The following is a 131,900-nucleotide window of genomic DNA, read 5'->3' as shown; positions in this document are numbered from 1 at the left end:
GGTGACATTACAATATAAGTGCTAGTTCCCAGATCAGGTGCTGGGTGAGTGCTCCAAAAGGTAGTCTTTTAGTTTGGTTTTAAAAAGACTGAGGGAGGATTCTTTCCGGAGGAAATCGGGAAGGGCATTCCAAATGTAAGGGGCAGCAAGTCAGAAAGGTTTAAGGAGGGAAACAGCAGTAGTAGTGGGGGCACAACCAAACGATTTCTCTGCGAGGAACGAAGGAGTCGGCCAGGAACGTACGGAGACACAAGGGAAGAGATGTAGTGAGGAGCAGAGGCATGCGTTTGGCTACTGGTCCTTCATAGAGCTGCCAGAGGTTTCCCCATCTATGAGGGAGATAATAATCCAGTCCTGGTTTTTTTAGGCCTGAATTCCTCTTCACATTAAATTATAGGATTTAGCATGCTACATGGCACCATCTCAAGGCATATTAAAGATAACATAGTTTTAATATAAGCAACCCAATGGTGTAACTGCCTGGGGTACAGAGGGTGTGAATGCACCAGGGCCCCCTGCCCAGAGTGAAAGTCTATTCATCAAACAGAGATTAACTGGGGGCACAGAAATGTGATTCTTTACTTTTCTTAGAGGCCCATTTATCAACATTCTAATCTTCTTCGTTTTAGAGTTTTTTGAAACCACGACTAAACTCATTTCCACTAAAACCTTGAATGTTTAGTCATTTATTAAATATCCAAAATAACACAAACGTATTAAAATGTGGAAAGATAAGAACACAAAAACCACACGATAATCACAAATCTTTTGTGGTTATTACGTTTTTCCACGAATCTTTATGGACTTTCAAACAAAAAAACCCCTAAAACCTCTAAAAGCACAAATGACATAAAGATTGTTACAAATTGCTAGGACAACTTCCATTGACTTCTACATGACCTCGACAGCTTTTACATAGCAAAGTTTTCTATTAGTGGTATTCACTGTTTTTAAGTTTAATACATTACAAAAAAATTGTGTTTTAGCACAAAAACACGAATCACGAAAAATAAAATCTAAACATTAGTGAATGCCCCCCTTAGAGTGCCAACCCCATTGACAAGGTTGTACCTGGATCTTTCTCATAAGGGAAAATATCAGCTGGATTTAGAGATGTTTCCATGTGTATATTGGGCAGTTTACCTGAATATATCTCACCTCTACCACTGTGATAGGGATCTTCCAACCAACCCCCTTGGTAGTAGCAACAAAAGCTTATTAGTGGTAATTCCATATACTCCTTTCTGCTGAGAAATAATCCTGTTGGAGGTCGCGCCTTAACAAATGTTTAATGCTTGTAATGCCATGTGAAATGCTGTGTAAATGGCAACTACTTATTGCTGTTTTTTAAAACCAGAATTTAATTGCTGTCTGAATTTTCCCCCATGACTTGAATGCAATATGCTATACATTTAATTGTTTCAAATACAGTAATAGTGTTCAATACAGCAATTGAGTGGCATTGTAGAAAATACACACCTTTATAGATTTGCCATTTATGCCACATGTTTTTACACCGTCCTTCAGGCATATGTCATTTTCCACAGCTTGATAAATAGTAAATTGTGTAATGTCAGTGTGTTCATCAGACACAACCATATGCATCTTACTTTATCTTTATGTCTATGAACTTCCGTTTCTGTGGTGAAAACACACATAAGGGATCACTAGTGATGAGCGATTTTTTTCACCAGGCATGGATTTGCAGCAAATTTCCGCATTTCTCCACTGGCAAATTGTTTCGCAAAACTTCAGTGAAAATTCGGCGTGGAAAAATTTGTTGTGCATCAAAAAATGTCGTCGCTCGTCAAATTGGGCGTGGGCGCATCAAAATTGGGCACGGTCACATCAAAAAAAGCACAGGCAACAAAAAAAAAAAAGACGCGGGCGACAAAAAAAGACGTGGGCGGCAAAAAAAATGTTCAACAAATGAGTTTCGCTAATTTTTCGCCGTTTCGTGAATTTTATGGTGAAGCGAAATGGGACAGATTCACTCATCACTAGGGATCACTCTAGGGTAGAGTGTAAAATTTAAAAAAAAAAAGGCACGCATCACTATATTTTTAGTACTTTGTACTCCGAGTTAGGACCTGTGGTCAAAGAGCCTGGCACTCCTGAATAGAGCACAAGGATCTTCACTTTCCCGATGACTAAAAGTGCATTCAGATGCATAGGGAAATGCAGGCTCAAAGATATAGACTTTTGTTAGGGACCCCATGAGTCCATAACAAGGGCCGCTTTAAGGGAGAAGGAAAGGTACAATCACTGGGGGTGCCAAAATGTTAGGCAACCCCCAGTGTAATCGCCAGGGGTAGCTGCTAATGAGCGATCCCTCTTCCTTCCCTCGTCTATCTTCGGAATCCCAGGGCCGGTGCTTGAACTTTGGAGTTAAAAATGGCGGCTTTTTTGTTAAAGTCCTGCTTTTCACTCTACTGCACATGTGCAAGCGGCAAAAAGACGGAAGAAAGAAAAGGATTGCATGCACCGGCCCCAGGATTCCAAAGATTACTGAAGAAGAGATGATGCCCATGTGTGCCGCCCTGGACTAACAGCCAAATGACAAAATGGTGATGCCACAAGACAAAGGCTAATACATTGAAATAAACACACTGTAAAACTACAGTCAGTGTTCCAACTTGTGGGTCCCAACTTCCTTCATTTTGACCCGGAGTACAGAATATATTTTTTCTTCTACATAGATTCTGAAGAAAAATGAATCAAGCAATAAAACCCATATGGCATGTTGAACTAAATGCAATTAACTGAAAACAGACCTAACCACAATTAGATAAATATGAAATAAAAAATATTTTGCATAGCTTAGAAATTCCCATAATATCCATAACCTTCTAACAGGGAGCACTGTGCATTAACTTTATTAAAAGATACATATTAGGTTATTTGTTTTTCTCAATTTAATGGGGTCATAAACCCCTGCCCACCCAAATGTTGCTGGACTACAACTTCCAGCATTCTCCAATTGGTGATATATTTCCCCTTGCAGTAAATATAGTCCACTATTATTATTCTTAAATAGTACAAATCAAATGTCTCAGTGAAGAGATACATTGGGGCAAGATGCTGATATGTAATAAAAAAAAGTGTTGATGGTATGAAAATGCTTTTAAGCTGGCCAATAAATGCTACCTGCTGATTGGTTGCCACGGGTCAATAGGCCTTGGGTGAACATTGCACTTGTTATTACACATGCCAAAAGTCATTAAACAGGGCAGGCGTTCCAAAATGGAATAGTTGTGAGTCAGTGGGCAGTGTGGTAAATTCTCCACACTGTATCTTGCCCATAGCAAAGCTTCTTACATCTAGGGGCCGGTTCATGCTATGAAACTGAAGTGGAAAAGGAAAATACTGGTTCGTAGCAATTATAGAAATATGCATTGTTACATAAATTGTAATTGGCTTGCTGTCATGTCCATGAAATGCGTGAAAGCAGACCTGAAAATCACACCAGGAACTGGCTGTCAAAATGTTAAAATGTAAGTTATTCTAAAATGTTTGTGCTTCTCACGGAATGCTCCCTCCGTGTCACCGATATGTGTCGTTATGTTGGGCCGTACCAGCAATCAGTGGGATCCTTATCCCCTTCCATCACTAGCAGGTTATGACAGGTACGGCATTTGTTCACATAACCCAGGGAACATTCCCTTGAGAAACATGTTATTCTTTCTCCTGAAGCTGCAAACACCCTGATAATTGGTTTAAAAGTTATTATTATGTTGGTTTGAAAAAACCCAACATAATGTTCTTCCATTTCATCTTCTTCTTATTATTATTCTTAGGACCCCCCATTTTCTAAACACTACTCCTCCTACAGTTTTAGGGGTACAACACCCAAACTCTCCACACATCTTCTCCCTATAGTGGAGCAGGTTGCTTGTGCTTTTCTAAGCAATCCCTCCCCCCGTCTTTTTGTAGTACCGAACCCCCCCAATTTTCCCATTCACTTTGACAGGGAAGATTTTCAAACTGCTGCCGCACTTACAGCATAGAAGCTGCACTCGTCCCTCCTCTGGACGATCCAAAGTGGGAGGAGACTTTAGCAGCCAATCAAACTTCACCCATTGAATTTCAATGGGAAAATGTAATTTGCTTCCACTCATACAGCTTTGAATCACGTAGTCATGGGGGTCAGTCTGAATGAAAATATTATATTTGTTGGATGCCCATTTTACCTATTGACTTTCAGTTGGGGAATTCAACCTGCTGCTAGTGATGGGCGAAATGTTTTGCCAGGCATGGATTCGCGGCGCATTTCCGCATTTCGCCATTGGCAGATTGTTTCACGAAACGGATGAAAAAATTTGCCACGGGAAAATTTGAGACATTTTCGCCGCTTGGCAAATCTTTTGAACAGATTCGCTCATCACTACTTGCTGCCATTTTCACAGTGTTAATGCCAGGGTCCACAAACTTTGCAGAGTTAGTCACTGGGTAACTGTGGTTCAAAGGTAGAAAATGTGGGTGGAGCCACAGACAGCCAATCAGATTTTACCTATTGAATTTAAACGTGGAATTTCAAGCTGCTGTCAATCTTACAGTGTTAATGCCAGGGTACCTGAACTCTTCACAACTGGTCACTAGGGGACTGCAGCTTTATGTCTGGAAAAGTGGACGGGGCCACCAACAGCCAATCAGATTTCCCCTATTGAATTTTATTGGCTTAATGCCAGGGTTCCCAAACTTTGCACAGTTTGCCTCTGGGTGACTATGTTTCAAGAATAGAAAAGTGGGTGGAGCCAACAACAGCCAATCAGATTTCACCTATAGACTTTCATTTGTTTATATTTAAACTGCAGCCATTTCTTAAATAGAGTTAGTCACAGGGTGACTTTTCAAAGTTAGAAAAAGTGGGTGGAGCCAAAAACAGCCAATCAGATTTTACCTATTGACTTTCAACATGGAAACTGAACCATTCTCACAGTATTAACACCAGGGCCCCCAAATTCTTTACAGTTGGTCACTAGGGGACTGCAGTTTTAGGTTTAAAAAAAGTGGGTGGAGCCACAAACAGCCAGTCAGAGGTCATCTGTTGAATTTTTTTGGTTAAAATCTAAAATGCTGCCATTCTCTTACTATTTGTGCCAGGGCAGAAACTTTGCCACTGTGTGACAATAATTCAAGGTTTGAAAAAAGTAGGTGGAGTCATCGGTTGTCAATTAGATTCATATCATTGGGAAATTCTTATTCAGTGTCCCCAAACTTTTGCTGGCCACCAACATCCAATCAGATTTCACCAATTAAATTTCATTGGTTTTTATTTAAACTGCTGCCATTCTCACAACATTAATGGCAGGTTCCCCACACTTCAGTCACTGGTGGACTGCAGTTCAAGGTTAGTAAAAGTGGGCAGAGCCACCAACAGCCAATCAGATTTCATTCAGTGACTTCACATGAAGTTTGTACTTAAACGTCCCTTACTAGTTGCTTCTAATGTTATGATCTTTTATTGTAGGAGGCAATTTTGTACTTAAACGTCCCTTACTAGTTGCTTCTAATGTTATGATCTTTTATTGTAGGAGGCAATTTCATTGTACTTTAGAGCAGTGCTATCCAACCTATTACATGTTCAAGGGCTGGATTAAATTAAAATTATGGTGTCATGGAGTCAGTGGCGTAGCGAGGGGGGTGCCGAGGGGGCCATGGCCCCGGGCGGCGTATCAGAAGGGGCGGCGGCGGCTCCTTCTCTCTTACAGGCAACAGGCGCTTTTATAAGGTTGCGCCCGTGCGTATGACGTCACACGTCAGCGACGAGGCGCAACCTTATAGAAGCGCCTGTTGCCTGTAAGAGAGAAGGAGCCGCCGCCGATGGTCTGTTGGGGGTATGTACTATGGGGGAAATTGGGGGCACTGTGTGGGGGCTACTGTCTATGGGGAAATTGGGGCACTTTCCATGGGGGGGGCCAGGTCTTTGTGGGGTATTGTGTATGGCACTTCCTATTGGGGGCACTGTGTATGGGGCAATTGGGGCTCTGTGTATGAGGGCACTTTCTATTGGGGGGCAAGGTCTTTGGGGGGTATTGTCTATGGGGACACTGTGTATGGGGCAATTGGGGCACTGTGTATGGGGGCACTTCCTATTGGGGGCACTTTGTATGGGGCAATTGGGGGCACTGTTTATGGGGGCACTGTGTATGGGGGCACTTTCTATTGGGGGGACTGTGTATGGGGCAATTGGGGCACTGTGTATGGGGGCACTTTCTGTGGGGGGGCAAGGTCTTTGGGGGGTACTGTCTATGGGGGAACTGTGTATGGGGAAATTGGGGCACTGTGTATGGGGGCACTTCCTATTGGGGGCACTGTCTAAGGGCAATTGGGTGCACTGTGTGGAGGGGGCTGTCTATGGGGACACTGTGTATGGGGCAATTGGAGGCACTGTCTATGGGGAAATTGGGGCACTTTCTATGGGCAATTGGAGGCAATGTGTATGGGGCAATTGGGGGCACTGTGTATGGGGGTACTGTCTATGGGGCAGTTGTATGGGGGGACCGTGGCCAGAATAGCGTTAGGGGGGCCTGGCCAGCATAGTGTTAGGGGGCACTGTGGTAGGGTGACCCTAATACTTTTTATGTCTGTGTGTCCTGTACTGATGGGAGGGGCCCCGTGATTTCTGATGGCGGCCCTGCCACCATGGGCAGCCACGGACGCACAGCTGAATCCACTTTTGACAATTATGACATGCGCACCGCATTTCAAATTCAATCAAAAAAAAAAAAATTTTAATGCTGCTTTTTTTATTTTGTCTATTTTTTTTAAGAATAACTAAATAGAGGGGCGGCAAATTTCCGGTCGGCCCCAGGCGACGAAAGCCCACGCTACGCCACTGCATGGAGTGTATGGAGCCTTTAAGCCAGGGATCCCCAACCTTTTATACATGTGAGCCACATTCAAATGGAAAAGGTTTTGGAGAGCAACACAAGCATGAAAAAATTTCCTGGAGGTGCCAACGAGAGCTGTAATTGGCTGTTTGGTAGCCCTTATGTTGACTGGCAGCCTACAGAAGGCTCTGTTTGGCAATTACACTGGGTTTTTATTCAGTCAAACTTGCATCCTAACCAGAAATTCAAAATAAGCACCTGCTTTGAGGCCACTGGGAGCAACGTCCAAAGGGTTGGGGAGCACATGTTGCCCACAAGCCTCTGGTTGGGGAACACTACTTTAAGCAGATGTGGGACCATAAAAAGTATTTGAAGGGCCACATCCGTCCTCCAGTTGGACAGTCCTGTTTTAGAGGATCAACCAATACTTGGGGTCCCAACTGATTAAATAACTGATTAAATAAGAAAACCTTAAATCTCTGGGGGTGCTGAGTTGTCTGGCATATCCCAGTGATGAATAAATTAACCTTCTATAATATATAAAAAACAAACCAACCCATGGTACTACAGCCTTTCTTCATTTTTAGACTACATGTGGGTTTTAGCTGCATATGAGTCGTATAGCAGTTCACTAGTCCTCCTTCACATGTACCCACCCCAAGCCAAGAAATACCTAAAAAATGAGGAAATATGTTGGAATGGCACTCCTTAGCCAAGTACCCTGGGCTGGTGTGTTATATAGAAGAGGCACACCTCGGCAGAGATTCATGACCTGTATAAAAGCACTGCCTTTGGCTTTGTGTTTTTTTATATTCATTTAACTCCTTGTTAATGTCCTTACAGTATGTATATTTACAGCCTTAAACCATTAATGGCTTAAACTATATCACTTGTCATGATTACCCTTCACATTCCATGCCAATACTAATCGCTATAGAACTATATAAACAGATTATGTAATTGAAATTGTTGTTCCCCGATGAAGTCGGATTAAAGACGAAAAGCATAGGGCTATTGGGTCATCATTTGGACTGCATTATTTGAGATTCTGGTTGTACTGCAAAAAAGTGTAAGTGCAATATATTTTAACCAATAAATTGATTTTATACTATGGGAGTGCGTCTCCCTCTTTTCTTTTGATTACCCTTACCAATAATGCCTGTAGAATAGCCACTTATGGATTCTATGTATCCAAGCAGCTCCATCTCCTGCCAACCTCTAGTGTGCTTATATAAGAGCGAATAGCGAGTGCATGAAGTATCTAAGCTCTGAGACCTTCTGGCATCTTTTGAGTGATTCACATTCCACTTTCATAAAGAGAGAAAATGAATATGCAACCACATATTAGACATTTTTAGGCATCAGATCACTGAATTTCATAGAAAAGGTATTGGGGATTTTTTTAAATCACACAACATTATAGTTGCTCATCAGGTTTGGCAGACAGGAGAACTATCATCAAATTACACCAAACATGTCACTGCTTATATGACAGGGGTCTTTTCTGGCCTCTAAGCTGTAGGAGCAGTGTTTAAGTCAATTATGAGTAAAAAGGGGTGTAGTTGCACCCAGGCCGTCTTACAATGGGGTCTATAGTAGTTACCTCTGCACAGGGTTCTTCAACATTACACCATGGTAGAAGTTTTAACACTGGTGTGTGGGGGACAAGTTATGTTCCAATGCACTTGGGGTTGTAGTTATGCCATTGAGTAGAAGTCATGCACATGTCGCCCATAACTCTAGCTTCTTCTGCAGCTTTGTTCTCAACCTTTCCCAGTAACACTCCCCTGCCTACTATAGAGCTTTTTTAGAAATGCAAACAGTGTGCAAAGTGCAATTTTGTATACAATTTGCCATGTCTTTACCCACAATGCAGTGATTTGTCCCACAAACACTGGCACCTGATGTGTCAAAATGTACACAATTGCACATATGCATTTTAATAAATCAGATCCAATGGCACTGAGAATTTTTGTATAGGAACAGTGGGTGGGACAGTAGAATTTTTGGACTCAGCTATTTTTACTGAATGCATCAATGCCAGCATGACTTGCCCATTTTTGCACAACTGCAAGTGTGGTAGCAGCTGTGGTTTTCGTGAGCCCTTATTGCTTTGTGTTGGCAACAAACAGCACCTTTGACTTTGGTTTGGAAAAGGGCCTCACAGAGAATGCCAAGAATGTTTGTGCAGTGCTTAAGGGAAAACTGTAGTTTTTATGGCACACAGGTGTGAATAACATAAGGTATATAAGTTATCTGAAAAAACTGTATATTGTAAAATAATTGTGGCATGAATTGTAATGTAAGAAAAGCTGCAATATTTGCACCATTTAGTAACCCAAAGAGGTAATTTATACTAGAAAGGCAGTAGTAAAAAGCGCAAAAAAAAAAAAGCTCTGCCCTCAGCAGCAATCACTCTATTCATACTCTATACATAAAGGGTGGAAAGTATGTAGAGGTCCCCCCTGCTGCCCCCTTCTTGTTCCATAATTGCATGTCATTCAGATAATAAGTTATGAAGCTTAAACCTAGCTATACACTTATATAAACTATACAGGAAGTTGAACCGTTATCCCGAATGCTTGGGACCTGTGGTTTTCGGGATAAGGGGTCTTTCTGTAATTTGGATCACCATACCTTAAGGCAGGGGTGGCCAGTCTTTTTCCATCAGTGATCTACCGTTGACTCCTCCCCCAAGACGCAAAGTATGTATGCAACACAGCGTATGTACGCATTCATGCATCCGCACCTCACTTCTGCATCCCCCAGCTTTGTCGCGGTCCACTAGGAATCCATGGGGAATCGACTGGTGGACCGCAATCGGCGTCTTGGCCGCCCCTGCCTTAAGGCTACTAAAATCATGTAAACATTAAATAAACCCAATAGGATTGTTTTGCCTCCAATAAGGATTTATCATATCTTAATTGGGATCAAGTACAAGGTACTGTTTTATTATTACAGAGAAAAGGGAATCATTTTTAAAAATTAGAATTATTTGCTTATAATGGAGTCTATGGGAGATGGCCTTCCTATAATTCAGAGCTTTCTGGATAATGGGCTTCTGGATACCAATATCTATACCAAGTACCATATACAGTGGAGGAAATAATTATTTGACCCCTCACTGATTTTGTAAGTTTGTCCAATGACAAAGAAATGAAAAGTCTCAGAACAGTATCATTTCAATGGTAGGTTTATTTTAACAGTGGCAGATAGCACATCAAAAGGAAAATCGAAAAAATAACTTTAAATAAAAGATAGCAACTGATTTGCATTTCATTGAGTGAAATAAGTTTTTGAACCCCTACCAACCATTAAGAGTTCTGGCTCCCACAGAGTGGTTAGACACTTCTACTCAATTAGTCAACCTCATTAAGGACACCTGTCTTAACTAGTCACCTGTATAAAAGACACCTGTCCACAGAATCAATCAATCAAGCAGACTCCAAACTCTCCAACATGGGAAAGACCAAAGAGCTGTCCAAGGATGTCAGAGACAAAATTGTAGACCTGCACAAGGCTGGAATGGGCTACAAAACCATTAGCAAGAAGCTGGGAGAGAAGGTGACAACTGTTGGTGCGATTGTTCGAAAATGGAAGGAGCACAAAATGACCATCAATCGACCTCGCTCTGGGGCTCCACGCAAGATCTCACCTCGTGGGGTGTCAATGATTCTGAGAAAGGTGAAAAAGCATCCTAGAACTACACGGGAGGAGTTAGTTAATGACCTCAAATTAGCAGGGGCCACAGTCACCAAGAAAACCATTGGAAACACATTACACCGCAATGGATTAAAATCCTGCAGGGCTCGCAAGGTCCCCCTGCTCAAGAAGGCACATGTGCAGGCCCGTCTGAAGTTTGCCAATGAACACCTGAATGATTCTGTGAGTGACTGGGAGAAGGTGCTGTGGTCTGATGAGACCAAAATAGAGCTCTTTGGCATTAACTCAACTCGCTGTGTTTGGAGGAAGAAAAATGCTGCCTATGACCCCCAAAACACCGTCCCCACCGTCAAGCATAGGGGTGGAAACATTTTGCTTTGGGGGTGTTTTTCTGCTAAGGGCACAGGACAACTTATTCGCATTAACGGGAAAATGGACGGAGCCACGTATCCTGAAATCCTGAACGACAACCTCCTTCCCCCTGCCAGGAAACTGAAAATGGGTCGTGGATGGGTGTTCCAGCACGACAATGACCCAAAACATACAGCAAAGGCAACAAAGGAGTGGCTCAAGAAGAAGCACATTAAGGTCATGGAGTGGCCTAGTCAGTCTCCGGACCTTAATCCAATAGAAAACCTATGGAGGGAGCTCAAGCTCAGAGTTGCACAGAGACAGCCTCGAAACCTTAGGGATTTAGAGATGATCTGCAAAGAGGAGTGGACCAACATTCCTCCTAAAATGTGTGCAAACTTGGTCATCAATTACAAGAAACGTTTGACCTCTGTGCTTGCAAACAAGGGTTTTTCCACTAAGTATTAAGTCTTTTTTTGTTAGAGGGTTCAAAAACTTATTTCACTCAATGAAATGCAAATCAGTTGCTATCTTTTATTTAAAGTTATTTTTTCGATTTTCCTTTTGATGTGCTATCTGCCACTGTTAAAATAAACCTACCATTGAAATGATACTGTTCTGAGACTTTTCATTTCTTTGTCATTGGACAAACTTACAAAATCAGTGAGGGGTCAAATAATTATTTCCTCCACTGTATACTCGAGTAAAAGCCGATCCAAATATAAGCCAAGGTACCTAATTTTACCTAAGAAAACTGGAAAGACTTATTGACTCGAGTATAAGCCTAGGGTGGGAAATGCAGCCGCTACTGCTAAGTTTCGATAATCAAATAAATAACAGATAAATAAATAATAGATAACTTTAGGGAAAGAAAAATGCTACAGCAGCAGACAAAAGCAAGTTTGGGAAGGCTAAGGAAGCTGCCATACTAATTATCAAGTACCAGTACCAGTATCAGTTCACGCTTGATGCCATAGACACTCACTATTTATTGGGCTGTTTGGGCCTCTGTGTACCTGAAATGCCAGGGCCTATGTTCAATCCCAGTCCAGCCCTGCAGCTAATTGCATTTCATTTTGTTGGTATAATCTCCTGCTCTATACTGTGTCCAAACAAGTGATGTACTGCTTGTTCATAGAGTCTGTAGGGGTTCAGGGGATAGCTGGGAGGAGATGGTGGCTCACCCTGGTGGGTAGGTACCACCCTATGCCAGTGTGCATGAAAAGCCCCATCTGAAGTTTAGTCAGTGTCTCCAGAGTGCCTATTAAATTGACGTGGGTATGGTTGATGCTTGATATTCTTCCTGAAGCTGCATAATTTGTGTAAAATGTTACCTGGCATCTGGGCTCCCACTATGGATGTGCTGACACTGACGCGATGTGCCGATGTAACGCGTTCCTTGCGCACACGCCCCGTGGACGGACGGGGAATCTTCTCAGTGATATATGCATGTTGCTTGACATACAGGCAGGACAATATACACATTTTCCTAGGACATTGGTGAGTACAAAGAAACTGGAAATAAGGGACTGAGTTGGAACACATAAAAGAACCTTGACAAGGGAGTGTGGTTAAGAACACTTGTGTGTATGAACCCTAAAAGACATTCAGTTCCCTACAGAGCCAATGCAGTAACTGGAAAAATCAAGTTATTACCTGGGATCTGCAGTACAAAACTCAAAATAATCATGTGCTGGAAGAGGATGTAGCTGTTCCTCCGGTTATTCTATATTTAAGTTGGGTGGAAGGCGTCATATTACAACCTGCAAGAGATATATAAGATAACCTTACTACCCATGCCCACACTGTATGCTTTGAAGTTCTGTTTACATTAGTACTCCAGGTTAACCTAGGGAATCATGACCCCATCCTAACCAGTGTCGTTGAGAGATGTGACAGCCAAAGTGGGAATCAAATGAGGAAATGACACGGTCACTAGATAGAATTAGATTTGCCAATGTAAAGCGCTCCTTGTGCGCAACGCTACCAAACCCCCCCCCGGGCGAATGTGTGTGGACGGGGTACACACAAGGAGCGGCTTTACATAAGGTTATCTTATAAAAGGTTATCTTATATATCTCTTGCAGGTTGTAATACGACGTCTTCCACCCAACTTAAATAAAGTACAACTGGAGGAACAGCTATATCCTCTTCACCAGTGTCACCATGCCACAGGGCATCCGTCAACGGGGCGGGTGCGCACACGGATCGCTTTACATTGGCCCATGGCCCAAGCCGAGGGTTACTTTTTCAGCACTTTTTTAGCGCTGAAAAACTCGGCTTATACTCGAGTATATACGGTAACTGTAGATCTTAAAGGAACAGTAACATCAAAAAATGAAAGTGTATAAAAGTAACTAAAATATAATGTGCTGCTGCCCTGCACTGGTAAAAGTTGTGTGTTTACTTCAGAAAGTCTACTATAATTTATATAAATAAGCTGCTATGGAGCCATGGAGGCAGCCATTCAAAGGAGAAAAGGCACAGGCACATAGCAGATAACAGATAAAACACTATTGTATTCTACAGAACTTATTATTATGTTATCTGCTATGTAACCTGTGCCTTTTCCCCTTTGAATGGCTGCCCCCATGGCTACATAGCAGCTTATTTATATAAATTATAGTAGACTTTCTGAAGTAAACACACAACTTTTACCAGTGCAGGGCAGCAGCACATTATATTTTAGTTACTTTTATACACTTTCATTTTTTGATGTTACTGTTCCTTTAAGATCACTCTAGTCTTGGAAATTATTGTTTTTCAAGAAATCATCCAAGCCCTTCTTTAAAGCATTAATATAATCTGCCATCACAAAATCCCCTAGCAGGGTATTCCACAACCTTGCTGTCCTCACCCTGTCACCCCTACTCTGGTGGCCACTGGTGCACCGATTATTTTTATGGGGAAAAAGATGCCCAGCTATCTCTCTATAATCCCCTCTAATGTACTTGTACAGAGGAATCATGTCCCCTCAGAAGTACTTTTTTCCAGTGAAAACAACCCCAACCTCAACAGTCTAACCTCATAGTTTAAATCTTCCATCCCCTTAACCAGTTTAGTTGCAGTCTCTGCACTCTCTCCAGCTCATTAATATCCTTCTTAGGGTTGTGGCACAAGGGGAGATTAGTCGCTGCGTGACAAATCTCGCTTGTCGCAGGTGACTAATCTCCCTGAAATGCCATCCCACCGGCTAAAATGTAAATCTCTGGTGGGATGGCATACGTGGCGGCATGATCGCCAAAGTTGCCTCTCGATTTTGGCGAATCGCCGAATGCCACCACCGATTTACATTTTAGCCGGTGGGATGGCATTTCGGGGAGATTTGTCACGCAGCAACTAATCTCCCCGTGTGCCACAGCCCTTAAGGCCGGTAGCCCCAAACTGCACCGCATACTCAAGGTGAGGCCTTACCAGAGACCTTTAGAGAGGCAAAATTATGTTTTCAACCCTTGAGTTAATGCCCCTTTTAATGCAAGACTGCAGTTTATTTGTTTTAGTAGCCACTAAATGACACTGCCCAGAGTTACACAGCTTGTTTTCCACGGATCTTGGACCTGGTGCAAACTCTGCAGCCTTTATTAATTTACCCCATAGAGATGCTTTTTCCATCTGCATAGTTCCTGTTGCACCACATTCTGAACCTATTCTGAGCCAACGACAGATGCATGGGGTGTTCCAAACAAAGCATTTATCAGCATAGCATCAGATGGAGGTGACCTGTCCGACACCTGAGCAAGCCCCTAACTAAATATAGATACATTTTATTAATATTATAATTTCTCCTGACACCTTCGATTACAGGCTCTGCTTTTACTTGGGTTTGCTTAATGTGCATTTGTGCCCCAGGGAAACACTATGACCCTATGCCAGTATACAGTACTCAAAAGTATATATTTAGCCAGGGATTTATTTACTTTTTAAAATATTGATTTAACTTCACGAAGTATGGTGCCTCCCAAATTTTGCCAACCTATTCCTATATATTATTAAGGGGTAATGCATTTTTTTCAGCTTTTCAGAGCTACCATCTTAAAGGAATAGAATGTTCCAGTGAGTAATATGCCTCCTCCATGTACTCTGCAATTCCTGGAGTTGGGAAAAAAATGTATGGGATCTTGAAACACCACAAAACTTTATCCACCCTTCTGTATGATTAAAGTGTGATATCTGCAAGCAAAATACTCACTCTTAGCATTGTAGCAGAGAAAAGGGATGGAATGCTTTCTTTGGTAAATAGGGAGAGGGTCCAAGAAGAATCCGTGGCTAGTTTTACAAGACATAGTAAGGGAAATATAATTATTATGAACCATGCAATTGCTTTCAGAAAACACAATAGAGGGGGCGTGGCCACATGTAAAGAAGGCAGGACACTCTAACTTGAGCTCTGGATCAGGAGCCTAATTACCATCCCAGAAGATAGCATCCTAAGGTGACACTGAACACCAGAGAGTCTCCTCACAACATCCCTGACCTGCTCCCTACTGAAGCACAAAAAAATGGGGAGAACCAGAGCGCAATTACCTGGGAAAAGGCGAAAGGGAGAAATCCAAGATCCAAGAGCAGCCAAATTAACTACCACAAAATGGTGGGCAGCCCCATTCCTAGATAATCCAGCTACATGCCTCGAAGCCCAAACAGTGGGTTCATACGAGGAACTAAAAAATCTGCTATATAGAGGCTGCTCATTTACCAGAAAAGCAACGCCACTCATGTAGGAGATTGTGTGGGCCTGGTCAACCGCACTAAGCTTTTTTCCCAAACCACCCAAACAATGCTCAGAACACACTCCACTCTGGCGCAAGCCCAACTTGCCACACTTCCAACCTATACCATACCCCCAAGCATGGGCCAACTTTTAAGACAAAATTCAGGAAGGGAAACTGTTGGAATTTCAAACCCTCAAAACCAAATTCAACCTACCAAACAAGATGCTCTTCTGATACCTTCAACTTAGACATGCAACACACTCTCACTTTCAGATAACACCCATACAAACCTATCCCTCCCACATAGAGGAACAGAGAGTAGAAACCAGCTTACTTACTCATCTGTATCAAAAACCAATGGCAACTAATAGTTATACTTATGCCAGGAGTTTCCATCCATATGCTCAGGTACGCTCTATTCCATTCAGCCAAATTACTATGATCAAAAGGATAATTAGTAATCCGGAGGTGTTACCTAAAAGAATAAATAATATTAAACAAAAATTAATTGACGGGGATACTCAAGAAATTTACTGCAGGATGCAGAAAAAAAAAGTAATGGATTTGGAAAGAGAAACTTTACTCCAAAATCAAGATAAACAGAAGAAGGATAATCCAGTATGTGTCCAAACTTTCTGCCAGTTTTCCTATAAAATAAGGGATACTAATTTACGTAATTGGCATCTAATAAAGATGATCACCGAGATGGTTATTTGTTTCAAACAAAACCAATCTTTGCTTACTGTATAAGAGAGCAAGAAATCTAAGAAATTGGTACATGCAAAAAGTTTAGTACAAGGCTTAAGACAAACTTTTTTATCTGAACCAATTAACAGTACAGAACATTTTAAAGATAAAAATCATAATGCATCCCGATTGAGATTTCAAATGTTAGGGCTCTGGCACACGGGGAGATTAGTCACCCGCGACAAATCTCCCTTGTCACGGGCGACTAATCTCCCCGAGTTGCCATGACCCGCCATCCCACCGGCGAACATGTAAGTCGCCGGCGGGATGGCACACGCGGCGGCGCGATTTCCCGAAATTGCCGAAAAAGACTTGCGAAAAAGACATGGAGTTTTGTCGCGGGCAACTAATTTCCCTGTGTGTCAGAGCCCTTAGAGCATGTCCCAAACCAAAGAGAGGTGGTAATAGAGAGAAAATACTGTTACAACATGAAGCCAGATGGACATATAGACTCAATATCATTGGTTTTTGTAAATATTATAAAAATGTGGGTATCTATATACTTAAGATATATATGGGGCTCTCCAGCTGGGTGAGTATCATCTTTTGCCGCATTTCTTTGAAAAACCAGTGGATATGTCCTCCCAGTGTTTTAGGTTGGACCTGATATATTCTTTATTCTGTAGGCACATTTGTAGTTCAGATCCTATAATAAGTAAAAGAAATTTGAAAATGTATTTTACGTTATGTATATATCTTAGTTATAAGGTCATTGATTTTTTTCTATTTTTTTCCATTTTAGGAATTGAATCTATTATCTATTAAACTTTTATGTATATGTGAAAATTCAGATGGTTAGCAAGATGGCTACCATATTTACAATTTGGTTGGTACAGAATGATGTTCGCGGCGTTCTGACGCCAATCACGTAGATACGCACGCAGGTTTTAACCAGCTTACATGTTCTCACGAGATTACGCACGCATGTTGAAGTTGATTTATATTTTCCCGCAAAATTACACATGTTGTAACCAGTTCACGTTTTTTCTGCAGGATTGAGCGTATGACATCAGACGCCTACACGGAGGTCGGGGGGTGGTACTTATGGGTATGTAAGGGTGTTTGGCATCATAGTTGAATTGTACAAATTTCTCTATAGGGCTTAACTTACACCAAAAATATTAGCAAAGATGTCCCCAACCCAAGTAGATGAATGCCCCCGCTGCCACCATTCCCCAGCAGACTTTATCCACATAGTGTAGTTATGTAACATGATACAAACATTCTGGTCAGCGGTGGCAGAATATATTTATAGTAACCATGTACATAGTAATCATGTACCACTCTTTTGATGACCATCTTGGTAAACATGCTTGTACTCTGTACTTCAATAAAAACATTTTGTGAAAAAGAAAATAAAATAGAAGCTCATAAACTGCTGCACCTTTCTTTCTACGGAATTCCCTCTGCTCTGCGTTCTGCCATGATGGGGCACACTGGCAACTGTCACATTGGGGCACATTGTCACCTGCTCCTTCTCTTACTCTGTGCAGCTTTGATAATACTCAGCATCCTTCACAAATGGTGATACCATTGTGTGCATTAGTGTCACATCTGAACACACTTGTTAAAGCCACACACCTGCCGCTGCTATACTCACTGCAATAGTGGTGCAAGCCTTCCGCAGGACTGGCAGGTCCTTATCCTCAATCGAACTGTTTCTGTAACGGAGCCGCACAAACATACATATGCAGTCGGAGAGCTTACCCCATTTATTATGACCACCTTGATCAACGTTTCTGGGGGGATACACCCTCCCTTCGTCAGGATCACGTCATGTCATATCATGTGATAGTGTCACATCTGAAAACATTATGTTGCACGGCCAAGCTTTCCAATAGGAGGTCCTCTCACCAGTTACTAACTACAAACATCAGTGTATGAAGGGTAACTTGGTATGTTGGTAGTTAGTGTCACATATCAGAAATAATACAGGACATTTATCTTACCAGTTTGGCAGCTGGTTGGCATTTTACCAGCCTAGCTAGTAAAATATCAGCCAAGGCTGGTCTGCCGCCAGTTTCTGTATGCAGGTTGGTCCTGTAGTCCAGTATTATTAAGGTGGTGACCTTAATCTTAGCCAAAGTCCACATTCACAGTTTGAACCAACATTTTTTATTAAGGCTATGTCTTTTTTTATTAAAAATACTAAGAAGGAAAGTGAAAGTTGGTTGAAAGTGTAGTATATTATTTCAGAATTAGTGGCAAACTTATATATCACTACTGTTCAAGTGAGTTGGACCAAATTAGTTGGCCCAAGATACATATCAATCAAGTCACAAATATTTTGCCACATGCATATGAGCTCAAGAGCTGGACACGGAGACACCAATAAAATGATATAAAACTGAGTGGGCAGGTAAGCGTAGGATAACATGTTAGGATGCTGGTTTCCAGGTAGGCTGGGCTCCTTGCCTGAAGCTGGATCATCCTATAATAGATTACAATAGGTTTCGATTACTTTGTGTACAGAAGGAGGAGTATATGTATTTTTATGATTGGGCCAACTGACTAAGCTACAATATACTGTAGATACGTCAAAAGCTTGCAACAGAATATTTTCATATAACTGCAATTTATACCAAAACAGGGCAGAGGGACAAATAAGTACTGACACCAACCTTTCTAAATAAAATAATCCCTTAACTGGCAGCCTCAACACTATTGTAGCTCACACTTTCATACATTCAGTAAATAAGGAAATAAATCAGCCATTTTCTTTTTTAATGCAGTGTGGACATTACAATGTCTTTTTGCTAAAAGACCATATGAAATAATACATTATAATTGAAAATAGGAGATAAGGTAACCCATGTACAGTGAAATTGACACAAAGCACCATATATTTTGCACTTTGCAACCCTGCAGAGTTAGGCGCAGGTCTTTGTGATCTAGTATGGAGTGCAATAGCTTGCACCCTTCCCATGAAAACAGTGCTGTATTCAGAAATGACAGCACCCCCTATAGCTTTAGCACCATTTAGATGCAAAAACTAGGGAGTGCAAGGTGCTATAGGTCCCTATATTACCACATGTCTATGGCAAATGTTAAGTTCAGGGCTAACTGGCACCTAAACCTTAGCCAGCTGTATTTGGGAAGTACATGTTATTTTGTGCCCCTTAATGCAATTGCTCCAACTGCACATATAGTTAAAATACCCAATTATCACTTATAAATGGTGCCGCATGTTGATTTACATCTATGTAGGGGTAGGAAGAGACTTGGCTGCCTTTTGTGGGAAATTGCAGCCTATGATTAAGTACCCTTTGGTATGAAACGCGTAAGGCTACTTATTTTTTGCTTTTTATGTACGGATAAATAAACTTTGTGAGTTCTTATTTTACAACACTGCTTCCTGACAACTTTTTTGTTCCTTGATATCCGCATGTGCCTGCCAACTAACTCTATTTGTGGTTCTACTATTGGCTCCCTAAGCTGAAGGTCTGGGGCATGAGCACCCGGACCCACCTAGACGAAGGGTAAGATTCTCATTTGAAAATAAACTCTAACTGTGACCCATAAGTGTGCTTTCTCTTTTGTGGGAAACCCTAAGCATTTCCACCATATTTACAAGCGCTGTATCCCTTCCAGCTCCAGCATGATACACTTCCGGTCCTTCTTACTAACATTCTCAGCAATTCAGTTCAGTCTACCATAAATCTTTTATGCACATTTTATTTGTGTTTTGGAACCAAAGAAAAATGCAATTAAATAAAGTTCAAAGGCAGCCAGTGCTCTGTTGGGATCACAACACACAACTATTGCAGCCATAAATCACACTGAAGTAATGCTGCTTCACACCCCCCTTTCCCAGAACCTACATGCTGGTAATATGTATATATGGTGTAAACTTGCTTGACATATGCAAAAAAAATTCATGGAATGGTTACAAGTACTTGCCTTCTGGTTCTGGACATGAGTACGCATAGAGTACAGTGATGAGTAAATTTTTTCGGCAGGCATGGATTCGCAGCGAGCTTCCGCTTGGAATTTCCATTGGCAAATTGTTTTGCGAAATTCCGTGAAAACTTGCAGCGAAAAAATTCATTGCGCTGAATTTTTTTTTGTCGAGCGTCAAATTGGGCGCGGTCGCGTAAAAAAAGGGCGCGGTTGCGTAAAAAATGCGGGCGCCAAAAAAGTAGCCGCGGGTGACAAAAAAGATGTGGGCGACAAAAAAAATTGCGTGACAAATGCATTTCACTAATTTTTCACAGTTTCGCGAATTTTCTTGTTAAATTATGATGGGAACAAGTTTATAGGTTTATGCAGGGTTAAAGCATGATGGGAACTAGTTTATTGCTCAATACAACTTTTTCCACTAAAATGCAAAGTAATCCTCCACCTAATCCCACATAATACGTTGTACATCTAGTGCCATGTTCTTTGTTCCTATTTTTCAAGCCAAAAGCATTAGACAGAGTTCCTCTATCCCTTCTGATGTTTGATTGCAGTGTAATATAAAGAATCCACAATGGAAAATCAACTGTAGAGAGGACTGACATGGCGCTGGTAAGCCGCATTCTCAACTTGTATTTGGTTATCTTCTGTAGAGAACTACAGCAGCAATAGGTGAATTTTAAAAATGGTTTAAATCAGCTTTAAACACATTTGTTTGCTACAAATGAGTTTACAGCAGCCGTGCTTCTGAAAGAATCAGCCCCATTGCCTTTGGTGTGGAGCCCACATCTGAGGCTTATGTGAACCAATCCCACTTGTCTTCACTTACCCTTGGATTCCAGACTTCAGCACTACTGGAAATTAATAATAATGGCTGTGAAGAGAGAAGCAGTTGTTATAATCCCATGAGACCCTTTCTGCTATAAGGACCTACTATACTGTATATATCACCATAGGGTTGCTGAAATAGTTTAGTTTAATCCCATTTTACTTGTTTTCCTAAGAAAATACAAGGCAGAGGCTTGGCAGATCATGAATATTTATTTATTTTGGTTGCATTGAACATAAGAGACCAGGGGAAATGTTAGGGCTCATTTAAAGACACTGAAAGAAATGAACACAATTGATTGCATATTGATAACAGTCACTAGGTACTTGCACCTTAGCAAATTCCTCCTTGTTTGTAAGACTAGAGAATTATATTCCAATTATTTAGAAAATGGGTAGGAGCAATGGCATGCATATGAATCCATTGGACTGTGCCAAGTGCAAATCCACTTGTGCATCGATGATGCATCTAAAATTGCACTTTGCACACTACATTCAGTTCATAAATCTGAATCAGATTTCCTCCCCACACAGTCAATTACATAGAAAGTTTCCACTATTTGAAAACCTGAGCAGCACAGCGGAGTACCCAGGTGCTATCTTCTGCCCATTCCATTCTCTTCTGGTCTCACTGCTGACATGGGACCTACAGGAGTATACGCAGTTGAGGCTAGTCAGGTATCAGCTCCTGAAGGCTCAGAGTCAATGAGACACAAAGAGTATCCAAATGGACAGAATATGGGACCTTCGGAACCCTGGAAAACTTGGGAACTCCTCTCTGAAAGGGGGGGAGGGGTGGCAATGTAGAGAGTAATTTTTTATTATTTCAATTTCTGTTAAGCAGCTCTCTGCGTGCACACCACCCCCCTGTTCACGCACGAACGCATGCGCACTCGCGGGGGGGGAGGGGGCGTGCCTTGAGGAGGCAAATTTGTAAATCCAGCCCTGTTGGTAAATCAGGTTAAAAGTGAAATTGCAGCATGCACAGTTATCTATACTGAATGCTACAAACTTTTTCAATAAAAAATGACCCAGAAATAACAGGACCCATGTATGTATAAGCTGTAAGAGCTCTATGCACTGAGAAAAACCTCTCACAGGGTTCAACATATATATTCTAAGGATAAAAAGTAAGATAAGCCTTGCCATTCGCATCCCTCCAGCTTTTTGGTGCTGCATCTCTGAGGAGTCTATTACTGCTGGGGAATGCTAGGAGCTGCTGTACAGAACAGCTGAAGTGCTTTTCCCGGAAAGTTAATGGAAAATAATGGAATATACAGAAGCAGAATTGTCATACTGTGAGGAAAAGTACACAAATGGACAAAGTAATTACAGTCCTTTAGAGGACTTGTTTATGTAAGGCTCAGATTATACAAGGCTCCCAAGTTTGCTTCTTTTCCTGGGACCATCAGGAGATTTCTTTCAATTCAACCCTTGCTGGCATCTCCCAGTGCTTTTATTTACCTAGATATCCATGTTTTGTTATGGAAACCATGGAAGCAAGATGCGCTGAAGTTATTTGCACGTCCCGTCCCCAGTGCTCCATTTGTGAGCAATATTTACGTGCTGTTGGGCAGCATGCCACCCCTAAATCTATGCTGCTTTAGGCCCGGGCCACAAATTCGGGCCTGTCCACAAGGCCTACGGAACCAGAAAGTAACAGTGTAGGAGAAAGCTGGCACTGGGTACAGGCAGAAATGGCTACAGTCCAATAGCAAGGAGTCCAAAGGGTTAAGCAAAATCTGAGTGCATATATCAGGGAAAAATTTGAAAGAGTCGTTATCTGCAATATGTGGGGCGCACAACAAAAGTTGTGTACAGGCTGATACTTATCTACGTAATCACTACATCAAATTTATAACATTGACAGGAAAATAGGAAGTTGCTTGCGAATTAAACCACAAATTAAAACAGGACACCACAACCACAAGTGATGATCTTTGTTGGGGAAACCACTCTCGCAAGTGACTTCCATTAACCTAAAACGATGTGACTGTCTATATAGAACTAATGCATCAGGGCCCATCTCTTCCCCACAGAAGCCCAATACAATGGTATTATTGCTTAGAATTAACTTTTCTTAAATTATGCACAGGTTTTTTTCATTGGAGACCCCCTATATAGAGTGATAACAGTAGTATATGAGCACAGTATGAAAATATTCATAGAGAGATTAGAGGGGCCTGGTGAACTCAGGAATTCATAGACTTCATTACTGGAAAAGATCATGATGGGATACCTTCATTATTATTATTTTAAATTTTGACTACAGCATGTAAAAAAGGTACACACACCCCCACCCCAGCAAGATCAAGGAAGACCCAATATTGGTAGGGGTAAGTTTCACTGGGCTGCTGGCAACTTAGGGACAGGCCAGGACTGGCAATCTGTGGGTTCTGGCAAATGCCAGAGGGGCTGCTGTAAGATGCCATAGACAGTCACTATTTATTGGGTTGGTGGAGGGCTGTTTGGGCCTCTGTGTACATTGCCATTAAAAAAAAATAGAATGTCTAATAATACTATGTCCCTTATGATTATAGAAATGTGTCAGCATCAGTTTAATAAGGGCATATACCTTTTGTAGAGGGCATATACCTCTGATAACCTAAACAGCACTGAAGGCTGATCACAGTGTAATATTGGCAAGCTAACACTGCATAGTTATCTTAAAGGGGAACGCCACCCAAACACAACTTAAGCTTTTCGAAAACATAATTTCAAGCAACTTTGTAATATACATCAGTTCAAAAATATGCAGCCTTTTCACGATTTTTAATGTAATATTATGGTTTGGAACACTTACCTAAGCCTGGCCCCTGTTGTCCCGCTGATCTGGCTGACTACTTTGAAAATCAAATAAAATGTAACAATAGTCGACTGTCCTCAGCCTGCCTTCAGCCTGCATCCTCCCAATCCCATAATTCCCTGTACACGTGAGGGCGCAAAAGAATTAGCTGCAGGAAAGGTATAAGTGCTTTTTAATATCTAGTGCACAAAAAGCAGAATGCCATAAAGAAACAAAGATTAGAGAGGGATAAAGATGCTTGATGGACAAAAGCAGTGCAGCATTCAGTTGCCCACTATAGCCAGCAATAGCAGCAACTTAGAATCCAGCTGGTAAGCAACAGGGCCCAATGTTCCCAGAAGAAAAAAGAACATGGGAAAATGGAATTTGGCAACTGAATGTAATAATCTTATGCTACATCTGGGAAGCTTAATGACTTTGGTTTAGTTCCCTGAAAATAATGTCATTCCGGTTGTTTGTAGTAAGCACAGGCTAAAGACTAATAACAGCCTACAAATTAGCACTCTGTTTGGAGATCGCTCAATAAATGGATGTAACCCTAATAAAAATGTCCTGTTCAAGTTTTAATGAGAAATGCTTTTAAAAAGTAAGAGATTTTCTGATAAAAATGAGATAAGAACAGACTCACCAACGAAATATCCATGTTCTCATCCCATCTCTCCCTTAACTAGGAGGAGAAGGGAAGAAAAAAACCAATGAACTGATAGGTGATGTTCTTAAGTCAAGTAAGTCAGCTTGCTTTGTTGCAATTTCCTGGGAAGTTTTTGCAGAGCCGCTATCGGGGGGGGGGGGGGGGGGGGGGGGCGCCATAGGCTGGCCCAGTCCCTATGGGAGGCTGTGACTTTCACTGAGGGAGCTAGGCTTTTTCAGAATTCTCTTGCAGGCAGAAAGATTTCCTGGTTCTGACCCCTCGCAGGCAATTTATTGTGAGTATCACAAGGCTTCTTGGCACAAAACAGCAGACAATTTCTACAGCACAAACATATGGGGATTGCATGAGTTACTGGAGTTGATTAGAATATACTGCACCAACGCCATAACCAACAGCGGCTGATTTTTTTTTTTTTTTAAACTCAAGGGCGTAAGAATTAGAAATCTAAGCTATATGTTCTAGGAACAAATCCACTTTTAAATTTTTCCACCTCATGCCACATATCTGTGATTATATGTGGAAAAATTACATTTTTGTAAATTAGTGCTCCTTTAATACCACTTTTTCAATGCAATATTGCCATCCCTTTGTCTATCAAAAAACTCCTGAAACACCTATGCATGCCCTTATCATACAATTGCTGGACTACTGCAACCTTCCATCCACTGGCTTCTACCATATTCTCTCAATTCTTTTGTATGTATAGTTGCTCCAAGTGAAGGAATGACAGCATTCACTACCAACCTCTTGTTTCTGCTTGTGAGCCACTCATAGCCAATCACTGGCGGGTACAGGTTGGGTTTGGTTAAAAAAATGTTGCACATTGCAGTTCAGCCTGTGTGCAGGTTGGAAATCTTTGCCAAGAAGCCAGCAGCTGGTATGGTGTAGTGGGCAAGTGAGTAGCCATGTAAAAGCTTGTGGCCATGTAAAAGCTCGTGGCCATGTAAAAGCTGTCAATAATGGTTGATTTCAGACATAGCAGTTGCAGGGACAAAGTTTGATACTTGTTCATTGTATGTAGCATTGCTATTCCTCTACTAACAAATACAATTGTACAGGAAAATGTCAGAGAGCATTGAGCAGGCAAACAACATGCTATATCAGTTGGGTTAGCCGTGTTATATGTATTGGGCAAATTATATCTTATTCTACTTGATAAAGAGCTAGATTAAATTAAAGTACAAGTAATGCCTAGAAGTCAATGGAGCAGACTAGAGGCCATAAAATTCATATGGCACTTAGAGCCGCAAACAAGGGAACAAGCCCTTAAAAAATTGTTTGCAGCTCTGAGTGCCATTTGCTTTTGTTGCTAGACTGGATTTGGGAGGGTGCCGATCCCTGCAGCAGTGTGCACGGGGCATTCAATTATTTTGGAGAGCCAAAAGGTGTGCGGAAAGGGTTTCTGTTGTGCCATAAAATTCATAAACAGAGCCCTCTACTCACTCTGCTGTTACTCAGCTCCATAACCGTAGCCAGCATGCATAACCATAATTATGTAAAATGTAAATAATAATCAAATTATTAATTATTATTATTAATTAGGCATTCCTCTTGCATAACTGGGTTCTTTCTAGAAATTGTGGTCAGCACCCATACCACAGACTGCCTGTTCATCATCCAAATTGCTTTCTGTTCTCGCTGCTGTTGATCTTTTGGGTGTGGAGGGACATTGCATCAGGCAAAGCTACTGCTACAGAAATGAAAACTGATACACTTAGCTGCCTAATTAGAATCCTGGGAACCTGATGGGTGCCACAGATAAAAAAGATCCAGAGGAAGTCCTAAATGATGACCAATGGGAGCATACGTAGCCTTATTTGTATGCGAGTGGTAGGTGGGGGATTCACTAGGGGTATAGTAAGGTAATAGAATGTCTTCTACCAGGGGTCTTGTAACCGATAGCAACCATTCAAATTTTTACTGTCAATTTCCTATCAATTCTACTTGATGGTTGGTTTACAATGGGTTATCCGACATCCTGAAATAGCTAAAAATGATTACTAAGAGGTGAACATAGGGGTTACAGAAGTAACATCGTCTAATTTAGCTCCAGGACTGTAGTAGCCCAGCAGCAACCAGATTGGATCGTTGCCCCTGTGAGTTATATTTATCCTTACAATTTTCTCGTATGTCCCCCTTTATATAAATCATTTAGATTGTAACACAGTATAGGATCATAGAAAGGGAACTTTCTAGACATACAGATTTGACCAATACACAAATGAGATCCCTTATCTGGAAGACTCCTGCATTCCAGGTGATAGCTCCTATACCTGCAATACAAAGGCTTATATTAAGCATGCATATCCAGTCCACTTTAAGAAAGTAGAGGACTAAAAAGCCCATTGCTGGGACCCCTGTAATCCACTGAATATTTTTTGTGAAAACGCTGTCACTAGTCTATCACATATACTTATTAATAATGTCAATGCCAGACAAAACATTGATTAAAAAGGGGTAATGTAATAAAAGTTGCAGCATTCGTGTTAGTTTTAGAAACAACAGCAACCAATCAGTAAATGGTACGTGTTGATTGGTTGCAATATGCTTTGCATAAGGTTCCTTTCATAATCGGCACTGGTTTTACTACCATTTTCTTCCCCAACTATCCAGCCCCTAACAAGTCCAATGGAGAAAGTAGAAAGGGTTGATGGTGTGAGTCTGAGAACTTGACAATACTTCTAAAGGAACACTGTCATGGGAAAACATATTTTTTTTTCAAAACACATAGGGGCACATTTACAAAAGCACGAACGCACGAGCGTTCATGCGAACACTCCGAGCGTAATTTCGACAATTTTTTCGGGCATCCGCACGACTTTTTCGTACGGCGCACGACTTTTTCGGACGTTTGCACGAAAAAATCGGAAAGGTTTTACCTCTGTTTACAATTGTTCGGTACGAAAATTTCTTGACTTTCGGATCGCCAATCCGATATTATCGTGATTAATACGATTTTTTCGTAAGAATTTTTGTGATATTTGCGATCTTACGAAATTTTTGTTTCCAATACGATTTTTTACCATTCGTGATTCGGATTCGTGGATTAGTAAATGTGCCCCATAGAGCTTCTCCAGCAGAATCCTGCAATGAAATCCATTTTTCAAAAACACAAACAGATTTTTTTTATATTTAATTTTGAAATTTCACATGGGGCTAGCCATATTCTTCATTTCCCAGGGTGCAACAACCATGAAAATTCAGTCACACTTTACTGCTGCGCTGCAAGTTGGAGTAATATTACTCCCATCCCCCTTTCCCCCCAGCAGCCAATCAGCAGAACAATGGGAAGGGAGCAAGATAGCAGCTCCCAGTAGGTATCAGAATAGCACTTAATAGTAAGAAATCCAAGTCCGGCTTGGGACTCCTCCAGTTACATGGCAGTAGGAGAAACAATAGGTTACCTGAAAGCCGTTCTAATGTGTAGCGCTGGCTCCTTCTGAAAGCTCAGACTCAGGCACAATGCACTGAGATGGCGCCTACACACCAATATTACAGCTAAAAAAATACATTTGTTGGTACAAGAATAAAATTTGAAATGATAGAGTGAATTATTTGCTATGTAAACAGTGTAATTTAGAAATAAAAAGTACACCATAATAATCATGACAGTATCCCTTAAGTGTTACAAATATACAGTGACTGAAACGCAATTGAGTAATGAGCCTAAACAAGTGAGCTGGGAACACCATGCATTGCCTTGTAAGTACATTTAATAGAATGAAGACTATTTTAACTCTTTGCCCTGCAGGCACTGTCAGCTCTCTAGGAATTAGGTAGCAATGTTGTGGCTTGTTTTCACAGAGATATCAGATAAACTCCAGTTGTGAGTTAACTCCTCTACACATTTAATACTAACATGAAATAATGTCTCAAAAATGGCTAAAGTGGATCATTACCACCCTGTCTACACGGGTTTGTTTGGCATCGGTATACTCATCTCAATCAGCATGTGGCTCGGATGCTGGGGACGTAGAGTAAATGCATTAAAAGCATATTTGCACTATTTATTGAATACATCATTTGATCATTTATAATTTATTAATCACTTTAACATTCAGGGGGAACCAGGTGTTTATTCCCCTTATGAATGAGGTAACCTTTTTCAGTTATTTAATATAGTCACAATTGTATGTCCTAAGAAAGGTCTAATCATAACCTTTGTTTATGTAATAATAATAACATAATATAATATAACATAATAATATGTTCCTGTTAATAAATAACTTTCCAGTGCTTTTCCCTGTTACTTTATTATAGGTAAGTGGTAGGTCGATATTGCGTGCCTGTTCCCGTTGCCCCTTGTTGCAGAAAACATTTAGCAATGTGTTGCCCTTGCCTATCTGCTGCTTGGCACTTGCTTGATAACAAAGTTCAACAAGTTGAAAGCAGTCCAGGATTTAATGACTATAGCTCTGTTTCTCCTTAATAGGGTAATGTTTATAGTGGCACACATCCTGGAAATATAACAGATGCAAACCCTGAGATACTGCAATGGCTCCCTGCTCTTCAGATACAAACACTTGTAAAAATCATTTGAGTTTTAACTCTTTCAGAGTAGATGAGAAAAGCATGTTTGGATGTAGAAGCTCTAATATGGTATCAGCATTATCAGCCTCCTGGGTCTCCATTTAAAGGAGAAGGAAAGTAAAAAAATGATATTAATATATTTGGAAAGGGCACCAGCCCCTGTCATGAATCGCTACATTACAAAGTTACCTGCTGCTTTTGGATCGGCGCACCATCCCTAAGAAGATTTGCCCGTGTTTGTTGTTTGGCGCCGACATTTTCAAAACCATTGACGTCACTTCCCCCTTCGCCTGATCTTACTGCGCATGCGCAGCTTCGTGACCCCTTCGACGTAACGCTCGTCATATTGGCGCGCTCGTTTGTCAGGTCTCGTCTTGCCATAGTTGCACTGAGTAAGTTTGGGGAAAGAAGGGTTTGAAGCACCCAGATTTTTATGGGGATGTGGGACTGTGGCTGTGGGATGGCTGGGGATGGCTGGTGGCTGTGGGATAGCTGGTGGCTGTGCGATAGTGGGACTGTGGCTGTGGGATAGTGGGAGTGTGGGAAGGCTGGGCATGTGGAACTGTGGGATAGTGGGAGTGTGGGAAGGCTGGGGATGTGGGACTGTGGCTGTGGGATAGTGGGAGTGTGGGAAGGCTGGCGATGTGGGGCTGTGGGATAGTGGGAGTGTGGGAAGGCTGGGGATGTGGGACTGTGGCTGTGGGATAGTGGGAGTGTGGTAAGACTGGGGATGTGGGACTGTGGCTGTGGGATAGTGGGAGTGTGGTAAGACTGGGGATGTGGGACTGTGGCTATGGGATGGCTGTGCGATAGTGGGACTGTGGCTGTGGGATAGTGGGAGTGTGGTAAGACTGGGGATGTGGGACTGTGGCTGTGGGATGGCTGTGCGATAGTGGGACTGTGGCTGTGGGATAGTGGGGATGTGGGACTGTGGCTGTGGGATAGTGGGAAGGCTGGGGATGTGGGACTGTGGCTGTGGGATGGCTGGTGGCTGTGGGATGGCTGTGCGATAGTTGGACTGTGGCTGTGGGATAGTGGGACTGGCTGTGGGATGAGGGACTGTGGCTGTAGGATGGCTGGTATAGTAGGGAGAGATGGTGCCTATAGTAGCAGTGGGGGATAATAGCCTCTGGGAATGGACTGGGGCTGTGGGATAGCAGGTATAGTAGGGAGAGATGGTGCCTATAGTAGCAGTGGGATAATAGCCTCTGGGAAGGGACTGTGGCTGTGGGATAGCAGGTATAGTAGGGAGAGATGGTGCCTATAGTAGCAGTGGGGGGATAATAGCCTCTGGGAAGGGACTGTGGCTGTGGGATAGCAGGTATTGTAGGGAGAGATGGTGCCTATAGTAGCAGTGGGGGGATAATAGCCTCTGGGAAGGGACTGGGGCTGTGGGATAGCAGGTATAGTAGGGAGAGATGGTGCCTATAGTAGCAGTGGGGGGATAATAGCCTCTGGGAAGGGACTGGGGCTGTGGGATAGTAGGTATAGTAGGGAGAGATGGTGCCTATAGTAGCAGTGGGATAATAGCCTCTGGGAAGGGACTGGGGCTGTGGGATAGCAGGTATAGTAGTGAGAGATGGTGCCTATAGTAGCAGTGGGATAATAGCCTCTAGGAAGGGACTGGGGCTGTGGGATAGCAGGTATAGTAGGGAGAGATGGTGCCTATAGTAGCAGTGGGATAATAGCCTCTGGGAAGGGACTGGGGCTGTGGGATAGCAGGTATAGTAGGGAGAGATGGTGCCTATAGTAGCAGTGGGATAATAGCCTCTGGGAAGGGACTGGGGCTGTGGGATAGCAGGTATAGTAGTGAGAGATGGTGCCTATAGTAGCAGTGGGATAATAGCCTCTGGGAAGGGACTGGGGCTGTGGGATAGCAGGTATAGTAGGGAGAGATGGTGCCTATAGTAGCAGTGGGGGGATAATAGCCTCTGGGAAGGGACTGGGGCTGTGGGATAGCAGGTAGCAGCTTTCTGCTCTATCCAGCTCGATTTCAGCACAGCAAATGCAGCCAGAGGCACTGTGCAGGACTAGAAAAAACACAGGAGCATTCCGATTGGACAGTAGAGTGAAGTGGGCGGGGCTAAGGGGGGTCAAACATTTCTTCAGAGACTGCAGATCTTGAAAGGAAAAAAAAAAAAAAAACAGAGCTCTCTGCTGCGCACTGAGCATGTCTGTGTCCTGGACAATCTGTGTTCAGTGAGACAGGAAGCTGCACAGGCTTAGAGCAGGTACTGCATTTACTGACAAGACTTTTCCATGTCAGAGCCAGATTAAGCAACAGCACGGTGAGTTCAGGAAATATGTTAAGGACTGTGTTAAGGCTAAGTTATTGAGCTCATGTTGTTTTTAGACTTTCCTTGTCCTTTAAATGCACCAGGAGAGCTAAAGATACATTACTTTTTCCATAATAATATAAGAAGTTAAAACAAGCAGAATATGTATGGCTAGTACCCCTGTTTTTACTGGTGCCCCCAGCGTTATATAGAAAACATAGGGGTTAAGCAAAACTTAGACGGTAATGTCATATTTGATACAAACAGAGTCTACTGGAGGTGGCCTTCTAGTAATTCTTAGAATTCTGGATTATGGGTTTCCAGATAACAGATCCCATATATGTATCACAAAGCATCTGTATCACTGATGGGGCTTTAACTGCAATAATAGAGTTTTGCTTGCATTTGTTGAGACAGGAATTTAGAAAATATCTATTGATTTCCAGTATGGGTTAATAATGACCTGTCCTAGCCAATTTTATAGTAATAATGTGTAGGAAACTTTAAAATTATTTAGAAAATGTACTTCTAAACTCTGAGCTAGAATATTCAATCCATGAACAGTCCATAGAGGCCAGCAACTGAATATATCAACAAAAAGTGTTAGTAGGCTTAAGTGTTATGGAAATTTCACATACTGAAGTCATTTGAGGTAAATAGGTAAGGTTTATGAGGCACGTACGAGAACAAAGAACAAAGGCAGCACAGGGTTTATATTGACTTTGTGACAGTAGCATATGTCATGAGAAATGCATTGGCGTTACCAGTTTACCAGTGTATGCGCATAGAAATATATTATATGTTCACAGCACAGAAAACAAGATCTTTGCCAAATAGGTGGTTCTGTCTTCAAGGCTATAGTTGACATTACTAAGGCTTGCTGGAGAACAGAATCCATGCAAGTCGAGGGGGGGGGGGGGGGGGGTCTGTGGGTGAACACAATTTATTCTTTATCAAAAGCAACTCCTCCTGATACAGGTACAAATGCAAAGCACCCAAACAAAGTGCAAAAGCTATACAACAAAGCCTTATTGTGTGGAAGTGAGTAACCTTTAAAGGCAAACTCTCATATATAGTATAACATCAATGGCTATTAAAGTTTCTGTCTCATTTTGAATTAAATATGATAAATAGATGATAGATTGATCTGATAGATGATAGATATATAGATAGATATAGATAGATAGATAGATAGATAGATTGTCATGGTCGGCACCCAATGCCAGAACAAATGCTAAGCACCCTGGTCTAGGCTCGTGCTTCGCCAGTAGTGTGACCGCCTTTGGCTTCGGGAGGATCCCTCAGCTACTCAGATGCCACCTGGACTTAAACGAGAGGTGCAGGCCAGCAATGGGGCACGACAGTATAAAAAGTCTTAAGGCCAACGGTCACGGTACAGACTGGAGTTAGCAGATACGAAGTCAGACAGACCGGGTCGAGGCAGGCAGATAGCGAGGAACGTCAGGCAGGCAAGGGTCACACCGGGAAATCAGACAGAAGGATTAAGCAGAATCAGTAGTCAAAAACAGGCACGGGTCAGGATACAGATATTCAGAATAGTCAAAGCCAGGCAGGGTCAAAACAGGAATCAGGAATAAGGCAGAAGCTTAAAGCACAGAAAGGCACCAGAAATAAACCTATCACGGGCAAAGAAGCATTCCAGAAAACCCCTATAAATACCCCTTTAATTTTTCAAATTTGGCGCCATTGCGCGCTGACGTCACGCGCTAGCGTGCCTGCGCCTTTAAATAGCCGACGTGCGCGGCGCGCGCGCATTAGGAAGGAGCCGACTAGAGGAGCGACGCGGCAGGCGTCCCTGCCGATGGTGCGGCGGGCGTCCCCGCCGCACTGAAGGTAATTTTATTACATTACCCCCCTTTCTAGGGGGGCCACCGGACCCCCAGGTTTCCCAGGAAACTTTGAATGGAACCGCCTTCTGAGGCGGTCAGCCTTAATGTCCTCAATTGAGACCCAGGAGTTCTCCTCAGGGCCAAAGCCCCTCCACCTGGTTAAATACTGCAGCTTACCCCGCACAATGCGGGAGTCGAGGAACTCCTGGATCTCATATTCCGGCTGCCCCTCTACCAGTACCGGGGGAGGAACAGACAAATGTCTAACACCAGCAGCAGGCTTTAACAGGGAAACATGAAAAGAGTTGGAAATCTTGAAATTAGCAGGTAACCTTAAACGAACTGATGAAGGATTAATTATGGAAATGATGGGATACGGACCAATGAACCTGGGACCAAGTTTGGGAGAGGGAATTTTCAGCTTGATATTTTTGGTAGACAACCACACTAAGTCCCCCACCTTGTACTGAGGTGCCTCCCTACGGGATCTATCAGCAGCCTTTTTCTGAGCAGAGGAAGCCGCTGATAGAAGAATTAGCAGAGGGTACCGAAGAAGCAGAACCTGAAAAGGAAAAGGCTTTGGGATGCAATCCATAAACTATGAAAAAAGGAGATTCCCCAGAGGAAGAATGAGTAGCATTATTGTATGCGAACTCTGCCCAAGGCAAGAGTTCGGACCACGTGGACTGGTTATCTGAGACATAACACCTCAGATATTGCTCAAGGGATTTGTTCACCCTCTCGGTTTGACCATTAGTCTGGGGATGGTAAGCAGAAGAAAAGGACAATTCAGTACCAACTAAGGAACAGAAAGCACGCCAGAATTTAGAAACAAATTGAACCCCCCTATCAGAAACAATATTTACTGGAAAGCCATGTAACTTAAAAATGTGAGAAATGAACAGATCAGCCAAGGTTTTAGCGGAAGGGAAATGTGGGAGGGAAATGAAATGGCCCATCTTACTAAACCTGTCTACTACCACCCAAATCACAGTTTTCCCTTGAGACGGGGGCAAATCAACAATAAAATCCATGGAAATGTGGGTCCACGGTTCTACAGGAATGGGTAATGGATTTAGCAGACCCTGGGATAAATTATGAGAGGATTTAGACCTTTGACAAATCGGACAAGAATTAACAAAGTTTTTAGCATCTAATTTAAATGAAGACCACCAAACATGACGAGACAGCAAAGCAATGGTCTTAGCAATACCTGGATGACCTGCCATTTTGGAATCGTGTACCTCCCTCAATACTTGCTCCCTAAACTCTTCAGGTACAAACCATCTATTCGAAGGAGTATCAACAGGAGCTGAAGATTGTAAAGGGGTCAGTAAGGAAGAGAGGTCAGACTCTAAAGTTGCCACAATTAGGTCTTTAGGAATAATGGGAGAACACTCTCTGGAGTCCGAAGGGATAGATTCAAAACTCCTAGAAAGAGCATCCGCTTTAATATTTTTGGATCCTGGTCTAAATGTAAGGTAAAAATGAAATCTAGAAAAGAATAGAGCCCATCTGGCTTGCCTAGGATTAAGGCGTTTAGCAGACTCTATGTATAGCAAATTTTTATGGTCTGTAAAGACCATCACGGGATACTTTGCACCTTCAAGAAGGTGCCGCCATTCCTCAAAGGCCCATTTGACGGCTAACAACTCCCTGTTCCCAATGTCGTAATTCACCTCTGCAGGTGAAAATTTCTTGGAAAAGAAGGCACAGGGGTGCATTTTGTTGGTCGTCGGGTGCCTTTGAGAAAGGACTGCCCCTGCTCCCACCTCTGAGGCGTCTACTTCAACAATGAAAGGTAAGGAAGTATCAGTATGGCGAAGGATAGGGGCAGATACGAATTCCTTCTTAAGAAATTCGAATGCATGAACTGCCTTGGAGGACCATAAACTCGGATCTGCACCCTTCTTGGTTAAATCAGTGAGGGGGGCCACAATTAAAGAGAAGTTCTTAATAAATTGACGATAATAATTTGCAAACCCCAGAAACCTCTGAAGTGCACGTAAGGACAAAGGCTGAGCCCATTCAAGAATGGCCTTAACCTTCACAGAATCCATTGCCAACCCCTCATCGGATATGACAAAACCTAGGAATTGAACAGAAGGAACCTCAAAAATAAATTTTTCAAGTTTTGCATAGAGATTATTCCCTCTTAGCCTCAACAATACTTCCCGGACATGATTACGATGATCAGACAGGTTAGAAGAAAAAATTAGAATGTCATCTAGGTAGACCACTACAAATAATCCTAATAGGTCCCGGAAAATATCATTTACAAACTCCTGAAAAACTGCAGGTGCGTTACAAAGGCCAAATGGCATAACAAGGTACTCATAGTGGCCATCCCTGGTATAAAAGTCAGTTTTCCATTCATCCCCCTCTCTGATACGGATGAGATTATAAGCTCCTCTGAGATCAAGTTTGGTAAAAAAATTTTGCATTCCTAACCTGGTCAAATAATTCAGAGATCAGAGGAAGAGTGTAACGATTCTTTACGGTGATCTTGTTCAGACCCCTATAATCAATACAAGGGCGTAGACTACCGTCTTTTTTACCTACAAAAAAAAAACCTGCCCCGGCAGGAGAACTAGAGGGTCTAATAAAACCTCTTTGTAAATTTTCATTAACATATTCTTTCATTGCCTGGGCCACCGGCAAGGAAAGAGGATAAGTTCGACCACGAGGAGGGGTAGAGCCAGGGATAAGGTCAATTGGGCAGTCATACTGCCTATGTGGGGGTAATGTTTCTGCAGCTTTTTTGGAAAACACATCAGAATATTCAGAATAAGCTGCAGGTAAACCCTCTAGTGAGGTAGTTGCTACTACCGAAGGAGTACAGACCCCCCCCACAATTAGAACCCCACTGAATAATCTCCCCAGATACCCAATCAATAAGGGGATTATGGGCCCGGAGCCATGGCAACCCCAAAATGAGAGGCGAAGAAGCGCCTTCAATGAGAAAAAAAGCTATCTCCTCACAATGATGATTGTTAACACACATAGATAACAACATAGACTTCTTGGAGACTATACCTGACCCTAGGGGTCTCTTATCCACTGCTAAAACTCTCAGGGGGTTACTTAGAGGTATTAGAGGAATATGATGTTTAGCTGCAAAAGCAGCATCCAGGAAATTACCCTCCGCCCCTGAATCCACGAAAGCAGTTAAAATAATAGAGCCCCTAGGCCAGGTCAGTTTGACCGGAATCAAAATCCTAGAGGCAGATAGGGGAGAGAAAACACCTGCACCCAAATGGAGCTCCCCTTCTCCATTTAGGCTTGGGAGTTTCCCGGCCTCTTAGGACATTGATTTAAGAAATGACCTTTTTCCCCACAGTATAAACACAACCCTTGGGAACGCCTGCGAACCTTTTCCTCAGGAGATAAGCGGGAAACACCCAATTGCATGGGTTCCTCCTGAGGTAAAGGTACAGAGGGACCAGGACATTCAAAGTTAGACACAGCTTTAGAAGAGCTGGAAAAATTAGAACGAAAAGAGGTATTCCTCTCACCCTTCTTTCCCTCTGTCTCCTATCTACCTGGATGGCTAAAGACATGAGGTCATCCAGGTTGGAAGATAGGGGATAGTTGACCAGACTATCCTTGATAGCATCAGACAAGCCTATACGAAACTGACTGCGCAAGGCCATGTCATTCCAACCAGTTTCCACTGCCCACCGACGGAATTCAGTGCAATACACCTCCACATCCCGTTTCCCCTGACGAAGCCTACGAATCGCGGCGTCGGCAGTGGATGCACGATCCGGGTCATCGTAGAGAATCGCCATGGAGTCAAAGAAATTGTCTAAGGAGGAACGGGCTGGGTCAGCGGTGGGCAATCTGAGGGCCCAAATTTGAGGGTCACCTTGAAGGAGGGTCATTACAAACCTTACTCTTTCCTCATCAGTAGAGAAAGAATGAGGGAAGAAACTAAGGTATAGCTTACAAGCCTCTTTAAATATAAAAAATTTAGATCGGTCCCCACAGAATTTATCGGGGAAGGCGATCTTAGGTTCTTGGGGCCTAAAGGTGTTACCCCACATGGAAGTAGAACCTACCGGAGGAGAAGATACAGGACTGGACTGCTGAGGAGTCTCCAGCTTACGGGTCAGATTGTGGAAACCCTGCAGAAGATAGTTTTGTTTCTGCTCTTGTTCCTCTAGGCGTTGAAGTAAGGTGATCAGCAACACTTCAGTGGTAGATGGAGCAGCAGCAGCTTCGTGACCATTGTCTTCCATGTGGCCCGTGTCACGGTCGGCACCCAATGCCAGAACAAACGCTAAGCACCCTGGTCTAGGCTCGTGCTTCGCCAGTAGTGTGACCGCCTTTGGCTTCGGGAGGAGCCCTCAGCTACTCAGATGCCACCTGGACTTAAACGAGAGGTGCAGGGCAGGAGTTCTGACAAGCAATGGGGCATGACAGTATAAAAAGTCTTAAGGCCAACGGTCACGGTACAGACTGGAGTTAGCAGATACGAAGTCAGACAGACCGGGTCGAGGCAGGCAGATAGCGAGGAACGTCAGGCAGGCAAGGGTCACACCGGGAAATCAGACAGAAGGATTAAGCAGAATCAGTAGTCAAAAACAGGCACGGGTCAGGATACAGATATTCAGAATAGTCAAAGCCAGGCAGGGTCAAAACAGGAATCAGGAATAAGGCAGAAGCTTAAAGCACAGAAAGGCACCAGAAATAAACCTATCACGGGCAAAGAAGCATTCCAGAAAACCCCTATAAATACCCCTTTAATTTTTCAAATTTGGCGCCATTGCGTGCTGACGTCACGCGCCAGCGTGCCTGCGCCTTTAAATAGCCGACGTGCGCGGCGCGCGTGCATTAGGAAGGAGCCGGCTAGAGGAGCGGTGCGGCAGGTACATAGATAGATAGATAGATGATAGATTGATCTGATAGATGATAGATATATAGATAGATATAGATAGATAGATAGATAGATAGATAGATAGATAGATAGATAGATATTGTATCAGTTGCTAAGCAATATCCTTAGATTAAAAAAACTACATTTACTTATTATACAGTTCCATTGATCTGGATACTGTATGCATATTGCTTTTTGAGCTGTTTGAAGATTCTTTTCAGGATCCTGTGGGTGAAGGACCATACAAACAGGAATAGAAAAATAAGAGAGATGAGGCTTTAACACAGGCAGTGTTGGGCAGGCAGAGTATGGCACACAGGCAGTGTAGGGCAGGCAGAGTATGGCACACACAGGCAGTGTAGGGCAGGCAGAGTATGGCACATAGGCAGTGTAGGGCAGGCAGAGTATGGCACACACAGGCAGTGTAGGGCAGGCAGAGTATGGCACACAGGCAGTGTAGGGCAGGCAGAGTATGGCACACACAGGCAGTGTAGGGCAGGCAGAGTATGGCACACAGGCAGTGTAGGGCAGGCAGAGTATGGCACACACAGACAGCATAGGGCAGGCAGAGTATGGCACACACAGGCAGTGTAGGGCAGGCAGAGTATGGCACACACAGGCAGTGTAGGGCAGGCAGAGTATGGCACACACAGCCAGACATAGAAGGGAAGGAGACAAGGAAACCTATCATGGCTTTGCAAGAAACTGATCGTGACCGCTCCAACATGAACAGTTTGTACTGCAGTACATACAGTGACATAATGCTGGCGCTGCTCCTACAGTCTGTCTTAGGGTCTTACAACTGTCAACAAAACAGGGGCTTACACAACGACATAACTTGGTTGCGCAGGGCCCCCTGCAGAAAAAGCGTTTTAAAGGGGCCAGTGCGACCAGTCCCTCCTTCCCTGCCCCCTTTCCCTCCCTCCCAGCCTGACCGCTGGCACCTCCCAGCCCCAACTGCACCAGTGTATTTAAGGTAGGAGAGGGGCCAGGAAGGGGGAACTAAGGTACAGCCCTGTTTTACATGATTTGACTGTATAACTAGTGATGGGCCGAATTTTTTGCCAGAAATGGATTTCAGTGTTTCACCTTTGGAGGATTCATTCGTGAAACAGGTGGCAAAATTTGTTGTGTGACAAAAAATGTTTTTTTGACACACAACATTTTTGCCATTTCAAGAATTTTTTGCTGTTTTGCGAATCTTTCGAAATGGGACAGATTTGCTCATCATGTGTTACCCTCTCTTGACTGTATTTATTGTTATCAATAAATACAGTGCTTTACTGCAGGCTCTGCTACCCAATTTGGGTTGCCACCTGTTTTTTTTTTTTTTTTAACCAATCAGGTTTTTACAAGGGCTGTCTGCTTTAAAACTGCCTGCAGGAATTTCAGAAGTCTAAAACCTGGCCTGCACTCTCCTCTGATGGACATGCAGTGCCACTCATGGGTCACCCTGTCATAGCCCTGTCCTAAAGTCACCCAATCTGCCCCTCATCTAAAGTGTCATTAATTAAAAGGTAGTGACCCAAATAACCACTATACCTCTTTCACAAGGAACCTTTCCCTGACTTCCCTTAGGGCACAGATCTTGTTACTAGGACTTAATGTTCCCCACCTCATCCAGACCTCTGTAAAGTGGAAGTCCAGTGAGGCAGAACACGTCATTTTCCCCCTGATACCCCTGCCCAATTACAGAACTGCTAGGAAAACTTTAATCTAGAAAGGAATACAGTGCCCCCCGCTCCCAACTGTGAACAGGTCCAGCCCTAGGTTGAAATAACCTTTTTAGGGACTACTTAAAGCGGTGTCCTAAACCTTTACCCTCCTACAACTGTTTTATCAATTTCAGTGTTCAGCATTGCCATGGCTATATTTAGTAGGGATGAGCGAATCTGTCCCATTTCGCTTCACCGAAAAATTTGCAGAATGATAGGAAAATTCTCAAAATGGCAAAAACCAATGAAACGCGGTTCGGCAATTATTTTTGTAGAGCACTTCCTTTTTTTTTGGCGCGACAGTGCCTATTTTTGACGCAACCGCAACAAAACTCCCTGTTCGTGGACGACTAATCTCCCCTGATTGCCATCCCACCGGCGAAAATGTCACTGAAATCGCGCAAGTTTCCTCTCACGGCAACTTGCGCGATTTCACTGAAATCGCGCCGCCGCGTATGCCATCCCACCGGCGATTTACATTTTCGCCAGTGGGATGGCAATCAGGGGAGATTAGTCGCCTGCGAACAGGGAGTTTTGTCGCGGGTGACTAATCTCCCCCTGTGCCAGAGCCCTTATACTCTTCTGAATGCTACAGGTTTCTTTGTGTTTTGCGTGCCAAGCAATTTGGCATTTATACAAGTGTTACTTTAAGTACATCATCAGAAACGCTGTAAATTAGCTTACCATAGCCAGCTTGTATACAGAACATTATAATGCACCAATTATTTTGTTTACAGGTCGTTAAGGCATTGTTTATAACGAGGAGAGAAGCATTACTGTCATGTCAAGTGATGGTATTTTGAAAGAAAATGCACCATAAAAACCCTATTAGTCATATTCAAATAATCTAGTACAGTTTGTTTTAGGGATTAAGTGCAGTTCCTTTATAGCATGCTAACATTACAATTAATGATTAATAGTCATTAAGCTACCTCCTAACTGCCATCTGGTCACATGCAGAGTGTACTTTCTATATTAACCCTACATAATGGGGTTGATTACATGTTAAATGGGGATATGTTACCATGACATGTACAAAATCCAAAACCCCAAATAAATTAAAATCATTAGGGAAATGGGTTTGTTCTTAAGTAGAAGATTAGCAGAGTGACAGTGAGATGTACACATGAGATCTATAGATAGGACATTTTCTATTTGGGCTAACAATGGAACACCCCAGACATCACTTAAGCTTGCAAAGTGGTTGAATTAGAGCTTAATATTTGTGCCTGCCAAATGATGTTGTAAAGAAAATAGTTGGCGCATTTTAATAAGGGATAAGGGTAAATTCTTTCTTGCCATTAGGCACATAATGGAACCATAATGGTAAGGAGAAGGAAAGGTACAATCACTGGGGGGTGCCAGCACCAGTCCGGGGGAGTTGCAAGCAAGTGATCCTCTTCCTTCTTTTGCTGCTTGCACATAAGCGTGAAAAGCTAGACTTTAACAAGAAAGTCAGAATTTCCATCCAACTGTGCATTCGGCAGCCCTAGGATCAGAAGAACGAAGACATACGAAAGAGGATTGCTCCCTTGCAGCTACCCTGGGCTGGTGCGGTTTTCTCCTAACAGGAGCACCAACCCTTGGTATAAGGTAAGTGATTACAATTGCTTGGGGTGCCTAACATTTTGGTACTCCCCAGTGACTATACCTTTCCTTCTCATTTAAAGGATCAGTAATGTATAAAATATAAAATATTTTCTTACATTTAAAGTTTGTATCTTACCTACAAATAAACTACTTTGCCAACTAATGTCCTGTTTTTATAGGTTTGCATAGTAGAGAGTACTATAACCCTGATAATAGTGCAGTTGAGCAGTGAAGTGCACCTGTGTTTGGATCACCTTTACGCTGTTGTTGATGGACTATAAATCCCAGCATACGTTATACTTTAAATAAATGGAGTTGAGTGGTTGTTGCCTGTCAGGGTAGTCAGGGAACTGGAGCACCACTAAATACCATAGGAGAAAGTGTGCAGATGAGAACACACATACAACACATGCCCCTATGGCTACTCAGCAGCTTATCTCTAAACTATATTCTAACCCCAACAAACAAGCAGTTTGTAACAGTAACATTACATTTGAATACATAGAAACCATCTTTTTTTTGGTGTTTCGGATACTTTAAAATGCTCCATGTTGGCCGCTCTACAATACGCTCAGTCTGGGCCCTCAAAATAGATATAAAGGAGGTGTGTGTCACTGATATTACTTTACACACACAAACCCAAACTGGCAAATTGTGCTAGTGCTTCTTAACAACAGTGCTTTAAAAGGACAAGGAAAGACTAAATCATTGAGGGGTGGTGACAATTTGTTAGGCACCAGTGATGGGCGAAATGTTTCGCCAGGCATGGATTCGCAGAGAATTTCCGCTTTTCGCCATTGGCGGATTGTTTCGCGAAACAGATGAAAAAATTTGCCCCAGAAAAATTTACAGAGCGTCCAAAAATTGTCACGGGCGACAAAACACTAGCCGCAGCCAACAAAAGAATAGCCTAGCGACAAAACAATAGCCACGGGCGACAAAACAATAGCCACGGGCGACAAAACAATAGCCACGGGTGACAAAACAATAGCCGCGGGCGACAATTTTTTTTGACACGCAACATTTCCACCGCATTTTTGCAAATTTTTCTCCATTTGGCAAAGCAAAACGGGACTCGCTCATCACTATTAAGCAACCCAAACTGATAATAATCCGTAACTTCAAACCCAAGGTGCTGTGCCACCATATTGTTGTCTTTTTCAGGGATCCCTTGTGATCCCTGAATAGGGGGTAATAACACCAACAACTTCCATGAAAAGACATTTTTTTAATAAATACATGAGTTTTGTTGCATTTTTATTCTTGAACTCAAAAAATGATAGATATCTGTTTTGGTCACATTCTTCAGCTATGTACCCTTTGCGTCAGTGAGATAATATATTTTTTGCCAAAAAAAATGTATTATTCAGGGGAGAAGCCTAATAAAAAAAAGTCTTTGACAGTTAATTAAGGCTTTTCCCAAAAAAGAAAAGATAGACAAACACGGGAGCACTTACTGCTTATGAAGCACGTGTGCTGCTCGCAGACCAACTCCCAATGGCCCCAAGTAACAACAATTTTTCCAAAAAAGGCGGAGCACCACGTGATTAAAAATAAAAACAGTCTTTATTCAGTCACATTAAAAAGGCACTACATGTCTCATGGACTCATGGACTTACGTCTCATGGACTTACGCTTAACGCGTTTCGTGGCTCCCGCCACTTCATCAGAAGCATAATCAGTCCCCAAGTGGGAAGAGATATTTATACCCAAATGGCCACTCTAAACAGTGCCAGGTGGAAAAAGTAAGACACAATTAACCCTTACTTCCCACACATATATAAAAAAAAGAAGAAAAACCACCCCACTTGTGGGAAGTAAGGGTTAATAGTGTCTAACTTTTCCCAAAAAAGAACTGATCTGATGTTATATATATATAGCAATAAATATTCCGTGGTTGGCACACCCTTAGGGCTCTGGCACACGGGGAGATTAGTCGCCCGCAACAAAACTCCCTGTTCGCGGGTGACTAATCTCCCCGAGTTGCCTTCACCTGCCATCCCACCGGCGACAATGTAAGTCGCCGGTGGGATCGCACACGCGGCGGCGCGATTTTGGGAAATCGCTGTAAAAGACTCGGGAGGCTTTTTCGGCGGGCGACTAATCTCCCCGTGTGCCAGAGCCCTTAAAGTTTGTCAAAAGTTTTATTTAAGACATGCTTTTTTAAAAGAATCTGACATTATGGTCCTCAATAGGACCTTTATCAAGGATATATATATATATATATATAACAAATACATATCAAGTCTGCTTTCCATAGTTAGTGTTTTCTGCTTTCCATAGAGGATAGAACACAGTTTCTCTGGAAATCAGAGAGATGTCAAGTCTTAGGATCCATCATTTCCCAATGGAACACAGTGAGGAAGGGTTGGATATTTGTGCACTGCTTGTAATCTGATGAAGGGCTTGGAGGGGCCGAAAATATTGTTCAGCTGCACTATACCCTATATACAAATGAATCAGTAAACTGCCATAAGCTTAAGCTGTGACTTGTATGTAAATAGACTATATTATGTTGTTCTTGCAGTGAGAAACAAATCCCAAGAGCACAGCTCTTTCTGGATAGAAATGTCAAGTGCAGCCCCTGGACGGGAGCAGGCAAACACTTTCTCAGAAATCTAATGACAGCAGGAAAGAAGTTATCCAAAAGTAGTTCTTAATAACCACATAACCTTTTCTTAGATGAACTCCTGTGCACTTGCAGGAAGGATAAGACTGGTTGTGGTAGGCAGCTGAACAGTTATATCTCAAGAAAGAACAACTGGCTAGGAATACCTTTACTGCACCACAGCTTGGGGATGCTCCCACCAAAGATAAAGACAACCAGAGTGCTGTGATTGGGAGTTTAGGGCGGTGTCTATGTAGGTAGGGACAGTACTACAGTTCTCTATTGGCTAATAGGTTTGGCCATTCACTCTGTACACAGGTAGAATAAATCCTTAAACTGGGAGATATTGGTTTATTGGTTTTGGTTATTAATGTAGAAGTATTACTGATTGGAAAGGCTCTGGCTTCACTTACCTTGATGAACCTGAATCCTTTTAAATTCTCACAAAAGGAGCTAAAAGGGTCAGGAGGCCCCATTAATATAGTGCAAATTAGTCCATATAATTATACGGCTGGCCCTGTTGTTATTTAACTATCATTGTCCCTATTCTGCATCTGGTTCTAAAACAAAGGAGGGTTCCATGCTCAAGAAAACAGTGAGGTTAAATTAAAAACTTGGTAGATTATTACACCAATGGCCTTAAGTCAGTTGGCCTTCAAGCTCAGGCATTCAGGTTTACCACCACAGAACTTAACTGTATTTTGTATACATGTGGACAGTTTTTACATGGGTATTGAAATGAGTGAAGTCTATACCCCAAAGATCCCTTCAGTCTATATAAGTACTGTATGTACATTATATGTATAAACAACATCGTTTTCCATATGAATGCTCTTACTATATTATCTGCAGTATATGATATGCCCCAAACTATGCTAGATGTACACATATGTTGTATAGTTCAACTATATGAATGTGGATCACTTACACAAAAAAAGCCTGAAACCAGTACATGGACTTCCCCTTGTATTGGATATAAATAAACACATTCCTCTGTGTAAGATTTGATGTATGAAAAGAAAAATCAAGGTAAATTAATCTTTTCTTTTTAGGTAGAAAAACACCTTAGGTGAATTATTCTCATTGAGATGGAAGATAATTTCACATAAGAAATTCCCCCTAGGAGCTGCCAGCTAACACTTGAAGAGAATGTGATCTTTCTAAAAGCTGTAGAGGACTAAATCAGCAAATTCCTTGTCAATACTCTACTGGGTAATAGGGCAGAATTTGCTGTAAACTTACAAACTGACATTAATTGAGAATTAATGTAAAGATAAAAGAAAGAACATGGAATACTTCCCATTCATTGAAAGAAAAAGTAATCTTAACTCAGAAGGATGCAAAATGTATTCTGGTGAATTTGGTGAGACACGAGGCAAAGCATGGCACTCCCCACTCATGTGAATGGTAAGCAAAGCAATGTTGTGATAGAATAACCCTCAATCATGTGAAATGTAGTCAAGTAAGGAAGGCAGTGAAGAAATGGTCTGCGATTACTGAAGTAAACATGATTCCCATGTGTGCTGCCCTGGACAAACAGCAGATAAAATTACAAAATGGCTATTGCCAAAAGTTATACCAGAGAAAAGGTGTGTTAATGGGCCCCCTATCCTCATGGGCCCTGGGCAAACTGCCCTTTTACCCATTTGTTAAAACAGCCGTGATAGTAAGCAATGGTGGCACCTTGCCGTACCTGTAGCCATAGCTTTGCCATAGGGATAACTATGATAAAATGAGATTTATTCTTTTATAAAGTACAGGCAGTTTTCATCACTTTACATCATAATGGCTCATAAAGGTTCTGAGTGTGGCCCACATTCTAAACTTGAACAAAATTGAATAACACATTAGAAACAGAGCTCCGTAGATTCATATCCTTGCCATCATATCCCAAATTATATTTTATAGTGGCTTTCATTGTTTGCCTAAAGTCATGCCATGAGTTGATTAATGATGTTTATATATGTTGTTATACTAATAGGAACTGTCACATGGGACTGTTTATATGTGTTTTGAAAATCCAGCTGCTTAGTGACAGTTACTTCGTATGGGGACTCCTGGCGAAAATGAATAAATGATCTAAAGTTTTCTACTTGTCTAGTGATCCATACTAACTCAGATGGCAGCAATCACTGGACAGTGGTTTGAAAAAAAAACTGATTGGTTGCATTGGTTTACTAGATGTGGGCAAATATTAGACCTGTTATTAAATTACCCCACTAGAAACAACACTGGTTATGTGAAATTTAATATAGTGAGGAAGGTAGTGAAGAAATAATAAGTGATAATAAGTCTTACATTTGCCCACATCTAATAACCAATAGCAACAAATTCTACATTTGTTTTAAAACATTTTAGCAAATGCTACCGGCTGATTGGTTGCTATGGGTTACTAGACAATTAGCAGACTTATGACCATTTATGACATTATACACTAAACATCTTAGTAGTTAATAGGGTCCAAACACTGGCCTGTAGATTTGCAGCATACTACATGTTTAAGGCAAGAGAAAGGTGTGTTTGAAGCCCTTGGGCAGACTGGCATCATAAAAATCTCCAGAGACTTTCCAAGAGGAACAAATCTGGATAACAGGCTTTTGGTGGCGCATCTCATACTGATACTATTTTTTTGTCTGATGCACAAGCAGTAATTATAACTGCCTAAAGGAAAAAATGTACCCCACAGAATAAATACTTACTCAACAGATAGGGGCACATTTACTAATCCACAAATCCGAATCCCGAATAGGAAAAAATCGCATTGGAAACGAAAATTTTGCGACTTTTTCGGCGCCATCGCGTTTTTTTTCATATCTTGGGCGAAAAATATGACGAAAAACGAAAAAGTCGCGACAATTCGCGAAAAAGTCGCGACGGTGACGGAAAAAATCGCAAAAATACCGATCATTACAAAAAAAAACTGCATTCGGACGCTTTTCGGACGTTCGTGGATTAGTAAATGTTCCCCATAGTGTATATCATTATTGATGACCGAATATTTTCAGCAGTTATGGGTTTGCAACGAAATTCTAAATTTTGCCATCTGTGAATTTCTTCACAAAACTGCGTCAAAAATTTGCTGTAAAAAAATTCACTGCAACAAAAAAGCTGCGGAGACAAAAATGTCACAGAGACAAAAAAGTCCCATTAACTTTAATGCATTTGGAGTGAAAAAAAGTCACACGTAAAAATGCCGCCCGTGTAAAAGCAGGAAAATCATTATTTTAATTACTAAACAACCCCAGTGCTTAACAAGAACTCACAAAACATAAGTGTAATTAATGTCTTAATGTCCTCAGGCACCTAAGACCATTCTGAGATCAAAAATGAGACTAGGGTAGATCCACTTTCCTTTATACTGAGAAGGAAAGAACTGGACACATCTAGGACGGTTGTTTCTCTCTGCATCTCTGAAGGGGTTTGGCTGGGACCATGGTAGCCCACATGCCTGCTATTTGCACAGTATATATCCTGTTCACTTCTGGGAAAACTGGATCAAAAACAAATCATCTAAGGGTCATTACAAACTCCTTTGCCACATGTGCTAGAGCAGTAAGAGTCACAAATCCTAATGATACCCATAGCAACCAATCAGATATTTGCTTTTGTTTTCTAACTTGTAGGTAGACGTTCAAATCCAACTGCTGATTGGTTGCTATGGGCAACATCCCCTGTGATGTTTGCCTTTAATGTTAATAAATATGTCCCTTAAGGGGTATATTTGTCATGCTGTGTAAAAAGTGGAGTAAAGCATTACCGGTGATGTTGCCCAGGGCAACCAATCAGCAATTAGATTTCAACAGATAGAAAATCAAAGAAAAGCATCTGATTGGCTGCTATGAACAACATCACCAGTGATGTTTTATTCCACAGCATGATAAATATACCTCTAAGGGGCACATTTACTAATCCATGAACGCTCCGAATGCGTTTTTTTTCGTAATGATCGGTATTTTTGTGACTTTTTCGTCGCCATCACGACTTTTTCATATCTTGCACAGATTTTTTGTGACTTTTTCGTCGCCATCGTGAAAAAATCGTATTGTTGCCCCGAGTACGAAAGTTTCGGATTTATTCGAGCTTCGGTATTGTGACTTTCCTTGGGCCAGGTTGGAGCTGCAGAGTGCCATTGAGCCCTATGGGAGACTTTCCTTGGGCCAGGTTGAAGCAGCAGAGTGCCATTGAGTCCTATGGGAGACTTTTCTTGGGCCGGGTTGGAGCTGCAGAGTGCCATTGAGCCCTATGGGAGACTTTCCTTGGGCCAGGTTGAAGCAGCAGAGTGCCATTGAGTCCTATGGGAGACTTTCCTTGGGCCGGGTTGGAGCTGCAGAGTGCCATTGAGCCCTATGGGAGACTTTCCTTGGGCCAGGTTGAAGCAGCAGAGTGCCATTGAGCCCTATGGGAGACTTTCCTTGGGCCGGGTTGGAGCTGCAGAGTGCCATTGAGCCCTATGGGAGACTTTCCTTGGGCCGGGTTGGAGCTGCAGAGTGCCATTGAGTCCTATGAGAGACTTTCCTTGGGCCGGGTTGGAGCTGCAGAGTGCCATTGAGCCCTATGGGAGACTTTCCTTGGGCCGGGTTGGAGCTGCAGAGTGCCATTGAGTCCTATGGGAGACTTTCCTTGGGCCAGGTTGGAACAGCAGAGTGCCATTGAGCCCTATGGGAGACTTTCCTTGGGCTGGGTTGGAGCTGCAGAGTGCCATTGATTCCTATGGGAGGCTTCCAAAATCATGCAAAGTCGGATCATGCAATCATGCAAAGCCGTTTACGATCGCTCAATACGAAAAAGTTGCGACAGCGACTAAAAAGTCGCAAAAAATACGAAACGCTGCGACGGCGATGAAAAAGTTGCGATATTTTCACTTTCAATCCGAATTTTTACCATTCTGGATTTGAATTTGTGTTTTGGTAAATCTGCCCCTAAGTGTCCAGTTACAGAGTAAAGCAGAGTAAATGGTTCAAAAAGGTTGACTGCCATCTGGCTTTGGTATTAGTTCTAATCTAGACCATTCACTACAGAACTCTTATTACCCCAAGGTCTAACATCTGAGATCACCTGTCTCTGAGCCGTCATCCATGGTCTATCACAAGATCTCTGTTTACGCTGGCTCTGACTTTTGATCTTTTTTTCTGAAGTTTCTTCTGAATTTTGATATCAGTGGAAAACAGGAAAACAAATATTGCACATTAATCCCACTATGCTAGAAGGGTAATTTTCACTGGGCAAAATGCCTACTTTGGGGGGCTGTAATAGTTAGTCTTGGGGAAGATTTATGTCCTCTGAAAGAGGAATGGCCAACCTCACTGCTATGTACTAATTGCAGTTTAGCAAAGGATCATTTGACCTAATCAACAATGACCACCCCAACAGACGTTTTATTCCCCCACTCCAAAGTGATGGCTTTTGTTGTATGGTTCCTTTAAGAAGCAGCGATAAAATGTGTCTCAGCAAAGCTGAAATCAGTCTGCCACTGGATTTCATAACACAGAAAACCGTTACCATGTCCAACAATTTCAATAAATCTTAATTCAGCTAATGACATAAATTAGCCCAACAATAACAAACAATATGAAACTATTTTTTATAGCCATGAACTTTTTATGACATTTCCCTCTGTAAACCACTTCTCTGTAGGGGTTATTTTGGTCTTTGTGTTATTAACCACTTGTCTGATATTGTATATATTTCTGTTTTATGGGAAACTAAAGTCCAACTGGGACTTGTGTTTTTTAATTTTTATTATTTAATTAATAACCCCAGGGCCGGAACTAGGGGTAGGCAGAAGAGGCAGCTGCCTAGGGTGCAACGGTTGGGGGGTGCCAGGCTGGAGCCTCTCCTGCCTACCCCTAGTCATCTTCCTCTGTCATTGCCCCCGCCACTTGTCACTAGCGGTGGAGGCAATGACCGTTCTGATCGTGCCACCTCTCCCCCCCCTCGCTTGTGCTTTGGCACGCATGCGCCGTTGAGGGGGGGAGTGGCCGACCGGGTTGCCGAGGGCGCCCGGTCAGCTTGGCCCGCCCCTGAATAACCCCCATTTTTTTCAGATACCTTCAAGTTATTCTCCCCTGCATACAGGGTCCTGGTACACAAGTAACAATTCTGGTATAGAAATCATGTCATGGGGACCGAGTAAGGGATAAGGGGTAAGTGTGGAGCAAAATACACAAATTATGCCTATGGCCAAAACATTTATAACAGATGATTAATGCTTTGTGTATAGCATAAGGCAAGTAAATGTCTTCTGTTTAAGAAGGTTTTCATTGCATTTATTACATAGTGGCTCCTATTTAACCCTCCTCATCCTAACCCCTCTGGTTCTTGCACGTGGCTGTTCTCCAAAAGCCTATACCCCTTGTAAAATCAAAATAAACAAAATCTTTACAAATTTTATTTATGGGGACATCCAACTTTTCCCTAAAGCTCTCTAAAGCATTATTGTCTTCCGTTACGATCATACGAAACCCAGAAAAGGTAGTCAAGTATAAAGATAACAGGCATACTAGCTCTCCACTCTGCCATATGTATTTAAGGTCTGTGGGGCAGACCATACAGTACCCAAGGGGAATGTCACAAACTTTGTCTGTTTACACTTACTATATACAGATGTATGTAAGGTTTCTTCTCTTGATTTGGGAGTGGCACTAAAGGCATCTTCAGCATCAAGCATACAGGACAGTATAGTACTTCAGTCCTCTTGCCATTTTTGATGTTTTTAAGGAATAATATACCCTCTACTATCGAAAAATATATATAGGGGGGGCAAGAGACAAAATGCTAAATTTCTGCAAAAAAAAGTGCTTTTATTTTTATGCCATACACAACATGTTTCGGGCCCCTTTCGTGCCCTTTATCAAGTGTACATAACAAAGCAGTTAGTGAGATTTAAACACAGTCAAACCCACCCAATAATAATAAGCTTTTAGACACAAATCACAGCGCTATTAACACATTAATGTCCATTAATGTCCATAGTGTACAACCTTAATAACCCTTATACAGTGTTCATCAAATGCATCAATATACATCCAGAGTCCATAATTCATGTGTACCTAAACCAAAAACATCAAAAAAGTACAATATTACAATTAATTTTTTTTAAAACCACCATCAGGTACTGAACATCACTGTGCCTACCTATGCACTTCAGGAGTTACAGATGTATATTGATGCATTTGATGAACACTGTATAGGGGTTATTAAGGTTGTACACCATGGACATTAATGGACATTAATGTGTTAATAGCGCTGTATCTAAAAGCTTATTATATTGCACACGAAGGATACTAAAGAGTTAAGTATGCTTTGAATTGATTGGCTACCAAAGGAAGGGGGTGGGTATGACTGTGTTTAAATCTCACTAACTGTTTTGTTATGTAAACTTGATAAAGGGCACGAAAGGGGCCCGAAACATGTTGTGTATGGCATAAAAATAAAAGCACTTTTTTTGCAGAAATGTTGCATTTTGTCTCGTGCCCCCCCCTATATATATTTTTAGATTGGACATTGGCTGAGAGTGCAGCTCTTTTGCTGGGGGTTTGATGCATGAGGTCTGGAAGGCTGGGCGCAGAGGACCTACCTAGTCGATTATTATACCCTCTCCTATTAGCCTTTATATATATATATATACATACATATGGTACATATATTATAATAAAAGGCTCAAACGTTGTTGTAAATATCAGCTGTATAATTTTCTGGACTTCATGCATTCACTTTCAACAATTAAGCCGTAAAAACTAATGGGGAGATCTATAGGTAAAACCTACAATACTGAGTCATTTGTACTTTCTAAAATTAATTAGGATGACCTTTATAGGGGCATATGGCCTTTTAGTAAGAAAGTGTTATATCCTGTTAGTCATGCTATTTAGTTGCTTTCAGCCCTGTGTGTGTGGCAGCACAATTGGCTTCTTGGAATAAAATAAAAAGTATAATTATTATAATTTTTTAGAGGTTGTGTGGTGCAATTTACTTTATAAATGATTCATAAATAGGAATATCTGTTAAAAGAATAGGCTACTACAGAGACACAGATAATACAGCATGGCTACAGGACTCACACTCAGTGCTATCTTGAGCTCTTACAGGGAACTTTAAGGAGATTGACAGGGAACTCATTAACCTTACTTAAAAAAACCTGTCATGGCAAAAAAAGTGTTAAAATTCATCAGTTAATAGAGCTTCTCCAGCAGAATACGGCACTGAAATCTGTTTTTTAAAAGCGCAAACAGATATGTTTATATTTAATTTTGAAAATTCACATGGAGCTAGCCATATTCTTTATTTCCCAGGGTGCCACAGCCATGTGACTTGTGCTCTGATAAACTTCCGTCACACTTTACTGCTGCTAAGCAAGTTGGAGTGATATCCCTTCCAGCAGCCAATCAGCAGAACAATGGGAAGGGAGCAAGATAGCAGCTCCCTGGTACCAGTATTGTATAAAAGTGGTAGATATCAGAATCCAAGTCCGGCTCATGACTCCTCCAGTTACATGGGAGTAGGAGAAACAATAGGTTACCTGAAAGTAGTTCTAATGTGCAGTGCTGGCTCCTTCTGAAAGCTCAGACTCAGGCACAATGCACTGAGATGGCTGCTACACACCAATACTACAACTGAAAAAATACATTTTTTGGTTCAAGAATAAGATTTTTAAAGGTAGAGTGAATTATGACCATCACATTATGGCTACCTTTCTATTGATCAGAAGCAGAAACAGGAGCTTCCTGATCTGTTAAAGGACCATGCACTGGCCAACAAGTCTAAAGCTGGCCATACACCCACCAATACTATCGTACTAAACCTCGTTTCGTACGATATTCGGTGCGTGTATGGCATGTCGGTGAGTCGACCGATATCGCAGGAAGCTGCTCATATCGGTCAACTCGCCGATCGGACCGGTTAAAAGATTTTGATCGGGCGCCATAGAAGGCGCCTGACCAAAATCTGCTGTCAGGGCTGAATCGGCAGAAGGAGGTTTCAGCCCTGACGGTGTGTGGCGGATCTGACGATGTTTCGTGCGACCAATGGTCGCACGAAACATCGCCAGATCGCCACATGTGTGGCCACCTTAAACCTGCCCTTTCAACAGACTGACCAACATCCATGACATGAAGATATCAGATTACTTGTGTAAAAACCTACTTACCTACCCCCTCCAATCCCTCATAAATAAAGCACTACCAAATGTAGGCAGCACTATATTCATGGGGGCAGCTGCAGGTCTAAACATACAGATGCATGCAACAATTCAGGAACGAACAGTGCCAAAAAATTTACAATTGCTGCTGTTTTTTGCAATTTTCACATTGTCTTCTGTTCAGTAAACATCTTTTATATCTGTATCACCCCTAAGCTATTGACTAGCACTGTACAAGCCTGTTAATCTTCTGCCTCTACAACATCCAGTTTCAGAAGCACTGGCCCTAATATTGTCAGTGCACAGAAATATTATCTTGTTGGTAAGGTTTGAAATTGAGCAGATCTTTGCCTAGTTTTACAAGAAATCAGGCCAATGACCTGTGTGTAAAGAATACGCTGCTGGCTTAAAGTGGCCATACACGGCCCAATAAAAGTCTGAGATGGGCCTACTCAACCAATATCTGGGCAAAAATTAGCCAGACGTCGATCAGGCAGGTTTAAAAATCCCGTTGGGGGAAAGGACCACATCTGACAGCCTGTATCCTAAAGGGGCCAAACAATCAGATTGATCCGATATCACCCACCTCAATATGGGCATATCAGGGAAAGAGCCACTCATTTGGCGACCTCTCCAAATGAAAGGATCTTTAAGTATATGGGCACCTTTAGCAGGAGTGGAAGAGTTGGTATCCAATATTTGCCTTTATGTGATCATTGGCTAATCCTTTAATACTGTGTCCCCTTCCAAGGCTTACGATGGTCTGTTTAATACAAATTACGCCGACCATTCCTCACTGTCCATCACGGACATTTTAAACAAAGATTAGTGCTTCCAGTCTGAGGTATACAAACGTACAAAAACCCATGTGACAGATATATTACAATAAGTGCCCAAGGATGGCTAGTTGAGTTGCACATGGTGACTTTTTTGGCATTCTAGGTAACAAGTCCATTACCCAGTTCTTTTTTTCCCCTTTCCTAAAAAGCAATCTTTCCTCCCAGAGTCAAATTCCATTTTCCAAACCTTTTCCTTTCTTTGAAATATCTCTTTCACTACACAGTTCATTCCAGCGACTGTATCTCAAGTTAGAGTATTACATGGTTAAACAAAATAAAGCTGCGTATGGGCTCTGTTCCAGAGAGAATGAGTACTGTCGATTTACATAGAGTCCCAGCCCACACTACATGTCAGTGCTGGGAAAGTGTGTGATGGGGAGGACTGAACAGGAAAAGAATATGAGCTGGTTAGTAGGCTGGGTTACAATTTCGCTGCTAGCTAAAGAGGAAGTATGTGCAGATTTCGTCCAAAAACCTGTATTTGTGAACCATGCACAGACATGACTGCAAAACCTGCCTCACCTTGTGAGCTTCACCCAGGTGATATCACCATGGATGGGAGACCATAAGGTAAGTGGGTTTTCACGGCATGCTTTGTGGGGAAAAGTACTTACTGACTGTACTTACACTGACTGTGTAAGCAGCTGATATATGTTTCTGGAAGATCTCCTATTCCCGAAATGCTTTTGCTGTGAGGTCCAGTAAAGCTGGCCATACACGCACCGATATTATCGCACGAAACGAGGTTTAAGTTCTAGTTATTACAAGTCGCTTTGATTAAAAACTTCACAACTAGAAATGTTTACTGTGTTTCTATATCAGTGACTTAATTACTGATTAATATCTGTCTGTATTACTAAGCACTTTTGATATAATCCACAGCTGTTTGACCGACCCCCCCAGGGTCGGACAAGGCCACTGGGGCACCAGGGGAAACCCCGGCGGCCCACACCTAATCCCTGTCACCGCTCCCACGGCCACCGATGTTCCTCCCCTGATGCGATGAAAGTAAGTTTCACTTACGCACGCTCAGGGAAGGACGTCGGGCAGGTGGCGGGGGGTTAGGAGGGGGCATAGGGGAAGCGGCAGGGGAAGCGGCAGGGGCACTTTGGGAAGTGTGGGGCTCATGGGACGGTAGACCTAGTGGGCCCTGCACCCCCCAGTCTGAATCTGAACCCCACATCTAGTTGTTTCTGAACTACAGCTGGTAATGTATAGTCTAAAATCAGGGGAAGGGTGTTCTGTAGTAACTGTGGGGCAAGTTAGGGGTTAATATTAATTAATACTATCAGTATTAATATCAGAAGATGCTGGAAGTTGTAGTTCAGTCAGAACTGGATGCACACCAGTTAGATGAACTAACATTTATTCTTGAGAGTATATAAATATATAATACCTTTGGCAATGTCATTTCTTTGCTGGACTGCCTAGTATTCTGAGAGTTATAGTTCTGCGCAAATTGAACTCACACTGCTGACTTTCTTACAAATGCTGGTCAATGGGAGGCATGACTTTTGATCTTGTGATTTTCATGGGAACATGCCCTCTGACTGAAAATCAGGATTGCAACAGCACCATACCAAGAGAAAGGGGAAATAGTTGTCTCAACATTTTGTATAGTATTGTTTACGGTAAAGGGGATCTAAACCATAAAACTGTCCCACTGGAGGATTATTTCACATTTGAATGCACACACTGGCTCTGGAGAGCTGGAGTAAAGTTTTATATTGCTTTAAATATAGATCTTCAGAAGGGTGGATCTAGTGCTGCTCAGATCTATTATTATTATTATTATTATTATTATTATTATTAACATTTATTTATAAAGCGCCAACATATTCCACAACACTGTACAATAAGTGATCTAGACAATCATGTTAATACATTAAGCAAGGATCATATCCAACCAAGAAAAGATTTACATTGCAGCCGGCGGGATGGCATTGCAGGTAGATTAGTGGCCCGTGACAATGGAGATTTGTTGCGGCACGACTAATGTCCCCGTGTACCCCTGCCCTTATTGCTGGGACAGTTTTATGGAGGATTTAAATCCCGTTCTATTACTGGCATTAATCATATCATTGTGACATTACCATCATATGTTGGATTGCTAATTGTTATTGTCACACTGCTGCTTTCAACATGTTGAGATTACCGTATAGGTTTTCTAGTTAATTGTACAAGGTAATCAAATTTCAGAAGGGCAGATACGGAACTGTTTCCATGTTCATAGCTACGAGAAATAGGTTAAATGCCTCCAGTAATAATCGTGAAGAACACAGAATAGAAAGCCGGTTGTACAGACCCAGCAGGATATTTAGCGATGGGCTATCTCACATAAATATGGCTGCTGGGTGTGAAGCGCTGGGGAAAGGTGTTAATAAGCGGCAATACCCACCCCTCGCTTTTTCAACATTGGTACAATGGATTGGGCTTGTGCTGAACAAATTTTCGGCCTGTTCTTTATATTAGGAAATATCCATGGTTTTTTGTTCTTTCTTGCTCTTGCAGGGCAAAATGTGTACTATGGTTTTAATTTGAAATATCTACAGTTTTTGTTATCATTTTGCTCTAAATAGGGCAATATTTAAAAATGAAACTAATGCCACATTCTACTTCTTAATCCCAAAGAGCAAAGTAAAGCAAACCAGCAGTCCACTGAGAAGCCCTCTGTATGAAGAAACCCCTCCCTTCACCCAACTATAGCTAGATAAGAAACAGCTCATTATACTAAGGCTTCTCAGTGGACTGTGGACTGGTTGTTTGACTTTGCTCTTTGGGATCAAGAAGTAGAATGTGGCTTTAGTTTCATTTTCAAATATTGCCCTGTTTAGAGCAAAATAATAACAAAGATATTTCCAGATTAAAACCATAGGCAAAATGTATGTTAAGCACAAGCCATATTCATTGCATCAGTGTTGAAAAAGGTGTTGAAAAGTAGTGTTGTTTTAAAGGGGGATCTAAACATACTTTAAAGGTGTCCTCTACCTCCCACTAGTTCTCTGAATTTGACCACCAATTACTTAATAAAAAGTGCATGAGAATTCACCAATGTGAATGCTACTCACAATGTCATTGGTCTGGTTGATATCTTACATAGAGAGTTTATTATGTAATTTTGGCTTTATTATATAACATTGCCATCAGACATGGGGATAAAGGGCAGACTTGTTACCTGCTGGAAAAACTACTTAATGCTCCTAACACCAAATGCAGGTACAAAGAACATGAAGTGAGATTTACATAGATCAGGAGGAATTCCCATTGGAGGACTATATTGCATTTTAATTGGGACATTGGCCATAGACAGCTGGGGAAAAGCTTTATCACACAATATGGCTATAGGGGGTCCAACCCTGCTGCTAGCATACTTTAACTCTTGATAACAGGCTGGACCATTTCTGAGAACTGTAGTCCAGCTACATTCGGGTAAAATCGTAATAAGAAGAAGCGCTATGAACTGATTAACCCATTCAAAATAGTGTTTATTCACAGAGTACAGAAATAATATGCACAGAGTACAGATACAATATGGGGTTAAGTAGAACTGTGTGGCTGAAAGCAGTAAGCAAATCATCAGTATAATGGAGTTGATGAAAGCTGCACAAACATTACATGAAAATAACAGCTGCTTATAAGTCATTCACGTCCCTTAAAGGGAGAGGAATTTTTTACTAGGCTATTCTGCACTAAGGGGCCTAGTTAACTAAACAGTTATGCTTCTCGTCATGAGAGAAAGGCGCCATGCTGCCATCCTTATTAGGGCAAGGGCACACAGGGAGGATTGTGCTTATCCGCAGACTGACAATCCATCTGTCCTTAGTCTACGTGAAAACAGGTTCCAGACCAGGTTGTGGAAATGCAATGATGGTGCCTGTTTCCTTAGCTTTGGGTCCCACCACAAAGCAAATTCCAGTAAATAAATGTGAAGAAATAGACACAAAATTATTCGAGTTATAAGCTCTTTCGCAAGTGTGCCCTTGTCCTTATAGCAATAAGTCATCTCCAGGGAAACAGGGCTCCTGTGACTCTTATGAATTAATGGCTTTTGAGTTTCTCTCAGATACCACAATGGAATGCAGTGCTACTACAGCAATTGTACCCATTGTTCTGGCACTAGTACAGCATCCTTAGGCTGGCATAAGTACAGGACTCCAGAGTTCCTTGCACCCACCTGGTGTTCTTTCCCCGTGTGAATAACACACAAGGAAAGGGCACTGATGAATAAACAGATGGGCGCAACTTCTTGCTCTCCGTTCAGGAAGTGCCAGATACAGGGCCGCTCCTACCATGAGCCAAGGTGAGAACTCTGATGTTTGTGGCTGGTTACCAGGGGCAGCAAAAAAGGCACCTGTGTTATTAGCCAAATTACCATTTTCCAAACTATGGCATTTGGCTCTTCTAGGGCAGAGTCTGCAGTAGCACTATTTGCACTAGGGGTGTGGCTCCCCCACAGGTAAGTGTGTGTGGGGGGGGGCGTGGTGGCATCAGGGCAGCTGCCTCAGGCTGTAGAAGCCCCAGGAATGCCCCTGGCCAGACACAATCTAGGCGAAACCTTGAAAAAGCAAACGCAGCTAATAGTACACTTTTATAAGGCTGTAGGGATAAAGCAAAGGAAAATAAATATACATTCAGTTCCTAAATATTAAATCATATCCATAGGGGAAAAAGTCTAAAGGTGACCATAGCGAGCAGTCTTGGGTCGCATAGTACTAGAAATAAAGCTCTAGTGGGACTGCAGGAATGGCATAAAACATTAATGCTGAGCAGATTCTGCTTAATGGTAAGGTTTGGGACAATTTCCAGTAAGAAGTGTTAAAAAAAACATCAGAATATGATTCCAAGAAAAGAAGAGTCAGGAGAAAGGAATTGTAGAAGAGGCTGAAAGAGAAAATGACTCCTGGTTATTTTTCATGCAGAACGTGTCTTATCTCATTGAATCACACTGATTGCTCCTGCATTTTGTTCTGTTTTAGTAAATGTGGTTTCAGAAGTGACTAATACTTTCAAAATGTTACATATCTGGTACATGTATTTTCAGTCTGAAGCAATTCAGAATTCCCATCTGAGTAAGTGTGCTGAGAAAAGTTACAAAGCCTTCTAAATGAAGCTGGTGCGGAGCTAAGAATACAGAATCATATAGCTGAGATTAAGATGTTGGGCGGTAAATTACTTCACTTGCGGGGCAGCACCTTAGCATTGAAAAGTGTGGGACTGGCCCTTCTGGGTAGGCACAAAAAATGCAGTCTATCCTAAAGGCAGACTGAAATTCAGATATTTGTTTGATTTGACACTGGGACCAGTAAAAGATACTTACTGATTGGTTGTTATGGGTGTTTACACCTGTAGAAACGTTGGCACCTTTTATGTGATAACCCAAGTGTGTTGGCTAAATACAGGTGAAGTTTTAGAGCTATAGATCGATCACTTTATACTACTTGGGCCCATTTACTAACATTAAATTTTGTTTTACTTTTTGCTTTTATGCACTAAAACTTGATTTTTTTTTCTTGAGAAAAAACCCACATTTTTTTCCCCATTTATTATGCGACAAAACCACAAAAAAAGTAAACATACATTATTTAAAAATCTAAAAGCTGTTGAGGTCATGTAGAAGTTAATAGAAGTTGTCCTAGGCAAAGGGGCTGATTTACTAAGACACGATTTCGAATCCGAATTGGAAAAATTCCGATTGGAAACGAACATTTTGCGATTTTTTCGTATTTTTTGCGATTTTTTCGGCGTCTTTACGTTTTTTGCGTAAAAACGCGAGTTTTTCGGCGTCTTTACGATTTTTGCGTAAAAACGCTAATTTTTCGTAGCCATTACGAAAGTTGCGCAAAGTCGCGATTTTTTAATAGCGTTAACACTTGCGCGCAAAGTCGCGCCTTTTTCGTAGCGTTAAAACTTAAAAGGCGCGACGTTTCGCGCAAGTTTTAACGCTATGAAAAAATCGCGACTTTGCGCAACTTTCGTAATGGCTACGAAAAACTCGCGTTTTTACGCAAAAATCGTAAAGACGCAGAAAAAACTCGCGTTTTTACGCAAAAATCGTAAAGACGCCAAAAAAATCGCAAAATTACCGATCATTACGAAAAAAACGCAATCGGACGCATTCGGCCTGTTCATGGGTTAGTAAATGTGCCCCAAAGTGTAACAATCTTTATTTAATGTGTGGTTTTCACCTTTTTTGTGTTTTTTTTTTGCCGCGGTCTTCAATAAATAAGTATAAATAATAAATAAGTATATTTTCATGCTGTCACTAATTTTGAGAAATCTGCCCCTAAATTTATTGGTGTCTGGTGACGAGTGGTTTAATATATTTAATACATATCCATGCCTATGGGATTGTTTAAAAGAGTTGACACCTTTATCAGTGTCCTTGGTGACAATATTATATAACTAGAAAGAGTCAAGTATAAAAATACATGGCAATATATTTGTTGTAGGATCCTTGCTGGCCCTGGAAATTGTGCAAAAAAATATCATTTTGCAACGTTTAAGAATCCATCTGTTTGGTTGCTAGACTACAGCAATAATAGGAGCTGTAGTACAACCAAATTTGGGTAATGAACATGGCTACAGAATGTATCTATTATGGACAGCTTAGGTTAAGGGAATCATTTGTGGTCCCACATTTGTTCTAACACACTCTGGGCTATGGAAATGTTAAAGATACATGAAATATTGTTAACCTTGTCCATTAATATAAAGGATGGGCCTGCAGACAAACATGCTGATAATATAACAATGATGTAATAATGCTGATATAAGCACTGTTATTATGGATTCATACAAATGGCCTGTGATCTGTGTTTCCTAGAAGAAGTCATACATATGTATGCAACCTACAGCTTTCCATGAATACCTTGCATTTTCTCCCTCATAATTAAGTTGATTCAACAATTGTTTATGCAATCAGTAAAGGGCGAGATCCTGATTAGTGCATCGCAGTAAGCAATTTATTTGCTCCTCTTCTAATGTTGACAGCCTGAAGAATCTGTCCCTACACGTAGAGTGCTTTGATGTTCAGTCAAGCAGTTTACTTATTGTTATAGGGAATCAGCATTCTTAATTATTTCAGAAAGACAGGCCTTGCCTATGGGCAATTCCATGACTAAACAATGCTATTTTTTCAGGTTAGTGTCATGCGAACATACTGTATCTTTGAGATAAAATCCAGGCATTTTGTTCTGTGAAACTGCCCTGTAGGATTAGGATCATGTGGCACTGTCAAAAGACTTGTGTCTGATTAAGGGTGAAGACACACAGAGCTACTAGTAGCAGCTACTTTCCATGGCTACTAAAATAGACAATGCTGATCATTTACTGATAACTGTCTCTATGTGTGTTTTAGCAGAGGAAATTCTCAGTACTATCTATGGCAGGGTATTTTCCGGAGATTAGTAGCCTTGAAAAAGTAGCTGCTACTAGTAGCCCAGTGTGTTGTCACCCAAAGGCTTCTCTAATATCATTTTTAATGAAGATAAATGTTACGGTTGTAAATTGCATCAAAACCCTTAATGGGCCATTTACTAATCGTCTGATTTTTTTTTCCAATTTGGAATCATGTAGAAGTCAATGGCAGATGCCCCTTCCCTGAAGGATCTTTCTTTGCTTCAAAAGTTTAGAGGTTTTTGGATTTTGGACACTGTTTTTTTGTGCAACAATTTGAAAAAATAGAGGTTTCAGTGCAACAATTTGAAAGTCGCAACTTTGCAACTTTTTCCCACTCATACTTTTTTAGATCAGACTTTTTAGTAAATGTCAGACATTTGTGCAAATGAGTTTATTCGAATTTTTGAAAATAGTAAAATGAAAAAGGTTAGAGTTTTATTAAATCTGCCCCATAGACTTGTTACAAATCTTCACACTGGTGAAATCTGTTCTAGAAGCAGATTGGGGCCATGGCACCGGGAGAAATATATAAGAGCCACAAATATCCTGAGTGTTTTTCTCATGTTTTTTTTCCTCTCTCCAAAATTCTTGCACAGATTTGTGTTTGCACCACAAAAAAAATTTGCTCATCCCTTCTTGTAAATTATATACTTATAATATACAGTTTGGTAATTTCCCCATGGGACCAAACTGTAAATGATATCCTTATAAACTGTGCTTAGTGATGTTATCAGTTATAATTGGAGCTTAGTGATGTAATTTCTGTCACATGACTCAAATTGCATATTATAATTAGTGATGGGCGAAAAGTTTCGCCAGGCATGGATTCGCGGCGAATTTCCGCGTTTCGCCATTGGCGGATTGTTTCGCGAAACGGATGAAAATTTCGCCGCGGAAAAATTCGCCGCACGTCCAAAAATTGTCGCCGGCGTCAAAAAAGAGTAGTCGCGGGTGACAAAATAATAGCCGCGGGCGACGAAACAATAGCGCGCGACAAAATAATAGCCGCGGGCGACGAAACAAGAGCCGCGCAACGAAACAAGAGCCGCGCGCGACGAAACAATAGCCGTGCGACAAAATAATAGCTGCGGGCGACGAAACAAGAGCCGCGGGCGACGAAACAAGAGCCGCGGGCGACAAAACAAGAGCCGCGCAACGAAATAATAGCCGCGGGCGACGAAACAAGAGCCGCGCGACAAAACAATAGCCGCGGGCGACGAAACAAGAGCCGCGGCCGATGAAACAAGAGCCGCGCGCGACGAAATAATAGCCGCGCGACAAAACAATAGCCGCGGGAGACGAAACAATAGCCGCGCGACAAAATAATAGCCGCGGGCGACAGTTTTTTTTGTCGCACGTCATTTTCGCCGTTTCGCGAATTTTTCGTTGTTTCGCGGATCCTTTCAAAGATTCGCGAATTTTTCGGCGAAGCGAAACGGAACAGATTCGCTCATCACTAATTATAATAAATAAAGTTGTAAAATGTGAGGATATTAGAAGTCACCTGTATACGATAGGGGGTACTTTATTCACTATATAAACACATATTGATGTCATCAGTTGTAACTGGGTGGATTTCTTTCACATGACTCAGTGACACTTGTGAATTATAACAAATAATATACCCCCCTGTAGTTGTAAAATATGAGGCTAATAGAAGTCACCTTAGAGCTTTATATGATCATTCAACTTCTTTGTGACTTGGGGTATGCATTGGCCCCATTTCCCTTCTGCTCCAATGGGTCCCTTATGCCTTATGGGCTGATGGCATGTAAATGATAGCATTTCCTAGCAATGGAAGTATACAGAGCTTGCACCCAACCCAAGCTGCTGGAAGGGGCACCTGGAGGAAAGAGAAAAGGGTGCCGCTGTGTAACCCAGAAATGTATCCAAGGTCACTTTGTTTCTTTTATAGATACACTTGCCTGAGTTAATAGGTAGCAATTTTGGTCATTGGGTGGTGCCTGATAATTTAGTGCCCACATTATTTTTAATGATCCCTTGAAAAAAATTAGACCAGGTGCATCCAGCCAATTTCTCTATATGCACACTATGCATACTTATTATCCAATTCCTACAGTATGCCAGTTTGATGTCACAGTGGCGGGGCAAATACATAAATCATAATGAGCACAGACTCCTTTTGTTGGAAAGTAGAAATCTGCAATTGTAATGGGCCTGGTTCCACTGGGAGTTTCCAGCTCTTCCCAGGCTTATCCACTGAGTTGGTGGTGACAGGCCGAGCTGTGAGTTTACCTTTTGACGTGCCACAAATCATATATATCCTATATCAAGAATAAAAGAGTGTATAACACAGCCCCACTTCAGTTACTCACTTGCAGGCTGTTATTCATTACCCAAAACATATGTGTTCCTGGTGTTTATAGCAGTTTAAACAGAACTAAATTATCTCAAGATTACAAATTCAGAGGTAGTATGATCAGTCTCAGACTGGGCTGGCAGGACACTGGGAAAAAACCCTGTGGGCCCCCCAATCCCGGCCCACTACTGCCACCCTATCCCTGATTTTGCATAAAGAGGAGGCAAAAGGTACAGGGTGCAGCGTCACTTTTGCTGTGTGCAGGAGCTTGCAACTGGGGTGGGGGGCCCTGAGGTGGCACCCTCATTTTCAGCTAATGTAACACCTGTTAGCATAAATTACTTTTCTGCATTCTCTTATAAACTAAAAGCTTTTTCTTATTTATACAGCTTCCTCCCTTAAGGGCTATGTTAGGCAGGGCACTTCATTGCCCGGCTAGAAATCTCCTCTCCTGCGGGTGAAGAAATGCCGGACAATACCTGCCCCCTCGCTACCCTGGTAATCACTGAAAATGCAGAGGGTACACAGTTTATTGTGTTCCTATTTAAACCACCCACAGTAAATATTTAGGTGGCTTGGCTATTAGTGGTTAAATGGCAAAGGTAACATCAAAACAGGAAGATTGCTACAGACAGAAAATGAGTGGTTTTCTTATCTACTAATTGTTCCTGGAAAACAAAGGTTGTATCGTGAACTCATTGTTCAGGCCATGAATTCTACATTAACCCTGTGAATAACATGCGGGCTGGAATGATGACGGGTACAGCCATTTGCACTGCAACATTTGTTAGTAAATTTCAGAGGATCATGTTTTATTTTGGGCTTGCATTTAATGACATACATTCCCAGGGCAAAGGTTTAGTATAATATCAAAGCAAATGCTGAAACTCCCACTTGATCTGAGCTCACACTGGATCTTAAAGGAGAACTAAAGCTTAACTAAAAAAGCAGGGCAGAAATGCTGTACATTATGTTTTGGGCTTCTGTACCAGCCCAAGGCAATCACTGCCCACAAGTGCCTTGAAAGATGCCCCAGTAGCTCCCCATCTTCTTTCTGCGGATTCACTGCAGTTGCTGCTGTCACTTTCATGAGCTTAGGGACTGACTCACACTATACTGTATATATAGAATATAAATATCCCAATATAGGACTGACTAGTAATTAATTTAGATTCTCAATACATGGCAGCTTTGATACCAGTGCAATTCACATTAGAATTTAAAAATCAGCCCTGTAGCATCAGGTTATATGACAGTGAACCTCATTTTCTGCTTGATAATTTGCAGCAAAAGCTTGAAAAAAGGTCAAGTGAGGCCTGAAACGTAATTTTTTTCGAGGTTGTGTCAGGTGTATCCAATAAAGGCATTTTATGAATTTAAGGGCTCTGGCACACGGGGAGATTAGTCGCCCGCGACAAATCTCCCTTGTCACGGGCGACTAATCTCGCGAGGCAACTTCGGCGATTTGCTGAAATCGCCTGCGCAGCGTGTGCCATCCCACCAGCGACTAACGTTTTCGCCGGTGGGATGGTAGTTCGGGGAGATTAGTCGCCCGTGACAAGGGAGATTTGTCGCGAGCGACTAATCTCCCCATGTGCCAGAGCCCTAAGATGCTGTATGCTATTCTTTTCTTGATTACTGGAATGGATCGTGGTCATTAAGGATACGTGCACCTGTCATTGCTATATAGGGGGACATAGGAGCTGATTATATCAAATTGATAATTTGTGGCAACCCACAATCTTAGCTTCTCAACAGTTGCCTAGAGCGCACTGAGCATGTGAGTATCATTGACAGAATCCAAGATAGGGAGCTCTTGTGACAAGTTTGAAGTCCTGGATCATTCCTACTATAGAGATGCTGAAACTTTAGGCTTATGGAGTGTTAGATAAAATGTGGCATTTCTAGCCATATTCATTTTTGTGGTTTAGTTCTCCTTTAAACTTTCTCAGTGCTTACTCTATTGCTTCACATGTATTACTTATCTGTCTAAGAGAGCAAACATTATGCAACACTTAAGGTCCCCATACACGGGCCGATTATAGCTGCCAATATCAGTCCCTTGGACCGATTCGGTAGCTTATCGGCCCGTGTAGGGGCAGAACCGAGGGGCCTGGCCGACCGATATCTGGCCTGAAATTGGCCAGATATCGATCGGGCAGGTTAGAAAATCCAGTCGGATTGGGGACCGCATCAGCTCGTGGATGCGGTCCCCGAACCGACTGCCCCATTGGCGTGTGTAGAATTCGATCGTTTGGTCCCAGGGCCAAACGATCGAATTCGCCTACATGCCTCCCCGATATCGCCCACCCGTGGGATATCGGGTGAAGATCCACTCGCTTGTCGACATCGCCAAGTTTATGGATCTGCCCGTGTATGGCCAGCTTTAGCTGCAAATTGACTTTTATTGTCCCTAATAAACAGCCATCAGAGGCCAAGGTGTGTAAAATGTTTTACACTTAAAAAAAGTAATAAAAATAGTGATAGTGATAACATTTATTACAAATTGTCAAGTGAAGCAATTTATAAAGTTGTTTGTTTTGATTAATTTCAGAAATGTACACCATTATCTAATAACAGCTCAAACACAGGGGTAACCCCATTAATGTTAATAAACCAAGCTCCAACAGAAGAAATTATTTGAAACTGAAGCAAGGAATTTATTTGTAATTCAATTCTTAAAAGCCTTATTCTATCTTGTTAACACAAACTAGAATAAGGAGGTGAGCAGGAACCTTAGTGCTGGGATGGCAGTGGATGTCATCTACTTGTACTTTGCTAAAGTGTTTGATACAGTACCTCACAGAAGGTTAATGATAAAATTGAGGAATATTGGCCTAGACTAGAACATAATATTTGTAATTGGATAGAGAACTGGCTGAAGGATAGATTACAAAGAGTGGTGGTAAGTGGAACATTTTCTAATTGGGCCAGTGTTGTTAGTGGAGTACCGCAGGGGTCAGTCCTTGGTCCTTTGCTTTATTAATGACCTGGAGGTGGGCATAGAAAGTGCTGTTTCTATTTCTGCTGATGATACTAAATTGTGCAAAACTATAAGTTCCATGCAGGATGCTGCCGCTTTGGAAAACTAGGCAGCAAACTGGGAAATGAGGTTCAATGTTGATAAGTGCAAAGTTATGCACTTTGGTAGAAATAATAGGCAAGTTATACACTAAATGGTAGTGTTTTGGGGGTATCCTTAATTGAAAATTAACTGGAGATTTTTGTAGATAACAAGTTGTCTAATTCCAGGCAGTGTCATTCAGTGGCTACTAAAATATCAAATATCAGTCGGGCCAAGTAGGGCCATTGGGAGGCCCCCATACATGGGCAGATAAGCTGCCAGATCTATCTAAAGGACTCAAATCAGCAGCTTAAATCTGCCCATGTATGGCCACCTTTACAGTGATGGTTGGTGTGCGAAGAATATTGAATTCATATCCAAGGGTCAGGATTCAATTGTGTTTAACGAAAACGTTTCTGAAAGTGCCTTATGCCGGTTGTTTTCATTTTTAACTAAACAATACACAATGGAGATTTTACACAGCAAGAAGCCATTGCAGTAGGAGAGTTAGTTGTTCTCTCCCTGTGCAAAATAATATAATAAGCTCCTGACCTGTGCTGCTTGCACTCTCAGGTTTTACTGGTTGAAATGTTTAGTACAGAGAGGGATGTCTGAGAGTGATAGTGAATTTATGCAAAAAGATTCCAGTTCTCATTGGCATAACAAAACAGCACAAGAACTATAGATTCCCTGTACTTTAAATAAAATAATATACAGAGCACATTTACAAGGAAGTGTAAATCCTTGAAACAAATAACAGTAAAATTGCTCAGAGGAAAGCCTTTAGAATTGAGCAAAGAAACCTCAGATGACTCTACTCTTCTGACTAACTGCATTAACATAAACAAAGCAACAACGCAAGGCTTGTCAGAAAAACACTTAAAAGGATTTTCATTTTATCTAACTACAGATCTTTTGATTTTGCTTTTATTAAACAATTGGGCGTAAAGGGATTCTGTCATGAGATATATTGCATACTTTTTAATTCAAAATTACACTGCAAATAATTCACTCTACCATTTAAAATTTTATTAATGTATTATTTTTGCTGTAATATTGGTGTGTAGGCGCCATTTCAGTGCATTGTGCCTGAGTCTGAGCTTTCAGAAGGAGCCAGCGCTACACATTAGAACTGCTTTCAGTTAACCTATTGTTTCTCCTACTCCCATGTAACTGGAGGAGTCCCAAGCCGGACTTGGATTCTTTATTGAGTGCTATTCTGATATCTACTAGGAGCTGCTAATGTGCTACCTTCCTATTTTTCTGCTGATCAGCGGCTGGGGGGAAAGGGATGGGGGTGATTTCACTCCAACTTATGTGACTAAAGTTTATTGGAGCACAAGTCACATGGCTGTAGCACCCTGGGAAATGAAGAACTACTATTTTGTTACACTGTTCATTATATATCATCCATGAAAGACTGCTTATTTCCATATGCTGAATGCCAACTTTCCTGGTATTTGCAGGAAATACAGTAGCATATTCTGTAGGACGTCACATAATGAGTAGTTAAATTGTAACATGTTTGATGACCTCTGATTTCCTAGTAGAACATGAATCATTATGTACACAGTGGAATCTTGGCCTCTTACATTCCAAAGTCCTTGACTTGAGCTGCTCATTGTTAAAGGCACACTATTGCGTAAAATAACATAAATAATATTTTTGTTTCTATATTTATAATACCCTGGAGGGCTCATTTTGCACCAGTGTGGCAACCTATTGCAATGAATGTGGAAGATTTCTATACATTTTCTATTAACCGTTAACAGAACTCATCTTCTCTACTGTGCCTGTTCCACCAATGGGAAGGCTCACTGTATATGAGACACAACATGCAGTGTCCGATGTGCATTCAGCACTTTACCAAGGCCCCTCTGACTCCAAAAAGCCATGGGTCCCTGTGGGGTGGAATGCATAAAAAAGCCACTCTACATGAATACAAGAGTAAATGTTCCTGTATAAGAGACCTAAGGGTTGCTGGATTACAGCTGCCATCAAGCTTTAACCCTTGATAATATGCTGCAGTAGAAGCCCAATCCTATGGAAGGTATATCACCACTTAACCTTTTCCTTCCCTGCTGGCTCTAAACTTGCCAGACAACATTCACCACAGCATTGATCAATGAGAAATATGGAAAAATGCAGTCTGTGGATTTGGCAGTCAGGCACTTGGCATGATAGTACTGTGGTCTATGGAATCTAAGTGGTTAAACAAATCTTTCATTGCTGAAAGCATTGACATTCACTTTCTAAAATATAAGCTCTCCGTTTGCTGAACTTTTTATGTTCCCAAAGCTTTGGTCAGAAGCAGACAGAAACCTAGACTGAGGGTTTTCTGATTGCTACAAACCCATTCCAGTAAACCGGACTTCCCTTTCAGCAGACGCAGGAGGGGGGTGTGCCTGCAAGCAATGACTCAGATAAGTGTAGTGGTTAATTTAGAAATTTTGAAAAGTCCTCGGGTAATTTTTTTTTCTCTCTGTTTGTGGAGTGGAAAATCTAAAGGATTCTGAGTACGGGGTTCCTGAGATACATTCAAAACAGGGCGTTCTACGTGTTTTTAAGGACTTCCCATGTCTGCATGTGTTTCTTCCACACCCCAAAAAACCCCACAGGCAGGTAATTAGCTGATGAGATTGTCCCTTGTCAATAGCATATGGGAATGTATTCGCTCCGCTGGAAGCTTAGCTGAATGCGAATGATGAAATCCCTCTGTAAAGCACAGTATTATATGTTATAGGGAATATACAGTAACATTCAGAGATACTTTGCTTTTGGGCCATTGTGCCACAGGACACATAAGGGTTGATTCACTAAAGGTCGATAAGTTTTATTGCACTTTTTTTGCGTTAGTTTGCAGGGAAATGGTCATTTTCAGTACAGTAGTTTTCCGAAAGTAATGGCGTGTATGGCTACTATGGCGTGCGTTTTCTCGCTCAAAGTGACAATTTGTGCATGCTGCATTAATTAGCGTGCGTTGTGTCAAATACCGCACGAAAATAGTCTTTGCGACTTAACGCAAACAGCACCACGTCTAAATTAACGCAAGTATCCTTTTAGTGAATCGTGCGTTAAGTCGTGAAAAATAAGAAGCGATAAAATTTTTAATCCCGACCCTAACCCGCCGGCTCCCAACCCAAACCCTACCTGATCAGGTGTCTCCCCAGTATTTATAGACCCGCGCCCAACTTGCTTATTATGTGCATGTAATGTAGGAATGGAGGAAACATGTTAAAGTAGCATAGATAGTGTAGTCCAGTAGTATTTGAATAAAGTTTGGTTGACCAACAGTGTTTAAAGTCCCCTTGGGACCTGGGGTTTTCCAAATAAGGGGTCCTTCCATAATTTGGATCTTCTTTCTACAAGTAAAGTCCAGTAGGATTGTTTTGCCACTAATAAGGATTTGTTATATACAGTATTTGTTTGGATCAAGTACAAGGTACTGTTTAATTCCTACAGAGAAAAAGGAAATATGTTTTAAAATTTTGGATCATTTAATTTAAATGGAGTCTAAGGGAAATGACCTTCCCGTAATTTGGAACTTTCTGGATAATCTATCCAATACCTGTACAGTATTATACTCAGTGTGATTATGTAATAGCAGCTAATACAGTCGTTTCATTGTCAGCCCCTATGGTCAAACAATAGGAATAATGCGTGGAAAGATAAATAATAAAAAAGTAATAACAACATTGTAGCTTCACAGAGCAACAGTTCGGCTGCCAGGGTCAGTGACCCCCATTTGAAATCTGGAAACATGACAGAAATTAAGGCAAATAATTCAAAAACAATATATAAAAAATAAAAACATGTAGATAAATTGAAATGCTGTTAAGAATAGGACATTCTGTAACAAAAAAGTAAACCTTGCACATAAAAAGTAAAATGAAATGTCGTTGAATCATAAATAACAAAGGTAGAAAGGCGGAGGTGTTTTCCACCCACATCTGTATACTCCCACGCTAGCACACGTACTTTTGTCTCAATCACTGATTCATCTTCTTGTGAGAGTTTCCATTAAGCATGAACTGTGGCCCAAGAACAGGATGGGGAAGCTATTGTTCATTTACTAAGAAAAAAGGGGACATTTTCTGTAATCTATAACTGTATTAACTGGCCAAGGCTCCAGTGGCTCCAGAATGGTTACTAGTAGTGATGAGTAGTGATTTGTGAGACGCAACTTTTTTGAAGCACACCAGTTTTTTGACGAGCACAAATGTTTTTGACATAACTGCAACATTTTTTTAGGCGACTGCGACATTTTGTTATGCGACCAATACTCGCCCTCAAAATTTCCGAGGCAAAATTTTCCGCCAATTTTGCAAAGAAATTCTTCGATGGCAAAATGTGGAATTTCGCTGCAAATCCATGTCTGGCAAAAACATTTGCTTATCACTAGTTGCTAGGGATTACTATACTTGAGGGAGGGGGGCTAGTTAAAGGATATCTTAATACTGTAAAGAGACCCCTTTATGTTAGATAACAAGAAGATGGCTGATGTAGTGATGGTACACAACATTTTCATTGGTGAATCTTTTTGTATCCAGGGTTGGACGTGACTTCATAAGGCCCACTCTCACAACAATAAAGTGGAGCAAAATGGTATAGTGGAACATACTGCTATGGAAATAAGAAAGGGCTTAATGGAACTGACATCTGTGATGCCCTTGTAGGCCAATTAAATCCTATGTACACCTGTAATAAAGTTTGGGACATATTAGAGAGCTGCAGGGATGTAATGAGAACGTTTTCATCCTTTTTTACATGAAAGGATAACATTCTCTTTATTTACTATGTATAACATAGGCCTGTCCAGCCTAGGCCATTGTACTATGGTCCTTCAGCTTATTTACTTTAGCAACAACTTAAAGAAACACTATCATGGGAAAACGTTTTTTTCTAAACACATCAGTTAATAGAGCTTCTCCAGCAGAATCCTGCATTGTAATCAGTTTTTAAAAATCACAGATTTTTTTATATTTAATGTTGAAATTTCACATGGGGCTAGCCATATTTTTCATTGACAAAACCATGTGACATGTGGGCTGATAAACTTCAGTCACCCACTCACTTTACTGCTGAGCTGCAAGTTGGAGTGATATCACCGCACCCCTCCAGCAGCCAATCAGCAGAATAATGGGAAGGGAGCAAGATAGCATCCAAGTCCAATTTGTGACTCCTCCAGTTACATGGGAGTAGGAGAAACAATAGGTTACCTGAAAGCAGTTCTAATGTGTAGCGCTGGCTCAGACTCAGGCACAATGCACTGAGATGGCGCCTACACACCAATATTACACCTAAAAAATGATAGAGTGAATTATTTGCTATGTAAACAGCTTAATTTAGAAATAAAAGATACGCCATAAAAATCATAACAGAATCCGTTTAAGGGCTACAACTTGGGCAACACTTATACAAAGTGTGCCACTATCTAGTCGTTCTGTATCAGCTGTGCTTTACAAATGCTGCTCTGTTGTTATAACAGGGGTGGAACAGTATTCCTGTTTCTCCTGTATCAAATTAATGCCTTTGTCCAGCAGCAGCCAATGCTTCCCTTGGCCAACAATAACACATCTCAATTTATGAATTGTAACCATCTGGAATTACAAACCATTTCACAAATGAAAAGGAAAAGAGGCATCCAAATTATCTCTTGTGAGTCATAAATGGCCAAAGAATCTGTCTTTAAAGAAATCTCTCTGTATCAAGTGCTGAAAGCAAATCAGCCTTCCAGTAATCAAAGAGACATGATAGCTTAGTAGAATGTATGATTAAGGGCCCTTACAAATCAGAATTTAAATGTGTTCTGTTAAAAAGCATGTTTATGTATTTATGGCATTTACATTTCTATCAATGTAAGTAATCTTTCTAATTGAAAATATTTTCAAATGCATATCAAGCACAATATAGCCTTTGGATAAACACAGGTGAACTAAGAGCTTATCTGAACAACTATGGGTACCACCGGGCAGAATAAAATGGAATCAATTAGATTGTGTGCTTTTGTTGCACTCAACTGTGCTTCTATAACCTGTCAAATGCATGAAAGAAATGCCTTTGTGTCTAATGGTATTAAAAGGCAGTCTGGCTGAGTCTGGAATTGGGATCTGGTATCCTGCAGGTTAAATACAAATACGGGCTGATACAGGACCATTGAATCTAAAGGAAGAAGAGTGTGTGGGATAGGGATGCACCAAATCCACTATTTTGGGATTCGGCCAAATCCTGAATCCTTTATACCGAACTGAATCCGAATCCTAATAGATGTGGGTTTGGAAAAGTAGTGAAAAAAGTAAGATATGTGCCATTTTGTAATGTTCTTTAGCAGGTATCAGAGGCTTAGTATAAGGCAAGGGAAGAGCAAATAGCTAGGCTTCTTGACGTTTGTTTTCTTACCATGTCGTAAGGCTGAGAGGCTGTTGGTAATGGGCATATTTTTTTGTTTTAAAGACCTTCAAGACATTTTGTGAGCTTATGGGCTACTTATAATTCACTCATCTTTATAAAACTAGGGCTTATCGGTTCTATCTAATTCAAAATATATTAAGCTGCCTTTGTTTGTACTCCACAGATCTTCCTGAATTTCAACTAAAATGAGATTCCTGAAGAAATTCTTAATGGAGGCACCAATATACTTCTTGGGGATCTTGACATTGCTTTTGCAAGACAGTTATGGTAAGTTCTGAGGTTTTTAAAAAGTGTTTGAAGCATTGAAACATTTTTAAATAAAATTACAGTTTATTTGTGGGCACTACACACTGATGCAAAAATGTAAGACAGTTAGAGGGCTATGTAACAAAAGGTAGAAAACTGCCTTATATACATATGGGGGGGTATGTCGGTAGACTGGGATTTAAAAGGCCCACTATCACAACAATAAAGGTGGCCATACACATAGCAATTTCGATCTTTCGTGCGACCATTGCACAAAAGATCGTTCCCACCCTCCACTTCTGTTCAGGGCTGAATCGTTAGATATGGAGGTAGAAACAATAGAAATTCTACCTCCATCTGCTGATTCAGCCCTAAAGGTAGAGTTTGCTCGGCGCCTTCCATGGCACTTGATCAAAATCTTTTAACCTGCCCGTTTGACGAGTCGCCTTTTGCGATATTGGTCGCCTCCTCGAGTAGCCATACATGCACATATTATTGGTGCGTGTATGGCCGGCTTAAGAGAGGAACAGTGACCTAGGTTTAGGCCCACCAGAAAAGCCTCTAGTGCTTAGGCAGAGAAATCCAATCCTTTTGTGCAGCTGTAATTAAGTTTGGAGCCCACACAGCCCTACACAGATATGTATGAAGTGCCCTAAAATAACCTGACCGTGCATACAAAATATAGCTCTTTCCACCACAAAGGAAATGTCAATGTCTAACTGCAAGGATATCCTCGAGTCCAAATCAACACGATAAACAAGCTCAACTTAGAAAGAAATAACAACAATATTAAATGTTCTTAGCTAAAGAACAGTGTAATTTATTATTATTATTATTATTATTATTATTATAGCAGCAGATGTGTAGTTAGTGTGCAAGCAGTTATAAATAAATATATTTCCCCAAACAAATAAGAAAAGGTAAATAAGGGCCAACTCTGTCCATGAATAGCCTTTAAATGAGTAATTGCACTCTAGGAAACAGAATAGGAGGGTCAATTTTCTCTTTAGTCTGGAAGACATAAACATGAGCAACAAAATATCCAAAACTCTAGCTCTTTCCACCACAAAGGAAATGTCTATGTCTAACTGCAAGGATATCCTTGAGTCCAAACCAACATGATAAACAAGCTCAACTTTGAAAGAAATAACAACAATACTCAATGTTCTTAGCTAAAGAACAGAGTGTAATTTATTATTATTATTATTATAGCAAATACAGATTCCAGTGCAGTAAATAACCTGCTAATGATGATGATAGTTAATGCGCATGCTGTTATAAATAGCAATCAATTAAATATGAGACATATATTTCCAGATATAGGGGCCAACTCTGTCTATGAATAACCTTTAAATAAGTAATCACACTTTAGGAAACAGAATAGAACATTTAATTTTCTCTTTAGTCTGGAAGACATAAACTACATGAACAACAAAACATCCAAACCCAGGACACTACACAAAGGAAAGGGAGACAACACCCTGAAAACTGTCTTCAGCACCAGATGACAGTGATTATTGGTTGCAAAGAAGGATTTCATTAAAGGAATACTATGCCAATTGTATGTGTCTAATATACAGAAAGAATGTATCATTATTTTCTTCCCATTTTATGTCCCTTATATTCTGTGAAAGAGTTGGTGGTTCAGTTTGACACTTCAGTCTTTATAGCCCTTCTATTGTTACCCCATCCTTTTTTACTCATGAGCCACACTAATGTAAAAGTGATGATGAGCCACACAAGCATGAAAACATTTTTTGGGGATGCCAAGTAAGGTCTATGATTGGCTATTTGGTAGCCCCACCTGGACTACTAGCCTGCAGGAGGCTCTGCTTGGAGTACAACTGTGTCTCTGTGCTTCCAAAACTTGTCTCCAAGCTAGAAATTTGAATATGGGCACCTACTTTGAGGCCAATGGGAGCAACATCAAAGCCACTGTTTGGGGATCGCTGCCTTAGAAGAACCTAGCAGTGAGCAGTTTGACTCTTATTTGTCTTTGTGCTCAGAAATTAAACCCCAATATTTTCTCAGTGTTTAATTCAACATTTTTGTTAAAGGGGCAAAAGGCCCACTCATTATAGAGCTATTAAATTTCAGCTTCAGGACTAAAGAATATTCAGCTGACATTTCTGTAGCCTCCATATTCAGTAACAGCTTCCCTTGCCTGATCTTGCTGTAATAACTGGTCTTCAGCCTCTATTATTTCCCATTATACAAACTTCATGTCATTGGTTATTCACCATATACCCCCCAGCTTGTATTGTTTGGCTGGCTATTTCTGTTATTTAATTCACTGGACTTTTAAACTACAAGGAAAGTACTAGTTTTCATATTGTCCTTTTAAAAGAAAAAAACCTGAAGCAACCCCAAGAAAAACCGTAGCACTGCTGTCTTACAGGCTGGCCTGCAAATCCTGTCTGGGGGGGTAAAGTGGTTTGTAGCTGATCTGGTGGTAGCCAAATAGTTTTTGCAGCCTTAGGTGCCAGGGAGAGGGATCAGGGGTGAGAATTACTGCGGGTCATTGCTACTTTAACACAAAAAGGGAAAGTTGTGCTCAACCACTAAATTGTAAATAGTGATGAGCGAATCTGTTCCGTTTCGCTTCGCCGAAAAATTCGCGAATCTTTGAAAAGATCCGCGAAACGGCGAAAAATTCGCGAAACGGCGAAAATGTCGTGCGACAAAAAAAATTGTCGCCCGCGGCTATTATTTTGTCGCGCGGCTCTTGCTTCGTCGCCCGCAGCTCGTGTTTTGTCGCGCGGTCTTGTTTCGTCGCCCGCGGCTCTTGTTTCGTCGCACGGCTATTATTTCGTCGCCCGCAGCTATTATTTTGTCGCACGGCTATTGTTTCGTCGCGCACAGCTCTTGTTTCGTCGCGCGGCTCTTGTTTCGTCGCGCGGCTCTTGTTTCGTTGCGCGGCTATTATTTTGTCGCCCGCGACTATTCTTTTTTGACGCCGGCGACAATTTTTGGACGTGCGGCGAATTTTTCCGGCGAAATTTTTCATCCGTTTCGCGAAACAATCCGCCAATGGCGAAACGCGGAAATTCGCCGCGAATCCATGCCTGGCGAAACTTTTCGCCCATCACTAATTGTAAACCATTAAGCGGGGGTGCAATGAGGCTGTGACCATAAAATACATATAAACAACCGCAAAAAATCCTCTGCACTCACCCATTATCAATATGTAGAAATTGGACACTAGGGCATTTCACTACTAAGAAATGCCTTCCCTCCCCACCTCAAAAAGAGGGATTGTTTGTCCGTACATTGCAATATACTTCAAGCTGGCCAACTACGTCAAAGTCATCCCTTCTGGCCAGTCCTACCCTAACTGACCTATATAAGTAATTTAAGATTAGTACTGAGCAAAGGGACTAAGTTTTACCTGCAACATGCTTGCGTATAAGGTTAAAACTCCCATATGGTTGCCCTTTTATTAGCTCCATTGGGATCACCTGACTGTAGCTGGGAATAGTGGGGGCTACAACATGGAGCTGGCCACTGCTCCTGTATAAACAATAACACAAAAAGGGAAAGTTGTGCTCAACCACTAAATTGTAAACCATTAAGCGGGGGTGCAATGAGGCTGTGACCATAAAATACATATAAACAACCGCAAAAAATCCTCTGCACTCACCCATTATCAATATGTAGAAATTGGACACTAGGGCATTTCACTACTAAGAAATGCCTTCCCTCCCCACCTCAAAAAGAGGGATTGTTTGTCCGTACATTGCAATATACTTCAAGCTGGCCAACTACGTCAAAGTCATCCCTTCTGGCCAGTCCTACCCTAACTGACCTATATAAGTAATTTAAGATTAGTACTGAGCAAAGGGACTAAGTTTTTTTAACCTTATACGCAAGCATGTTGCAGGTAAAACTTAGTCCCTTTGCTCAGTACTAATCTTAAATTACTTATATAGGTCAGTTAGGGTAGGACTGGCCAGAAGGGATGACTTTGACGTAGTTGGCCAGCTTGAAGTATATTGCAATGTACGGACAAACAATCCCTCTTTTTGAGGTGGGGAGGGAAGGCATTTCTTAGTAGTGAAATGCCCTAGTGTCCAATTTCTACATATTGATAATGGGTGAGTGCAGAGGATTTTTTGCGGTTGTTCATTGCTACTTTAAACAGCAGTGGCCTCTGCAAGTATCTTCTCCCATCCCTGCAAAGGCTTCAAGCTGGTTTTCCCAAAGTTTCAGTGCATGGCTAAATTTGAGCGCAACTCACCAGCATCAAAACTGTTGTATGATTGATAGAAGATGCTTCTGCAGACATCATGGCCATTTAAGGTAGCGATAGCTCTTAGCTTGTGGCACCCCCAATCTCACACCACCCCCCAGACTGGATTCATGTCTCAAAAGGAGACATGTCACAAAAGGAGCAGGTTTGGGGGGGGTTGTTTTTGTCTTTTTTTGGCGGTGTCTGGCTGTAGCCTGGAACTCAGGAAAAGGCGTTACATCAAGTTACTTTGGGTTTATGGGAGGCTCTCTCAGAGAACCTGAAATACAAGGTCCTGTTTTAAGCAGACTATATCTGAGGTAGGGTATAATTCAAACTGTGTATGGCAACCCTTAGCGTCCCTGAACCAAAAAATCTACCTTCATCTATGTGTCCCAGATTTTTGGAGTTCAACTGATTATCAGTATAATGACAGTAAGATATCTGGGTCATCCCCTTTTGTGTCTTTAATTCAGTTTGAATTTGGCAGGGCAGGGCTCGACTCACTCTGTAGTCAATAAGAACACTAATACTCTCTCATATTATCAAGTTTCAGCTAAAAATGCTAACACGGCAACAACAAATAATGTGAAACTATCTCTATATAAATGCAATTCATCCATCCGACTTCTTATCATTGCTGGTGGTTTCTCAAAAATAAGCCCAAGGCACTGGGTTTATACTGGCCTCAGGCTGGGTAAACCAATATTTTATATCAGTGTGCCTAGGGTGGATCTATACAATTACAATTGGAATGTAAGAACAGTGCACAGATAACATCATCAGACACAAATCTATAATCTCTCCTGGGATTTGAACTGAGCTTTAAAAAGAGATTTATTATATGTACCTCTGTCTAGAACTCTGAAACAGGAACAGCAACTTTCCAGATAGAACGATAGCAATAAAAGATGAATAACTCACTACAAGAAGCTACAGGAAACCCACACACAACCACAGATACCTGAACACATACAGAAATCACTGCGCATGTAGCATAAACAATCAGTTAATGCTCAAGGAACGCTGCTACCACTAAGGCTTTGATAAATAACTTAAGAAAATACTTGATGCCTAAGAATAGCGCATCATTTCGGTGTGTTGTTTGTTCCTCCTGAGAAAATCCATGTGTAAAGGAACAAACAATAAAAATGCAGGCGGTCACATACACAGAACACGGAAAAATTAACTGTGCCAAGTTCAAGTAACTACCACCCTCTTCCCCTTCAAGGAATTTACCAAATAACCTCAGCGCATATAAAGGAAGTCAATTTTATAACTGGTTTCTGTAAATGTTTCTTTCTGTACCCTTATTAACGCAGAAGTTTGATGTAGAAAAAGCATTTCTCAGTAGATGGAAGCTGGGTTTTCCACTGCCGATGTCTTATTGCTTTAACCAAGTAAACCTCCCTCAGGCTTGAAATATTTAGATTTAAAAGGGTTTAGTTCACCTTCTCTGGACTATTAAAAAGTATTTAGTGCAACAATGTTTCTTCTGTCCACAACCTTGCGAGCATAATGCCAAATCCCAAAGCCTTCCCTTTATCACAGTATACAGGTATGGGACCCATTATCCAAAATGCTCGGGACCTGGGGTTTTCCGGATAAGGGGTCTTTCCATAATTCGGATCTCCTACCTTAAGTGTACTAAAAAAATTATTTAAACAGTATTTAAACCCAATAGGATTGTTTTGGCTCTAATAAGGAATTAATTATATCTAAGTTGGGATCAAGTACAAGGTTCTGTTTTATAATTACAGAGAAAAAGGAAACCATTTTTAAAAATGTTAATTATTTGATTATAATGGAGCATATGGGAGATGGCCTTTCTGTAATTCGGAACTTTCTGGATAATGGGTTTTCGTATAAGGGGTCCAATACCTGTATATGTCAAGTGATATATTTATACAGCTGTAAAAAAGTGGCACAGATACCAAGTTTTTGGTCACTGTCTATGAAGATTTTCATTCATCCAGGTCATGGTATATCTAGTATAAATAAATTTTAAAGCAACTGGACTTGTTTGATAATCATTGAAGACGTTTCACTACTCATCCGAGCAGCTTCTTCAGTTCAACTGAAGAAGCTGCTCGGATGAGTAGTGAAACGTCTTCAATGATTACCAAACAAGTCCAGTTTCTTTAAAATTTATTTATACTAGATATTTTTGGTCACTGCTTTTTGCATAGTGCATCACTGTATAAAACATAACCTGTTTATAAATCTGATGTGTCTAAGAAGCATCTGCAAAGTTGTGCAGATGCAATTGGATTTATCTGCAATTGGATTCACTTAAACAGGGAGAGGAAAGCCCAAAGTTTAGCACTTTTACTTATTACAAAGTTGAGACTAAAGTCATACAGTTTGTTCAGGGCCTTTTACTAGATTATAGCAATAATTCATGAACTTTCAGTTCTGTAGCTCTTAGATTGAAATTCCAGCAGACATTTGGTTGCAGGGGGCCTATTTACCCTAGCAACCAGTGGTTTGAATGAGAGATTGAAATATAAATAGGAGGGGTTTTTACAGAACAACAAGTAATAAAAAGAAGCAATAACACTGCAGCCTCACAGAGCAATAGTTTTTTGGCTGCCAGGGTCAGTAACCCCCCTTTTGAATGCTGGAAAGAATAATAAGAAGGTAGATTATTCAAAAACTAGAATGAAGAAAATGAAGACCGGTTGAAATGTTGGTTAGAATTCGCCATTCTATAACATAGTAAAACATATCCCCCAACAATGTAGGCTTCAATAAAAAATATATTGCATAAACAAGCTCATATGTAAAACCCTGTTTCATCTGAATAAAACATTTCCATAAAAATATACTTTTTAGCAGTACGTGCTATTGGGTAATCCTAAATAGAACATTGCCATTTTAAGAAATGAGGGCTGCCTCCTGGGATCATACAAACAAGCCAAGGCACACATACATGCTGGGCCCCATCAGCCAATAAATGGACAGAGTTCTGCCTTTTACTTCCACACTACTTCCTGTTACAGTTAAAGTTGCATTATTTCTGGTCATGTGATCTCTGAGGGAGCACACAGCCCATCACTAAATGGTGGCTCAAGGGAAAGGATGTAAAAGGGCAATATTTATTGATATATATATTCCAGTTTGGCAAGAATCTTTTATAGGCCACTTAACATAATATAAACTATCTGTTGGTTAAGTATTCATTTTGGGGGTATAGTTTTCTTTTAAATTGGAGCTTCCCCTTTAAAAACTAAAACAAATAAATAGACAAAAACTTCATTTTGCCTAAAATTTAAAATAACTTGAAAGATATTTGTGTCTTTAGTGTCCCTTTAAACCTGACCCAGAACAGCAGCTGTATCTTTCATTTGTCATATAATAATCACTAGAATTATATTTCAGAGAGAATCTCTCTCTTCTTTGGGGACAGATTTACATTTGTAGAGCCCCCTATGCCATTGTGATGTGCAGGATGCTAGAGCCCCACTTACCTTAGTAACCAGGCAGCTGATTTAACTGAAGTCAGTGGGAACCGGCGGAAGCAGTCGGGGGGTTTCTGTGTAACAGTGGCAGAGCATCTGATGTGTGACATTAACCTGATATCGTACTGTTTTGTTTTAGGTAAGGAGTTTCTCATCAGCAACCTGAAATGCTTTAATGATTACGACAGTGAATTGACTTGTTCCTGGGAGGTCACAAACTCCAGCAGTAACTGCAGCCGGGATTTTCAGCTGGAGTACTATAGACAGATGTCAAAGTGAGTATGAAATATTATTTTATACTGTGCAAACTTTACAAGAAAGTTAATCTAGTTTAGTCTAAGGCTTCCTACCTGGCCTATGGAAACTAATGGCTTAGGTTATTACTTTACAAAGCAGCAATATGGCAACATAATACCAAGCCTCTAGCTTCTCTCTGGTAGCCAGCAGTTCTTTTCCTCTCAGCCAATAGTGTAGTATAAGCTTTATTAATGACGTAGGGACGAAATGTTGTTCATTATGTCTTGGGCTTCAGCCCAAGGCAACCATAGCCCTTTAGCAGTGAAGAATAATCTGTGCCTCCAAAGATGCCCCAGTAGCCCCCCATCTACTTTTCTGCTGATTCCCTACATGTACACTGTGCTGCTGTCACTTACTGAGCTTAGGGACTGATTCACAATATACTGTATATATAGAATATAAATGTAATAATATAAGGCTGATTAGTAGCGATGGGCGAAATATTACGCCAGGCATGGATTCGCGGTGAATTTCCGCGTTGCGCCATTGGGGGATTGTTTTGACAAACGGATGAAAAAATTCGCCGCATGTCCAAAAATTGTCACCGGCATCAAAAAAGAATAGTCGCAGGCGTCAAAAGAATAGCCGTGCGACGAAATAATAGCCGCAGGTGACAAAAGAATAGCCGGGCGACAAAATAATAGCCGCGGGCAAAAAAAGAATAGCCGTAGGTGACAATTTTTTTTGCCGCACAACATTTTCGCCATTTCGTGGATCTTTTGAAAGATTTGCGAATTTTTCGGCGAAGCAAAACGGAACAGATTCGCTCATCACTACTGATTAGTAATTAATTCACTTTCTCATTATATGACAGCTCAGAAACCAGTGCAATTAGCATCAGAATTTAGTAATCAGCCCTTAAGCATCAGCTTAAGTGACAGAGGAACCTCATTTTCTGCTTGATAATTTGCAATGACCCCTAAGCTCAGCTTCTCAACAGCTGCCCAGAGCACTGAGCATGTGAGTGTCACTGACACTTCTAACAAAATCTAAGATGGGGAGCTCCTGTGACAACTTTTAAGGCCTGGATCATTCCTACTGCAGAAATACTGAACCTTTAGACTGGTGCAATAAGTTCAGAAGATAAAATATGGCATGTCTAGCCATAATCATTCCATTCACAATCATCATAGGGTTAGTTCTCCTTTAAGGTCTGTGGCACATAGGGGTGCATTTCGCCCATCACATGTATTAGCTAACTCAAACCCGTGCTCATCATTAGAGAATCACAGAAAGTGAATTTTATCTAGCTTTAAATTAAAAAGTGAAAACAAACCACTAGCTAGCTTTTATCTAAAGTAAAGTCAGAAGTTGTGTCGTATATCATTTACCAGCAGGGTCCTATTGTTATTTTAAAAAGCACATGCTGTACTGTATTGATTCACATGGTAATTATTTGTGATTTTCTCATTTCAGACAGGATGTCTGCATCCCACAAAACAGCCAGAATGGTGGCACCATTGTGCCCAATCAGTGCGTCTGCAAGATGTTTGGTTTTAACATTGTAGCAAATAAGAACTTTTCAGTACACCTGAAATCCAATGGTACCTCATTGCAAAGAGGCGTATTCAATGCATTTGATACAGGTAGTTTAATCATGATTTTTCATCCCTCTCAGTCAGTCCTGCATACAGCAAAGCCTCAGTATATGCAGGGCACATGTATAAATGATAGATGATAGTATGATAGTATTTACTGACATCATCTGCCCCAATGGATATACTTTCTATTGCCTCCTACCGTGTGCTTGGGTATTTTACCCAGTTCCAAATTTACAAGACCCAGATCTATTATTCAAGCAGTCCCAACCCCTAATAACAACATCTATTACTGCAGCAGTAGCTTGTTTGCATAAACGGACTGTGTTTTTATCAAAGGTCGCTAGTGATAGGCGAAATGTTTCGGCAGGCATGGATTCGCGGCGAATTTACGCGTTTCACCATTGGCGGATTGTTTAGCGAAACAGATAAAAAATTTGCAGCGGAAAAATTCGACGTGCGTCCAAAAATTGTCGCCTGCTTTAAAAGAATAGTCGCACGTCAAAAAGAATACTCGTGGGCATCAAAAGAATAGCCCCGTGACCAAAAGAATAGCTGCAGGCAACAAAAGAATAGCCGTGCGACAAAAGAATAGCCGGGCGACAAAAGAATAGCCGCGGGCAACAAAAGAATAGCCGCGGGCGACAAAAGAATAGCCGCGGGCGACAAAACATTTTCGGGACAGATTCGCTCATCACTAGAGGTCACACACCTAGAATAGTCAAAGGATCTGCCAAATGATCCCCAGAATTCTTTTATTATCCAATCAAAATGCAAATGGAAAAATGAAGGAAAAGGACATATTTTATCACTATGTTCCAATGTCCCTATAATTAGCTCTTTTGTGCCCCCTAGCTCACCAAAGTAGGCATTCCTAAGCAGATGTGAGAGAATTCTCTTCTGAGAATCATCCCTTCTAGTGTTGCATGAATCATTTGGACTGTCAGTACTGGAGGAAACATTTTAATTGTGCAGTGTTGTTTCAGGATTCCATCTCTATGGGTGCTGTACTACAGCTTAAAGGAGAAGTAAAGCTTAACATAGAAGTAGGCTAGAAATGCTACACATTATGTTTTGGGCTTCTGTACCAGCCCAAGGCAACCACAGCCCTTTAGCAGGGAAGATCTTTGCCTCCAAAGAGGCCCCAGTAGCCCCCCATCTTATTTTCTGCTGATTCCCTGCACATGCTCTGTGCTGCCGTCAGTTACTGAGCTTAGGGGCTCACCCACAATATACTGTATATATTGCATATAAATGTCACAACACAAGGCCAATTATTAATTAATTAAGGAACCTCATTTTCTGCTTGATAATTTGCAGCTGGAAAGAGCCCCCTGAGCATGTGAGTGTCACTGACACTTCTAATAAAATCCAAGATGGGGAGCTCCTGTGCACAAATTTAAAGGCATCGATCATTACTCTTATTTAAATGCTGACCCATTCAGCTGGTGCATTAAGTATATAAAATACAGCATTTCTAGCCATACTGGGCTTTAGGGTTTAGTTCTCCTTTGGTACTTTCCTTTGGTTTTTCAGGCAAATGCAGATTGTCTGTATTCACCAAAGCTAAAATAAGTGTGCCAAAAATGGAATTAGATTATAATTTCTAGGGCTATGCTCCCACAACTTCTTTCTGCCAGTGATGAAATGATTGAAACCACCTCCCAGCTGCCTCCCATTGAATTCTCTGCCTACTGAAATATGCCCCGTGACCTATCCTGTCTGGTGTAAATGATTATAGAATAGTAGATGGCTGTCTGTCTTATAGGTCCACGAGTAGAGCAGGGGTGTAACTACAAGGAAAGTAGAGGGGTCACTATCTGGGACCCAGTGGGCACATGGGAATAATTATCTTGCCTCCTAAGCACAAATCCCACATGGAAAGTTTAGGGAAAGGAAGAAAATTGCATTAGGAAGTGGGTGTATGGATTTTTTTTAAGGCAAATAAGTATGGGTCCAAAAACAAATTCTCTATCAGGGCCATTAGCCTTTAGATAGCCCAATTAAAGTTTTCTCTAATGTTTACAAAACCTGGTTCTCTCGCCAGGACACACTATCTTTCAGTCTCCGCTGTTGTATGTCAGGTCTGTACCAAGAGCATTTTCTTGTTTTACTTACAGTTATACCAAAAGCTCCAAGAAATGTAACAGTTACCTTCGGTAATGAGGAAGATATAGAAGTGACATGGGAAATTGCCTACTCTGGGGGCAAAGGCGCGTTTTTATCTAAATACCTGCTTTATGAACTCCAAACCATCTGTAAGCAAGACAAAAAAGAGGTAACTATACTATTTGTATAAAGAAAATATGAGGTTTTTTCATCCCCAGTGACCAAAATGTCCTTCCACTCATCTTCATTGAAATGGACAAAGAGTTATCTATGGCACATGGTACAAATGTTAGACAGGTATTGCTCTGGAACACAAACTTTTGATATGCCCTTCACATACAAAAATATTTTATGAATGTGCTTTTCCATTTAAGTGAAAGCTACAAGGAGAAAGGATTTTTGATGATGGTGGTTTCCCTGAACCAAGGGTTAAGCAACCATACATTTAATTGGTTCACCTATTAGCAAGGCAAATCCCTGCCACGAGTCAATAACAGCAATAAAGTTGACCAGAAGTATTTACATATGGGGCTTATTTATTAACATTGAAGACAAACATCACCGGTGTGATGTCTCATAGCAACCAATCAGATCTTTGATTGTAGGTAACCGTTCCAATCTAATTGCTGATTGGTTGCTATGGGAAACATCAACAGTAATATTTTTCTTCAATGTTAATAAATACACCCCATAATATTCAATGGTGAGCAATGGTACACAGAGTGATTCAGGGCATTTTGTGGGCATTTAGTGATTTCCCAACAAAACACTCCTAATTGACCAGCATTCATTTCAGTGGAAATAAAGCAGATCGAAAGATGCACTCATAGTTAGGCAATTGTTACTTAAAAATAAGTTGGGTGGTATTTCCAAGGGACAATCACTTGACCTGCAAAAGCATAATTGAAATGAATGAATCCAGTGGTTTGGCTTGGGCTGCTGAACTGTAACTAAATGCCCTAAATTGTCAATGTGCCACTGCCATGAGTAAAAAAGGTACAAGGTTTCATTAAACACAGACAAGCAGGGCCTTGTTTAATTGAATAGGTATTCAGCACTCAGCCTTTCAGGCACTATGCATCAACCCCTAATTAGTGGAGCTGCATACCCACATTACAAGCTAAGGGTAAATATGGCTAGGGGGAGCACAGACAAAATGATGATTTATTTACCATGTTATACACAAAGGCCTTGTTTAGACATTGTATAAAAGATGGCTGAACACACCAGAAAAGAAACATGCCGCAGCAAAAGAAACGGAAACTTGCAGCTATTAAATTACTTGTTTGGTTTTACTCTCGCAGTATAGGAAAGACTCCATAAAGATATGAGTTGCCATTTCCATAACTGAATTGGCAGATTATATGCTCATGTGTGGAGCCAATATGAGCTCCTTTCCAGACTGATATCTGTTCAGCTCATACAAATACCGCATCTGGCATCTGGTCATCCATGGACCCTGACACACTATAATGTCAGTGTCCAACAGTACCACATCCCCCCATGCAGGGCAAGAGGGTGACATTTTTGTTTGAGAAGACTTCCAATAGAAGGCTCTCCTTTGCTATATATAACAGATGATTTTTTTTTTGCCAATTCTTGGCAAACCAGCCAAATGAGCTTGTCTTAGTAATATTGCAAGGGCCATAAACCGAGATAGGAGCAAGTTGGTTCACAGGCCACTCAAGGGGAATAGACTTCCAGCTAAAAGATGCATCACAATCACATTTCTATAATATACAGACTAAAGGAACGTTACTCTTTTCTTTTAAGTTTCAACAGATCAAGACAGAAGTACTCTTTCATACCTTTAGTAAGCGATATTTTAAATCAGGATGTGACTGGGAAGTAAAAGTAAGAGCAAAGCATAAGGATGGAGTTGATTGGAGTGATTGGAGTTCAGCTGCAGAATGGCATAATGGTAAGTCAAAAAATTATCTTTTCAAGAACAAACAAACCTAAAATCCTCCTCTTCCCTTCATTCCTCCCCTCCTCTTCTGCTCTGCAGAGAAGGACATAAACAATTTAAAATTATTTTTATAAATACAAGGGGGGGAGTGTTTTTTCAAGAATAAGCTCTATAAAGTTTCCAATTAAGTTTTCTAAAAAAAAACTTGAGTCCTAATAAATCAGCCTCTAAGTGTTTATTATTCTACTTTATACTATTAAATTATATGAGAGGTTAAGTAGCTCTTTTCCCTAGGCAAATCATTTAACCTCTCTGCTAGTGATAATTTTTTCGCCAGGCATGGATTTGCAGTGAAATTCCGCATTTTCGCCATTGGCAAATTTTTTTGTGAAACTGCCATAAGGTGAGTAAAAAGTCATGTCAAAAAAGCTGCAGCCGCATTAAATAAGTCGCAGTCACATCAAAAAAGTCACGATTCCTTCAAAGTCATATTCTGCCATTTCGCAAATTTTTCAGCAGTTTCGCTAATTTTTCACTGAAACAAAAGAGATTCGCTCATCACTACTCTCTGCACCTATCAAAGGCCGCCATACTCATTACTGGTTCTGTCATGGTTTATTTAAGTGCATTTCAAGTGTTCCAAATGATATTTTACTCTTACCTTGAAATAACAGCTCAAACAGCCTATTCCTCAAGACAAAATCTACTTTTTATAAAAGCAGATATTTAGGGATGCACCCAATCCACTATTTTGTGATTCAGTCGTACTCTGAATCCTTTTTGGAAAACCCAGGTCCCAACTATTCTGGATAACAGGTCCCATACATGTATTTCTATTTAGGAATTATTTGACTGTATCTTGAAATTAGTTGACGGAGCTATATAAATACATAAATGATGATGATGATGGCATATAGAAGTGTCAAATATTAGTTGAAGTGATAATTTAGTCTTTCAGAAGGACAATGTCCTCTGTGCTTGCAGAGATTTTCTGTATTTCATTACTGATCGCTATTGTATTGTAAATATTCTACTTGTAATTGCACTATATCACTTTACAAGACCAATGTATTTTGCCTCCTACAGATTACAGTCCTAATCGTGTCAGCATCCCAAGTATCATCATTACAGTCTGTTGCATTCTTCTTCTCTTGCTGATATTACTGTGCTATTACATTATTACCATGTAAGTACTAGGTGTATCACATACATTGTGGGTGAAAGATCTATGACTGTGGGGAGTTTAGAGACATGATTTTAAAGTAATTATAAAGGTCCCGAGGTCCATTCTTTGTATTTGCCAAGATATAGGACCCGACAAGGGTCTCACTAGAAGATAATGGCCAATCCCAGCAAACTTTTGTTTATTTTTTAAAGGCTCAGTAAACCAAATACACAAAAATACTTATCTGGTGTACAAATAAAATGTGCTGACTATCATTAAATATAATGGAAATCTGATACAATAAGACATGTATTTTTGGGACAAAAGCTACCTGTAGAAGCAATGATAAGTCGATTTCCAACATAGTAAATGACAGGTAGGCAGGACCTGGTGTTTAGCCTGTGAAAAATACACTACATGATCCATAAGCCAAACAAAAATACATCACAATGCAACAAGCAGCAGGGAAACCACTAAATTGAAAGCTACTTGTTCCAGCCATTTTAATTGTTGCTACTTATTAGCAATGATCAAAACATTTTGTAAACCCTAGCCCTTACATCTAAGACACACTGAAACATTGCTCACATATGGAGCAATGGGGACTAGACGCGCTTACTAGCGGAAACGTAAGCGCGTCCTCTCCTCACTGATCCGTATGTGAGTTAAATGCATGCGGATGCGCATTGTTGGGGGGGTGGGTTTGGGGGGCGTTGGGGAATGGAATCGGCCTCAGGGACCCTGGCTGCAAAATTGTGGAAATGTAGTCAATCTGTATCAGCATTTTCATGAATGTTATTTCTGTTTTTTTGTTTTTGTAGTTGTAAAAAGAAATGGTGGCAGAATATTCCAGATCCTGCAAAGAGCAACTTGCACTTGATCAGAAGGCACATATCACAGGTCTGTTGATATTAGATTATTCATTTGACACCCTTTATTTCTTCTGTCTGTTTAGCGACGCTGCGCCAAAAAAGTGCAGACGGTGGGATGATTTATAAAGGGTTGTTACATTTAAGGCTGATTCTGCAGAAGAACAGAGACTGAGAATCAGCCCCTATGCTGACATCAGCCTTCTCCTTTGCCTGTAACCGGAACCATTAAATCGGCCCAGGTGCAGGCACAGGTGGCAGATACCGGCTCTGAAATGCAAACTCTAGTGTTTCCTTGCCAATATCTGCAGCGTACGCCTGCACCCAGGCCGACACAATGGTCCCAAGTGCAGGCAAATAAGAAGGCTGATGCCAGCAGAGGGGCTGATTCTCCCTCTCTCTCTAATCCACATTGCGTCAGCCTTACTGAGTGCTAATGATAGTTGATTTACAGAGGAAAATGAAATGAGACAGTGGAAAAGAATGAGAGAGTTTGCAGAATTGTTTTTGCAAAGTAACACAAGTTATTTACAGAAGCGAGGCAGTTTGATAAGAGGAGGGTGGCTGACTGATGCAATCTTTTGCCCACTGTACCTTGATGACAGTTATCTCTGTGGTTTACACAGCTATATCTGAGGCCATGCAATTGTTGTGACTAGCCAGTAACATGTGACACCAAACCATGAGATTGTCGGTGATGCAAAGGCTTTGTTTTGTACATTAATACCCCAGCAAATGCTTAAATATGTCTAAACTTTAGTAGCTAAACCACAGGGCTGAGAATGCTGCACTACTTTGCACTATATTGAGTTCCAAAGCAGACAGGTTATGCACTATGCATTTACCAGTGTGTGTGGCACTTGTATTTCCTTTGGTTTCTACATTTTTAATATCGTGTCGGGCATTTTGAGAGCTACTGCACCACCTTAATACACATGTGCTGGACTTCCCGCTGGTACCATGGGAGATAATGTGGCCTCTGTGGTAATGGGTCTTTGTACATTCAGCTTCAGAGCACCTGCATTTTTCCCTCCCATAGTGATCACAGACATGATTTTATTCACCCATGTGTAGAAGGAGCTCCAGCTTTAAAATATTTCCAGTGTTATGCTATGGCATGTTCACATAGAGTGTTGCATCTATCTGTAAGCCCATAGACTCATGACAGTGCTCCAAAGGATTTGTATGGCACATTAGACTGCATAATGGGGCAACCTATCACAGAAAATAATTAAATAAAACAAAGTAATCAACTCCTATTTAAAAGGAGTCATATAGGTGAAACACCTCTGAATCGAATAACAGTGCTTATTTTAAAAACATTCTTTAATGGAAAATCAGACTATTGCAGGCCATGCCCCAGTCCATCCTATCATGACTGATAGTTGGCAGGTATTACAGCTGTAGCTGCTGAGTACACAAGGGTAAACTCATATAGTTGAGATATTTTGTAGATTATTATCTACCTTAACAGCATTTCCTTTACCAGAACCAGGCTAGTAAAAGAGTGGCTCCTGTCTTTATTGATAAATAGAAAATATTACAAAAATAAAACTCAGTGGACAAAGTAACCTATGTCTGTATGTTTACGTCTATGTCAAAAAAGGAACTGCACACAATATGACCATGACTAGGTAAGCACCCATTTTCCATATTGGTTGTGTGCAGTTCTGTTTGCTGCTTTATGGTACCGTTTGGTGTTAGCTGGACATCTGGAATTCATCTGGGAATTTGATTCAAATTAAATTAGGTTTGATGTGTCTCTATTATAAATAGGTTATATTTTCTGTTACCATGTAGGTGAGAGTCATTAGGTGGCTAATAAAAATATTGAAAAATACATGTGAATATATCCTCAAGAGCTTAATGTGGTATATCTGAGCTCTTCATCAGCAAATCTTTGTGAATCTCTAATATACAGGGGAACCAGTGATTTCCCACACATCCCCCTTGTGTATATAATCAGGGTAGGTGTGGACCGGCGGGAAGTAGCATTGCATGAGTTCTACCTTTGTACATCTCTGCAGCTGTGAGATCTGATCTTATTATTATTGCACCAATGTACATAGTTTCTTCTTTTTAAGATAAGCATTGTTGATGTGTGTATTTTGACATACAGCAGTTGAAGCAATATTAGGCACAGGACACTGTTTAGCAATTTACAGATCAAGTCTTGCTACAAGAATCTCAGTGCTGCCTTTACTTTTAAAAATGGGCACTATGGCGAAAGTATTTATTTAGAATGCCATTTTTCCTTTTGTAGGACACAGTGGTTAAATCAGATGTGAATGCTAATATTTATCCACCATCCAATAAACGGGAAAACGCTAAGAGAACTTGGTAAGTACCAACCTTCTGTGTATACAGTGCTATATTCTATGCCCAATATTGTGGATTTCCATACCATGTTGACTTGATACAGTCAGGGGTACAGTATATTTATTATGCTGTGTAAAAAGTGGAGAAAAGCATTACCGGCGATGTTGCCCAAGACAACCAATCAGCAATTAGATTTCAAAAGTTAAAAATCCAAAGCAAAGCATCTGATTGGCTGCTATGAGCAACATCACCAGTAATGTTTTACTCCACTTTTTACACAGCATGATAAATATACCCCGTGTACTACAGCAAATAAACTACTCTCTTGTATAAAGAAGGGCATTGACTCAAAGGTCGAAAGCATCATTTTGCTTGAAATATCCCTAGTAGGACCTCACCTTGACCATGGAGTGCAGTTTTGGATCCATTGTCACCCCTTTAGAGGAACACAATTTTCACCTAAGCCAGTGCAAATTGTTTACTGACATCTGGAATTTCTGTGATAATGGTTATAATTTAATTTATTTCTAATATATTTTATCCAGAATAGAATAATATCAGTTGGTGGTAACTAATGAACTAGTGAGCAATAATATAGATTTTATATTTTATTTCTACTGCCAGCATTCCTCCAAATTTTCTTTCTTTCCTCTTCCCACAATTTGTTCTTATTTTTATTATTATTATAATTATAGTTAAGCATAAGTATTATTATAGTTTAGGGGCAATGTATTCCATTGCAATGTATAATTCATTTGGGAAGACTATAAACCAATTACAAACAATGCAACAAGCATTAACAAGGATGACCAGTCAGCAGTCATTGATGGAACTTTCTCTCAGCCTTTGTGCCAGACATCTCTACTGTTAACTGTAGCATTATAATATTTAATTTAGAATACCTTTGTAGCTTAAAGGAAAACTGTCATGGGAAAACATGTTTTTTTCAAAAAGCATCAGTTAATAGAGCTTCTCCAGCAGAATTTTGCATTGAAATCTGTTTTTATATTTAATTTTGGAATTTCTCAGAGTGCCACAGCCATGCATACTGCTGAGCTGCAAGTTGGAGTGATATCAACCCCCCTCCCAGCAGCCGATCAGCAGAACAATGGGAAGGGAGCAAGATAGCAGCTCCCAGTAGGTATCAGAATAGCACTCAATAGTAAGAAATCCAAGTCTGGCTTGGGACTCCTCCAGTTACATTGGAGTAGGAGAAACAATGGGTTACCTGAAAGCCATTCTAATGTGTAGCGCTGGCTCCTTCTGAAAGCTCAGACTCAGGCACAATGCACTGAGATGGCGCCTACACACCAATATTACAACTGAAAAAATACATTTGTTGGTTCAAGAATAAAATTTGAAATGGTAGAGTTAATTATTTGCTATGTAAACAGTGTAATTTAGAAATAAAAAGTACAACATAAAAAGCATGACAGAATCCCTTTAAATAAACAGGATATGGAAACTCTTACTAAGGCTCAAATGGGATTAGTAAATATATTGTTGGCAGCCTGTCAGACGCTGGCAAGTGTTTGGAATTAAAGGTCTTTCAACGTCTCAAATTGAAACTAGATTGTATATTCGTAAATTAAAAATTAACTAGCAACACCCTAGAAAAATATGCTCAATTTAAAAAATTGAGCATAAAAATTGGCAACCTTGGATACTAAATAGATTTGGGGGCACACTCCCCCCTAAGTTGCTCTCATAGTAGAATTTCTGGACTCTAAAAGAGACCATCGTATTAAATTATTTTCAACTTTCTATACTCTTTCTTTATTTTTTTTCTCTAAGTTACTGTTTTATTACATATTGTCCGGTTTTATATTGCTTATATATTCAGCATTGGACTTTATTGGACATTATATAACTGCTATTATATTGTATCCAATGGATATAACCCTTATGACAATATGTTTATATTATCTGTTGTGGAAAACAAATAAAGAAAACCCAATAAAAATTTTGAAGAAGAAAAATAAATAAAATAAATTGGATATGTTATATATGGAAAGCATATTTATTAACTAGGGTAAATGAAACTGCAGAAATGTAAAACATCTCTTATGACCATTCAGAACACACAGATAAAGTCCCTGAGTCTCAGAGTGACAAACGATTTAATATTAATTAAATTTGGTAATGCTCACATTACAGTGATCCAACCAACAGGTCCATTGCCCAATCATTAGATGAGAAATGTAGGCCCCTGTCATTTCAAGACTAAAGACCTGATACACATGTCATTTCTAATCATTGATCATTTGTAACCATGTTTTATACTCTTGACCAAAAGACTTTTCCTTCTCAATAACCTTTCTTTACATCCGATGGAAGTATTATGTAAAGACAGTTTTGAACATTTCTTCAACAAAAACAAATTCTGATTTTTCCCTTCCTTTTTACAGTTCCAACTGGTTTAATAAGCTGTTCTTTAAAGCTCATCATAAGAAAAGCCCTTTAAGCCAAGACCGCACCTCTAAAGAGCACATCTGTAGAACGGAAGGTCCCCAGTATTCTATCCTTGTTCCTGAGGTTTCATTTGTGGAGATTGCAACTGTTGAAAAGCATCTGCAAGAACGAAAGAACTCAGTCGATGAAACAAAAGATATTGTAGAAGACAAAGATGACCCATTTGACCTATCTATTAGCCAGATGTTTCAAGACATTATTAATGACAGCCCAATTAATAATCAAGGACAGAGCATAACAAGAAATACCTTTACAAACTCAGACCTTAAAATGTTGCCATTTTTTGCTTTCCTTGAGGACCATCCTGCACCCATGGTAGCATCTGCATATAGAAGCTACCCTTGTGACAATTCTGAAACAGATCTTGAAACTAAATCAAACCAGTGTATATTTTTAGGTATGGACCAATACTCTGCTGATCAACAGGATTCAATAGGCTACACACCTCAAGAGTCTCTATACCAGCCATCAGAGACAAAATTAATTGACAATGACTATGCAAACAATGGATCCCAAGCTACTACATATTGTGATTCAGGGTACAGTAGCTTTGCTAGTGCAGTGTCCGGCTCAGAAAATTACTCTGCATCCTCAGAAAATTTCACAGATAAAGACAATGAATTATCTAGTAGTAGTAACTGCTTATCAAGATCAGCCTTTAGTAATAGTAACTGCAGTCTTTATAGTGACACTACAAATAGTGTATATTACAACAGACAATCCAGGTTTATCTTACCTGGCACAAGCTGTGATACAAGTGGCATTAAGATGAATGTAGAACTGACTTTAACACCACTTCTAGAAGGTCTTACAATGTGTAACACATCACCCAAAGTGGGGGAGGAATATAACAGAGGTGTATCTTGTCCCATGAATGTCTGTGAAGTATCAGACTACCAGAGTTTTGCCGAAGCCATTCAGCAAGATGAGACCTCGGTAAATCACCATCCTGAAACATCGGGCAATCTTGTGTTAGAATCAGGTTATAAATCATTTGAGAGCCTGTTAAACCAAAATACACAAGAGACAGAATCTGATAGTGATAATGATAGCTTTCTGTGTAATACAGACATGGGAGTACAAAAAGAAGAACCCATCCAAAATACAGGAACAAATGAGTTCAACAACATGAAAAACACAGGTGGGCAGACAGAAATAGACTTTGCAGAAGCTCCAGCCCAAGAAGTTACTTTTGGTTTTCTAAATTTACATTTTACTGAGAACTGCCTAGATAGTGGCTGCAAAATGTCACCTGGGGATAAACAACCTCCTTCCACAAAGGATTCTTCTGATCACATCCAGGATAATGCAGTGAAAGCAGAAGTTCTTCAAAACGATTTCAGCTTAATTTACCAAGGAGATAACAACTGCCATTTACCATTTGCTTGGACACATGAGCAGTGGGAAAACATTACCAACAGGTATGGACCGGATTTCCCCAAAAGCTCACCAGTTGAAAAGATAGACAGAATAATCAGAGGATCCCCTAGGATTTCCTACCACGCTGATAAGAGCAAATCAATTGTAACAGAAACTGATATTGCAACCTTTCCACCCCAACCTGAATTCAGTGACTTTAATAGCCCAAATGACTGCCAGACAATGAAGTTTGCAAATATGTCATATTTTGTGAATGATTATGCGTTAAAGACAAAGCTTAATGATAAACAAGATGAACTCGGAACATTTTCAAACCGCACACCTGAACATCCGAAAAATCAGGAAAACGAAGGTTGTTCATACATGCAGATATCACTGTCATGAATTGCACTGAATATTGGGCATGATTTATATTGCATAGAAAGTTCTGGTGTCGTAGAATAGTTGTAATGAAAATATTTGTACAATACAAAACTTATTTAATTTGTCAAACCATAAACACTTACAAGATTTAGCTCCATATTACACACCACATAATATCTGAGATAGGTGTTAACAGTGTCAGACTGTTGGGATACTGGTAAGCCCATGTCTGGGTGGCCTTCACTTTTTCCCTATATCATTAACTTTTTACTACATTTTAATTTATTCAGTAGTATTCCTAATTATTTTCCCCAAAAGTATGAAATTCTCCATGGATTTCACATTCTGCTTTTTGGAAATTAAAATGTATGATAAGGTTTTTGGCGGAAGTCCAGTTATATGAATGATGAAAATGTTTTAGGGCTCTCTAGGGGTTAGTGGGCTTTTAATATCAGGTTCTCTGTTGGGCCCTTGGGGTCCTAGTCTGACACTGGATGTTAAATTGTACCATTGTAGTTGACTATAGCAACCAGTCAAATGTTTTCTTTGAACTGGTACCTGTAGTAGACTGAGCAAAACTGATTGCCGACTGGTTGCTAAGTGCAAATGCATTAGTGTTACATTGCACCTATGTTTGTAAATGATAACAATATATTGTATCCTTTGTTCTCCTATATGTCAGCATATTTGTACAGGTATTGGATTCCTACATTAACATGACTAACTTTAATGTGCCTACTTTGCAACTGAATCATTTACAAGTATCTCTTTGGCCCAGAACTGATTTGTAGACCCACGCTCTATTCATTCCTATGGGATTTTTAGAACCGTATTTATTAATCGGTGAAAGTTGATAAATACAATTTGAAAAATCCCATAGGAATGAATAGAAAGTAGGGGAATTTTTCTGTGGTGAGCTCTAATCAAACATTTGTATAAGTCTGCCCCCTAGAGTGCCGAAAGATATTTGTTCCTGCTGTAGGGTTTGCATATTTTGTAGGAGGGATTACCCTCTGTCTTTTAAATAGTGTAGATGGCATAAAGAATACCTGTGTGAAATGGAGAATCTTTAGCTAAGAAGCTTAAGGGGTTTATCAAAATGTAAGATTAGAGCTCACCACAGGAAAATACACCCACTTTCTATTCATTCCTTTGGGATTTTTAGAAGTGTATTTACAAATGGATGATAGAGTTCAGCATTTGATAAGCTTCTAAAAATCCCATAGGAATGAACAGAAAGTGGGTGATTTTTTTTTTCTCTAATCTCATATTTTGATAAATCTGCCCCTTAGTGTGCCGGCCTAGTTGTGAATGTTTGTCAATGAAAAATAAATGATAATGCACTGCAAGCGGAATTTTATAATATTATGTACATATGGTTGCATTTCATGCCATTATGTTATAATACTAATCAGAAATGTGTTATGCTATTGCTTATATCCCTTAGTTGTATTTAATTACAGTCTTCCAAGGAATACTAAATCGCAAAGATTGTACAAAGTATGGGGAATTTCCAGAGGAAACACAACACTACAATCTTTTTTAGCACACATTCCCCAGATTGTTGATGCAAAGTGAAAGCAGAATACTGGCTACTCCTCCTTATTTACTGTCTGGAAAATGTTTTCAAGCAGCAGGAATCTCAGTCTAATAGCGTTCCTGTGCTTCTGTTCTAGCTAAAATGCTTTTATACACTGTACAATGGACCACAAACTGACTGGAATAACAAATGGGTGCCTAGCTACCAGTCTATAATGAAATAAGAAATAAAACAGTGGCAGCACCATTACTTTTCCAGTCTACAGGCTGAGCATCGTAATAGCACTTAATTATGGAAAATGATTATTAGCACTGGTATGTCATGCAGTAAGGCCCACTGACAGAGGAAAAAGTGATAGAGATTGTTGTAATGTTAATGGTGCATTTACAAATGAAAAAAATGGGTGCCAGCAGCCCTGTGGTTAATTTCAGAGTAATGGAACTTGTTGCCTGGGAGCTGTATTATAAAAAGCAGTAGAGGCAAAAGATTACACAATAGTAGCTTCCTTCCCCAGTATATCAACATCAAATTCTTTGTAACTGAGGAGCTGGAAATATATATTTGTGGTTTTCTCTGCCTCATTTATCTTAAAGGGGCAGTTCACCTTTATAAAACATATTCAAAAGTACATGACCAATAATGATGATTTTCAGTTGCTTTCTATTTCTTTTACTGTTTTTTCTACATTTAAAAAAAAAAACATTTGTTTACATTTTCCCCTGTCATGTTTCCCAGGAGCAGCAGATCACTGACTTTCTGAGCAATCTGATGCATTAGTTGATGCATTTCTTAGCAGCTGTAGCATCAGTCCCTAGTGAACATTTGTCCTCCCACTGTAATGAAGTCTCTTATACAGCAATTGTTGCGAATGACACATTGGTTGCTCAGATTTTTCACATTCTGCTGAGAAAAGCACCAGCTATTGTGTCAAATTAGATATTACGTATTTCAGAACAAGCAGTAAAAGACAGAAAATAGAAAGCAAGTAAAAAAAAAGAAAGCTATTATTTCCTGGTATACTACTATTATTATAAACAAGTATTAACAAATTATAAAGCATCATCATAGTCCACAATGTGTACAATAAAGCTATTAGACAATAATGTCTTACAAAGGTGAACTTGCCCTTTTAATTGGTTTGTGGCTAATTTCAATGCAAGGAATATGTGAATGTCAAAATAATGTATATATACACAGTATATATTTAGGTGCATGTATATACATTATATATATTTATATATATATATATATATGATTCTTAAGTGTATATTTTCATCCATGTAAATATGTCTTTTCATCAGGCTGAAATTGCTGTTCTTTTCCACCTGTGCCACATATACTGCTGGTTTATACAGTATATTCAGATTTACACTTTTGTCATTGAAATAAAACTTTGTTTTTTATTGATGAAAATACTATTTATTGAAGTGTAAACCGTGAGAAATTGTTTCTTGAAACTTTTCAAGCATCTACCATGTCTTTGCAGAATTAGAACCCCAGAGATGCCAGGCAGCAGTGCTAACTATGGTGTCGGACTGGGCCACCAGGATACCAGGAAAACCCCCGGTGGGCCCAGGTGTAAGTGGGCCCTCCTGCTCCTGACTATTTGGCCTGTTTCATGGTCATTCCCTATTTCTGAATGGGAAGAAAAAGGAGAAATAAATGGAAGAATAGATGCTAGCATGTAAATACAGCGTGCCTAGGTTCTAAGGTTCTCTGGTGGGCCCCTGGGTTCAAAGTCCGACACTGATAGGCTCAAATGACCAGTCTAGGATGGTGTTTGGTGTTTGGTGATTGTTATTTTATTTTATTACTAAAGCAGATACTAGTATTTAAAAGTATTGGTATATTACATACCTTCCCTGCACAAGGTAGATGTAAGGGTGACTTTGCTACCTGAGGTCAAATCATCATTTATTTACACAGCGCTTCACATGAATTTATAACAAACATGGGCCTTAAAATAATTTAACAAACAAGGGTTTACAGAGTAAGAATAGGATCAGAGGGCCCTACTCACAAGAGCTTACAGTCTAAAGCAGTGCTGTCCAACTTCTGTGGTACCGAGGACTTACGTGGTGGAGGGCCGATAATGGAAGCCAGTTTTGACCACTCCCCTTTTTTAAACCGCACCCACTTGAAACCACACACGTGTTATCACATGACCATACCCATATTAATGGTTGTAGTACAGCAAAAACCTGCCATACTCTGCCTGCCCTACCCTGCCTGAGTGTGCCATACTCTGCCTTCCCTACCCTCCCTGAGTGTGCCAAACTCTGCCTTCCCTACCCTGCCTGTGTGTGCCATACTTTGACTGTTTGTGCCATTCTTGGCTGGTTTGTGCCATACTTGGCCTGTGTGTGCCATACTCTGCCTGCCCTATCCTGCCTGTGTGTACCATACTCTGCCTGCCCTACCCTGCCTGTGTGTGTCATACTCTGCCTGCCCTATGCTGCCTGTGTGTGCCATACTCTGCCTGCCCTACCCTGCCTGCATGTGCCATACTCTGCCTGCCCTATGCTGCCTGTGTGTGCCATACTCTGCCTGCCCTACCCTGCCTGTGTGTGCCATACTCTGCCTGCCCTACCCTGCCTGTGTGTGCCATACTCTGACTGCCCTATGCTGCCTGTGTGTGCCATACTCTGCCTGCCCTATGCTGCCTGTGTGTGCCATACTCTGCCTGCCCTGTGCTGCCTGTGTGTGCCATACTCTGCTTGTATGGCACACACAGGCAGCATACAGTGACACAGTGCTGGCACTGCTCCTACAGTCTGCACAATTACTATATATTAAAAAACTTTTTAATTGCAGTACCACCTCAGTATATGTTCTTTTTGTATTGTGCAGGGATTATTTGTGGGTTTCTACTGCTCCTACAGTCTCTCTGAGGTGTGAACAGGGGAATAATGTGGGTGATTACAGTCTGAGCCTGAGGTGTGAACACTGCAGGGGGGTAAACAATGCAGAGATATTTAAACAATACAGGGGGATTACAGCCTGAATCTGAGGTGAGAACCATGCGGGGGGGCAGTTAATCACAGTACTGATACCATTTAAAGCTTACACAAGAGTAAGCCATCAAAGCAGCTAGACAGGTGGGGGGCCACACAGAGGGGGGTCGCGGGCTGCCAGTTGGACAGCACTGGTCTAAAGGATTAGGGTACATTTGAAACAAAAGGAATATAGAAACAGATTAGTGATTTTGATACATATTAACATGTACCAGCACTTGCCCCAACAGCATTCCGGCCCCTAGTACCACCCTGAGGCAGCCTATAGGATGCTGCCCCCCCTCCCCTCCGCACATACGTTTTTCACATGGGAGGAGGCTGCATCACTAATGCAGAGAGAGAATAGTGCTTTCTGCACTAGCAGAGCTGAAATTCTAGTTTAAAAATCTAAATTTTTGCTCTTTAAATTACCAGTAGCAGCTTTTTGCCACTCTTTGTAACTTCAGGGGTGCTGCTGCCTGAGGCGAGTATCTCAGCTCACTACATGGCAGCAGCACCCACACCTTGCCCAGGCAATTTACAATGTTAGTCTATAGGCAACTGATTCTGGTACTTTAACACTGTATTCTTAAAGGTGTAGTTCACATTTAAATTAACTTTTAGTATGCTGTAATGCTGTAGACATTGATATTCCAAGGCAATTTGCAATTGGTCTTTAATTTTTAAATGTTGTCCTTTTATCAGTTATTTATCTTTTTGTTTAACAATCCTGACATAAAAGCAGCTATCAGGTTGCTAGGGCAAATCATTTGAAATCTATAATAAACAAAAAAATGTAGACCAATTGCAAAGGTGCTATGAATAGGACAGTCTATAACATACTAAAACTTAACTGAAAGCACTTTAAAACACAGCACTTAAAGCTCAAAACAACCCCAGTTGGCAGTACCCCACGAATGCCAATGAACAAATGCAAAAACCTGACGGAAATAATAAGCGTGTAGTTGCTGTACATGTTTTTCACGGAGTGATAAGAACTTTAGGAAAACCACATTAGAAAGAAAGTGAAAACTACCTCTCAAGCAATAAACTGCAGCAGTGCTCGCGAGGTCACATGACTAAGATCAGTAAAAAGTGATGAACTGTTGATAATCCTTCCATGAAAAAATTAGTAATTTCTTAAAAAACATATAGAAATCCTCAACAGATTAGCGGCGATGCACAGAATGAGTTTCCTTCCTCTCGACTTAACTCCATGCTGATAAAAGCTTATCTTGCGTCTCACATTTTTGTTGTGCTCAGACTAATAACAATTACTTTTCTGTTGCTCTGAAAGAGAATGAAATGACACTAATAACGTCCACTCACGCAGAGCAATTTGTAGCACAATTGCCATGTTTTTTTCCCAAGAATTCCAGCATTTTTTCTATCGAATGGGGGTATTGAACTGTAACGTGCGGACGTAAATGACCCCTTATGTCTAAATACAGAAAAATACTGACCATAATATACATTGGTTGCAAATGTGCATGCCCTGAACATTCACAAAGGGAGCCACATAAAATATAGGCTCTGTTTATTCTATGGCTATCACTTTAGGTATAGAATGTTTACATTTTCATCAAGGCTGTTTTAATAAGTAGGTAAAAAGAGGCATTTGCCCTGGGTCAACGAGGACATGGGGCCGCCATCAGACCTGTGTCTGGTATAACTTTTGTCACCCCCATAAATGGCAAAGTTTGGTTCATCTTGTAGATTGTAAGCTCCTTTGGGCAGGGCTCTCTTCACCTCTTGTATCGGTTATTGATTGCTTTATATGTTACTCTGTATGTCCAATGTATAAAACCCACTTATTGTACAGCGCTGCGGAATATGTTGGTGCTCTATAAATAAATGTTAATAATAATAATAATAATAATAATCCAACAGTACCATCACATTAGTGCCACTTTCAGTTTATAGATGAATTAGTAAAGCAAACATTGTTCATCCAATTGCTTCTCCTAAATGAGCGCACGCAATAAACTAGAATCACTGATTCCTGGTAACCCACGAGTGTCTAAATGAATCCGAGGAGCGAAAAGAGGTAGCAAGATGAAAGCGGCTGGGCGGTGTTATCTTTAAGCACACAAGAGGAAACACGTGGACGATATAGATGAACAAGTATTTGGAGAATATATACAGCCAAGAGCAGAGAGAAAATGCATCATTTGTTGTCGTCTTCTCCTGGGCCAAGGGTACCATGTAAATTCCTGGTAAGTAAAATTCTTTAGCTGAGAGACTGTTACAAAGCTTGATGGGCTTGGGGCTGTGCTTTCAATGCAGAAGTTTAGGGTTCATTTGTTTCTTTTTCTGATTTACTGTGATACAGTCATACACTGATTATTTTCTTACATGTTTAGACAAATGATACACAGGGTAACTTCATGCAATCTGCAGACCCCCACTGAAGAGATAAGAGATGCCCTGCTCCATCTGTGTATGTGAATCTCTATTTATGGATAGATAGATAGATAGATAGATAATGATAGATAAATGTATTTTTTGCAATTTGCAAATTATCATCTATCTATCTATCTAGATAGATGACAGACAGATAGATGATAGATAGATAGATAGATAGATAATGATAGATAAATGTATTTTTTGCAATTTGGTGCAATGTAGAGATACTGGCAATTTCTAACACAGTAGATAAGGTTGATGCATTCTTGTTGATCTAGTACAAGAAACACATAATTGATTGGCTTATTGGCTATGATAGATAGATGAGAGAGAGAGAGAGAGAGAGAGAGAGAGATAATAGATAGATAAATGAAATATATCAGATAGTAGATAGATGATAGAAATATAGATGACAGACAGACAGACAGAGAGATAGATAGATAGATAGATAGATAGATAGATAGATAGAAAGATAGAAAGAAAGATAGATAGAGGTTGAGAAGTGCTTGTTAATCTTTCTAGTGCAAGAAAAAAGAAATTGATTGACTTATTGGCTATGATAGATAGCTAGAGCCATAGATAGATGATAGATAGATAGATAGATAGATAGATAGATAGATAGATAGATAGATAGATAGATTGTCATTGTCACAGCAAAGAACAATGAAGTAAGGCTTCTGAATCTATTTAGGACATAATAAATTAAAAAGTAGTAAATAGGGGAACTACCATGGGATACACAAAGTCTCTGGATATCCTCTCGACAGGGATATTTAGCAAACTGCCCCTTGAGTCTAAAGGACATGTCATTGACTGTAACAAAATGGTTGTGCAAAAAGTGTATGATGTGCACAATATTTCAGGGGGTACCAGTTCCCGTTCTGAAGTGCACTCAATATGCTATGCTTTCTATGCACTTTTTCTTCCAAACTGATTTTCAGATCAGATTTTATAAAGGTAGATACCCCTAAATAGACATTGGAGTGCATGAGTTGTGACATTGAGATATACAGTTTACCAGGCATTGGAGGGTGATAGTCCCCAGTATCTTCTCAAGCATTTGGTGAGTGCAGAAACTCTTTACAGATTACAAAACATCTGAGGCCACAGCACAGCTCAGCAGAGGGACTTCATGGCAGAATATTGTTGACGAGAACCAACTTTCAAAGGTGCAGGGTCCCACCCAGAGAAGGGAAAGATGTATGCAGAGAGTATGGAACTCTCACCCCAACACTAATAGACAGGGTACTGACTATGGGATAATTTGTATAGTAACTAATCTAGGGGAAGAAATGTAATCTTTATTAATATGGATGTCATGCAGACATGATGCAGGCATTCTCTTCAAGGCCTTATATTTGTTATTCAGTCAGCACAACAGAAATTGTATGTGGGAAGAGAGAGGAAAATGTGTACCTAATGCCAGGTCTAATGTACAGCACTGCTACCTGCATCTTAGTCACATTAATGTGTGCACTACTCACAACAGTATTAGCACTAAACACTACAGTGACATGGCCCCACTATATGGATCAAACATGAACCTGTTTTTGTATCCAGTACTGCTAACTATTGGTTTATATCTGAGCCATCTAACCCGCAGCTTATAACTGTTGACAGGCTTAACTCCCACCATCTAATGACAACAGCAGGAGTCTGCAGATTAGACAACCCTGTTATGGGGGCCCCACACAGACTATTTGTCTTGGGACGCAGCCAAGTCGCACCTCTCCATGGCTCCAATAAATACAGAAAAGTCCAAAGTTGCAACCCCAAAAGGAGTAGAACCTATAAGAACTTGTGGAGTTTTGGGTGGATTGAGAGTGTGTCAGTGTAACTGGGTGAAATCTGGGTAATTTGTGCTTATTAATTGCCTAAAAATGAAAAGTATACTAAGTTAAAACTATATTATTGGCCTCCTGGCTGTTCACTTTCAAAACTTACCATTTTATCTTGACTACTTTGTCACTGTTTTAAAACGATTTAAAGTGGAAGTTCACTTCAATATGCTATATAGATGGATCTATTCTAAGCAGATTTTCAGTCTCGTTTTTAGTGGTTTGTGATTTGGATATATTATTTTTAAATGTGGTGCAGTGTACTGATGCTGCTCATTTCTATAACAGCAGATGAGGTTGAGCAGTGCTTGTTGATCTTTCTAGTGCAAGAAAGCAAGAATTGATTGGCTCATTGTCACAGCAAAGACTTATCAGTAATTCTTCTGGATCTATTTAGGGCATACAATATGAATAAGTAGTAAATAGGTGAACTACCACTGGGTACATGAAGTCTCCGGATATCCCCTGGACAGGGATATTAAGCAAACTGACCCTGGTAACTTGGAACAAAATGGAACAAATTGAAACAAAATGGTTGTGCAAAAAATACATAATGTTCGCATGTTTTTTAGCCAAGACTGGAGCCCCCAAAATGTTATGCACTCTTTGCAGTTTTTTGAAAACTGATATCATATTTTATAAAGGGAGGCATTCCTGAATAGACATTGGAGTGCTTGCCTTTACTCAGTTGAAACATTGAGATATACAGTTTACCGGGCTGTGGTGGGTGATAGTCCCCAAGTATCTTCCAAAGAATTTGAGTGCGGAAACTCTTTATAGATTACAAAACAGCTGAAACCACAGCTGTCAGAGCAGCACAGCAGAGGGACGTCATTGTAGAATATTGTTGACCAGCATCATTGTTCAGAGGTCCAGGGTCCCACACACAGAGTAGCTGATATATGCAGAAGCAAATTATGGAACCCTAACTCCCCCACTTTATAGAAGGGGTACTAAGTGTGTGATAACTTATATAGTAAGATTGGGAAGATAGGATGGTGGAGCTCAATTACTAGCTGATGACACAGTGCAAAGATTTATTTGCTTCTAGGGGGTCTAGGGTAGTAATTGAATCTATATCAATATGGGTGTTATGCAAGGCATGGTCTATGCATTTTCTACAAAGCCTTTCATTTGTTATTTAGTCAGCACAAAATAAATTGTATGTGGAAAGAGAGAGCAAAGGGAATCTTGTACCTAATTCCAGGTCTAACGTACAGCACTGCTACCTGCATCTGAGTCACACTCATGTGTGCACTTTACACTACAATATTACACACTACAATATGGACCTGCTTACAAAGGTGTGTGGAGTTTTGGCTGAACTGGCAGTGTAACTGGCTGAAATCTGGGTAATTTGTTGTGCTTTATAACTGGCTAAAAGTGGGAGGTATACTAAGAGAAAGCTATGTTATTGGTTTCTTCTACCTTGAATATTCTATCTTGACCACTGTACTGTCCACTCATTTTTACTTGTACTCCATTTGCAGTATGTTATAGATGGATCTGTTTTAAGCAAATTTCCAGTCTGTCGTTTTTTTGTGGTTTTTGGTTTGTTTTTTTGAAATATTAGCTTTACTTTTCTGGCTAATTCCATCAGCTGAAAAAGTCTTATTGTAGGGGGGATAGTAACTGACCCAGGAACAAAAAAAAAACCCAACATTTTTATTGCTTATTTTTAATTTGTGTCATCTAAAATTCAAGTTCTGTTTTCATTTTAAAACTGCTTCTTGGTTGCTAGGGTAATTAACCTCTAGCAACCAGTTAATTTGTGTTTCAAGCCGTAGACCAAACAATTGAAATATTTTAAAAAATAGAAAAAAAAATAAAATTGAAGATTAATTGCATTTTACATTAGAATTCCATTTTTTACAAAACACATCAGTTAATAGCACTCCTCCAGCAGATTCTTGCATTGAGATCAATTTTTCAAAAGAGCAAACAGATTTTTTTTATATGTAATTTTAAAATGTGAAATAGGAGTTGCCATATTCTTAGTTTCCCAGGTATCCTCAGCCATGTGACTTGTGCTCTGATAAATGTCAGTCTCTCTTTACTGCTGAGCTGCAAGTTGGATTGATATCACCCCCCTCCCAGCAGCCGATCAGGAGAACAATGGGAAAGTAGCATGATAACTGCTCACTGATACCTGTATTGTTAAAAATGCTCCCATGACTCAACTAGCAGTAGATATAACTACTACTACTAAGTCCAGCTCACCCAATTCAAGACTCCTCTATTTACACTGAGTAGGAAAAACAATAGCTTTTCTGTAAGCAGTTTTATTGTGCAGTGCTGGCTCTTTCTGAAAGCTCAGGATCAGGCACATGCAGTTAAATGGCTCCCTACACACCAATATTACAGCTAAAAAAATATATATTTTTGTTCAAGAATACAATATTAAATGGTAAAATAAATGATTTGTAATGTACCCAGTGTAATATAGTACTAAAAACTATAAAAACCTCTTTAAAGGTTCGTCATGTTGTTTGAAATTGCCCTTGGTTTGTTTGTAAAGAATACAATATTATTATGTCACACAGTGTTGGACAAATAAATATATCTCCCACTGTCTGGAGACACTTTGCTCCAGTGGAATGGAGTCTGTTCCTCTCATGCTAGGGATGGGCTGTAAATTCCTCTCTTTCTCTCCTCCTACTCCTCCATTCCCTTTGAAAACCACACCTATATTAATTGATGTCATGATATGGAGCATAGGAGGGAAATTACAGTTGCTATAACTACCTAATAGATATCGTTGCTTTGGGGTTGTGTGGCAGCCAGTGGCACAGGCAACATTTTACGTGTAAAGGAAAAAATGGATTCCACTAAATATCAGCAAATTCTGGATGTCAGTGTGAAACAGTCAGCCAAGAAGCTGAAGCTGAAAAGAACTTGGCCCCTACAACAAGACAATGATCCTAAACATACCGCAAAAGCTGCCATCAGTTAGTTGAAGAAGAACAAACTGAATGTCTTGGAATGACCTTCACAATCCCCCAACTTAAACATCTTAGAAAATCTGTGGCAGATCATAAACATGCAAGATGGCTCAAGAAGATTTTGGAATTGTCTGGAGGGAATAGAGGGCAAAAATCCTTACAACAAGAACTGAAAGACTGTTAGATGGATCTGTGCCAAAGGGGTGTCAATAAATACTGACTTATTATGGTGCTCAAACTTTTGCACATGCCACAATTACTCTTTTCTTTGTTGTGTTTTAAAGTTCATGAAATAAAATGGAACAAGGGCGTTTTTCTCTTGAGGTCCGAGTGCACTAAGATAGGGGGCATCAAGATGAAGTGTGAAATTAAAAGATAATAGAAGGGTTATTAAGGCAAAACATAAACCTGAGAAGTTACAGAGGTTGCAACAGAAGGCAACATCACTGTTTTTTCTGGAACACCAAGAAGAAGAAGGGACAAAGAATAAGATCAGCTGTGTTGGTATTGTGTGTTTTTTATATTATAAGCCCAGTAGGTCTAATGAGACAATGTAAAGGTGTCAACCAGCAGATGGTGATATTAATATTACATAGTGTGCCTGGAAGCAAGAGGTTTGCTTGATCTCCCTGTGTGGGTGTTCAACTACTCCAGTTTCCTCCCACAGCCCAAAAACATACAGCTAGATAAGTTGCCTTCTGATCATACTGACCCTAGTATGTGTTTGTTTGTGGCTAGGACCCTACACAGAAAATACATAATAATAATAATAATAATAATGCACTCAACCAGTGGGCAGTGCTAGTCTAATTTAGAAAAAAAGGCACTTCTATCAAACCAGAAAAGGCACCTGTTTGCCACCTATAGTATTATGTGCATTTATATTCGCATTGCAACAAACACATCATATCTGGTGGGCTCCATTCTTTACATTTGCTGCAGGCAGTAATAAAAGGGCCACTGTCAGCTTGTGGCACTGTGCACTACTTTGCACCTGCCATGCATGATGGTGCTTAAATTACTGTAACTGTTAACCTTGTACATAATTGCCAAGTGCAAGGGTTTTAATGCTGCTCCTAAGGTAATGGTTTGTGCAGTCTGTACCAACACTCTTTTGCAAGGTGCACAGTTAAAGGCGATCCAAAGAGATGCTGCCCACCCCCTACTACTATGAATACAATGCTACTGAACACGGGCAGTACTCTATTTACAGAAACGCCCATTTAGTGCTGCATTCTGGCTTCACAAAGAGCTGTGCCTTCTAGCACAACCCACAGAGCAAAAAAACAAAGTGCAAAAATTAAATGACACTTTCCACTCATTTTCCACCCATTGCCTTATGTTCAGTAATGACTCCTTATCCTATTCCCCGCTATAAAGGTAGCTAAAACAACCATTAAGCACGACAGGATAAAATAGATATAATATATATGACTACTTAGGAATCCATCTCTGATCATAAACCAACATTTTGGTTTATTTTGGCTGTAGGAGAACTGAACCCTAAATAGAAACATTTTCTTTTTTACCATTTGTTTGAAAATTACATATATCAGTTTTTACACACTCTCAACCCCTATAACTATATGCCAGAATCAGAGCTTTCTAATCCAACATGTTACTTGACAATCTGGCTTTCAGTTATAATAGAGAGGATACAGTGCTAGAAACCCATTTAGTATCAAAATATGTGAATGATGCAGCTGCAAATGCAGTTTCTCACTCACATAGACACACACATCCACACTACAGTAATCCTTTAACCGCCCCCACACAGTCCAAACAGAACTTTGTAAAGTTCATAGGCAGGCACTTTTTAGCAAGCATGTTGGTTTATATGAGTTCATATATCCTGCAGTCAGACATTCAAACAGTGTGCCGCACTGGGACACTCCGGTGGCTGCTTATAGAAAAAGGGTAAGGCAGTCTTAAATCTTTTTTGATCATGTGATAGGTCTATTAATGCACCATTCTATGTGAGATATAAAACACACATTTATATATTATATATTATTCGCTCATCACAACTCTTCTCTTGATTGAACTAAGTTAGTAGAACACACAGGTCTAATAACCATAAGGTTTTAATTAACATGAACATTTGAAATATGGAGATAAAACAAGTCTTAGGGGGACATTTATTAATCCATGAACACTCCGTGCGTATTTTCGGCAACTTTTTCGTACTTTGTGACAAAATTTGTGCGACAAATTCGTATTGTTGCGCCAACTACGAAAGTTTCAGATTCATTCAAGCTTCATTATCATGACTTTCCTTGGGCCAGGTTGGAGCTGCAGAGTGCCATTGAGCCCTATGGGAGACTTTCCTTGGGCCAGGTTGGAGCTGCAGAGTGCCATTAAGCCCTATGGGAGACTTTCCTTGGGCCAGGTTGGAGCTGCAGAGTGCCATTAAGCCCTATGGGAGACTTTCCTTGGGCCAGGTTGGAGCTGCAGAGTGCCATTGAGCCCTATGGGAGACTTTCCTTGGGCCAGGTTGGAGCTGCAGAGTGCCATTAAGCCCTATGGGAGACTTTCCTTGGGCCAGGTTGGAGCTGCAGAGTGCTATTGAGCCCTATGGGAGACTTTCCTTGGGCCAGGTTGGAGCTGCAGAGTGCTATTGAGCCCTATGGGAGACTTTCCTTGGGCCGGGTTGGAGCTGCAGAGTGCCATTGAGTCCTATGGGAGACTTTCCTTGGGCCGGGTTGGAGCTGCAGAGTGCCATTGAGCCCTATGGGAGACTTTCCTTGGGCCGGGTTGGAGCTGCAGAGTGCCATTGAGCCCTATGGGAGACTTTCCTTGGGCCAGGTTGGAGCTGCAGAGTGCCATTGAGCCCTATGGGAGACTTTCCTTGGGCCGGGTTGGAGCTGCAGAGTGCCATTGAGTCCTATGGGAGACTTTCCTTGGGCGGGGTTGGAGCTGCAGAGTGCCATTGAGCCCTATGGGAGACTTTCCTTGGGCCGGGTTGGAGCTGCAGAGTGCCATTGAGCCCTATGGGAGACTTTCCTTGGGCCAGGTTGGAGCTGCAGAGTGCCATTGAGTCCTATGGGAGACTTTCCTTGGGCCAGGTTGGAGCTGCAGAGTGCCATTGAGCCCTATGGGAGACTTTCCTTGGGCCAGGTTGGAGCTGCAGAGTGCCATTGAGCCCTATGGGAGACTTTCCTTGGGCCAGGTTGGAGCTGCAGAGTGCCATTGAGCCCTATGGGAGGCTTCCAAAATCATGCACAGAAGGATCAAAGTTGGAAAGGTTTTCCTGCTGTTTACAATCGCCCGTCACAAAAATTTCAGATCGCCAATATGATATTATTGTGACTAATATGATTTTTTCATAGGCATTTTCGTGATATTTGCGATCTTCAGAAATTATCGGATCCAATCCAAATTTTTCCCATTCGGGATTTGAACTTGTGATTTCATGAATGTAGCCCTTAGGCTTTTTTATTGTGCTTTTAATTGAACTGCCTTTTAGAACTACCTTTGAAGGAAGGAGAGTAGCCATGTTGGAAATCCCTCACAACCCTTGACCTTTATTTTGACATCACTCGTTTCACAATGCAAGCACAGTGCAATGTATCTCAACTTTCAGAAGAAAATGTGATATAATTATCTATGTAATGGGTAGAACATGGAGAGGTATCTGGGCCAAGTCTAGATAAAGTCTGTCCCACCTGTAGTTGTTTCACCCTTAATAGAACAAAATGAACTGCAAACTACTCTACTAGGTTCCTCCTTTGGTTTCTTGGTTTGTGAGAAGATAGGTAATGATTTTTAAGGGCGAAGACACATAGTTGTGATGCCTAATCGGCACGCCACAACTGGGCACACAATTGATTACTACGGTTCATGTTGTAACCTATGTCAGGTAAATTGCCATGACTAGTTGCCGCTACCGAGTTTTTAAAAGTTGTGGCTAATCGCCCTGTGTGTCTTGTTGGATTAACTATGAGGAGATTCTCTTCCAGTTAAAAACATATGGCTTGACATGTGAGTAACTAGAGGCATAAGCACTAGCTGTCTTTGATTCCTAAACCAATACTATTCATTCACCAGTTCCTAAGAATGCTGGCCACACATAGACCAAACTGTCATATGGGATGTCACACTTCCACAGATTATTATACAGTTTGTTGTAAACTGGCCAAATCACAGACATAAAATCAGCATAGGGGGGTCCTTCACAGTGAGGGCAGTGAGGTTGGGGGAAGCCCTTTTGTGTGATGTTGTAATGGCAGATTCTGTTAATGCCTATAAGAGGGGCCTGGATGAGTTCTTGAACAAACACAGTATCCAAGGCTATTGTGATACTAAAATCTACGGTTAGTATTGATGTCGGTATATAGGGTTTATGTATGTGAGTATATAGATAGGTCAGTATAGGTTTGTGTGTGCTGGGTTTACTTGGAAGAATTGAACTTGATGGACTTTGGTCTTCTTTCAACCCAACTTAACTATATAACTAGAACTGCAGTTTTGGAACCCCAGCTACAGCACATGCTAAACAATGTACATGGAGCAGTTCCAAAAGTGCATCAGCCTTTAATGCTATGTGCAATCACATCTCTATATTATTATTCTCTTCTGTGTCTCTGTCAGAAGAGATTTGCTGAGTGGGCATTCATGCACAAACTATTTATTACAGGAGGAGCACAAACTCGTTGTTTGTGTAAAATAGCCTTGGGGTCATTACTGAACCCTGGAAGTTATGCAACGGGACTGATGATTTTTAGTGCAACTGTGTTACATTGTGGGTAAAATAAATGGCCATTGCACCCAAAACTGAGCTTTACACACTGCAATGTGACAAGTAACTGACCCTTGAAGCAATATGGTGTTTCTGCATTCCTTTCCCTGTACATAGCATGTTCTATTATCTATACTGCTTTTTGGGGATATGCATGCAACTGGCTTTGCAACGCAAAATACTAGAGGCTTATTATTTTAAAAATACAAGTTGCAGTTTAAATAGAAGAGAGTAAACATAATCATTATTTATCAAGTATCTAATCAATAATGTATCGTTCATATTTTCTCTTTTTCATATATGTTAAGATATCAGTAGGATTCAAGCTATCATTGTTTCCTCCATCCATATCTCAATACTTTTCTATTTCTCTTCTGCCGAAGGACATTGCACTTTATTTAGAAGAATCATGTTGGTCATTGCATGGGTCCACAATACTACACTTTATCAGATATTTAGTTGGCAAAATCTCCTGGTATAACAGAACAGAAGGTCATGTTATGAAGCCAGGAGCAGCTCAATGGGGATTAATAAATAGCCACAGAGTAAATATTAGTGATTTCTGCTTCCAAAGCTAATGTACAAAGCAAATGGCTGTAAAATTCATTGACTTTTAAATATTCATTGCACTTTCATTCTCGTGGTGTTCCATACATTTTTAAGCTGCTGTATCCAATATCCTTCATTTTGTCTTTTATTTATTAGAATTAACGAATAAGAAATATACAGCACCCTTATAAAATCTTACCCATATCTTCAAATTAGTTTTCCAGGATCAGAAGGTCAAACTTGATAAGTCTTACCCTAACTGGACTTTAGAATGTCAGCCAATCACATGTGTATTTTAAACCTTAATAATAACCATATTGGTGAAAACCATGCAGCACATTGTACATTCCTGCCATTATAAATACTACAACCTGAAACACACACAGTGGCATTCCTATAATTTTACAAACTAATATAATATAATATAATAATAAGCTATAGTAGAAACAGATTTACAAATATCTCAATTCCTGCTGATTCGCGTACCTAGGTGCTACCCAGTTCAGTTCCAACACAACTACCTCATCATAAGTGTTATAGTTCCCTCATTGTATCAGTGGTGTATTTGCTGCAATATATACATAGATTAATTGTCACCCAAGGGTGATTTTACACACCTTGGTTTTCTAGTCTTTCCTAAGCCAGAAAAATAACTTGCCAAGTATTGCCTAAGAATATACACATCCAAATGGTGCATGGGCACGAGTAGAAATATATATATATATATATAATATATATAAAATATAAAACCCTCTCCCCTTATTTCTCTCATAAGAACTATTTTTAGGCATGTCTTTATTTTATATAGATCCATCTAAAGACATTACATCCTGTGTGATATGTGCTCAGAATTGTGACTTGACAACATTTCCTCTTAAGCCATCCTCTGCTATCAGCATATCTAAACTCTAAGTTCTTATCTGCTATAACTATGCTAATGCAAGGACGGTTACAGAGCAGGGTATATAGAGAATTTGACCTGGGTGGCAAACAGCCTGCCAGTGTTCATGAACCTGAGAGGGTGGGAGGCAGTTCTGTTCTAACAGCTGGAGGGTTGAAGGTTAAACAAACATCAAGGTTGGCAACATAAAAACAATAGGAAAGTGTGTTTTGAGAATGTCGGCTTTCTGTTGGTATTTTGTAGTATTATCTTATTTGATAGAGGACAGGGGTATTTTGACCAACGCTCTTTTCGACCAGATGCCAGTGGCAGTTTAGGATGAGCGAGAAGTTTTTTTACAAACCAGAGCTAGAATTTCTCAATGCGGTCTGTTTCACAAAATGAAAACGCAGACATTATTATTATCCGCCCTGTTCCTTCCAATTGGATGGAGCCCGCCCCAGTCATTCCCCTATCTATTTATGTAGCTCTCTGGGCACCGTGATTGAAAGAAATTGGCAACATAGGAGCCTTTTTGTCTAAGAATAACAGTTGTAGCATAGTGGAAATGAGTTTCTCTAACAAGGGAGGGCAATGTTTATCCCATTTCAGTTAAAAATGTCTTAACTGCATTCACTTTCCCATTGAGTCTAATGTATTTTGGAGTCACAGTTTGGAAAAAGTTCACTTGGCACTCGTGGTAGTCAAAAAGCCCTGTGTGCCATAAGCCTTAACAGCCTAGTCCAGTTAAAATAGTGAACGTGAAAATAACATTAACATTTTAATTGTAGCCTCACAGAACAATAGTTGTTTTGGCTGCCGTTTGAAAGTTGCCGTTTGAAAGCTGGAAAGAGTCAGAAGAGAAAGGCAAATAATTGTTGGTCAAGTGGTAGGTGGAACAGATAGTTATAATCTTATAATGACTCACCCACCACATATGTAGAAGATGTATAAAGTTATAAGCCTGAAAGCACAAACTCTCTGACCTCTATATATGTGGTGTTTATCTCCCTTGATGTGTAAATCCAGGCTGCCCATCATTTTTGTTGGTCCACAAATCAGGATTATTCTGCATGAACTGGAATAATTAGGAAGTATACAAATGTGAGTACAAATGTACATTTATGCTATGTTATCTTATATAAACATTTACATTAACTATACCAGGGATCCCCAATCTTTTATAGACGTGAGCCACATTCAAATGGAAAAAGTTTTGGAGAGCAACACAATCATGAAAAAAAGTCCAGGGATGTCAAATGGGAGCTATGATTGGCTATTTGGTAGCCCCATGTGGACTGGCAGTCTAAAGAAGGCTCTGTTGACATTATGCCGTTTTTACTGCAACTAACACTTGCCTCTAAGCAACATGTTGCTCACCTCTCTTGGTTCATGATAGAGACACCACTGGGACTTGCACCGCCCCTGCCAAACAACCCCCTCTCCTTCTATTCTTCCGATCCCCAAAACACACACCAGTTTGTGGGATAAAAAAGGCCACACAACATTTATTATATCTAGTGAAGTTTTAATTTAAAATATAACATCAAGAACAAATTAGCATATAATAAACACAGCCCAACATAACATGAAAATTTGTATAACAAACAATAAACTCTTGAACAATCATGTATCATAACAACACTATAACTGCACAATGCAACTAGCGCTGCTAGCTGCAGGGTCGGACTGGGAGGTGCAGAGCCCACAAGGGCCAGTGCCCACCGGATGTTTTTCCAGTGTCCCAATGGCCCAATCCAACCTTGGCCAGCTGCCACTCTAGCCTGGAACCACCTACTCCCCAAGCAAATTCACTCTCTGGTATGCTTCCTTACCCCTGAGATGCCAGGCGAGCCAGCCACCAATTAACTGCACAACTCCTTTCCTAACATAACCATTGCTTCGTGGACTTACACCCCGCCACAAATACTACAGAACCAACACACTAGTATAGGAAAGAGGATGGACATTTTGCTGTGCCTAAGCTTGAATGGCAAGCAGGCAAAAATTCCAAGCTACCCCTGATGACATCCCTGGCCCTGCAACTATCAAAACCACCAATTTCCACAACCGCTGAGTTCTATCATGCCCCCCCTTCCCTACACTCCATTACGGGTCATCAGGTTACTATCATCCCTCATACAAGAAAGGGAATGCTACTACAGCATATCGCCCTGAAGACTGAAGCAACTACATCTATGATTATAAAAGTAATAGCGTTCCCCATATTAAGGACACAAAAGTGTATAAATGAAAACCATGTGGTTTATGAGCTAACTTTGCTGTTATTATTCGAGTATCCTTAAAGCTGAAGCTAATTGTATGCACATGTTGCATTGTTAGCCGTATTTTGTTCCCCCAATACGGGATTCATCAGAATAAGCTGAGTTGTGTTGTTTTTACCCTGCATGCACTTTAGGGAGAATTTTGGGAATACTTATCATTACAGAGACACATTCCAAATTATAACAGCAATCATTTTAAAGGGGAAAAAAAATTGCAAACTTAATGTAAAAGTTGCTGTTTATTGTATGTTTACATGTAGGGATCCATTTCCTGGGAGTCATTTTGTGATTTCTGCAAGGCCACAGCAGTCATTACCAAGAATCACTAAGCACCAGAATCTAATGACTAAGCCGCTTTCTTAATATTCAGCTAAAGATTGTGAAGCCCTTTCCAATTAACTCTTTCCCCTTGTTCCCTAGCAAACTGAAAGCACACAGGCAAAGCACACAGGCAAAGCACACAGGCAAATCCATCCCTAAAATCTACTCTCTCTCTTAGTCCTATCTATTCTGCATTGTTCCTCTACTGATATCACTTTCTGGCCATTAAAGGGAATATATAGCCTTTACAAAAATATATGCCTACCTATGATTCATTTCTCTTCAGGGGGCTGTAAGAAGAGATACTTTATGATGGTATTAATTCTGAATCCAGAGACGAGTCTTCTGTTGCTTCTTTTCTTACCCGGGGTACGCTTTGAGGGTAAGTAGAATAATATTGCTCTGGGTAATGGAAAAAATAGGTGGGTATGTGCAAAGGATAAGAAAAGTCAAATTCCCTGTGGGGTGTCCATTTGATAGGCATCCCCCCTAATGGTTAGCACTCCTGTTCTGTGAATACACACTAGCCTAAGGTTTTTGCCAGAAGAGCAGCACACTGCCTTTGTTTCTAATTCTCCAAGGAACCTCCCTTGCATTACCATTGGCGGGTCTGTGTGCAACAGTAATTCTTTTGAGTTTGCAATAGTGGGGAGGCACACACTGCAAGGTAGAACACAGTATAATGGTGATGTGGTGCCCAAAAAGAAAAGACCCAGGTAAAAAAAAACCATGCTAAAAGCTTCCTTGTCCTTTAAAGGGTCGGTGCACCTTTAAGTTAAATTTAGTATGGTGGCATATTCTTAGCAACGTTTCAATTGGTTTTAATTTTTTATATCTTTATAGATTTTTTAAATTATTTGTCTTTCTGTTCTACCTTCAGAAGGGGGTCACTGACCCCAATAGCCAAAATGTTTCTGCCCCGTAAGGCTACATTGTTATTGTGAGTTTTACTTATATTGGATTACTTACATTTCTGTGCAGCTCCTTTCCTATTAATCTTTAAGTTATTCATTTACATCACTACCTGGTTGCTAGGGTAAACTGGAACGTAGCAAGCTTGCTGAAAGTCCAAACTGGAGAGCTGCCGAACAAAAAGCTTAGTAACTCAAAAACCACAAAAAAAATTAAAAATGAAAACCAGTTCATATCGTCTGTGATGTATATCACTACATCAAACCAAAAGTTAATTTAAAGGTGGACTACCCTTTTGATTCATTTTCATCTGCTGATGTGGAAACATGATCTCTGTTAACTACCTTGCCAACAATGTAGAACGTATGTGCTTGTCCTTTAGAACAATTTGGCAGCTTTTCTAGACTAGACAAGGCACTATATCAGTATGGGGCAGCTAGACCGATTCGGCAGCTTATCTGCCCGTGTACGGACACCCCCGATGGGCCTACCTGACCGAGACCTGGCCTAAAACTGGCAGGTAGGTCCATCAGGGGTGCCCATACACGGGCAGATAAGCTGCCGAATCGGTCTAGCTGCCCCATACTGATATAGTGCCTTGTCTAGTATTATATCTCCCCATCATATTAGCCTTTATGTGTATTAAATAATGCATTGCAATGCAGTTGATCTGCAAGCACACTCTCTCTCTCTCTCTCTCTCTCTCTCTCTCTCTATATATATATATATATATATATATATATATTTACTGCCTGGTTTGATAAAGCACAACCCTATTCAACAATGGGGCCATAAAAAAGCAATAGAAGAGGGGTTCAGCATGAAGATTAAATAGGGAGATATTTGAGAATCAATGTTTTTTAATTATCTAGACATATACGAGACTGTTTGGTGTTTTGGTGTATTGGTGTATTGGTGTTTTTTCTCGATTTGAGAAAAACAAGGAGAAAAAAATGCAAAAGCAAAAAAAAAAAAAAAAAGAAAAGAATCCTTGAAGGTCAGGATTTATTAAAGAAAAAAACTGCAAAAAACTTGCCAGAAAAAAAACTTGTGTGAAGTTGTATAGAAGTATACGGGAATATTCTTTATCAACTTTATTAATTCATTTATTTTACCAGTTAAAGTGGACCTGTCACCCAGACATAAAAAGCTGTATAATAAAAGTACTTTTCAAGTTAAACAAGAAACCTAAATTCATTTCTATATTAACACATCCAAACCCATTATAAAGGCATTTAAAAATCCCAGCTGTCAATCATATATTGCAGACAAGTACTTTAACTTCTAATTAAGCTCTTACTTTCCCCCTCCTTCCATCTAACTGTGTAGCCAGTGCATGGGCCTGGGCATCTGCCCCCCCCCCCCCCATTCTGGCACATACACAAGATTATGGGGTGATACAAAGCTTTTCTTAATAACAGGGTCAACAAAATGGCACCTGTCTGTTTGATGTTATTGTGTATTTCCCAGACTGAAGGAAACAATATTTATATTACTTATATAGTGTAAGTGAAGGTTATTTTGCTTAACAAACACAATAGAAAATAATTTTGAATTATTTCTTTGGGTGACAGGTCCCTTTTAATTAAAACATTCGAGTTTTTGAGCTTCATTCAAAATGAATGAATTCTCACTTGTGTGAAAAAATGCACCTGAGAATATTCTGTCACATTACTTATAAGGTACTGCTCAAGGAAAAAGATCACAAAATAAATCTATCCATTTGTTAGTTAAACTGTTATCATACAAAGGAACAGCTACAATGTGGTGTTTATGGCTTGTCTGTTTTGTTCCTGCAGTATTTCAGATCAAAAACTTGGATTGCTTAAATGACTATGTAGAAGAGATGTATTGCTTCTGGGAGATTACTCATTTTAGTGGGAAATGTGCTGAGCACTTTCTGCTGACATTCAACGACAGTGAATCAAAGTAAGCGTCCTCCAGTTAATATATATTCCATGTTTTTTTACAAGCTCTCTACATTGTATCAGTATGGGGAATAGTCTGTAAAATAAAGAATTATGCTTATATCATAGTCTTGGGCTGGGTTTTCAAACAGTCGAGTTCTATAGTTCAGACTTTAGATGTTGATAAACTGCAACTTTTATCATTAAAGGAGAACTAAAGCTTAACTAAAGAAGTAGGGCTTCTGCACCAGCCCAAGGCCTCCAGCGGGGAACATCTGCACCTCCAAAGATGCCCCAGTAGCTCCCCATCTTCTTTTCTGCTGATCCACTGCACATGCTCTGTTCTGCTGTCGCTTACTTCAGTTTAGGGACTGACTCCGAGGTTGATTAGTCACTAATTCAGATTACCATTAAATGGCAGCTCAGAAACCAGTACACTCAACAGCAAAATTTAATTGTCAGCACTGTAGCATCAGCTTCTAGAAAAGACAAACCTGCTTGATGACTTCCAAACGTAGCTTGACAACTGCTGCCCACAGCATACTGAGCATGTACAGTGTCAGTGACACCAAAAAGATGGCCTAACAAGACTGAAGATGTGGAGCTCCTGTGCACAGCTTTGAAGGCCAGGATCACCAGGACTGGAATCTGGAGTGCAGGAACTTGCATGAAAGGGGGTTGCTAGGCATATACCTCTTCTATCCGTCAACCCCTTGTTCCGCCTGAACATTTTGCCTTTTGAAATAAAATGTCATTGCAACCAACTTTCCAACATACAGTAATCCAAAATGCTTATTTGTAAATGAACCTGCTGTTGAAAGCATCATCTGTCTGTGCATATCATCTGTGCACAGCTGCCCTGACTACATGGAAATAATGTTGCTGGAACCAGTTTGCCACAATCTCCCACAATCCATCACATGTTCCGTGATTATTCTTCTTCATAAGTCTGTCAATCACAGAACATGCAAAGACTTGTGGGAACTGGAGTTTTGACTGGAAAAGGACAAGCTATTGCTGCACTTTTTCAGTGGTGCATATAGTTAGAATGAGCAGTGCAGAGAATAGCAATAAGAACAGACAGTCTGCTTCAATGACCATTTCTATTTAATGCATATTGAATAATTGTTTGAATTACATTTTCTTTCATTATGCAATTTTTTTTCTTATTTAGTTATGTTTCCCTTCAAATACAATATAACAAATATATAACATTTAAACATATATTCTAGTTTTTAATGTTAAAGTGCGACTAAAAACATAATTATCAATAATTTTTCTATACGTATATATTAAAGCCTTTACATGTGTATATGTGTGTCTTTGTGTGTGATACACAAAACCTTAAATATCCTGTTAATAAATCCCTATAAACGGTGCTTAGTGATATAATTTGTGTCACCTGACTCATTTTTATATGATCATGGTAATCCTTATATTTTACAATAGGGGGTACATGATTCTTCATACCTCATTTTTTGTGGCAAAAAAAAAAAAATATCATAAAAACTAATTTTCACTTCTCTTTTTATTTCTTTATTTTGCCAATGTTTGCATTAGTAACTGCCTTTTCAGCCTTCCTCTTTTCTACCCCTTCCTTCCTTTATTTTTGAAGTATATACTTCCTTTATATACTCACTTTAATACTTCTAGTATAAAAGTATATATTTATATATAGTAGTTATGCAGAGGAGTATACAGCTCCCTGTGTATTATATTACAGGACATACACATACTGTATATTGCATGGCATCAGTTTGTTTATTCAGTTTTTAGATAGTTGTTTTGTATTTTTGAATGCACACTATTACAGCAATGACACACAACTGGCTGTTCTGATTGTAGAGTGGGTGACTGCATCCCAGAAAACATGCAAGGAGCAGATGGTTCCATTTATCCCAATAAATGTATTTGCTACATTCCTGTTGATCCTATAATCGTAGGTACCTCCCATACCATTGCGCTAAAGGCTAATGGAGAAGTGCTTCAAATCAAAGACGTCAATGCATATCTAAAAGGTAACCCTTATCTATCATCGAATTTGGGGGTGATTCTGTAAGTACAGAACAAGAATGGCTGAAAGACAAATTCTACGTCTACTAAGTTCAACTTTTTTTTTCCATAAAACAAATAGTTAATCCATGATAAAGAAAGGAAAGCAAATATGTATGGCTACTTAACTTGAGCTGGGCATACATCTACAGAAAATGCTGCTCAATACAGGATTTCATATGATTTTGGGGATATGTGTCTGTTAATGGGCATCCTTGTACTGTAGACAACGGTTGTCCTGTCAGTTGGGCAGGTTTGGCTCAAAGATAATATGACAATAAAGATAAAACAATATTCCTGATTGGTTCACAGGTAGCATTTTTACATGTATGGCCAGTCTATCAACCCATCTTTCCTACAAGTAATTATATTGCCAAGATAGCAGTCTTCCTGTTAAGCATTCATAGCCCTACATACCGATAATCTTTCTTACATCTCTTCATCAGTTATGGGCAATGATCCCAGGGCTCTCTTTATTGGTTGCACATAGAGACATCCTCTGTTATTGCTGATTTTGCCGTATTAGTATCACTTTTATCTTTGGTAATAGGCAATGTTAGTGGTTAAAATTCTGCAAGAGCTGTACTGCTAATGGCTGAAGATCCCTGAGGCTGCCACTGGGTTTTTTTTTTTTTTTTGGAACACTTTAGGGGTGATTTACCATGTGGAAGGCAGCAGAAGTGCATCAAACAGTCACAATCTGCTATTTTCAACCTGTAGGGTTGCCACCTATTTTCTTTAGTATACCAGCATTTGGGTTTGGGGGGGGGGCAATGAAGTTTCTTGGGGGTGGGCAATGACATCATGGGGTAGGGAAATGGTCATGCTAGGTGGGGGAATGGGTACATGGGATCATGGGATGGGGAAATAGGCAGGTGGGGCAGATGCAGAGAGAGTCAGGGAAGGGAGGCATTTATAGGTTGGAAGGGATGTCAGCCTTACAAATTTAGTCAAATCCCGGCTAGGTGGCATGTTTGATGAATTGCCTCAGTGCCCATGAATACATTGCTGCCTGCTGCCATCCATAAGATTTTGCCATCCTAGGCCCAAATGGACTATTATCAAGCCATTCATAATACACTGGAAGGAGTGCCTATGCATGCATTGCACAGCATGATCTTTGTATTTATTGCCTGCCTAAGGCTGGTGTTAACTACAAAGCTCCCTGGTACAGGAAAGCTCTTAACTCCATGCTTTTGTACCAAATCAACCAGCCCAAAGGCCAGCTCTGCTATTAATTTAACACCTATTGGTATGGCCTAGAATTTATAAATGACCCCATATAATTTTTTTCCAAATCTATTAATCTTATAATTTTTTAATTTCTAACAAGACAGTTAGAATAGATATATATATCCTGGTACAGGAAATCTGTACCAAATCAATAGTTCAACCAGCCCAAAGGTATTAATTTAGCACCTATTCATATAATGTTTTTTCCATAGCTATTTATTTTATATTGTTTGTTTCCTACATATCTAACAAGAGAGAGAATACATATATTTGCTTCGGTTTCCTCAGTTAAGCCAAGATGCCCGACTAATTTAACACTGGAGCATGATAATCACGAGGCCGTAACGGTGCGCTGGGACACAGGCTATTCTAAAAATAATCCTCTATACACACGGCTGATTTTTCAAATTCAACTTACTAACAAGCAAGACCCCAATGAGGTAACACTGCTTTAATTTGGTGACTGTATAAAAAAGCTCATATTTGTGTTTTTATTAGATTTTCTAAAAGTAGCCAAGTACATTATGATTTTAGCTTTTTGGAACATGTTTTGGGGCCTATCTTACCAGTTTGCCCGAGGATCAGGTAGATCTTTATGATGCTGTATGATGCTATCCCTCATTTTCCCCTCCATCACCATTTTGTACTACTATAACTATATATAAATCTTACTGCCTTCAGTAGTTGCTTTGCTGCGCCCCACTTAGGGGACAATTTATCAATATTCTAGTTTGCAGTTTGATCCATGAATAGTCAGTATTTGTTAAAGAGAAAAGTGACCAAAAAGTAAAAGCTGGCAAAGTTCAATAGAGATCAATGAGAATTGTCTCTAAAAATTTTACTTATTTTTTTTATATTCCCAGTTATTAAAACATTCAAGTTTTTTTGCCTTATTAAAAATGAATGGAACAATGTGATTTTCACCAGAGTGCGACTTTTTTTCTCAGACAAAACGCGCACGAGAATATTCCGTTGCATGTTTTCTCTTTAGCTGCTGTTCAAGAGGAAAAGTTGCACGAGTTTTGTCACAGTTATTATGTTTCATGCCAGCATTTTTTTTTCACAAACTTGAATTTTGATAAATCTGCCCCTTAATGTACGACCCAAGGTAATTACTTTTATTTTTCACCCAAGTAAAGAAATCTTTGGAGATTTCCCACAAATAGTCTATTTTTAATTTTTTAGCTGGAAAATTTCACTATCCACAAAGAACAACTTCCCTATCAAATACACAAGAGAACACAAAGACGTGGATATGATTACAGGATTAAAGTCAGGTCAAAACCAGATGGATATATACATGGGACATGGAGTGACTGGACCCCAGTTGCTGAATGGTATAATGGTAAGTATTTACAAAGGGAGTTTAATCCATGTAAGAACCACCTGACAAGCGCTGCAAGTCACTAAAGGCAAACTAAACCCACAAAACAAATGAGTATGAAATGGTACAAAGTACCCTTCTAAACACGATCATATTTATTGGCACCCATGGTTACCAAAAGCAGTCCTTATATGTCTTGTGGCAGAGATTCCATAATGAGTTTTCAAAGGTCGGAAGTAGCCAATACTGTACACACACTAGCATAACATTATAGAAATATGAAGTGACAGATTTATTTGCTGCAGTTGCCCATGTGGGTATAACCACATCCTCTGTACTCTGTTATGGAGTTCAGAGACCTGCTGCAAAATGGGTGGGAGGAGACACATAGGCGTCCCCTTTCCCACACCCTACCTGTCCCTACCTTGCATAGGCTTAGCTGCATGTCCAAGCGCCAGGTTTTTCATCGAGCACTTAGTGCAGAGTGAAGTGAGGCAAAAGTGTTCCCTGAATTAACACCAAGGAGTGTGCTCTTGCACTTGTGCACCACAAATCATAAATCACCCCTTAAAACTTACATTTGCTGCACAATTATACTCCCCTAGTGACTAAAATCTAACCCTTCTCTCACTACTACACTGACTATCCTCATCTATCATACTCCACAACTTCTGCAACTTACACCAATAAACCCATTGACCACTTCTGGCAACTGGCAATCACTTCCCGGGAATGCCAATGTGGCATTTAAGGTATTCAGTTGCCCCACATCTCATGCTTGCTCCATTTCTGTTATTCTGTCAGCCCTTGCCAACCAACTGCAATGAGCCAAATGGCAATTGGATAGGCTGGGGAGCAGAAGGGTAACACTTCTACCTTGTCTACCTTGTCTTCCTGCCCCCATTCTGCTCACTGCTGCTCAATGCCAAAACAAAGAAGAAATGAATTGGCAATTACAGGATACATAATAAGCAAATAATAAGACAAGACAAGTCTAATTATATGGTGGTGCATAGTCTGTAACTTGTTTATTAACCCAGCTAATAACATAACACCAATATACATTACACTGGCAATAAAACAAAGAGTTTTTTAAACCACCAACCAACCTCTGTTGAACTCAGCAGGCCACCTTTTAAAAATCCCCAGAGAACCTGATGTTAGGAGTCAAGCAACTACAGGTATGGGACCCGTTCTCCAGAATGCTTGGGACCTGGGGTTTTCTGGATAAGGGGTCTTTCCCTAATTCGGATCTCCAACCTTAAGTCTGCTAAAAGCATTATTTAAACAGTAATTAAACCCAATAGGCTTTTTTGGCTCCAATAAGGATTTATTATATCTTAGTTGGGATTAAGTACAAGGTACTGTTTTATTATTAGCAACCAATCAGATTTTTGCTTTTATTTTCTAACTTAACTAAATAGCTTATTCAATTTTGCACCTCTTTGTAAATCAGTCCTCATATATCTATTCCAGCTTAACCCTTTGCTACAAGTTATGACATATAATGGTTGATTCACTAAAGTGCGATAAGCGTTATCGCATGCTTTTTTGCGTTAAAATTGCCCCCCAAAAAAACGCGTGATTCGCATCACGTTCGCATGTGTTAAGTTGCATATCGCATGCGTTAATTAGCGTGCAACCACATGCGTTAATTAGCGTGCAACCGCATTGCGTTAATAAGTGCGCAGAAATAATACTAACGCATGATTCACAAACACTTAGACGCACTAAATATTCCATTAGTCTATGCGAAAATTAACACCTACTTGGAAAAGTACAGTTCATGAGCTTTTGGCAACACAATATGGACTTTGCAGTGGGATTTATTCAAGTCTGTGTTGGCCCTAGAGTGATGCAGCCTCCAGTTTGCAGGGAAATTGTCATTTTCAAAAAAAGTAGTTTTACGAACGTAATGGTGTGTATGGCTAATATGGCGTGCGCGTGACAAGTAGCGCGCTATGTTAATTAGCACGCGTTGCATCAAATACCGCATGAAAGTCTTCTCGACTTAAGTAACGCAAACAGCTTCGCGTCTAAATTAATTCAAATATCCTTTTAGTGAATCGTGCATTAAGACGCGATAACATTTTTAACACATGCTATAAATAGCACTCGTTTTAACGCACTTTAGTGAATCAACCCTATAGTAGATGTATATAGTGCATATACTATATCGTATATAGTAGGAAAGTAATGGTGGTTGCTACCAGGTGTCTATGCTACCAAGATATAAAATACCCCACCAGTAAACAGTCAATAACCCTTAGGGGCAGATTTATGAAAATGTGAGATTAGAGCTCACTACAGAAAAATTCACACGCTCTCTATTCATTTCAATGGGTTTTTTTTAGAAGTTTGTTTAACAAATAGTGAACTCTCTTTCACCCACTGATATATACTCTTCTAAAAATCTCATTGAAATAAATAGAGATCGGGTGAATTTTTATGAGCTTCTGCCTTTTTTTCAGGATAAATTGAAGGGGGGTGAATTATGAACATATGATCTGTTTTAGTATCTGTTTAGTGAATATTTACATTGGTTACATTGCTTGTTTATTTCACAAGAAGAGCAGGGAATTTTTTGCCTAGATTAAGAAATGATTTAGAATCTTTTATATTGTTTCAACTTTTATAGCTGAAAATGAAAGAATGTGACAAATGTATGACAGATGGTGGTACTGAGCAAAAAGTCAAGCAGCGCTCATTGCAGCTGTGTGAAAAATCTGCATTCCCAGATGCTTTTTTAACTTATATTTCCCCATGTTTGATCTATTGACCAAACACTACTGACCAGTGGCACAAGCTCCCTCTTCTTCACTGTAGCTTGGTTTGTTTATACAGATTACAGCCTCACAACCAATGAGATTCTGAAGGTTTCCATACCAATTTCCGGAGTCCTGATCGTCTTGTTCAGTTTACTGTGCTATTTCCTTGTCATTATGTAAGTATAAACTGATATTCATTTGGATTTACTGGCAAATCATTTCTTGGCTTTTATTAAGACCTTCTTGCGAACCATGAATCTCCCGGTTGATTTCTTTTGAACTAAATGGCACATTTTATTCTCTCTTAAAATATGTTTCAAGTTTTGGAGCACTGTAGAATGGATCTGTAACTGTTATTTATAAATAAATGCACTATATTTTCAAGAAAGTTTAATTTCCTATTTACTATGCTTTAAACAGATATTATTTAATTATGAGACCATCCCTTGCTGTGCATAGAGCATTCCTTTTCTGCCTTTCCTGTACCTTTCTTCCTGTACCATCACACATTTACACAAATCCAACCTGGGTTGGACTGGGCCACCGGGGCACCGGGAAAAAACCTGGTGGGCCCCGACGGCCCAGACCCAATCCCATCAGGGCGCTCCACCGATCCTCTGTCTCCCTCGAACAGGTGGGGGTGCCCTGCTGGAAGGTTGTGACGGGGGGCATTGGGGGGTGCAGGGTCCCCTGAGGCAGAAGCCCCAGATGACCCTGCCCCCGCCCAGTCCGATCATGAATCCAAGTGCAAAAAATTCTAGGACTCCTCCTCATAATGGACCCAATTAGTGCATGATGTGTGCCTGAGTGGCTGCCAGAGACAACTGACATGGCCTGCAGACGTGATGCTTAAACTATATATGATTGTGTACATTATTTTAAAATTCATCTGCCACACTCTGTATGATGTATGAGCTATTGTTTTATGTTGTATTAGCTGGATTTTAAATAGTTTTTTCATGCTAAAATGTGATGTAATATCACATTTCTCTTCACAGTTGTAGGAAAAAGTGGTGGGATATTCCGGATCCTGCAAAAAGCCAACTGGCCCAGAGCAAACTATTCATGTCAGATATTGGTTTTTATTCACAGGTAAGAGTAAACAAATATAGGCCTTTATTATTTGGGCTCCTATTTTACTAGGGGCTGAATGGATGACTCTCTAATTGGCTTTTAGTAGTTGCAAATAAAGTATTGTCTTGACCCCTGAAAAGCAGCCACATAAGACCATTGGCCTGGTTATTTGGTTATGCTAACATCTTGATCCAAGGCTGTCTCACAACTGCAACTTCAATGTAGTATACTGTAATAATTTCCATCAGATAAGTGCTGGGGCTGAAGTAACACCAGAGTTGTTTGAAAGCTTCAGTATCGCTTTAACCTGTTCTGAGAATCCAGTACACGACACAAGAAGAATTCATAGAAAACAAGAGAGTGTGGGGTGGGATGGGGATAATTTTAGTGCGTGTATTGCCATCTTAACTTTTATAACTAACCTGATATTCATCTAATCTCCAGATTATGGAAAGGTCGTCTCCCATAGAATGTGTGTGTGCATCCATGTATCTATATTTGTAGACAGTTATAATGAAAGGAGATTTTTTTTTTAATCCAATGTTAATACAGAAGGATTCTTGCCAATCATTTTTTTAATTGTGTAAATTTTGTCTTTTTGCAGGAACCAGTGTCAGAACCAGCCTTGAATAATAACTTCTTGCCATTAATTTCCAATAAACGGATTTCAAGTATAACTCCGTAAGTCTTAGGATTCTGTACATACAGTGGGATACTTTACTACCCAGAAAGGGTATCAGCTTCGTGCTATGAATGGAATTCTCCATAACAGGTTTTCCATAACACGTATATATCACTATATATTTATGAAAAACCAAGTATATAATAATTTTGAAATAACCTACACATGTACTTTTCTATAATATAATATATTTAATACATTTCAAGCAAGCTGACATTAGTATATCAGACAGCCTACTCAATGGGGCTGATTTACTAATCCACGAATCCAAATCCCGAATGGCAAAAAATCGGATTGGAAACGAACATTTTGCGACTTTTTTGTATTTTTTGCGATTTTTTTCGTCGCCATCACGACTTTTTCGTAAATTGTCGCGACTTTTTCGTAGCCGTTACAATTTGCTCATATATTGTCGTGACTTTTTCGTATTGAGCGCTCGTAAACGGCGGGCAAACCTTTCAGACTTTGCATGATTTTGGAAGCCTCCCATAGGACTCAATGGCACTCTGCAGCTCCAACCTGGCCCAAGGAAAGTCAAGATACTGAAGCTTGAATGAATCCGAAATTTTTCTACTCGGCGCGACGGCTACGAAAAAGTCGCGACAATTCGCGCAAGTCGTAATGGCTACGAAAAAGTTGTGACAATTTACGAAAAAGTCGTAACGACTACGAAAAAGTCGCGACAATTTACGAAAAAACCGCAAAGTACCGATCATTACGAAAAAAACCGCATTCGGACGCTTTTCGGACGTTCGTGGATTAGTAAATGTGCCCCAATGTGTAATGGTGCCAAGCATTTTTCATTCCTGTCTCTCGATTCTATGCATTTCTGCTTTAAGACATTAGTTGCATGAATGTATTTCTTTCCCTCAATGCACTATATACAGGTACATACATATATGTCATCTATTAGACATGAAAATCTTGTATGCATCTTATAAAAATGTATTGTTGACAATCTCAGCTAAAATACTTTCACTGCAAACTTCAAGGTTATATAGAATAAAATACTGACACAAAGAAAGAAATGGGAACTACTCTGTATAAACATGTCCTTTTAAAGAGGGTACTATACATTGCATTTTAGTTACCCTTTAATTATGCAGGTTTTTTAGGAATATGATAGTTCTGATTTGCTTTTACTTTTCCCCAGAGTTAAATGGTTCAACAAGGTGATCTTTGGTGAACGTGAAGACTGTAGCAGAAACTATTCTTTCAATGGATATCGTAACCTTCTTATCCCTGAGTTTACAGAAGTTGAATACATTGTGGATATATGCCCACTTAAAGACGATCCAAGCAAGGATAAAAGAGAAGATGATGCAGCAGAAGACTTGGGAGAGCTACATTTAGAATTTGACATCTCCATCAATAAAATGTTTCTCGATATATTAAATGACAATCCAATTAAACATGAAGCACCAGTAACAGAGACAAATGAGATAATGAGGCCTGACAAAGAAAATGTATTTCAGAATCCAAATGATTTTGCCCATTTTAAGGATATCTGCATGAAACAGGTATCATATGTGTCACAGATTGCAACCAGCTCTACGTGTTCTTATTACAACTGCAAGCAAGATCATTCTTTAGTAACAGAACAGTCAAAACTTTTTTGCAATAACCAGGACCAAAGTGTTCCACTGGAGTCACTACCTTACCGGCCAGCAGCAGCAGCAGGATTTCTCAAGTACCATTTAGATGGTGGCTCTGATGACGATACATGCGAGAAACTGGACTACAGCCTCCTTACCAAGACAGTTGCAACGTTACAAAACAAAAATAAAATGTTAAATAGTTTAACTGATGAAGAAAACTGTCTGTCCCCAAAGATATGTCCTAATAGTAGATTTAATCAAAAAAGACATCTCTCTCTGCCTTTCTCCCATAATAGACCTGATGGCCTTTGTTTCCAGGAAAATATAATAAACAGTTCAGTCACAGTTTGCAACCAAACCAATACCATCATTAAGGAACCGCAAAATGATGCAGCAGAAACGTATGCCGCTACCATGGTTGAAATCTCTGGATACCAGAGCTTTGTAGATGCAGTTAATCAAGAAGAAACATTGGCTACTTATACTGCTGGAAATACCAAAGTCCCTATAATACAGTCAGGATATACATCTTTTCATAGTGCCCTGAAGGAGGTACAAAATGAGCCAGATTTAGAAAATGGCAATATATTCTATAATTTACACGGACTTGTGTTTGGTGATACAGAGCTCACCAGAATGTATGCCCTCCAAGCCCCAGTGAATGAAGGTCATGTAACAAATATAAACTCGGGGGAAGGTTTTGGGTGTGATTGTTCTGACTCTTTAAATTTCCATTTCAATGAGAGTTGCTTTGATAATTACTGTAAACATGCTACAGGATCACAGAAGCGTCTATCTATGTCTTCGGTTTCTTCTGATGATTCCTACAGCGATGGAGCGGCAGCATATGAACATGAAAGTAATGGTGGGGCAATATATGCCTTGACATTTGACATATCCGACCATTCAGGGAATTTCAAGAAAAGGTATGGACATAACATCTCAGCTGGCAAGAAGGATGAGATTAGTGTGAATTCATTTCCATCGCAGCTTGATCATTTTACACTAAATGCAGACAAAGACATCTTTCAGAATCACCTTTCTTTAAATAGTTTTGATAATTCATCCAAAAAGCACGCCATGGAGTTTGAAAATATCTCATATTTACCAAGCTTCTATTCTTTAAGGACCAACCATACCTGTTCCAATGACTAAACATGTAAGTCACATGAAATGGATGGCAAAGGGGAGACTTTTTTTGGAGTTATTTTCATAGCATTTCGTCCTTCAAATTTGTTTCCTTTGCATTTAATGAAAGACACTGGATCACTGGATCAATGTAATATTCTTCATCAGACTGCTTTTAAATGGCAAATTTTAATTGCGCATTGCAAAATTTAGGGCATGTTTGAAGGTGGCATAATCTTTTGGAGAATTAAAAGTTTTAAAACATACACTGTGCATTGGAGCAAACTATATAATTCTCATTTTTTTCTTCCACTGTTGGAAGTGGTCACTAATCAGTTTCAGTGTTTGCAAAAGATATATAATATATATATATATATATATATATATATATATATATACAGGTATGGGACCTGTTATCCAGAATGCTGGGGTTTTCCGGATAAGGGATCTTCCCGTAATTTGGATCTCCATACCTTAAGTCTGCTAAAAAATCATTTAAAAATTAAATAAACCCAATAGGATTGTTTTGCCTCCAATGAGGATTAATTATATCTTAGTTGGGATCAAGTACAAAGTCCTGTTTTATTATTACAGAGAAAAATGGAATCATTTTCAAAAATTAGAATTATTTGCTTATAATGGAGTCTATGGGAGATGGCCTTTCTGTAATTTGGAACTTTCTGGATAATGGGTTTCTGGATAACGGATCCTATACCTGTATGTATGTATGTATATACAGGTATAGGACCCATTATCCAGAATGCTCGGGACCAAGGGTATTCCGGATAAGGGGTCTTTCCGTAATTTGGATCTCAACACCTTAAGTCTGCTAAAAAATCAATAAAACATTAATTAAACCCAATAGCATTGTTTTGCATCCAATAAGGATTGTTTATATCTTAGTTGGGATCAATTTCAAGGTACCGTTTTATTTCTACATAGAAAAAGGAAATCAGTTTTAAAATTCTGAATTATTTGATTATAATGGAGTCTATGGGAGACGGGCTTTCCGTAATTCGGAGCTTTCTGGATAACGGGTTTCCGGATAAGGGGTCCGATACCTGTATATATATATATATATATATATATATATACAGTATATATATATATATAGGAATACAGGTATCGGACCCCTTATCTGGAAACCCATTATCCAGAAAGCTCCTATAGACTCCATTTTAATCAAACAATTCAAAATTTTAAAACTTATTTCCTTTTTCTATGTAGTAATAAAACAGTACCTTGTAATTGATCCCAACTAAGATATAATTA

General features: G+C 40.3%; 2 protein-coding genes across 3 annotated transcripts; both read left to right on the top strand.

Moving 5' to 3' along the window:
* Positions 1-54,306: 54,306 nt before the first annotated feature.
* il4r (interleukin 4 receptor) lies at positions 54,307-98,405 on the top strand. 2 transcript variants are annotated; one of them, XM_031893272.1, is made up of 10 exons: positions 54,307-54,479; positions 73,276-73,369; positions 81,177-81,312; positions 82,751-82,920; positions 84,993-85,150; positions 86,755-86,902; positions 87,977-88,076; positions 88,877-88,955; positions 91,188-91,264; positions 93,652-98,405. In XM_031893272.1, the coding sequence occupies exons 1-10, from the start codon at positions 54,465-54,467 to the stop codon at positions 95,477-95,479; spliced, it is 2,805 nt and encodes a 934-aa protein (XP_031749132.1). In that variant the 5' UTR covers positions 54,307-54,464; the 3' UTR covers positions 95,480-98,405. The 2 variants fall into 2 exon arrangements, with proteins under 2 accessions (XP_031749132.1, XP_004918013.2); XM_004917956.4 differs by having other exon boundaries at positions 73,266-73,369.
* Positions 98,406-107,053: 8,648 nt separating this feature from the next.
* On the top strand, positions 107,054-130,894 carry LOC105948365. Its single transcript, XM_018097343.2, has 10 exons — positions 107,054-107,183; positions 116,237-116,332; positions 118,662-118,791; positions 120,615-120,787; positions 122,343-122,494; positions 123,240-123,399; positions 126,223-126,322; positions 127,145-127,238; positions 127,825-127,901; positions 129,056-130,894. The coding sequence occupies exons 1-10, from the start codon at positions 107,054-107,056 to the stop codon at positions 130,653-130,655; spliced, it is 2,712 nt and encodes a 903-aa protein (XP_017952832.2). The 3' UTR covers positions 130,656-130,894.
* Positions 130,895-131,900: the final 1,006 nt, after the last annotated feature.

The sequence above is a fragment of the Xenopus tropicalis genome, chromosome 9, assembly GCF_000004195.4.
Source record: "Xenopus tropicalis strain Nigerian chromosome 9, UCB_Xtro_10.0, whole genome shotgun sequence".
NCBI classification, from domain to species: Eukaryota; Metazoa; Chordata; class Amphibia; order Anura; family Pipidae; genus Xenopus; species Xenopus tropicalis.
The sequence above is the reverse complement of the archived record's forward strand: the minus strand, read 5'-3'. Positions and strand labels throughout refer to the sequence as shown.

Bases quoted from the DNA above. Each gene is read 5' to 3' on its own strand.
- LOC105948365 (XM_018097343.2), top strand. From the start codon at position 107,054: ATGGATTCCACTAAATATCAGCAAATTCTGGATGTCAGTGTGAAACAG. The intron at 116,333-118,661 runs GTAAGTAGAATA...TTGTTCCTGCAG, and splicing joins ACCCGGGGTACGCTTTGAGG to TATTTCAGATCAAAAACTTG. The intron at 122,495-123,239 runs GTAACACTGCTT...TTAATTTTTTAG, and splicing joins ACAAGCAAGACCCCAATGAG to CTGGAAAATTTCACTATCCA.
- il4r (XM_031893272.1), top strand. The intron at 86,903-87,976 runs GTAAGTCAAAAA...TGCCTCCTACAG, and splicing joins AGCTGCAGAATGGCATAATG to ATTACAGTCCTAATCGTGTC. The intron at 88,956-91,187 runs GTCTGTTGATAT...TTCCTTTTGTAG, and splicing joins TCAGAAGGCACATATCACAG to GACACAGTGGTTAAATCAGA.